Below are 136225 nucleotides of genomic sequence, written 5' to 3'. Positions count from 1 at the left end.
CTCTCTGCTCTCCTTTGCATGTTATAGCTTTTCACTGAATCTCAGGTGTTTTTATGTTCTTACTGATTTTTTCCTGCCAACCTATTTGCTGGCTCACTGGCCTCTATTCTGTGCTCTAAGTCGTCACTAAATCCACATCTCAAGTGTTGCTGTCTTTCAGTCTCTAAGTCATGTCTGACTCTTTGCAGCCCCATGGACTGCAGCCCACCAGGCTTCCCTGTCCTCCACTACCTTCCTGAGTTTGCTCAAATTCACATCTATTGAGTCACTGATGCTATCTAACCATCTCACACTGTCACCGCCTTCTCCTTTTGCCTTCAATCTTTCCCAGCATCAGGGTCTCAACCTTTCAAGTATTTAATTTCAATCAATGTAGATTTCAGTTCTAGAATTTCTACCAATTAAAAATGTGATTCCAGTTCTCCTATTAAATTGTCCATCTTGTCTTATCTCTGTGTATATGTTAGTAAACTGTTAATTGCTAAAAACTGGTCTAGAAGGAATGAAAACAGTTAACTAAAACCCGCGTCTGGTAAGGCCAGCATCTGTTCGCATCTGACTCTGGCTACATCGTCTTCTTGTCTTGTTGTGCTTGGCCACTCGGCCCTTGGTGTGGCTGGAAACGTTGGGTGTATTTGGGATGCAATGCATGGAAACAGAGGTCTTGGATGATGTATTTTCCTCCAAAGACCATTTCGTTCACTTCTAGGGGGACGTAGCCCTGAGTCGAGGAATCTAAACTCTGGAGAGGTTTAAAAATCACAAAGGGAAAGCCACAAACCAGCGAGCTTATAACATCTGAAACAGAAATGTTAGGACGGACAAATTATTTGAAATTAGCATGACAAATATCCTCTAAAAATAAGGGAAGATATTAGCAATAGGAAAAAGGAATATATCCTGAAAAAGGAAGAAAGTAGAAATAGTAGGTACACAATAGTTGAAAAGACAAACGATTTTGAGGGCATAATGAAGCTATTCTCATAAGATTTCAAAAGACTTGCCAACGAAACCCACAGTGAAAATATTTTTGGAGGAAACCTCAAAATAAAAAGAAACAAACCCAGAAAAGCTGTAAGAGATATGAGAAGAAAAAAAGAAAGGTTAAAACTATACCTTTATATAAACTTTATTGTTGTCTTAAGAAAAAATTAAGACCAAAGAAAAAAAACAAGCTTGAGCCCAGAACTAGAACTCTCCATAGTGTTGGGGGATGAGGGGCCAGGACATGGAGACCAGGGGCTCTGAGAGGCCGTGAGACCCTCCTCTGATCAGGTGAGCATTTGCTGTCAACCTGAAGAAAGGCAAAAATAAGAAAAATGAATGAGAAAAGCAAATTGAAATTTAAGAGATGACAGGAAATGTCCAAATAGTCAGTGAACTCTGAAAACCTGAGTGGGCTGACAGGGCTGTGCCCAGCCTCCAGGCTTGCTGGTTGCCCCCGCTCTCGGTTCCCATCACCTTGCTGACCACTTCTCCTGGTCCCCAGCCTCTCCAAGGTCCCACATGTGATGACCTTGGGTCCTCTCCCTGGGACCGCAGACGTGAATTTTTCTGACATCCTCTCTGGGTGCCCCTCTGGCACATCCGCTACACATGTCCACCCACAGCCCTCCCTGCTCCTGGGCACCAGCCCCTGCTTCCTTCTGGGCCTCCGGATAAACCCCAGGATGGTCCTGGCCGCCCCCTCACACTCCACCCATTGGCAGATGCTCTCAGCTCTCCTGTAGCCCACCCAGGACGCAGGAACCCCCACCCCTGCCCTGTCCAGGCCCAGAAGGTGCTCTGGGCACTGACCACCCTCCTGGTGGGTCTTGCTCTTATGCTTCCCATAGTGTATCCATCATGGGGAGCCAAAGGACCCCTAGAACCAGGCCCAGCCACCCCTAAGCAGCTCCCGCAGGCCCACACTTCAGCGTCCCAGTAGGACTAGAGTCCCCAAAGTGCCCACAGCGCAGGCCACTGCCTGCCCACCTCAGCTTCCTCCAGCCAAACCCACTGGTCCTGCCCCAGGACAGGGGTTGTCTGCCCGAGAAGCGCAGAGGCCAGGTCCCACAGGCCTTGGGTTTCTGCTAGGAGGCTGCACTATGGGCACCCCGCCCCCTGGGCCCTGCTCAGAGCCGCCATGTGGACACCGCACAGACGTGCTCATGCCTCCCCAGCCTCACCAGGTGGCTGCACCCTGGGCCCAGAGCTGGGCAACCCCATGTGCAGGCTCCAGCACCCCAGGGCAGTGGTGATGGAGGAGACTGCCTGCAGTCCCCCTCTGGGGCCGTCAGGCCATTATGCTTTGTGGGGCCCCTCCCAGATATGTGCTTGTGTCCGATGCCCTGTTTTGGGGTCTGTGTGTGGGGGACACCACACCTGCTTCCCTTCTCTGACCCATATGGGCCCCCACCAGCTTACGAGAGGCAACCTGTGCCCGCTGCATCCCCTGGAGGACTGACCCTCTTGAGGGTGGGGACATTATCTCATTGCTGGGTACCCAGAGCCTGGAAGAGGGCTTCCCAAGCAGGTGCCCCAAAAATTGTTGAGAAAGAGAAAAAAAAGAAAGAAAGACTATGGATTGAGTGAGCAAGGGCAGCTGCTCCATGCAGGCAGGGGAGGTGCCTGCCAGGATGGACGTGGGGGAGGGGCCTGGCCTGCCCCCTCTGGGGGTGGGGAGAACTGGGAGTGGGTGCTTCCGTCACTGCCTTCCTGTGACCCCAGCGCGTGCACCCCGGCTGGATCTCAGCTCAAGAAGACAGGTACCGTGGAGAGTGGTCCCTGGTCTCCAAGCCTGGGCACCCTGGTCAGGCGTCCAGCTCTGTCCTTCCGTCCAGCCCCCTCATATGGAAGTAATGCTGGGCCTCACACAAGACCCTAGTTCTTGCTGCAGCTTATGAAACGCCTTCTCCCCGGGTAACACCGTGGCGGGCCATGAGTGAGGTTTTGAATTCCAGCTTCAAGAGGAAGTTAAATTAGTCCTAAATCGCAGCATGTAAGTTTGTAGTAAATTGGATGCCGTCTTCTGCTGCCAATTAAAAGAAAGTATTGGACGCATTCCTTTGAATTATTTGAATCTCTGTCACACTGTGCCCTTTAGAGCCTTCAAGTCATGAACAAAAGTATGAACTTCAAAAATAATTAATGCAATTTAAAACAATAAATAAACTTCAAAGTCCTGAAAAATAGCAAAACTTCATCAAAGCAGAGAAGACAAATCTGTTTCCAATTGGGATCTGAAACCCGACCAGTGGCCCAGGGTCTAATCTAGAGGGGAGGCTTGCGAAACACTTTGGAAGGAGGCCACCCCTGCCCTCCCCGCCTCTACAGCCACAACACGGCTGCATGCCCAGGAGGACGAGAAGGATGGCTGTCTACTCTGTTCCAAGAAGAGAAACTCCCACTGCTCAGAGCGAAGGCTGCCCAGCGCCCAGCAAGACGTTGCCCAAACGGCCACCTTAGGCAACACCACTCCCTTCTTCAGGTCCGGACCTTCCTAGCAGCGTGACCTCAGGGCCTCCCTGCTGACCTCGGGCCTCCCTGTGATGCCTGGGAAATGAAAAGCAGATGAGTATAGTAAATCTGCTACAAACGAGTGAGTTCCCTTCCAAGAGCACATTAGTAAGTCCAGTGTGTTCGTAAGTCCAGCGAAGTTAGCCCAGGGACCCAGTGAACACAATCGGCTATATGGTACGATGCTGTAGTAGATTTGGAAGACTTTCTGCACAAATAACACGTGAAAAACAAGCATGAAAAAATAACAAAAACGTTTTTAATCTTACAGCACAGCACTTTGAGAAGTAGAGTAGTCCAGGACAACAGTGGGCACCCAGGGGCTGGCATCCGTGAATAGGTGAGCTGAAGCGTCGTGAGCAGTGGGGATGGAGGGCCAGCCGCAGCAGCACTCACACCGAAGTCAAAGGCACAGGTTTCAGGTCCTTGCTGCGTTCAACCCCATCTACAGTCTTGAAAAAATAATCCAGTCATGTCTGGGCACTTCTCTTCTCGCCGTAAACGACCCCCTAGCGCTGGGTTGCGTTCTGAACGGCTGCTGCGGTCTTCCTGTGCTCTTCCCGATTCGGGCTCCGCGCCTTAAAAGCCAGCAGTGCCTCCTCACATTCCTCGCCATTCCCTGTGTCCTGACCCTCTTTGGTTCTTCAGTTACTTCTGAAGAACTGAACCAGTTGCTTCTGGACGTCCTGGGCTTGAAATAAGGGTCCTGAACTACCGTAGGCTTCTGCTGCTGTTCACTCGCTCGGCCGTGTCCGACTCTGCGCCCCCAGGGACTGCAGCAGGCCAGCTTCCTCTGTCCTCCACCATCTCCTGGAGTTTGATCAAATTCACTTCCATCGAGTCGGTGATGCCATCCAACCATCTCATTCTCTGTCATCCCCTTCTCCTCCCGCCTTCAATCTTTCCCAGCATCAGGGTCTTTTCCAGTGAGTCAGCACTTTGCGTCAGGTGGCCAAAGTATTGGAGCTTCAGCTTCAGCATCAGTCCTTCCAATCAATAGTCAGGACTGATCTCCTTTAGGATGGACTGGTTGGATCTCCTTGCAGTCCAAGGGGCTCTCAAGAGTCTTCTCCAGCACCATTATTTGAAAGCATCAATTCTTTGGTGTTCAGCCTTCTTTATAGTCCAACTTAACTGCTCAGTTTCTGTACACAGACCTGTAAAGTACACAGAATCACACCTGCCTGCAGATGCTGCACGCACGTGGCAGTGAACTCCAGGCAAGTGAACGGACAACAATACACATTTGCACCTTTAATCTCACAACTTGAAGGTTCGTGTGCAGAGGACTTATTGTATTCACTAAATGTTAGTCTGTCAAAAAGATGAGCTCCGTGTTAAAATGGGCAGAGGTGGGCTTCCTCGATGGTGTAGGGATTAAAGAACCTGCTGCCAAAACAGGGGACGCGGGTTTGACTCCTGGTCCAGGAGATGCCACATGCGTGGAGCAGCTAAACCCATGCTCCACAGCTATAGAGCCTGCGCCCAACAAGAAAAGCCACTGCGCTGAGAAGCCCTCAGACTGCAGCAAAGAGCACCCCTGCTCACCACAGCCAGAGACAGCCCACAGCAGCACCCAAGACCCAGCAGAGCCAAAACTAAAATATATATACATAATCACGTCTCTTAAAAAGTTTTAACAATTGGTACAGCCTTTAAAAAACAAATAAAATAAGATGCACAGAGGTTGACTGTAAGTGTCCATCACAAAGCCCTACTGTGTGACAGTTAGTCCTCGGCTTCATGAGACCCCCACTACCCCTGAAAGCACACATGATCCTTCAAAATGTACCCATCAATGCTGGCTCTCCTTTCAGGGCTCCGGGGTCCAGAAGGGCAGAAGCCATCCTAGTTAACGCTCTCAGCTTCTTCCCTGTCTTCCTCCACCCTGAGTCCTGGGCCTCCGGCCCAAACACCCTGCAGAGTCCTGGGGGCTGGGGGCCAGGGAAAAACAAAGGCTTTCTCGGGAATCTGTTCTGAAGTTTAAGCTCCGGCCAGGAACTCACTCTTTGTCAACGTCTCCACGACACCACCATGTTGAGTCAATTAAGGGGAAAATGGAGGCACCAGCCCACGTGGGGCTTCTCTGTGGACTGAGCTGACGGGCTGTAGGACGTGGCTGTGGCCCTGGATGGTCCATCCCGACCCGCGTGCCTTTGAGGGCATTTGGGCCCGTGTTTCTCGCCAGCTCCCGGCTCAGGAGGCGGCCGGCATGCTGCAGGAGCCTCCTCCGCCCCTAGAGCTGCAGGGCGGCCTCCCAGTGTCTCCCAGGAGAGGAGGAGACGGCCACGCTGCCCGTCACCTCCTCCCTCGCCTGGTCTGTGCTGGGTGATGCCATCTGCCCAGGTGAGGGAGGCCAGCCCTCCCTGCCCCGTTCTCCTGCAGAAAGGTTGGCAGACCCGAGCCTGCTCCCTGCCCCCAGTCCACCATGGCTGGGAGCTTGGGTGAGGCTGGGGCCTCCTGCAGGCCCAGCCCCAGGCGGCTCACCACTCCCCTGAGGCATCTGCTGGGTCCCTGCTGTGTGCAGGGCGCTCAGCCGCTGTGGGGGCCTTAGGGAGGCGGCTCCTGTTGTGAAGTTCTGGAAGCCTAGAGGGGAGGGAAAGTGATGTGAAAGTCGCTCAGTTGTGTCTGACTCTTTGCAACTCCGTAGACTATACAGCCCATGGAATTCTCCAGGCCAGGATACTGGAGCGGGTGGCCTTTCTCTTCTCCAGGGGATCTTCCCAACCCAGGGATCGAACCCAGGTTTCCTGCATTGCAGGCAGATTCTTTACCAGCTGAGCCACCAGGGAAGCCCAGAGAGGAGGGAAGTCAGATCCAAATAGGAGAGAGAGAAGGGCGGGGGCTCCTGGGAGGCACCTGGACGAAGGAGGAGGACCCCCCAGCCATCGCTGCCTGCACCCTGCAAAGCCTCTTGTCCTCCCTGGGTCCTCCCTCCCACCCCAGAACCTCTCCCGATGATCTGGGGCCTGAGAGGCTGCTCCCAAGACCCAGCAGAGCCAAAACTAAAATATAACGTGTGAGAGCACGGAGGCCTCAGGGCCCCTCTCCCAGCGTGCGCACCTTCTCACGTGAGACCATGAAGGGTCAGGCTGCAGTGAACCCTTCCCGGCCGGACCACGAGCTTTAACCAGGTGTCCATCTGGCCTCCTCTGAAGCCCTTTCTCCTCACATTAAAGGCTGCAGACTCATCGCCTGGGTGGCTCTCTCTACCCGGATCAGCGCCAGCCAAGCCGCCAGGATAAATACAGACCTTCAAGCAGCTGCATTAAAGGAATCAGAAAGAAATAGATGATACTAATGTTAGCAGTACATGTTATTTAACCCCAGGCACCCTCCGCCTATAACAACAGTTAACATTGTTGCTGAGCTGCCCTGTGTCCACGCCTGGCGCCTTCACACCCGCAGCGCCTGTCTCCGCAGGGGTGGCTCCAGGTGCCCGCAGGCCTCCAGGTCAGCCGCTGCACGCCCACCCCGGGTCCCCTGAGTCAGCTGCGATGCTCCACTTGGTCTACACGGCCAGTGGGGGAGACTGTGTCAGACCAGTCCCTTGTGGAGTCGGGGGGCATTCGGGGCCCAGGGCGGGGCAGGGGCCACACAGTCAGGACTGGCGAGAACCCAGACTCTCTGCTCTGGGACCCAGAGCCCCATGTGAGTGGTAGATGCCCGGTTCTGAGGGCAGATGCTGTCCTGGGCTCAGGGAGACCCCTTCCCCTGCCCCTGGGCAACACCCGTCACACCCAGGCCACAGGCCAGCCTCCCGGGGACCCCCGCACAGCTTGTCCACCCTCAGGACACTTTCCTCTGGCCTCGTGCCTTGTTCATTGAAAAGGGATTGATCTCCAGGAGTTCCCTGGGAAGTCTCGAGGGGGCTGAGCGACCCCCACCCTTCTTCGACCTGCTGCAGTGTGACGGGGGAGGAGGTGAGGGATGACGGCAAGGACAGAGCAGGCCTGGAGGGTGGGGTGGGGGGGACTCGGCCCCCAGGCAACAGGGGACACCGCCCTCCAGCTTCTCCACAGGAGGGCAGGCGGTGAGCCGGTGGGTCTGAGTGACCAGGGCCCCAGGCAGGGGGCAGGGTCCCTGTCCTGATCACTGGGGAGGATTGTCCTCACCCTGTCCTCTCGGTCACAGCGTAACCCCCAGAGGACTGAGGTCACACGATAGGCCACCTCCCTGAACTGGAGGGGGGCGGTCACAGACCAGGGGGCTCCTCCAGTGGCAGACAGACTTCCCCAAACCTCCGTGGCCTGACCTTCAGGAGCCCCACCAGGTTCTCGTGCTGAAGATCCAGAACCATCCCCTCTGGATGCTGAAGAATGGCAGCGAGACAGCCCAGAGAGCCAGTCTCCACCGAGGATGAAGTTTGATCACAAGGTTATGGGTGCCTGCCACTGACCACCGCACCATCGGGGGCCCACTGTGACCTAGGAGTCATAGTTGAGAAAGCCGAAAGATGCAGACTCCACACAAGGAAGGGCTCTGGGGACCCCAATGGCCAGGGGAGATGGACGTCAGGACCTGGGAGGGGCTGCAGCCAGAGAACCGTGAGTCCTTCAGGAAAGGCCCGTCCACCTCGGTTCCCACGACCTCACTGGATGTCAGGACCTGGGAGGGGCTGCAGCCAGAGAACCGTGAGTCCTTCAGGAAAGGCCCGTCCACCTCGGTTCCCACGACCCCACACAGCAGGTCTGTCTTCCAGAAACTCATTACAAGGCGGGAAAAGGCCAAGGGAAACATGGTCAGGAGAGCAAGCGAGCCATCAGAGCAAGACCCAACAAGATAGAGCAGAGATTTGAGGACCTTGAGAAGAGGGATCTAGAACACCTGTGACGACCCACGGAGGCCCCAGTGAGAACACGGACAAGATCACAGCAGAGTAATGGGTAATGTCAGCAGAGAAAAAAACTCTCAGAAAGATCCCAAGGAAATGCTAGGAGTCGGTCGCTACAGGAATGAAGACAGGCTCAGCAGTAGTCGGCCATGGCGATGGAAGAATCCACGAGCTAAGGCGGGCTGACGTCATAGAGAAAGGAGGACGGGACACCCAGAGGGCCAGGGGCCGCAGGACAGTCCAGCAGCCCAGCCAGTGTGCCCCTGGGGCCCCGGGAAGACAGGGGAGAGCGGGGAGGGAGGAGAATTTGACGCAACAACCGCTGGGAACTTTTCGGAAGTAATGACAGGCACCAAACCACAGTGGCATGAAGCTCCTCAGGGCGCAGCAAAAAGAGTAAATTCCCCAAATCCACACGCAGACACGTCCCACATGGACGGGAGGAGACAGAAGGGACGGGGACATGTGGTGAACGGAGGCGGGGGACACTCGCCTCTGCAGGGGTGCAGGCTCCTCTCCAAGACAGTGAAACAGTAGGGGAAGGGAACCGCATCTGGTGGTCTTCCTCCAAATCACGGAGCCCGAATCTGATGCCAAAACACTCAGGACAGTCGTGCTGGAGGGACGGCTACGTGACACCTGGCCCGTCTCCCTCAAAGCAGGCCACGTCTGAGAAGCTGTCGCGGCCGAGAGAGCCAGTGCTGGGTCGTTCCGGACAAGGTCCTGGGACGTCTGGGAAATACTAAGGCAGTCTGAAAAACCGTGGACTTTGGAGAATAACAACAAGCAATGTGGCTGGTAGACAAACGTCCCGCACTAACCCACGTGAGACACTAACTCAGGGGAACAGTGCCTGTGTCCAGGGATTCGCGGTGCCGCCTCAGCAGCTTCCCTGTAACTTCAGAACTATTCTGAAATTGTTTCTTTTAAAAAAATATAGAGTGAGTGAAAAAATGGTGGAATATTTTGAAAGAGAAATGAGCGTGCTCAAAAAGAAGCACATGGAAATTCTGCAAGTGAAAAGTGTAGTAAAGATAAAAGAGGTGAAAACCTTTTTAAGGAAACGCTCCTCCCCTGAAGACAAGAGGGCCCTGGTTCAGCGTGTGAGGCGCCCCCACTGGAAATAATCAGGTTAGCTCTCCCTCGGCTGGCATCCAGCTGGGCCCCACATTTTCTGGGCAGCCCCCAGACCCACTGGCCCACAGGGACCAGAGAGTTCCCTGCCCCAGACGTCACCTGCCCCCTTGAATCAGGGTTCCCATGGTTCCTGGGTCAAATCTGGGGAAGCAGCTGCTTGGCCCCTCAGCCCAGGACACAAGTATCCCTCGTGGAGGTTCCGCAGGGCCAAATGGCCTGGCCACGTCCTGGGCAGAGGCCCATGCCCTGATGACCTCGCAGGCTTCCCCGGCCCCAGCCTCCCGTCCTCAGCCTCCCACAGCCCGAGGTGCCTGCTCCAGACAGGACTAAGGCAGGGTGCCCAGACGGTGCAGCTCCTGGATTGGCCAGCTAGGGTGGGGTGTGAGCTCGTGGGGGCGCCGTCCACAGCCTGGATGAGAGCCCCTGGTGACCGTACTGTCCCCACCTCCCGAGCATCAGGGGCAAGCAGAGACCCCCGGCTCTGGGTGCGTGAGAGCCTCAGTCAGGAGGCAGAAACCTCCCACCTGCACCCCTCACCCCGCAGCTTGTGGTAATTCCACTGCCCTTGGGTGGCACAGATGCTTCAAGACCAGCCCTGCCCAGGCCAGGTTCCAGACCCTGCTGCCCCAGCTTCACCAGACGGAAGGGCCTAGCCCCTTGCCAGCTGAGTCTGGATGCAGACAGAGGCGTCCGGGGTTCGGCCTGGAGTCAGCCGCACCCTGCGACCTGGGAGGAACCTTCCCCACGTCCCACCCACAGCCTGTGCTCCTGGCACAGAGCATGTGTGTCTGTGTGTCTACAGGTGTGTGTGTGCACACTTATGTCTCCATGTATCTGTGTTTCTGTGCATGTCTCTGCGTGTCCATATGTATGTGTGTGTCTGTGTGTGTATATGTGTGTATGTATGTGTCTCTGTGTGTGTCTATATGAGCAGCTGCTGCTGCTGCTGCTAAGTCGCTTCAGTCGTGTCCGACTCTGTGCGATCCCATAGACGGCAGCCCACCAGGCTCCGCTGTCCTTGGGATTCTCCAGGCAAGAACCCTGGAGTGGGTTGCCGAGCAGTGTGTCTATATGAATGTGTGTTTGTCTGTGTGTGTCTGTCTACACGCACATGTGTCTCTGTGTGTCTATATGTGTGTGTGTCTATATGTGTGTGTCTACGTTTCCATGTATCTACGTGTCTGTGTTTCTGTGTGTGTCTGTGTGTCTATGTGTGTGTGTCCGTGTGTATGTGTGTACACGTGTGTGTCTATCTCTGTGTATTTGTGTGACTGTGTTTCAGTGTATCTCTGTGTATGTATATGTGTGTGTGTGTTTGTATGTCTACATGTATATGTGTCTGTCTGTGTGTGTCTGTGTCTCTACGTCTCTGTGTATCTGTGTGTGTATCTGTGTGTCTATGTGTGTGTGTGTGTGTCTATATGCATGTGTGTCTGTCTCTGTGTATCTGGTGTATCTCTGTGTGTGTCTATATGCATATGTGTCTGTTTGTCTACATGTATGTGCGTGTGCGTCTGTGTGTGTCTATGTCTCTGCATATCTGTGTTTCTGTGTGTGTCCGCATGTGTGTGTGAAGGTGGGACTCAGACTCACAAGGTCCCTCTGGGCTGTGACCGATGCAGACCCTGCCTGTGGCGTCTGGTCTGCCAGCAGTCCAGCCCCGTCCCCTCCTGGACAGGCTGCTGGGAAACGGCTCCTGCCTTTGGCACTGGCAGGAGTCAAGCCGTGTGAGCGTCCCATGTGCAGGGCCCACCCCCGGCCCCACCCCGACCACTGTGAGGGCCTTTCCCAGCCCCTCAGGCTGTTTTCAGACCCACTGGAGCAGCCTGGCTCTCCCCCAGAAAGCCGTATTACGTGAGAGATAAAGCTTCTCACATCCTGTTCTTATGCGCGTGGTGGGGCGGTAGGGAGGGAGGGAGGTCACCAGTCTCGACCAAACCACAGTCCAGGCAGGCATCTGCCCCGTTTCTGCAGCATGGGCACCACAGGGGGCTGTCAGTGGCCCCTGATAACGGTGGGCGTGGCCTGCAGCCCTGTGTGCTGGCAGGGGAATGGCCCCGGTTTCAAACCCCAGACTGTGAAGACCAGGCATTCTCCACTCAAAAGCCTCTCCTGGCCACTCCTGACTGTGTGACCCCAGAAAAGTCACTCAGTCTCTCTGGGCCCCATTGATACCAGCAAACTGGAGTGTCTGAACTGAAGAGGCCGGTGGTGACCTCAGCGTCAAGAAGAGGAGGGCTGGAGGGGGCCTGGGCCCCCGCGAGGCAGCACCACGATGGAGAGCACCTTCGAGGTCACGGAACTCGGAGCCCTGGGCTTTGGGTTGGGTCCCTGCTGGTCGTCTCCTGGTTGTAGGAGGCCTGCCCTCAAATGCTCAGGCGGAGGTCAGTGCCCTGGTGCTGGTCTGGACTGCGGGAGCCCGACACCTGCCTTCAGGAGCAGGCAGCTGGGCTCTGGGACAGCTCGCAGGGCTGGCCACTGTGGGGCTGGGCCCCGGCCCTGGCCCTGCCCTTCACCTCCCCTGCTGGCCTCCGCATCTGCCCATGGCGAGGGCGCCCTGAGGACAGAGGCCCTGGCAACTCTGAGTCTGAATGAAGCAGAAAGGACACGTGGACGGAGGTTTGCACGCAGACCCTGGGGAGCTGACAGTTTCAGGGCAGCCGGCAAAGCCAGCAGGGAGAGGCACAGCCCAGACACCAGCCTCCCTAGGACTTGGAAGAAAGGGGGACCCCTGCCGGGTCGACACAGGAGGGAAGGGGGACCCCCACCGGGTTGACACAGACTGCGCTCAGAGGCTGAGCCTTCCCCGATGGAGGGGCCCATTCAGTTAGAAACGGCCTCGGGGGGCTTCCACGGTGGTCCAGGGGTTGAGCGCCCCCTGCCAGCGCAGGGCACACGAGTGCGATCCTGGACTGGGAAGGCCCACGTGCCTCAGAGCACTGAAGCGTGTGCGCCACAGCCCCTGAGCCGGTGCTCCGGAGCCCCGGAGCAGCAACCGCTGACACCGGGGAACGTGGAGCCTGGGCTCCACACAGGAAGCCGGGCACTACCCCTAGAGGGGAGCCCCGGCTCCTCACAGCTGGAACTCACAGAGACCCGGCGCAGCCAAGACAATAATGACAACAAGGGGCCCTCCTGGATTTGCTCGGAGAAGAGGCTGTGAGCCGTGCAATTGGAAACAGGAGGCTGTTTTCCTGGCGCGATTTCCGTGACCCACTGCTGCTCGGGGTGCCAGGCGGCTGGAGGGCTGGCGGGGTGTGGAGCACGGGGCGCGGGGTAGGCCCTCGCACGAGCCCAGCCCCTGCCTGGTCGCGTCTGCCCATGTTCGCGTCTCTGAGCGGCCGTCTCCCCAGGAGGAGCAGGGTGGCCCCATCCCCCGATTGGCCCGTGTGGATGCAGGGCCTGGGCTGATGCAGGCGGCCCTGAGGCCCTGGTGATCTGAGGCCCTTCCACGCGTCCTGCTTCACGCAGGCTGGCTGTGAGGGGGCCGGACGCTGGATGCAGCCACACGCCCCACTGACAGTGGGGGGCGACAGGGTGTGCAAACCACGCCCTGTGCCCGCTGTGGTGCGGGGTGGGCATGGCACCGATGTTGGGGTTAGGATTTCCACACAGCATTTTTCATCTGATGTCTGGCAGGAGACAGACAATATGGGCGAGTGAGGCCAGGCCCACCCTCCCACCCGTGCAGAAAAGAAGGCGAGACAGGCTCGGCGGGTGGGGCCACCATCCCCCCACCCAGGGCCAGAGCAGAGCCCACGAGGCTGGGGCGTCCATGCCACCCGAGGCCCACGAGCCCTGGTCACCTGGGCCCAGCCGCCAGCCGCCACGCCCACCCAGACCGCTACCTGGTCTCCGGTCTCTGAGGCGCGTCCTGACGGCGGGCCGATGGGCCACGCCAGCAGCGCTCTGTGTCTAGTTGAGGGGAGGCGGACGCTCCGCTCGTGGAGGCTGACGAGGGACCAGTGGCCGGGGGTCAGCGGGAGCGTCCCTGGGTGCCTCTGTCTCAGGTTCAGCAGAGACCCTCCCCGGACCCCCATGTCTGTGCCCCGATCCTGGGCTTAGAGCTCCACTTTCCCGACACCCCGAGCTCACGCTGTGGTCCCGGCACGCAGCCCCGTGACCGTGCTCACACCCGAGCTCACACTGTGGTCCCGGCACGCGGCCCTGTGACCCGTGCTCACACAGTCACTTCTTTGCGAAACTTGCGAAAGAAAGATGCTCCAAATGTTGGTCAAGACCGCAGCCTCCATCCGCTCTGAGCTGGCCTCCAGGTCACCACCAGGGGCCCTGGCCGGGCTAAGACCATGGAGGTGGGGGCGGGGGCACCGGCCATCTGCTCAGGGGCCCTGCTTAGACCGGACACCTTCCTGTTGTACTGGACACAGGCCAGTTGTACTGGACACAGACCAGCGTTGTTATGAAAAGAAAACGCTGGGTCAAATGAAACACAGGTCACGCCTGGCGAGTCCACCGCTGGAGGCTTTGACGCCTGCGTGCTGCCTGGAGCTGCCCCCTTGACCCTAGCGTGGCCATGGGCCGTGACCCCTGCCCCCTGGGTGGCAGGTCACTATCACTCCAGGTCCGTGTGGGCCCACCTGGCTGTCAACACTGGCACAGAGGCCTCAGTCCTTGGGCGCTGCCGCCCTCTGACTTTGCCCCCTTTGCGAGGACTCCCGCCTGGTTGGGTTGGAGTCCCCTGGGTCCCTGTGATGCTCAGGTGGCCTCTGAGAGGCATCGACTCTGGGAGAGCCTCTGCCAGGGAAACGCAGGGCCTGGGGTCTCCGGGCTGAGCCCTAAAAACTCTCCCGCCTGCCCAGGGGACACCAAACAGCCTTCTGTTGCCCCTCGATGTGGGGGAAGGATTGCAAGCTCCTGAGAACCCTCCATCCGCCTCTCTGGGAAGCCGACCAAATGGTTTTCCTGGAACCAGTTCCCCTCCCAGCCCTGCCTCCCGTGATCCCTGCTTTCTGGACTCACCCCAAGTCAGAGAAGGAATTCATCCTTTCCGAGGGGACCTCACAATGGGCCTGGGCTGCCACAGACGCAGCGGCAGGGAGTAGGGGGGCACAGAACCAGTGCGGGGCCGGCGTCCCGCCCCCAGCCGCGGAAGCTTAGTCTCACTGCTGTCACAGACGGGGCTTTCAGGAGAGACGGTTCTTGAGGGAAACTTCGTGGATTTTCTAAAGTCTGAGATGCACTGGATAAATATGAGTGGTCGTGTTCCAGGACCAGAGGAAATCTAGCTCCTGACCCCAAGGCCCTCACTGTGAGGGTCCGCTGGAGTGGGGTCTGCGGGAGTGGGGTCCACTGTGAGGGTCGCTGTGAGGGTCTGCTGGAGTGGCGGGCGCAGCCCCTCTCCCCAGGCTGTCTGAGGAGTGGAACAGCCACCCCTGGGGCTCTAGTGGCCTCTGTGGGACAATAGGTCACACGTCTGAGCTGATCTGGCCTCCAGGTCACCGCCAGGATCCCTGGCCGGGCTCTGTAAGACCGAGGAGATGGGGGTGGGGGCACTGGCCATCTGCTCAGGGCCCCGTTTAGCCCGGACACCTTCTTGTCATCCTGGACATGGGCCAGCCCCCTCGGGACTGCTGGAGCCCCCCTCCAGGGCCTGCGTGCACAGGGCGCCCGCAGCAAGTGTGCCGCACCTTGGCGACTGCACAGAAGCGAGTGGCCGCACGACGGGCACATGTCCAGCCCCAGGACACAGGCCTGGAGGGGTCAGCAACCACAAGAGGAAGGAAAGGAGCCTCTTTCTCAAGGGGAACCCAGGGAGCCCAGAGGAGCCGAGCCTGTCGACTGGTGTGGCCCCCTCCCCCTGGGGGCACACCTCCCTGGGGCCCAAGCTCTGCCCCCCTCCCCCTTGGGGGGCACACCTCCCTGGGGCCCAAGCTCTGCCCCCCTCCCCCTGGGGGCACACCTCCCTGGGGCCCAAGCTCTGCCCCTCTCCCCTCTGGAGGGCACACCTCCCTGGGGTCCAAATCCAGCTCTGGCTCTTTCTGGCTGGCAGCCTCAGGTGGCTTCAGTTCAGTCGCTCAGTCATGTCCAACTCTTTGTTGACCCCGTAAATCGCAGCACGCCAGGCCTCCCTGTCCATCACCATCTCCCGGAGTTCACTCAAACTCACGTCCACGTCTTCCTCTGTGCCTGTGTTTAATACGTTATCCAGACCTCCAACCCCGGCTTCCTCACGCCCACCACACTAGGTCTGCCTGGAGTCGGGGAAAGGACAGACACAGGGGCCACCCTGGCCCAGGGCTTCTGGGGTCCTGGCCCCGCCTCCCTGTGGGCCTGGGAGCCAGCACTGAGGTGGGGGTAAGGTGGGCCCCAGGCTGAGCAGCTCAGCCCCTGTGGACAGATGCTCCAAATTTCGATAGCAGGACAGTCGAGCGAGTAGGCTGGACTCTGCCCAGAGAAGAGACAGGGCCCACATGTTCCTCATTCTGAAGTCAAGGAGACTTGCCTGACTGCACAGGAACAGAAACGCTCTCTGGAGGTCAAACGGAGGGTGTCACCTCAGAGTACGTGGTAACCCACCCACGAGGCCCTTCACTGGGACCCATCTTGGATGAGAGACAAGCACACACGTGGGAGGACCCTGAGATAAACCAAGTATCCAAGTATGGACCCAGAACCAGGCAGGGCAGGGCGACCGTCAGAGGAGACCCGGAAGTGGACTCAGAACCAGGCAGAGCAGGACGACTGTCAGAGGAGACCCAGAAGTGGACCCAGAACCAGGCAGGGCAGGACGACTGGCCCGAGGAGACCCGGAAGTGGACTCAGAACCAAGCAGGGCAGGATGACTGGCCAGAGGAGACCCGGAAGTGGACCCAGAACCAGGCAGGGCAGGATGACTGGCCAGAGGAGACCCGGAAGTGGACCCAGAACCAGGCAGGGCAGGATGACTGGCCAGAGGAGACCCAGAAGTGGACTCAGAACCAGGCAGAGCAGGATGACTGGCCAGAGGATACCCGGAAGTGGACCCAGAACCAGGCAGGGCAGGATGACTGGCCAGAGGAGACCCGGAAGTGGACTCAGAACCAGGCAGAGCAGGATGACTGGCCAGAGGATACCCGGAAGTGGACCCAGAACCAGGCAGGGCAGGACGACTAGCCAGAGGAGACCCGGAAGTGGACTCAGAACCAGGCAGAGCAGGACAACTGGCCAGAGGAGACCCGTAGTGGACTCAAGGCCAGGCAGGGCAGGACGACTGGCCAGAGGAGACCCGGAAGTGGACTCAGAACCAGGCAGAGAAGGATGACTGGAAAAACCATAGCTTTGACTAGATGGACCTTTGTTGCCCAAGTAATGTTTCTAATTTTAATATGCTGTCTAGGTTGGTCATAACTTTCCTTTCAAGTAGTAAGCGTCTTTTAATTTCATGGCTGCAGTCACCATCTGCAGTGATTTTGGAGTTCCAAAAAAATAAAGTCAGCCACTGTTTCCCCATCTATTTGCCATGAAGTGATGGGACTGGATGCCATGATCTTAGTTTTCTGAATGTTGAGCTTTAACACAACTTTTTCACTCTCCTCTTTCACTTTCATCAAGAGGATCTTTAGTTATTCTTTACTTTCTGCCATAAGGGTGGTGTCATCTGCATATCTGAGGTTATTGATATTTCTCCCAGCAATCTTGATTCCAGTTTGTGTTTCATCCAGCCCAGCATTTCTCATGATGTACTCTGGATATAAGTTAAATAAGCAGGGTGACAATATACAGCCTTGAATTACTCCTTTCCCAGTTTGGAACCAGTCTGTTGTTTCATGTCCAGTTCTAACTGTTGCTTCTTGACCTGCATACAGGTTTTTCAGGAGGCTGGTATGGTGGTCTGGTATTCCCATCTCTTTCAGAATTTTCCACAGTTTGTTGTGATCCACACAGTCAAAGGTTTTAGCTTAGTCAATGAAGCAGAAGTAGACGTTTTTCTGAAATTCTCTTGCACCTGAATACCTTTCTTTGCCCAGTGCCTACAAAAATAAGCACTCAGTAAATAGAGAAGTAAGATTTGAAGTCATAAATTATAACCAAGGTGATAGAGAAAGAAAACATTACTTCAGAAATGATCATTCAGATGTTTGAGGCTAAAGTTCCAGTCATAAATAATTCAGAAAGGTCTCCAGTCATAAATGGTAAATCAGGTGTTAGGAAAAGGGTTCTAGTCCCAAATCATAAGTAAGGTGATAGTGGTTCCCTGTCAAAACATACTCAGGTAATGGAGAAAAAAGACGTCCAGCCAAAAGGGCAGCACAGTTGATTGAGGGAAAGTCTGCCAGGCGTGAACAATGACTCAGATGATAACGATTTCCTGTCAAAAGTGTTGGCTCAGGTGATAGAGACCGAAGATCTCCAAGTATAAATGATAATGTGATCGAGACCAAAAGTTTTTCAGTAATAACAACTCAAGTGGTGGATAAATTTCCATTCATGGTGATAACCCAAGTGCTAGAGAAAGCAGGTTCTGTCATAAATGCGAAGGCAGGGGATAGATGAAAAGGTTATTCAATTATGAATGAAAAATCTCATGATGGAAAAGGTTTCCTGTTATAAATTATGATGTAGACCTTGGGCAAAGAAAGGTATTCAGTTGCAAATGATAATCCAGGTCATGAAAAAAGAAGTTTCCTAATCACAAATGATTAGAGAAAGCAGGCATAGGCGATAACTCAGGTGATTAAAAGGGAGGTGCCAGTCATAAGCTACAACTTAGAGGTTTTTTAGATTTAAGTGGTACCTCAGTAATAGATAAAGAAGGCTTCCAGTCAAGTAATAAGTCAAGTAATAGAGAACAAAGATTTCCTGTCATAAATCAGTTTATTAAAAAATAATGTTTCTAGCCATAATGATAACTCAAAGTGTTTCCAGTCACTAATGATAACTCGGCAGATAAGAAACAAAGTTTCCAGTCATAAATTTTACCTAAAAGAGAAACTTACAAATAAGCAGCATCCAGTCACAAATAATAACCATGGTCACAGAAAAAAGTATTTCCATCATACATGATAATCAAGATATAGAAACAGAATCCCACTCATAAATGGAATTTTAAGGGAATGACAGAGGATGTGATGGTTGGATGGCATCACCGACTCGATGGACCTGAGTTTGCGCAAGCTCCAGGAGGTGGTGATGGACAGGGAGGCCTGGCGTGCTGCAGTCTGTGGGGTCGCAAAGCGTCGGACACGACTGAGCGACTGAATGCAACTGAACTGATAAGCTCATAAAGAAGTTTCCCAGTATTACATGATGACTCAGGAGATGGAGAAAGAGGCTTCACGTCATAAATGAAAAGTGAAGTGATAGAGAAGGGAAACCGCAGTCCTGAAGGGTAAAACACACTAGAGAAAGGTGGTGATATAGAGGGTTCCCAGTCACAGAGCGTAAATCAGGTGGCAGGAAAGAAAGGTTTCCAGCCGTAAATGATAACTCAGGTGAGACAGGAACATTCTGTCATAAATGATAATTCAGGAAATGGAGAAAGAGGATTTCCAGTCACAAATGGTAACCGTCAACAGTGGTTGACGACAGGAAAGATTTTCTACTGTTAATTGATTGTGCAGGTGGTAAAGAATGATTCGAGCCATAAAGAATAGGTCATGTGACAGAGTGTTTCCAGTTATAAATAATAACTTGAGTGACACAGAAATCTATCAAGTGAGAGAAAATGAAAGGTTCTCAATCAAGAATCGTAACTCAGGTGATAGGGAAAGAGCACGTCCAGTTTTAGGCCATAACTCATAGGCTAGAAAAGAGGGCTTTGAGTCACAAATGAGAACCTACAGAGAAAGGTTTCCAGTCATAAGTAGTCATTCAGGTGATACAGAGAGAGGGTTCCTAGTCAAAAAAGAGAACTGAGGTGACAGAGGAAAAAGTTTTCTGGTCATAAATAAGGCGGGAAAAAAGGTTTCCAGTAATTAGTGATTCAGGTGACAAAAAGTGTTTCACTCATAAACGATACGTCAGTTGAGAGAAGGACGCTTTCCAGGCCTAAATGTTGTCAGGTGATTGAAAAAACAGGGTAGCTTGTCATAAGTTACGGAGAAAGAAGATTGTTCGGCCATAAATTGTCACTCAGGAGAGAAAAAAATTCAGTCGTGAATGGTAACGAGTCAATAGAGAAAGAAGTCTTCTAGTCATAAATGGTAACCGATATTATAAAAAGCCTTCCACCATAAACAACAACTCGGGTCACAGAAAAAGACTTTCTGTCACAAAGGTAACGGGGTCACGGAGCGGGAACTGTTTCGGCCTGTGTGACGACTCGTGACAGGACACAACTGTCCTGGGGCAAAGGAGGGTTCTCGTGCCAGAGGAAGAAGGGAGCAGTCACAGATGACAGCTCAGGCGGCAAAGCTGAGGTTGCTGCTTAAAACCAGTAGAAGAGGGAAGTGTGCAGCTGGGAATGGTAACTCGGGTGATGGTGAAAGACAGCTTCCAGTCACAGTGACAGCACCGGGGGTAGAAAGAGAAGATTCGGTCACAAACGCCAAGTTGGGAGTTGCATAAATGCGGTTTCCAATCCTAAGTGGTAACTGCAGGGACTCAGGGCAAAGTTCCAGTCGCAAACGGTCACCCAGGTAGCATAAAATGATTCCAGTCATAAAACCCAAGTTGGGTGACACGGAGAGAAGTTTCCTGGTCATAAATCACTAAGTCAGGTGGTCCAGACGGAAGCTCGCCCATCACAGAGGCACATCGGGTGACGGAGAAGGTCATTTGCAGCCACAAACAGCCCAGGTGATACAAAATGAAAAGTTTCCTCCCCCTGTGAAGTGTTGATTCTCTGGAAGAGGAAAAAGGTTTCACGTTGTGAACGACGTCAGGGCATAGAGCAAGGTTTGCGGTCAGTAATAATGACTCAGGTGACTGGGGAGAAGTCTTCTTTTCCTAACTTATGACGTAAGGCAGAGGAGATAGGTTTCCAACAACAGAGCAGACCGTCCTGGGCAGGATGACCCAGAGGACGAGGTGATGGGGGACTGCAAGGGTGATCGTCACAGTCAGGCCACGGAAGGAAGGAGAAAGGTTTCCAACAACAAGTGCAAACTCAGATTATAGACTAAGTTTTCAGGAACGAAGGGTAACCCGTGTTAGAGAAAAAGGCTTCCAGCCGGAATACATAGGTCCAGACGCACACAAATAAGGTTTCCATCCATAAATGACAGTTTAGGGGAGAGAGAAGTTTCCAGTGACGCACGGTAACAGACTACAACGTTTCCAGTTCTGGACGGTAAGGAGTGAGTCAGAAATCAGGACTCAGGGGATGGAAAACCCACCTCCCCATCCGAAAGGACGCTTCAGCTGTGGAGCGGGGCTGCCACGGTGACAGGAGCCACCTCCCCGGGAGCAGCCCCTTCACTGGGGCGAAGAAGCTGCCAGGCGGGAACCACAGCCTCCAAAGGGCCTCGGGGCTGTCGGGGGGCTGAGCCGCGGTTGCTGGCTCTCTCCGGGGGCCTTTCCGCCCTGCGCCGCCTCTGCCGGGCAGAGGGGCTGTGGCTCAGCACGTGTTTCCTCCGTGGCATGCCCACGACACTCACCCTTGCGGTCCCCGTCACCTCGGCCTCCGGGTTGTCCTGCTGGGGACGGTTGCTCCGTCGGGCCATGTCCTCAGCCTCTCTCGCAGGTGCCCCTGCCTGCGGAGGGGTTGGACCTGAGGCCTGTGTGCCAGGCTGGGCAGGCAGCATCATGCCCCCTGGGCGTCCCAGGCTGGTGCTCTGCCCCCTCTCCCGCCTGTGCCTGCCCAGGAGCCTGCCCCCGCGGGAGGACAGCGTGCCCCCATCCTGAACCCAGGGCTCAGCCGTGAGCACCTCGGGCTTTCAGCCATGGCCCAGAAAGTGCCCACAAGGCTGGTGCCCGCTTCTAGTTGGGGGCCCAGGTACGACCCTTCCTACCAGGCCCAGCCCCCACCCCTGACCCAGAGTGAGCTGGCAGCCAAGGCGGCGGTCATAACACCCACGCCCCCACCGCTGCCCGGCTCGCGCTCAGACGTCCGCTGGGCCTGGACGCTCGTGGCTGGTGTGTGTGGGCGGGCCTACGGGGCCGGGGCAGGGACACAGCAAGCGAGGCCTGCTGCCTCTGCGGACCACTCCTCCTTCTGCCCCAGGCCCCTCCTGTCCATCCCGCAGAGCGGCGCTGCCCCCTGGTGTCCGTGGGCGGTGGCATCAGACACTCCCACACTCTGGGAAAGGGCCTGGGGGACGGACCACCCCTCAGATTCGAGGTACAGGCCTCGCCCACCCGCCCCCACCACCCGCCCCCAGCCCTCTCGGGGCTTCAGTGGTCCAGTACACGGACCACCCCAGATTCAGGGTGCAGGCCTCGCCTACCTGCACCCAGCCTTCTCAAGGCTTCTCCCCTGGGCTGCCTCCTCACTCATCTGTCTGCCCCTGTACACAGCCCTGCCCTGGGCATCCCCTCCTCCCCAGACCCTCTCTTCCCATCGGGACACTGGGCTCCTCAGCAGCAACCGTGGAGCATGGAGGGCGCCCCTGCCCTGACCCCAGTGCCCACATGCCTCCCTTCTCACCCTATTTCAGGGTCTTGAGGAAACCACAGAGCCGGTCCCTGGCCCCCAAGGCTGGGCTCGCTCTAGCCCTGGACCTGACCAGAGCCAAGGTTGGCTGATGGCCCAGGGGTGGAACCCCAGGTCCCCCACCCCAGCCCGGCTCCGACCCCGGGCCTCCCCAGGCTGCATGCCATGTGCAGATGGCGCACCTCCACCCCACGGGGTAAGACAGGCTAAGTTACCTCCTCGCGTGAGTGATTTAAAACTCAAAGCATTTGGAGTGTTAAGAGAATCAACATGAGAAAATTTTGGAAAAAAATTTTTAATACATAAAAAAATTTAAGACAAAAGGTAACATTCTTTTAAAAATGTTTTATAAAACAGTGATATGAAATTTATTTTAGCGTGAGATAAAAGCAAAACAAGGTTCTGTGGAATACACCAATTATTGGCCGATTCATTTTACACCTGTTATTGGGAATCTTCGTTTAAGCTGTGACTGACGTCCTTCAACAAACGACTCACCAGGAAACACTGCCGTGAGGCCAGCCACGCTGGTCACCAGGGAGGCAGGCCCCGTCAGCTGCCCCTCCCCGACAAGCAGAACGTATCTGCTACCAAGAGCGCTGGCCTTAAACTTTTCTCTTGATTTCTGTAACAGGAACAGGTTCTCATTCATCGCATAGTCTCCAGAACGTGTGCACTGACCAGGACGAGCTTGCAGCAGGAAGCAAATGCTGCCTTGTCTTGAGCAACGTGTACTTTTTTTAATGCTATGATTACATTCTTCTTTAAGGCAATGGCATTTCTGTTTTGTTTCTATAAAACTTACATTAATCATCTTTTTAAATAAAACGTCAGCATTTTGGGTCCAATCAACCAAAAGCAGGATAGAATCAGGACATCTAGACAGTTCTTTATAAAGAGACACTGAGCTCAGATGATCATCTTTCAAAACAGAAAACAAGCTGTTTTGTCTTCGAACATGCAGTTAAAGTACGTAAACGCAACACACTTCTTGAGCAACACTGTGTAAGCAGAACACGCTTCTTGAACCACACCAGCCTGCAGGTCTCAGCCCTGGCCTCAGATGTCCTGGGGCAGCCGCTGCTGTGAGGAAGCGATGGCACCTTCCCGCGGTGTGCTCAGTGAGGACGGGGTGCCAGGTCACACGCACGACGAGAGCTTTTTTCTCTCCTCAAACTGCTTCTCCACGGCCAGAGACAGGGCCTGGAGGAAGCCCTCGATGGTGACGGTGGGGGCCTGGAAAACACAAGGCATCGTGGCGGTCCTTGCCCTCAAGGTGGGGTGGCCTGGGAGCACCCGCCTCCAGGGCACAAGCACTCTGAGGTGGCAGGGAGGCCCTGGGCGTGAGCTTTCCACACACCAGTGAGGTGAGCAGACACACGCTGGCCCTCCACTGCCCCTGGGCCCGTCACTTCAGAAACACAGGAGGAGGCGGAAACCCCAGGGTGGCGGGCGGGACTCTCCTTGAGGCCAGCCCTGCAGACAGAGTGGGCGGCAAGGGCCCAGGGCGCAGGCACTCACCTGGATGTACAGTGCGTGAGCCAGGAAAGGGAGCTTCCTCAGGACGCGGCCACTCAGGCCCTCACTCTTCCTGTGAACATGACCACACTGGCGTCAGCTCCACATGGACCGCGGGGCATTTCAGGACAAGTCCCCGATCTTTCCCCAGAGCCCCTCGGGGGTGGGCAGTCTCCCGCAGGCCTCAGCTACCGCTCCAGGAGGGGCAGGGTCCTGACACCACCCATGGCCTCGGCAGTTTAAGAATCCAGCGATGCTACAGAGAGCCTTAATCTGAAAGCCTGTCCTGTGCTGGAGCGGTGCTCTGCTCGCTGCCCATGGGCACAGGGGGAAAGCGGCTGGCCTCATCCTCCCATCCAGGAGCCCACGGTCGGGGAGGCCGGAGGGCATCTGCTGCGGGGGAGACGCCCTGGGATTCAGCCTGTGCCACCCAACCCACATCACCACCTTGGCTACTACAGGCAACGACCACCCCTGTGACCAAAGGGAATGGGCTTCTCTAGGTTGCAAAAGTGAGGTCACCCTCAGAATGGGAGAAAATACTTGCAAATGAAGCAAGTGACAAGGGATTAAATATCCCAAACATACGAGCAGCTCATGCAGCTCAATATCAAAAAAACAAACAGCCCAATCCCAGAATGAGCGGAAGGTCTAAACAGACATTTCTCCAAAGAAGACATACCGATGGCAAACAGACACACGGAAAGAGGCTCAGCACCGCTAACCGTGAGAGAAACGCAGATCAGAACTACAGTGAGGCGGCACCGCACACGGCCAGGACAGTGACCGCCAAAACGCCTACAAGCAATACACCCTGGAAAGGCTGTGGAGAGAAGGGGACCCTCCACTACTGGTGGGAATGCAAACTGACACAGCCACTACGGAGAGCAGCACGGAGGCTCCTTAACAACCTAAGACAGAGCCCCCATATGACCCAGCAACCCCACTTCTGGGCAAGTATCTTGAGAAAACCAAAATTCAAGAGATACAGGCAGTGTTGTGTTCACAGCAGCACTACGCACAACAGCCGCGACACAGACACCCAGACGCTCGCTGACGCGGATGAGGAGGGAGGCGCGGCTCACAGCGCAGTGCTACTCCACAGTGGGGAGTGAGAGGACGCATCTGCAGCAACACGGATGGGCCTGGAGACTAGCATGCCAAGTGAACCAAGACGGACAGAGAAAGACAAATGTCACATGATATCACCTACACGTGGAATCTAAAAGTTATAGACTTACCTACACAACAGAAACGGACTCAGACTTAGGAACCAAGTTTCTGGTTACCAGAGGGGTATGGGGAAGAGGGATAAATTGAGAGACTGGGATTGACACGTTGCTGTTGAGTCGCTCAGGCGTGTGTGACTCTGAGACCCCACGGGCTGCAGCATGCCAGCAGCTCCACCACACCCTGGAGTCTGCACAAACTCCTGTTCACCGAGTCAGTGGTGCTGTCCAACTAGTCATCCTCAGCTGCCCCCTTCTCTTTCTGCTTTCAGTCTTTCCCAGCATCAGGGTCTTTTCCAATGAGTCAGCCCTTCAACTCTGGATAACATACAAGCTACTACATATAAAACAGGTGACTGATAAGAATCTACTGTGGGGCAGAGGGAACTCTACTCGGTACTCTGTGATGACCTATAAAAAAGAATCTAAAGGAGTAGATATATGTATGTATAACTGAGTCACTTTGCTCTACAATATTTATTGCAAATCAACTATATTCCAAAAAATGTTTTAAAAAGAAACAGAGAGGTCAGCACACACCTTGAAATTTCGCTCAGGAGGAGGCTCAACTTGGACACGTTGTTTTCAATGAAGCCAATCATCTCCAGCTCGCGGAGGGTCAGCAGCTGCTGGCGAGGGTATATGATCTGGCACTGCGGGGACAGAGGACGGGGCAGCAGAAGCATCGGGTCAGTGATTTCTCCCTGAGCGCAACATGCAGACCCAACAACTGCAGTGTTCAGTGTGAGACAGCGGGTGCAGGCCGAGTGACACCCCCTTCTGCACAGGAACCAGACATCGTACGTTATGCCAACAAATCAAGACCCCACGAGAAAGCTAATGTGTTCTCAGGAAAGCAAGAAACAGCTCCAGGCACCCTCATCAGCTCTTCCAGGCAGGAGAGGTAGATCTTGAAGATGGCCGCTGCAGAGGGCGGCCCAATGTACTGCCTGATGTCAGCCCTGTCCACGAAGGCCACGTCGATCCTTTCTGTGATGTTGGACGTGGTCAGGATCACCACGTTGGAGTGCCTGCGGGCAGAGGGTGGGCCCAGTCACCCTGGGCCACAGGGACTCGACCCCCCTGATCCGACACACGCAGTGTGAGGACAGGCTGGCACCAGGGCCCAGGCGTTCAGCCAGCTTCCTGCCCTGTGCCCACCCCCACCCCCACAACGCCTTCTGAGGCCCTGCTTCCTGCGCTCTACCTGACCCTCGCTCCTGCCAGGCTCCGGCTGCGACAGTGCAGACCCTCCCCACTCCCGGTCTGCGAGCTCCCCGCCTATGGACAACTCTCGAGGCCCCCAGCTGGACCGCTCCCTGCCCCCTTCACCACAGTGAAGCCCTCACTCTGCACAGCGTCCCTGCGCCCCAGCGCCAATACTGCCCTGCCTGGGCACGGCCACACCCAGGCGTCACTCTCATTGCCCTGGAGGTTGCAGCGCCAAGCTGCACGATTCACCCTGGGGACTAGCGGCCCTCCCCTCCAGCTCCCGAACTCCCCAGAGAGGCCCCGTCATCCAGTCTGCTCACCCCTGGGCCGGCACGGAGGGGGAGGGGCGCTCTGGGGAACACACCGCCTGGCCTGCTGGGCTCGAGTCCCGGGGACGAGGCAGGGCTGCCCAGGCCCACAGGCAGCACAGAGACCACTGGCAGCGTTGTGGCCGGGGAGCACCTGGACAGCTGCCCCCGACCAACCCCGTCCTGTGACCGCAGGTAGCCAGTCCTCTGCAGGGTGAGCAGGGCTGGCACACGGGGCCCAGGAGTCTGGGCAGAGGCTGGTGAGTGTGGAGTGCGCACAGGGCCCCCACACGCAGCTGGGAGCCATGTGCCAGGATTGGGCTTTTCACAAATGGTCACCAGAGCGGGCCTGAATCGCATGAGGCAAGGAAGGTGAGAGAGACTGCAGAGACAAGTCTCCACTCCTCCCACAGCGACAGGACGGGAGTCAGGGAGACCCCCTTTTCTGAGCAGTGGGTACCTTCTCCCCACACCAAAGCTTTGCTGTGCATTTTTAACACTTCGATAACGTAAAAAGTGCTTAATTTCTAAAAAGCTTATGTAGCACACGCTGCTTCAAACATAGAGAAGACAGAGCCCACACCCAATGCCAGACGCACTCTGAGCTGAAAAAGCTGGGGGTGAGGCTGGGGCTGTGAGTGTGCAGGGGTACCTTTTAATCTGATCAATTTGGGTCAAAACGGCATTGACAACACGGATGGCATCGGAAGGCTCGGTGCCTGCTCTGCATGCGTTACGGGAGGCGGTCAGGCTTTCCACCTGTGGGCACAGAGTGACAGGGTGGTCAGCTGGGGGGATGCGGGGGCGTGTGAACACTGCACCGAGGGCCTGAGAGGCCCCGGGCTAGGCCTGCAGGGTGCAGCCTGTGGGGCTGGACAAGCACGGGCGGGCGGCCCCGGCAACGCCGAAGGCCACCCAGTCCTGCGCTTCCTCCGCTCACAGGTGTGACGTCTCAACACACCCACCTCATCGATCAGCACGAACACCAAAGCATCCTTGTCATCAATCAAGTCCTGAATCTTCTGGAACATCCTAGTCACCAGCTTGCCACTCTGGAAACAGAACCCTCCTCATCATCAACTCGCACTCTTCAGGCTGCCTGGTGCACACGTGCATCCACCGTCTCCACCTGGCTGCGCTCTGACCCCAGGGGGCCCCACAAGCCCACCGTCTCCTGACAGCCCCTTGGGAAACTTCCTGAATCAGAGAAGCCAGGTCTGCAGGGAACCTAGAGGCCTGCCCTCCTGGTGTCCTGGGCGGGGCCACACTTGCACCTCGGCCCCCCTTTCCCTCCCCAGCGGTCCTGGAGGGGCTGGGTCTCGGGTGCACATCGGCCAGGCGCACCTCCTCCGGGCACTCCTGTCCCTGCCCACCACCCGCCAGGGGCACCGTCCGACGCGGGCCCCGCAGCAGAGCCCCCCAGAGCTGAGGGCGGCTGTGACATCACCTGGCCTGAGTGCCTCAGCTCACAGCTGGCGGACAGGCTCAAGCTGAGGGTGCGGTCCCATCGGAAGGCGGCCCCGCCCTCCTCAGGTAACACTGAACGCCCCGTGCCCCAGCCCGGGTCTGGAGGTGACAAGCAGAGGGTCCTCTCAGGCCTCAGATGGTTTCCAGGTTATCACTACACTCTGGAACTTTCCTCTGACCACACAGTCAGAGCCCCTGTTCACATTCCTATTTCACCTATTTCTCTCCTAAAGCTTTTGGAGGAAAAGAGTTTGCCTAATCCACTGGACAAGTTTTCAGCTGCATGGTGGACAATCCAGAGAACCGGATTAGTATAAATACTTACCTCTGAAAACCACTTAGAAAAGAGGCTGTGGCTGTTTATTTCAACTAACTGGCCATATCGGTACCTAAGATGGTTTAAAAAAGACGGACAGCAATCGTTACAAGTCAGTCCAACAATATCCCTGGCGGCAACCACCTCTGTCTCTATAACACAACACTGCTCAAGTGCCCAGCAAGCTGATAATGACTACTCTGTTACTACTGACCCAGGATGAGGTACCTGCAAACTGTATACTCATAGTCATGAACAATCTTAACGAGATGTGCCAACATCAACAGTTCTAGTTGGAGCAAACTAAGTGTCTCAAACTGAATGGTATCTTCATTTCAGTTAAAGCAAGAAAAAGTGGTGGTAAGATGGTGGAGCAGAAGGACATGTGCTCATCTTCTCCTGCGAGAACTCCAAAATTTCAACTCGCTGCTGAACCACCATCAACAGGAGAATGTTGGATCCCACCAAGAAAAGACAGCCCACATCTAAGGGCAAAGGAGAAGCCCCAGCAATATGGTAGGAGGGGCAAAAACCACATTTGGAATCAAACCCCATACCTGCCAGAGATGCTCAGAGGGCGCAAATAAAACCTTGTGCACACAGGATCCAGGGACCCCACAGAGACTTAGCCAGACCTGCCTGTGAGTGTTTGAGTGTCTCCTGCAGAGGCATGGGGGGTCAACAGTGGCCTGCCGTGGGCACAGGGGCTCTGGCTGCAGCAGACCTGGGAGGCGCGGCATGTGGCCTAAGTCCTTTTGGAGGAGATTGCCATTATCTCTATCACTGAGCCACTGAGCAGACGACGCACAAACTGCAGAACAATTATACCAGAGTTCTCGCACTGTGATGAAACTTCTAGGACCCACAGCATATGTGCCAACCTGGGCATCCAGCAAAGGGACTGACTGAGAACCCCCAGGGAATTTGACTTTAGAGGCCAGTGGGATTTGATTACAGACTTTCCAAAGCACTGGGGAAACAGACTCTTGGAGGGCACAAACAAAACCTCGTGTGCACCAGGACCCAGGAGAAAGGAGCCGTGACCCCCCAAGAGACTGAGCCAGACCTGCCTGTGAGGGAAAGAGATGGGAATACCAGACCACCTGACCTGCCTCCCGAGAAATCTGTATGCAGCTCAAGAAGCAAGTTAGAAATGGACATGAAACAATGGACTGGTTCCAAATGGGGCAAGGAGTACGTCAAGGCTGCATATTGCCACCCTACTTATTTAACTTATATGCCGAATATATCATGCGAAATGCCAGACTGGATGAAGCACAAGCTGGAATCAAGATTGCAGGGACAAATATCAATAACCTCAGATATGCAGATGACACCACCCTTATGGCAGAAAGCGAAGAGGAACCAAAGAGCCTCTTGATGAAAGTGAAAAAGGAGAGTGAAAAAGTTGGCTTAAAACTCAACATTCAAAAAACAAAGATCTGGGCATCTGGTCCCATCACTTCATGGCAAATAGAAGGGGAAATGGTGGAAACAGTGACAGACTTTATTTCCTTGGGCTCCAAAATCACTGAGGACAGTGACTGCAGCCATGAAATTAAAAGATACTTGCTCCTCAGAAGAAAAGCTATGACCAACCTAGACAGCATATTAAAAAGCAAAGACATTATTTTGCCGACAAAGGTCCATCTAGTCAAACTATGGTTTTTCCAGTAGTCACGTATGGATGTGAGAGTTGGATCATAAAGAAAGCTGAGCACCAAAGAATTGATGCTTTTGAACTGTGGTCTTAGAGAAGACTCTTAAGAGTCCCTTGGACTGCAAGGAGATCAAACCAGTTGATCCTAAAGGAAATCAGTCCTGAAGTTCATTGGAAGGACTGATGCTGAAGCTGAAGCTCCAATACTTTGGTTACCTGATGTGAAGAACTGATTGACTAGAAAAGACCCTAATGCTGGGAAAGACTGAAGGCAGAGGAGAAGGGGACGACAGAGGATGAGATGGTTGGATGGCATCACCAACTCAATGGACAAGAGTTTGAGCAAGCTCTTGAGAGTTGGTGATGGAGGGAAGCCTGGTGTGCTGCAGTACATGGGGTCGCAAAGAGTCAGACATGATTGAGCAATTGAACTGAAGAATACTTAATAGTTTTTTGGTTGTTTAGCCACTCAGTCGTGTCTGACTGTGAGAACCCATGGACTGTAGCCCACCAGGTTCCTCTGTTCATGGAATTTCCCAGACAAGAATACTGGACTGGGTTAGCATTTCCTTCTCCAATAGTTAATATAACTAGTTAAATACAATTAATTCTTAATACTGTTTTTAGTCTACTTATAATTTATATTTCTGTGTTCAAAAACCATTATCTGTATTAACGTGGCAAACAAATCAAAACATAAGCATCAAAAGTCTGCCCACAGTTGAACATTTTTTTTTCCTTCCACAAAACCCAAAGGAATGTGAGAATTTGTTTTCCAGCACAAAATCACTTCCCTCAAACCTGGAGCCCTGGAAAGCTCAAAGGGAACCTGACACACACTGTCTGAAATCCAGCACTAATACTCCATCTACCATGGAGTCAGTGAGGGCTCTGGATGCACTTAGATCTGATTAAAATCAAACAGGAAATGGCCAGCAGAGAAGCCAACTCCCAGATCCTTTTTACAGTTTCTTTCATGTTGAGAAACCACAAAAAAAAAAAAAAAATTACCTTAAAAAGTATCACTGACTTTCCAGTTGAAAAACATCATGTAGTAATTTTGTTTACAGATGAGGAGAAGGGGGAGGTAGACAACCTGGTGAATACAGCCTGGGTTGGATGTCACAAGATTAACTATAAAGCATTGTGATTATTAAGCAAAGTGTACTTAAGTTAATAAAGCAAAAAGGTTTGCGAAGGCTTCTTCTTGCCACAAAATAAATACCAGTTTCCAGATCTTTGTACTGGAAAACGTCACATTTCTTATAATAACACCTTCACCTTCCACTGTTTCAGGAAACTGCCCTCGGAGATTATCAAACACAGATGTGTTTCACTATGTCAAGACAAAGGCCAAGATACTGAGCATAAAACAAAGGCCTGAAACAGAGCAACTTCCCTACTTTTAAGACAGTTTTGAAAAGAAAACAGATTTAAAAGTAAATCTCACAGGATTTCCTCTTCTGAAGTCATACTAGGCTAAAAGGGTGATTTACCTTCTGCCTTAACCAACTAGAAAACTAGACAAAACAGTGAAACAGCGTCTGTGAAGGGTGCCAGACAACATAATCGGGGACTGTGACCTGGGAGGCGGCAGGCGCGACGGCTCTGATCTCCTGCCTGGAGTGACACTGGAGGGGACCCAGGAGGAGAGGCCAGGGCAGCAAGCTGAGGAGACAGAGGCCAGAGTTCAAGGAGCTGAGGTGTCTGGAGGCTACAGAGCAGGGATCCAGGGAGGAGGGAGACACAGGAATGAAGCCCGGCGACTGTCATGGGGCAGCAGCATGTGAAGAGGGAGCCCAGCGCTAGAGTGCTCGAGACCCCAGGGCCAAGGGGCGAGAGTACTTGCTGCTGAGGCCCCTGAATGGTCCTCCTGAGGGTGAAGTCTGGACCACACTGAGACCACTCTTGAAAAAGCTTAAAAACAGACCTCAAAAGGATCACACCAAACACAAGTACACAAACCCCCGTCAGAATAAAACCCAGCAGTCATTATAGACAAACAAGAGAATCCAGTCACTTCAAATCATTATGTCCACATTCAACAATTACCTGGCACACCAAGAAGCAGGAACATATGACCCATAACCAGACCCAAATGATAACGAGGATGGAATTGGTAGACAGAGCTTACAAGCATAAACAGAACTGAACAATCTTCAGACAAGAAAATCACTCTCAGAGATGGAAATTTCGCTGAACAGAAGTAAAAGCAGATCAGATACTGCAGAAAAACTAACCAAAATGAAACTCAGAAAATTTTTAAAACTTGAAAAAAGATGAAAGAGCACACGAGTGGCCTGCAGGGCAGCATGAGACAGTCTAACACGTGAATGAACGGACCCCACAAACGGGGCAGAACAGGGGAATGAGCTGAAGAGCTAACACCCAAATAGTCTCCAAATGCAGTGGAACCATAAATCCCTAAACAGACTACACTCAAAAGAATGAACTACCAATATATATGCTGTAACATGGGTGAACTTTGAAAAACGTTATGGTAAGTGAACAGAACCAATCAGAAAAGACTACTACATACTGTGTAATTTCAATTACATGAAATGTCCAGAATAAATAAACGTAGTGGAACCGTAAATCCGCAAATGGACAACACTCAAAAGCGGCAGACAAACCCAGTGCTAGGCTTGGACGGCAGACAGATGGTCCACACAGACATCAAGCAAGTGGGGAACGGTCGAACCAAAGCGAGCAGAGACGCGCTCCTCCAAGTGTACACAGGGTGGTCACCACGAGAGGTCCCGTGCTGGTCCCAGGGTGAGTCTCAGCACGTGTAACAAGACTGGAGTCAGAGCTCAAGACTATGTGAATACAGAATAATGTAAGAAGACTGGAGTCAGAGCTCAAGGCTATGTGAATACAGAAGGATTCGTTACATTACACCGAGACACCTACTATTCACGTAAGATGATTTAAAAATAGAAGCAGCTTCTCCCATCATTACAGCTGAAACAGAGCAAGCCCGCCTCTGCGGCTCCTCTCTCAAATCACCAAAGTTACCTGCTCGAGAGTCTGATGGTCAATTTCTGGGCTAAAGCTTTACACAGTGACGTTTTTCCAGTTCCTGGAGGACCTGTAACAAAATGCAAACAGATAAGTATAAGTTAGTGCTGTAACAGATTTCTTGAAGCAGTAGTTGCATTATTCACAGGATATAACATATGGAACAGACTGTAATGCTATAAATGTTATCATCACAAGAATCACTTAAGTTACTGATAATCTGTTAACAGCGTAAATACTAGAAAACATCACCAGGAGCTTCTTTGCCTGTAATCCACTCTGATTTCTTTCCACCTTCACTGAAACCCTCCCTGTCCCTACATGTCTTCTATGAAATCCGCTGATTATGAAAATCCACCTTTCAAAGGTCAAACAAGCCTTTCCTGATAACCATCAGGCGCTCAAGGCACTGGTGTTTGCTGTTCCTGAAGCCCACGGCACCCGCGTCTTTCATTCCAGCTCCGCACATGTGGGCCCGAACCTCAAGCTACATAGGGAGAGTGGTCGGGCAAGGCCTGGGCGCTGTGTGCCCCTCAGCACAGCATCTGACAGGAGCGGAGGACGCTGACATGGGAGCACAAACGCGTGCAGTAGAAAACGATGACGTTCTGTTCTGGCCGTCTGCGTTCTCCGTGACTCACAAGTACGCGTGTGAGCGACTCTAACGGGCGCTGCGCAGCACCAAGTGAGACACCTTGTGACCGCCTTCTCCGGCTCTAGTGTCAAGAAATTTGCCAAGACACCCTAAAGGCACTGTTTTCATAAAACTGAACACAAGCCTACAGTCTTCATTGTATAAAGAAGCTAATAATGCTTTTAATTATAGCTCTTACCTCGCTGTAATTTGGGCTTTCTCTCAATTCTTTGTCTCTCCTGGGATAGTAACAATAACAACAGCAACAAAAAAGCCCCCCAGTATTCTTTTCCGAGAACTAGGCAGAGTTCTGTGAAGTGCGGGCTTTTGCAGTTTGTTCCATCGAGGAAAGCTCCAAGGGTACTATGAAGAAATGCAAGGCAGCTGCTACCCTGAGAAACCCATAACCAGCGGGAAACGAGGCAGGTATTTGGAAAGCTGAATAACAGCATAAAAAGTCACAAGGGATGCTCAGGTGGCTGCCCCATGAAGGGTCAAGTAACCAAAGCAGAGAGCATGTACATGGCTGGCTTCACAGAGGACGGCATTCCTGGCCCCACGAGGAAGAAGGAGCTGTAACTCTTCGCAGGACAAAGGCAGGAAGAAAGCCTGACTCCACGCAATTTTATTTTGTCAAACGAAACCAAAATGCTTACCATGAAGCAGCACCACCCGGTTCCAGGTGATGAGGTTACTGTCGACATTCTTGTCTGAAAACAGTAAAGTTGTCATCACGTAGTCGAGGAGCTGCATGAAGAAAGAAAAGACAGAGTCAAGCCCTTGGCAGAGCAAAGGTTCAGCTGAACGTGCCCTGAAGGAGCAGAAGGAAGGAGAGAGTCTTCAGAGGCTGCCAAGCACACTCAGGCTTTCACCTCAAAAACATCTTAAAATCTAAGAGGACAAGCGCTGGGTGTGACTATTACAAGGATAAAAGAAAACTCAAAGGTCACTTAACTGAAGGCTACACCGGGTAAGTGAGCTCCTTCCTCTGGGACACCGCACTGGACAAGCTGCGTTTGCTAAAAGAACAGCCGGGGCTCTGGGGTCCCCGTGGCTCCTAGGGGAGCCAGAGTGGGTGGCGGGGGTGGTGGGGACGGAATTCTGGCATCCTCCCCTCCCTCATCTGTGTGCAGAAGGACTCTTCACCTTGAAGGGGGCTCAGACATGGTAGTACTCGCTCAGATCGCCCAACCTGTTCTGCCCCTTGGCACTGCCTTCTCAGCCCACAGGTTCCTAAGAGTGTGACCCAGTGCCAGTGGGTTCACTTTTGAACCCTCCCCCTTCTCCCGAGGGGAACTCCCCAGAGTACAGCTCCACTCAGAGCAAGCCCAGAGGAGACACCCAGGACAGAAGACAGACTCCCAGGGCAGGGGTTGCTGGCAAGCAGCACTCCTAGAAGCCCATGTGACATAAGAGGCGCTAGAGAGAACACAATAATGATTCACCTGAAACATGGAAGCCTTTCAGGAAAAAGCATAACTCACATGAGATTTGACTTCCATGTCATACACCAGGCTGTCCCAAAGCCCATGGAATTCAGCTGAGAGAACAAAACAAAACCAAATGTTAGGAAAGCAAGCCTTGCGCCTACTGGTTACATCCACCCTGAGCCGCAGACATCCTCAACTGCTCCAGACGCGGCAAGCTGCAATTCTGGTTACAGAGAAGCTAAACTTTCAAAGTCATTTCTAAGTTAAAGATGTTGAATAAGCGGCAGTCACATGTGGCTTTGGGCAGATAATGAACCTTCTGTGGACCTGCATGTGGACCCAAGCACTGCCCTGAACTCACCACTCTCCCCACAGGCCAATGCTCTGGCAGGGCCTAGTGGCAGGTGGAGTCTAGCTTTCAAGATGTCAGGCCTAACCTGGATTAGACGTGGGATTCAGCCGGCTAGATCCCATTGGCACAGAGAAGTACAGAGAAGGTGGGAGGAAGCAGTGGTCCAGCAAGACTGACCAACTAGGCAGGAAAGAAGAGCGACGGCGTCATCCTCAACTAGCACCAGCTTCGAGAGACCCATCCAAGTAGCCTCATACTGGAAATTTCTACTTTTCTCTCCTGTGATAAACTTCCTAACAGATAGAACGCGCTAAAACTCTACACAACAGACACACAATATCTCCGAGCCTGAGGTGTGCGCTGCCTTCCGCCCTGCTGTCGTAGGCTTGTGCCACCTGCTGTGTCTGTCACAGGTACCTGCAGGCAGAACCCAGTGATTTGCCGCGATGATGTTTTCTGTCTCTTCCTCCAGGTTCTCACTGCTGGGGCCATCCTCGTTCAGCTGGAAGATGTGAAGTGCAATATTGCACGCGCTCAAATCAATGGGCTGTGATGAGAACGAAAATCAAATAAATCTATACAACACACTATCGAAACAGCAAATGTTCTTGGGCCACGGGTTAACTGTTTCTCAGCTCTGAGAATTAAGTTACCTGTGGATCTTTAGCCTTTAATTCCGTGTCAACAATAGACACAGACTGCACATTTCTGGTGAGAAAAGGCTCGTCAAACTCAGACCAGGTGTAATCACCAAACACAATGTTATGCCTGTTGAGTAGCTTTCTAACACTCAGCTTTATATCCTCTTTCTTTGCAGTGCTAGGAACACAGAACACATAAAATCAGATCTGAGTTAAAAAAAAACAAAAAACCTAACATCTTAAGAAAGAGTGATTAAAAGCAAAACAGACCATAGTGGGGAAAATGCACCCATGGAGAGGGCTGGCGGGAGGGCCTGCCTGGGAGTGATCTGGTACCAACTAGGCGCTGGCGGTAACTGCAGGCTGTATGACCCAGGGAAGCTGCCCAAGGACTCTGCCCAGGCCCCTCAGAGGCAGGGGGTGCAGGCAGAGTCGGTGCCACCCAGGCAGCTGGTCAGCAAGCTGGAACTGCTGCCTAGGTGCCAGCCCCCCCCCAGCTGGGAAACAGCAGCAAGTCACGGGAGAATGAAACGCCCACAGCTGGGGGCCCCAGAGGAGTTTCCCGGGCTGGGGTCCACCCTCAGCCCCTGCCCCCCGCGCTCGCTGCCTGCCCGAGGGCCCAGGCCCTTCAGCGGCCCCTGCGGCGGTGTCTGCTCCCCAGAGCACCCGGCCCCGCGGAGACCCGCCGCCGCCAGCACCTCCGGGGCCCATCGTCCCGAGGGCCTGGCCGGGGAGAGGGGATGGTGGGCGAGGGTGAGGGCGCAGGGGCGTTTCCTAAAACTGAGTCTCCGGGGTCGGATTTGCCGGGCTCGGCGGGGCTTGAGGCCGGGGTCTGGGCCGACCCTGTCAGGGCGGGTCTGCTCGGAGCGGGGTCCCGTCACGTCGGACACTGCCAGGGTCGGGCCGAGGCCGGGCTCACCTGCCGCTCCGCTGGTGCACCTCCACGTGGACCGTGGGCGCCTCGGCCACGCAGGGCAACGCCTGCTTCAGGTCTCCCACAGCTTCGTCCATGTCGGCGCCGCCGCCAGAAGCCGCGGGGAGCGGGCCGTCCCTTCGCCGCCGGCGCCTCGCGCAGCGCCCCGCCACCTCAGCAGCCTCGGCCCTCAGGCGGCGCCCCGCGCGCTTCAAACCTGCCGCGCGCGGCGCACCGCCCCCTTACCCGGAAGCGCCGGCGCAAGCGGGAGCGTCACTTCCGGCCGCCGCAGCCGCTTCCGGCGCGGCCCGGCGAGCTCCGCGGGCTAGGCGGGCAGCGGGCCGGGGCCGGCGCGCGGCGGCCGCGCTCCAGGCGGGCTCGCTGCTGCCTTGGGCGCTGCCGCCATGGGCAAGAAGCACAAGAAGCACAAGACCGAATGGCGCTCGTCGTACGAGGGTGAGGCGGCGGCGCGCTTTGTGACGCCGGGCGGGCGTTCGCGGTGGCGGGGTCCCGGGCTCGAGGGCGGGGACGCGGGCGCGCTCACCGGGCCCCGGGGACGCGGCTCTCAGGCGTCCGCCCCCGCTGTCGCCGCGCCCTGGAGAAAAGCGTGGAGCATCCCTGTTCTTCGGCCGTGTTTCCTGAGGTCTCTCCCCGCCTGCGCGCTGTCCTGCTCCCTGTGTCAGGGATCCCGCACCGGGGGGCTGCAACAGGGCGGGAAGGGGGCGACCCGGGGCCCGGAGCTAGCGGGCCGGGATTGGGCCCCGGGGCCCCAGGCGTGGTCTGGTTCCTCCGACAGTGGCCTGGAGACCCCCCTTTCGTCCGGTGGAGGATAACTGGGCGGGGAGGGGAAGGAGCCCCCTATTACCGTTCTTGCACTCACCGCCATCTTTTTCTAATGGTTTTGGCAGTGCCCTGCTGCTCACCTTAGCTCGGCTTGTCCTCCCACCTTCCCGGACGTCAGTGACCTCCCGGTGTCCCCTCACCTTGGGCCGAGGTGCCGCCGGCTGGGTAGCAGTGTATGCTGCTGAGCGGCCTCCCCAAGCTCATACGGTGAAGGCCCCCTCTGTGTCCACAGACTATGCAGACAAGCCCTTAGAGAAGCCCCTGAAGCTGGTCCTCAAAGTTGGAGGAAGCGAAGTGACGGAACTCTCGGGGTCCGGCCACGATTCCAGTTACTACGATGACAGGTCAGACCATGAGCGGGAGAGACACAAGGAGAAGAAGAAGAAGAAAAAGAAAAAGTCGGAGAAGGAGAAGCACCTTGACGATGAAGAAAGGAGGAAGCGAAAGGTGAACGAGGGTGGCCCAAATCCCCTGGCAGGGGAGGGGGGCTGGACGGAGCCAGGGCTTCCTGGGCTCGGGCCGGGGTGTCCTCTCTGGCCGAGCACACCCCGCAGAGTCAGGGCCTCCCGTTTCTCATCTCGCCCGGCCACTGTGGAGGGTCTCTGGAAGGGTGGGGTCTGCAGTGAGAAGGGTCCCGGAAGAGGCTTTTCGCTCTCAGCACCCCCTTAGAGACAGGAGGTCTGTTGAAAACCACTTCATTGCCCTCGCTGCCTTGACCCTGCCTCGCAGGAGGAGAAGAAGCGGAAACGGGAGAAGGAGCACTGTGACACAGAGGGGGAGGCCGACGACTTTGACCCGGGGAAGAAGGTGGAGGTGGAGCCGCCCCCCGACCGGCCGGTGCGAGCGTGCCGGACGCAGCCAGGCAAGTGGTGGGATTCGGAGCATCCTGGAGCTGGGGGGCTTGTCGTGGGGAGCAGCAGTTGGCTTTCTGCCCTTGGGCTTGGGGAGACGCCTAGGACGGAAGGAGCCACACTCTCCATTCCAGGGCCTCACAGAGGAGCTGGGCCGGCCTGAGTTTCTTGCTGCTCACTTCGAGCTTCTAGAGCAGGGCTTGGCCCACCGCGGCTCCTGGCCTCTTAGCTCGAGAGCCCCAAGAAGGTCCTTGGAGATGGGAGGACGCCAGCGCTGGCGTCAGTCGTTCGGGCTCTTAGATCCCCGGGAGCTGTGCTGGTTTCAGCCAAGGAAACCTGGAAAGCTCAGGCCCCCTCTGATCTGTGTGGGCAGTTCCCTCAGGTTTCAGACTGTCAGGTGCCTCTTGGGGGAGGCCCGCTGGCTATGACTGGAGGTCTGACCACCTCTGATTTGCTGGGGGAGCGGGGAGACATTGTCTTGCGGTCATGGAGGTGGTGTTTGCTGGTAGCCCCACTCACGGGGAGCAGTAAGACATGTGGACACTGGGCCTGCTGTGGGGGAGACAGGTCGGCATAGGGCAGCAGCTGCTCAGCTGAACATGGCTGTGGGATGCCTGCGGCTGCTGCTAAGTCGCTTCAGTCCTGTCCGACTCTGTGGGACCCCATAGACGGCAGCCCACCAGGCTCCCCTGTCCCTGGGATTCTCCAGGCAAGAACACTGGAGTAGGTTGCCATTTTCTTCTCCAATGTATGAAAGTGAAAAGTGAAAGGGAAGTTGCTCAGTCGTGTCCGACTCTTAGCAACCCCATGGACTGCAGCCCACCAGGCTCCTCTGTCCATGGGATTTTCCAGGCTGTGGAATGCCTGCGGTTGCTAGTAATCACTCAGCTCATTCACACCGCCTGTTGAGCGCCCTCCCCCGTGTGCCTGGAAAGCCTGTGGTCAGATGATGTTTCCTTGGGCCTCTTCTAGTCTCGCTCAACAGTGTTGCCGTGGTGACCGGAGTGACCCCAAGAACCCTGGTTCCTTGGTGGAGAAGAGCATTTGGAACCCCACATCTAGGGCTCTGCGTGCAGCCCTGGGGACACAGCGGGGAAGACTATATACTTACGTGCTCTTGTGGAGGAAACCTGACTGAGCTCTGCTCACGCTCCCTGGAAGCCGTGCTTCCGTGCTGTGCGGCCAGAGGTGTAGTTAATAGAGTCCTCACGAGGACCCTGGTCTTATCGCCAGTTTACTAGTGAGCAGAGGCATGAGCAGAGAATACATGTAGTTAATAGAGTCCTCACGAGAACCCCGGTCTTATCCCCATTTTACTAGTGAGCAAAGGTGTGAGCAGAGAATACCAATTGAATGCTATCAGGGCATTCATTGGCGACTTCTGTTCAAAGGCTTGATTGCATCTCCTCACCTTGTCTGGAGCGTCCTAGGCCCAGGAGGTGGAGGCTGGGGATAGGGTGGCGCGTGACGGCCCGTCTTGGTTGCCTCAGGGGGGTTGGGGGGGCTGCTGCTGGGTCCCCAGCTGCACTGGGCGGGGACCGTGCGTGGGTTTGCTTACCTTCTCATCTGCTTCTCGCGTGAGCCTGGAACACTGGAACGGAATAGATTAAGAAGGATCATGAAATTGGTGTTTGCTTTATGGTAAAGTGTCAGCGACACACTTTTGTTTATTTTTACTTTTTCCATTTTTAAATCGGCAGCTGAAAACGAGAGCACACCTATTCAGCAGCTGCTGGAGCACTTCCTCCGCCAGCTCCAGAGGTAAAGGGTGCTTCCGAGGGGCTTCTGCTGGGGCATCTGGGGTCTTCTCTCCGAGCGCTCTTGCCTTCGCAGGGGGTGGGTGTGCCTGTGGGAGCAGGGCTCAGGGTTCCAAGAACCCCGAAGTTGGCACCAGGGGTCAAACGCCAGAGGGTGGGGTCATGGCAGGACCCAGGACGGTAGTTTTGGAGTTTTTAGTGTATCCAAAATACCACAGTCTGAAAGAGTATAAATTTTGTTAATTTTAAGAAGCAACCTTAAGTTTTGGTTAATTGCCTCAGATTTCTTACTGTGAGGTGTTTGGTTCAAACACTTAGGTCTTGGGGTTTTTCCAGTTTAAATAAAGATATTTGTGTTTTCAGAAAAGATCCTCATGGATTTTTCGCTTTTCCTGTCACGGATGCAATCGCACCTGGGTACTCGATGATAATAAAGCACCCAATGGACTTCGGCACGATGAAGGACAAGATCGCAGCGAACGAGTACAAGTCAGTCACGGAGTTCAAGGTAGGTTACTGCACCTCCTGAAGGCGTCGCCAGGAAGCTCCGCGTGTGTTCACGCACAGCAGGCCCTTCATACGGCTGTGGTTGCCTGCAGTTGCAAGCTTTGTGGGTGTTTCTGTGTTGGGCTGGTGTTTTGAAAATACAGGGGTCAGTTGTAACTTTCTCCAAGTTTTGGTCTAAAAGTCGGCCTGTGTCTTGCGTGCTAGTGGGCGCTCGTTTCTTAAGTTACTGTTTTGGCTTAAACGGACATGTCGGGTCCAGTGAGGGTGTGTTTGATTTGACCTGCAATGTAATTTTTCTAACGTAATTAACTGGGAGTTTAGATTTTTTAGGATCATAGTTTTTTGTCTCTTGAGTACTCTGTTGCTGACTCTCTGTTTTTCAGCACTGGCTGTGAAAGGTGAAAGCTGCTTTCTGGCATTCAGATTCAGGGGATGATAAATGTCTGTCAGCGTTGACAGTGATGCCGTTTGGAAAAAGGCGGTGCGTTTCTTTCTTAGGCTCTGTTCCCTTTGGCCAAGCTTGGCTTTCCTATTTTGCTTACTGGAGAACTCACTGGAAGTGTTGGCTGACCTATGACTGAAAGGTGGGTGGGAGAAAAGGAAAGGTTTCCCGGGAAGTTCGGGCAGGTGGTCACCTGCATCTGGGTCCTGAAGTGCACCCATCCACCTGTGGGCCCAGTCTGGTCAGTCGCCCAGTGACAAAGCTGAGATGTGAAGAGTGTCACCCTGTCCCCCGTGGTGACCTGAGCCTGTCATAGTCGGGACCTGCGACACGGGCTTTATGGCCTCGGCCCAGCCCTGGGGACACTGGCCTGGTGGGGGAACGACTCTAGGTGGCAGCACCACCGTGACAGTCGCTGCCATCCTGAGGCTGATTCCCCTGTCAGGCGTGCCGTAAGCAGTTTGGCTAGGGTGACAGAATACTGACGTTTCAGGGCGTTTGCCTTTAATGTAAGTTGTTCACTTATTTTAGGGTCAAGTGTTTTTCTAATGGTACTAGAGTAACCATCTGTAGGCAGAATTTCAAATTCTATGAAATAACTTTAGAGATACAGGGCATGCCCACTTCTCAGGTTATCCCTCTGCTTTGCTCAAAAGAACTGGTTGTTGGTTCTTGTTCCCGTTAATGTCCGAGTTCCTTCCAAGGAGAGGGAAGGGGGCAGGTCAGGAAAGAAGCGGAGGAACCAGCATTTTACCCCCGTGAAGTGTGTGTGCTGTGTTCAGAAAGGATTACAGTTTGGCAAGCTTCTCATTCAAGCAAGTGAAGATTAATGAAGTTATGAAAATCTCTCAAAGTTTTTAAAAATGATTCCTGGATTACTCAGTCACAAAGAAGAGTGAAACATCATTTCACTTTTGCAGCAATGTTTGCAGCGACGTGGATGAAGTTAGAGGTTATACTCAGTGAAGTGCTTCAGGCAGATGTTACACGGCACCACTTACAAGGGGAATCTAAACGATGATGCAGATGAACTTGTCTGCACAACAGAAACAGACAGAACGAGTGGCGGCTGCCGGAAGGGCAGGGCTACTGCTGCTAAGTCGCTTCAGTCGTGTCCGACTCTGTGCGACCCCATAGATGACAGCCCACCAGGCTCCCCCGTCCCTGGGATTCTCCAGGCAAGAACACTGGAGTGGGTTACCATTTCCCTCTCCAATGCATGAAAGTGAAAAGTGAAAGTGAAGTCGCTCAGTCGTGTCTGACTCTTAGTGACCCCATGGACTGCGGCCCACCAGGCTCCTCCGCCCATGGGAGGCTCCTCCGCCCATGGGGTTCTCCAGGCAAGAGTACTGGAGTCGGGTGCCATTGCCTTCTCCGACTAGGGGAGAGCAAATCAGGGATCCGGGGGGAACAGACACAAACTGCTACATACAGGCACTTACTGTGTGGAACGGGGCTGTGCACTCAGTGTCTTATAGTAAGCTGTGACAGAAAATGAGCTGAGAAGATTTCCATAAGTTAAAGGAAAGGTCTTCTTTAAACCGGAGAGCCACATTTGCTCTCCAGTGTGTTTCAGCGTCTTCCTGTGGCTTCTCCTGATAGGAATCTTGAGGCTCTTGTTGTCTGTGTGGTGTTCCACGTCTGGTGAATGGTCTCTCTTTTTCAGGCAGATTTCAAGCTGATGTGTGACAATGCGATGACATACAACAGGCCGGACACCGTGTACTACAAGTTGGCCAAGAAGATCCTGCACGCTGGCTTCAAGATGATGAGCAAAGTAAGGGGCCTCCGGTGGCTAGCGAGGGGCTGCGGCTGAGTGCTGCCGCCTCCTCCACGGCTCTCACAGCTGAATGGAAGCTCAGTGAATGCCATGCTCTGGCCACGCCCCCCCCCGGCCTCGGCACGGGCCCTCTGCTCTAGGGAGCCCCCAGCCAGCCGCCCTTGCAAGCACGCCCCTCCTCCAGACACACCCCCCTCACTGCTCCTGCCCATGGCCGTGTCCCCAGCAGGCTCGGGGCGGAGCTCCAGACGCGTGGGTCTCACTGGCTCGCGGCCTGCCTCGTGGGTTTGTCGTGTGTGGCTGCCTCCCGGAGCCCAGTGCCCGCCTCCAGCCCCGGGCCCCCCTCTGCCCCGTGAGCCAGGCTGCATGCGCCACGTGTCTAGGACCAATGCAGCCTCACCAGCCTCCGGGGGGTGCGCCCTGCCCCCGGAGGGTTAGCCGCCAGGCCGGGCGAGGCTGCGGCCACCCACCCCTCGCTTCGTCGGTGCTGTGGCCGGAGGGCAAGGTCGAGCCCGCGGCTCTGTGCTTTCTGGTTCCAGGAGCGGCTCTTAGCTCTGAAGCGCAGCATGTCGTTTATGCAGGACATGGATTTCTCTCAGCAGGCGGCTCTTCTGGGCAACGAAGACACGGCTGCCGAGGAGCCTGTCCCGGAGGTCGTGCCTGTGCATGTAGAGACGGCCAAGAAGTCCAAGCGGCCAAGTAGAGAAGTCATCAGGTAGAGCCGCCCGCCCGCCCGGCTCTGCGGGCACCGACGCCCTCGCTGCTGGCGGGGGCTGCGTTCCAGCCCGTCTCACTCGGCAGCTGGGACAGAGGCTCACCCTGTGTTCACACAGAAGCAGCCGTCCTCCCTGCCTGCTCGAGAATGCAGTGGCTGTGGTGGCGGCCCCCATCCTGCCAAGAGTGTCAGGAGGCCCTGGGGTCAGTCGTGAGGGGCACAGTTCTCCACTCTGGCCCCCGCTCCCTACGTGCTGATGCAGCGACGGGTCCTGTGAGGGAGTCACAGCCACCCCCCCGGGTGTCGGGGGCATGGGCTGAGCCACCCTTACCGGCCACGCTCACTCTCGGTCCTGGGTGTGGCTCGCCAGGCCCGCTGCCCGAGCGCTGCTGCTACTGCGTCCTGGGAGTTCTCGCTGGCCCTTCACTCCCGAGGGTCTCCTCTGTGCAGGACGCGTGCTGGTGGCCAGGGCTCCGCGTCCCACGCTCGGGGGCTCCGTTGTGCCATTGTAGATGACAGCTTGGGTTAGGGCAGGCAGGGCCTGTCTCTGGGCTCCTGCAGCTGGGGCCCTGGCTGTGAGGGGGCTTCCTGTAGACTTGGGACCCCAGAGGGCTCGCCCCAGACTCACTGGGGGGGTGCCTCCACTGTGCTTCTAGAGCCTTCCACGAGGAGACCCCCTCCCGCGGGTGCTGGCAGCGGCCCCTCTTGTCTCTGCCGTCTGGGGGCACTCTGGGGCCTGGGGCTGCCCACGGCCCGGGCTCACTGCCAGCGCCGCGACCTGCACGGGGTTCCTGCCTCTGTTGGTCCAGTGCCTGAGCGACGCGGGTGCCAGCGAGGCTCTTGCCGCCCGGGAAGCTGGGGCTGAGCTCCAGGGGCCTCTGCTTGGCCGGCGTCCACGCACTGTAGCCCGCAGAGGGTTAGGAGCAGAAGGTGTCGCCCTAGACTGGAGGCTGGGGCTGAGCTCCAGGGGCCTCTGCTTGGCCGGCGTCCACGCACTGTAGCCCGCAGAGGGTTAGGAGCGGAAGGAAGGGTGTGAAGTGCGCTCTGTGCCCCCCGCTACCCCCTCTGCCACCGCGGGCGGGCTTCCGGGAGGGCAGGCGTGACTCGTGCGTGTCCCCGCCTCACAGCTGTGTGTTCGAGCCGGAGGGGAATGCCTGCAGCCTGACGGACAGCACCGCGGAGGAGCACGTGCTGGCGCTGGTAGAGCACGCGGCCGACGAGGCCCGGGACAGGATCAGCCGGCTGGTGCCTGGAGGCAAGGTAGCGCCCCCACGGGGCGGCCGTGTCATCTGCCAGGCGCTGGCCTGTCGGTACGACCGAGCATCAGCGGTCATCGCGAGCGTCTGGCCGGAGCGCCGCCCTGTCCTGGTGCCGCTGTTGCTGGAGGGCTAGCTCCTCGTCCCCGCGGCTGCTGCAGCCAGCTGGCCATCTCCTGGGAGCGGGGTGGCGTGTGGTGTGCAGGTCGCCGGCCAGCAGAGGGTTGCGCTCTGTCTCCTGGCCGAGGCCGAGCCTGCCCTGCCTCTCCATGGCTGCGTGTCCTCTCCGTGTTCTCAGTGTCTGCGCCTCTGCAGTCTCCGTGGGTCTGACCAGGCGTGAGCTGGTCCTCAGGGCCCGCCCTGCTCTGCACACCTCCTCTCTGACACAGGAGGCATCCGATAGGCGTGGCAGGAACCATATGGGCGAGTGGCTTCAGATTTCCTGGTGATTGTTAGCAAGGACACAAGCAAAGTTAATCCTGGTGTTTTGTTTGACCCAGTGTGTCTAACGTTCTGTTTTCGCAAAACCTGTGTGGGAATCTGCTTGAGCTTTCTATTTACACTAAGTCTGCAGAGGATGTGGTGGGTTTTACATAAAGAACCGTGAGGTGGTCACAGTTGGGATGTGTCGGGTTATATAAGACACATCGCATTTTACGTCACCCGTTTTCTGCTGGTTTGCACACGCCTGCCGTGAGGTGTGAGGTCCCCGTGTGGTCACTGGAAGCTCTGTGTGTGGAGTCTGGTCTGCGCTGTGGGGGCTCCTCAGCCCTGGAGTCCGCGTTTCCGCATGAGCACTGATTCGTCCCCCATAAGGGTGTCCCATCCTGTCTGGGCCTGGGTGCACAGAGCTGGGACGGCCACATCTGTTTGTGCATCCGTCTGTGCAGCCTGCCCTGACTCACGTTCACCAAAGGCTGTGCGTTCACACGGAAACCTCCAGGTCTGCCCACACCCGAGGGTCCTCTGCTCCTCACGGGCTCGTGACTGCAGCAAGGAGCTCTGCCATCGTCCACATCCCACCCCCGGGCTCCCCTGCACCAGCGCACTCGGCTGCTCCTGGCCTCCGAAGGGGCACTGCTCCCAGGTGGAGCTCGGTTTAGACAGGCGGGCTCCGTGTGTGTGGGGTGGGGCCTCTGGTCTCCTTGACCAGCCCCTGCCCCAGCTCGCATTGGTCAGGCTTCCAGCTCCTGGCAAAGGCTGTTTCTGGGGTGTCGTGTGTCCTTGAAGCTCCTGGTCATGAGGGTCCTGGGAGCCCGGCTCAGGAGCTCCTCTGTGGCACACGCGTGCCCGGGGCTACGTGCTCACGGCATGAGGTGTGTCTGGTCTCGGGGGATGGGGGCTCTGTGGCTGTTCAGTTTACTCAGGATAAGCCGTTCTCAGCGGCCATGGTTCTCCTGGCCCCTCAAAGGCGCCCTGCTTTGGGGGAGCCCTGGGCAGGGCCTGGAGGCCGTGGGGGTTGGGGGTGCGGGCGCTCAGGCAGCTCTCTTGCAGATGGGCTACCTGAAGAAGAATGGGGATGGAAGTCTGCTCTACAGCGTGGTCAACACAGCCGGGCTGGATGCTGATGGTGCGTGCCCGCCCCCACCCTGTCCTGTCTGCTGACCGGCCCCGTCCCTGGTCTCCATGCCTTGGTGACACGTCCATGCCTTGGTGACGTGTAGATGGGGCATGGCCCATCGCCCACGTGGCAGGATGCCAGTGTGGTCAGGGGTCCTCTGTGGGTGCGGAGGGCAGGAGCTGACCACTTTAACCGTCAGCTGGAATGAACCGTAGTGTTCTCGATAAAAGAGAACAGGCAAGCTGGTTCCACTCGAACTCGAGGTTGAGGTTCTGATGGGGACATGGAGACCTCTCAGGCCCCAGTCCCTGTGGGAACCACTCACAGGCCTTTCGGGAGGCGGAGGCGGCCGTGTTGCTCATGCAACACATGGACTGAGGTCTCGGAGGCGGGGTCCGTGGCGTGAGTTGGGGTTGTGTTGCCGTGCGGTGGGCTGACCGCTGGCTTTCCACTCAAACCGCGGGCAGCCAGGGTTTCAGGGCGGCTGCCGGGTGTGTAGACCTGAATTCAGATGGTCCCAGGGGCCACCAGGCTGTGCTCCCACATGCCCCCACCACTGCATGCAGCTGGGGGCCGCCTGCTCACGGCCCCGGTCCCCTTGCAGAGGAGGAGACCCACCCAGTGGACCTGAGCTCACTGTCCAGCAAGCTGCTGCCTGGCTTCACCACGCTGGGCTTCCGGGAGGAGCGGAGGAGCCGAGGTAAGACCTCCCTCCCACCAACCCCACCCAGCAGCTGCCCTGTCAGGCCCAGCTCTGGGTCTGATCACACTCGGTGGGGTCCCAGGAGGGGCAGGAGCTGGAGCCCAGAGGGCAGGACTCGCCTCCGCGTCAGCCAGTGTGGGGCCCCCTCCCCGCGCTCAGCTGCCCTCCACGTGCTGATGGTCCATTGACACCATTTAAAGATCCTCCAACAAAGTCACGATTCCTCCACTTGGGGGTCATGATGCTGTAGGCAGCGGAGAGACCCCCCGCCTGGAGGTTACCGAGAACTCGGTGCAGAGGGCACGTCGGCTCCGCAGGGGGCCTCCGTGGTCCCTGGAGATGTGGCATGCGCGTGGCCCGCATGTGTGTCCCTCACGTCGGCCCCCGCACCCCCCCAGTCACCTTCCTCTCCAGTGCCAGCACTGCGCTCTCCACGCACAACAACTCCGTGTTTGGCGACTTGAAGGCTGACGAGGTGGAGCTGCTGTACTCGGCCTATGGAGACGAGACAGGCGTGCAGTGCGCACTGAGGTGGGTGGGTTGGCTAGCTTCTGTGGTGGGCTGCAGGCCGTGGTCGTGTTCAGTAAAATGACTGGCCTCTGCCAGTGACCTCGAAGCTCAGGTGACTGGACCAGGTTTTTAAGGGGATGACGATCCAGGCCGGAGCCTGCAAGAGCCTGGTGTGACCTACCGTGCTCCGGGGTCACGGCCGTCCAGGGGCTCTCGCGCCTGTGTGTCGGCTCAGGCAGCCAAGACCAGGTGTCTGTGACAGCACCCGCGTCCTGGAGGCGGGATCTGAGCTCCTCCTGAGGCCTGGCTGCTTGGTGCAGACTCTGTCCTCAGCTCCTCCCCTGAGTCCTCCCCCAGCGTCCTCCCCTGAGTCCTCCCCCAGCGTTTCCCTCTCCCCAGTGTCCTCCCCCAGCCTCCTCCCCGCAGCGTCCTCTCCCCAGGATCCCCCTCCCCAGTGTCCTCCCCACAGCGTCCTCCCCCAGCTTCACTCTGCGTCTTGAGCTCCTTTGCTCTGGAGACACTGAGGGCCACCCCGAAGGCTTCCTTTTAACTGAATTCCCTCTAAGGCCCCCGTCTGCACGCACAGCCGTGTTCTGAGGTGCAGGGGGTCATGGCCTCAGCGTGTGGTGTTGGGGACACAGTTCAGCCTCAGTTGTGACCGGTGTGACCTACAGTTAGTGATCTGGTATTGCACCCCTGTGGAATGGGATTTGTATTTTTTCACTCCTGAGAGAAAAGAGGACCATTTCTTTAGAATTCAGTTTTTTTACATGGGGACTGTGACAGTTGTGCTGGTCGGGGAGAAATGGAGTCTCCCCACGTTAGATCTTTGTCTTACTTCAAACACGACGTGGAGCGTGTTTGAAGAACACAGGGATCAGGTAGCTCCAATACGATAAACGAGCAGCTGACCCCGACGTTTGTGTGGAAACAGAAGTAGAGGAGGAAGACCAAGAGGAAGGCGTGGTGGCCGAGGGTGGCCTCCCTGGACGTGGCCGTGTCGTCCTGCCCCAGCACACGGCTCTGGGGCCCGCTGCCCCTGGTCCAGGCAGCCGGTGCTGGGCGCAGAGTCAGGCCCACAGCCGTGTGAAGGCCTTGCCGTCAGGGCTCCTTCAGGCCTTGGCCTGGCTGTGCTGCTCGGGCTGTGGGTTCTGCTCTCGGCCTCTGTTCTCATCTTGTGGCATGGTTTGGGATTTTCTCACTTTGTTATGGTCCAAAATGACCCTAGAGGTGCTCCCAGCCCACCCAGTGTGGAGCCCTCCGTGTGATTTCTCCTTAATCTCCTTGTGTCCCTGAACCCAAAACAGACGTGAGTGCTCTCATAAAGTGGGCGTGAGGGACTTAGGTGTGCAGATGCGTGTTCTCTGCTTTGCTTTTCCTTTGCTTTTCTTGTTTGGGGTCACTGTTGTCCACCCCCCACCCGCCCCATGTGGACCTCGGGGGTGGGTAGCCAGGGCGGGAGGGTGCGGAACGCAGGTCCCAGCCTGCTCTCGCGGCCCTCTCCAGCTTGCAGGAGTTCGTGAAGGATGCTGGGAGCTACAGCAAGAAGCTGGTGGACGACCTCCTGGACCAGATCACGGGCGGGGACCACTCGCGGATGCTCTTCCGGCTGAGGCAGGTGGGCGCGAGCCCCAGCAGCCGCCAGATGGGAGCAGGGAGTGTGTGTGAGGTGACCCGGAGCTGTTCCTCCCCGCGGGTCGGTTACCTTCCAGGGAAACCTAAGAAGGATGCCCTCGTCTGGCACATGTTCTTCATCCCTTTTTAGACCTGCCTTTCTTCGTCAGCTGTCACCTTCCGTCGTCCTGGGAAATCTCCTTTGCCTCACAGGACCTTTTTCTTTACCTGAAAACTCTTCGCACTTTACCTTCATTTTTGGAACTTGTCTTCCTGGTGTGGACACCTGGATCGACGTTTTAGCCTCTTTGTAGAGTGATGTCTGACTCACCTTGTGTGTGAGAAAGTGTCTGCAGTCACTTTTATTTTTATTTTCCATTTGTAGTTTGTCTTTTTTAGTCAAGATCAGGATTGGCAAACTTTGGCCTGTGAGCTAACAATGTTTTTTTGTTTTTTTACAGATTTTGAGTGTTTTAGAAAGTAGAAATGGAGAGCGGGCCACGCCCTGTGCCTGACCACAAAGCCTTGAATGTTTCCTCTCCAGCCATTTTGTTTCTTTTTGTTTACAGCATTAGAGAAACATTTTAACTTTGTTCTTTCACATATAACATTCCACTTTTTCAGCACTGCCTATTGAATAGACTGTCTTCTTGGACTGGAAGAGTTAGTATTGTTAAAGTGGTCATACTCTCCAAGGCAATCCATAGATATAGTGCGGTCCCTATCAAAACATCAATGGCATTTTTCAGAAAGTTAGAACAAATGATTTTAAAGTTTACATGGAGACAGAGGAGACCCCAAGTAGCCAAAGCAGTCTTGAGAGAGAGCCTGGGGGTATCACTCATGCAGATTTCAGAGTGTACCGCTGAGCTGCCGGAATCAAAGCCGTGCGGTGCTGGCATGAACTAGCTACATAGGCGAGTGGAGCAGGATAGCCCAGAAGGAAGCCCAGACGCGTGCAGCTAGCTCAGGGCAGAGGAGGCGAGAAAGTTCTGAGCGCTTTACTAAACGTGGACTGAGCAGCACAGCTTCAGACCGTTGTCATTTAGTCTCCATCGTGTCTCACTCTGCGACCCCATGGGCTGCAGCCCGCTAGGCTCCCCTGGCCTCCAGTGTCCCCTGGAGTTTGTTCAGACTCACTTCCATTGAGTCGGTGATGCCATCCAGCCATCTCCTCTGCTGGTCTCAGCACCCTGCCTCCCCCGCAGCCGGCTCAGCCGTCCTCCTGGTGAAGCCCCAGCCCAGCGTCTGACTGCCTTCTGTTTCCCACCCCTGGGGCTGCGGGTGCATCCTGAGGGCTCTTGCGCCTTCATGGCCTTCTCGCCCCGGGTGGTCTCGTGGGTGCCCAGCCCACCGGGGGTCTCAGCTGGTCTTGTGCAGCAGGCTCGCTCTGGCTGCGGCCCACGAGGCCCGCTCGGGTTGCGGGCGGGCCTGTCCCAACTACGGGTGAGGGTAAGGTCCGCCTGGATGCAGCTGCTGAGAGACTGGCTCCTGTCTGTGGTTCTTTGTAGAGGAGAAGCATTCCGATGAAGCCTCTGGATGAAGTGAAGGTGGGTTCCGTGGACAAGTTACAGACAGTAAAAGCCTAGTGGTTGAGGCCCCGTGAGGATGTCGCGTGTGGCCTTTGAGACAGCGTCAGTGGGAGGAGCTTCAGTCCCTTTGCTGAGGAGGAAAGTGAGATAGTCACCATGACCTGCCTGAGGGTGTGCAGCCGGCAGGGGCTCCTCCCAGGGGTGGGCTCGCGGGTGGGCAAGGGCAGTCAGCAGGGACGGCCTGGGGCCTCGCCAGCCCCTGAGGACGCGGTCCAGCGCCGCCTCTGCCCGCCCTGTAGTGCCCAGGAGCACGTTTGGCCCCAGTTCTGAAACTGCCTGTATGGGCAGCGGCACCGGGACTGGGCCGGGCTGTGGGGGTCACTAGCCTCCCTGACGGGGCCTCGCGGGGCAGAGGTCAAGGCAGGTCAGGTGCCCGTCAGACGAGCCCTTGACTGACGGAGATTGGAGAGGGTGCCGGCCGAGGGCACGTGTCTCCCCACGTGTGCCGGGCGGCCAGGTGTCTGCTTGGTCTCTGGGCTTTGCGACACATGTGGTGTTAGGCACCGGCCCGACATGGCCCGCGAGGATCTGGGGCGGGCTGCAGCCGCCTGAGCCAGGACCCCCCGACCCCGACTGGCCCACAGCAGGGCCCCTGCGGGTCAGCCCAGAGGAGACAAGGACCTGCCACGCTGTCTGTCGAGTTCCCAAAGGAGCCTGGCCTTGAGTCCTGGGCGTCTCCCTGGAGGACCCCCCCCCCCCAGCATCTGCGGGTCTCTCCCCAGTCCCCCTAGTGCCCATGGCCCTTCCCAGCTGCTCCAGGTGGAGGTTTCCTGGGGAGCCCAGGCCCTGTGGTCCCTGGGCTACGGCACAGTCCCCTGTCTGTGGGCTCCTCACACAGGACACAGCCAGCCCAGCCTCCGTTCCCTGGGTGGTGGGCACCAGCTCGCTGCCTTTCCTCCATCTCATGTGGCTTGTCTCCTGCAGGCCGGGGACCCTCTCGGGGACGGCAGCTCCACGCTGGACTTTATGGCCATGAAGCCCTACTCGGACGTCTCCCTGGACATCTCCGTGCTCGGCTGTCTGGGTAGGTTGTGCTGGGCACTGTGCTGTGCCTGTTCTCGGGAGGGTGGCTCGACCCAGCCCCCTGTCCTCAGGATCCCCCGCCCCAACCCAGCCCCTGTCCTTAGGACCCCCTCCCCCACCCAGCCCCTGTCCTCAGGACCACCCCACCCCACCCAGCCCCTGTCCTCAGGACCCCCCCACCCGCTGTCCTCAGGACTCCCAGTGGCTCCCGGCAGGGCTCGCCAGGCTCTCTGACCTCCGGCCCCATCCCTGGGTCCCCTGGTCCAGTGGGCAGCGGGGAGCTCCTGCCGTGGCCGCCGTGGTGCTGCATCGGCGTGCTTGCCGCCATCACGGCGTGTGCCCCCAGGAGGGCCTTCTGCTTATGTGGGCCCTGCCCTTCTGGCCCCTTCAGACCTACTGACATGTGGAGTCTGCAGGTGGTCATGCTCGTGGCTTGTCCCAGCAGACACCAGGGCCCTCCAGGGGGGTGCGCTTGGGGAGGAGGCGCTGCGGGAACCAACATCAGTTTGCAGAGCCCTGTTCCCACGGAGCCCCTGGCAGCGAGCGTGGCCCGTCACCCCCCGCCAGGCGTGGCCCCAGCCCCGGGAGGAAAGCAGGCAGGGGCCCGGCGGGTCCTCTGTCCCTCGGGTGCGCCGAGGGCTGCCCGCCGGCTCTCCTCCCGCCGAGTCTACCGTTTCCTCTTTCGCGGTAGTCGGGTTGTCACCAGCCCTGTTTGCTCTCTGTCAGGTCTGTTCTTGTGCTGCGTCTCTCTGCTGTGCCCGGGCCCTGGGGTTTATCTTGAACGTGGGGAGTCTGACTGTAGTTTGTCCCGCGCTCACCTGGACCTGATTCAGTCCATCTCCCTCGAGGCATATTTTCTCCGCTGGTCTCCAGATGGGGCGGACACGGCCTTGCGGGCCCCAGTTTGTTGACCCCCAGCTTTTCTTGCGTCTTCCCTCCTCTTCCCATCACGTGTCCTTTCCCTTCTGAGGGTGCTGTGGGTCCCGGTCGCCGCCCCTATGTCTCGTTTGCGACGTTCCCTGGGGCTGAGCCTCCCTGCTTCCCGCCCGCCGGCTCTCGGTGGGTCCACCGTGCGGGTGCTGCCTGATGCCAGCGCAGAGCCCCGTGTGGTGTTCTCCCGGTCTTCTCAGGGTGGGGAGCCACTCAGCGCAGGGGAGTGTGGCCCCACCATTATGGGGAGGGTCCTGCCGGGCCGTCGGGGGGCGTGGCCAGTCGTCCGGCGTGCGTTGCTCCCCTCTGCGCGGTGCCTCACACAGTGTAGGCCCAGCTGGGCAGTGGTGGCAGAGCCTGGCCCAGCCCCATCTCCGTGTCCTCAGGGAAGGTGAAGAAGGAGCTGGACCCTGAGGACGGGCACCTGAGCCTGGACGAGACGACGAAGCTCCTTCAGGACCTGCAGGAGGCACAGGCGGAGCGCGGGGGCTCGCGGCCCTCGTCCAACCTCAGCTCACTGTCCAACGCCTCCGACCGGGACCAGCACCACCTGGGTGAGGCCCGCCGCGCACCGGCATGGGGCCTCGGGGGTGGCCGGGGGGCCGGGGGCCAGCGGGCTGGGCCAGGTCCAGGGCTGCTGCGGGCCCCACGGGCTCTGGTCGGGCGGCCGTACTGGGGAGGGGTTGGCGTGGAAGGCAGTCTTGTGAACCGGGGGGCTTGGCCTGAAGATGCTGGGTTCATGTCGGGAAGAGCCCCAGCCTGTCGCGTCCAAGCCATGGACCCCATAGCGTCATCGAGGAGGGAATGTTGGCTTCTTCTTGCTTCTGGTCCTGAAGCACTGTGCTCCTGCCCGGCCCTCGTGGCGGGTCATGGGGCTCTCGGTGGAGGGAGGGGGGGCATGGGACGTACCTTGGGTCCCTTGGTGGAGGCCACAGGACCTCAGGGCCCTCAGTTGGGGGGGCATGGGACAGACCTCGGGGCCCTTGGTGGAGGTGGAGGCCACAGGACCTCGGGGCCCTTGGTAGGGGGTCATGGGACCTCGGGGCCCTCGGTGGGGGGGCACGGGACAGACCTCAGGGTCCTCTTGGGGGGTCATGGGACCTTGGGGCCCTCGGTGGGGGGGACACGGGACAGACCTTGGGGCCCTCGTAGGGGGTCGTGGGACCTCAGGGCCCTCGGTGGGGGGGACACGGGACAGACCTTGGGGTCCTTGGTGGTTGTGGGGAGAATGGGACAGACCACGCGGTCCTCGGTGGGGGTGGGGGGCATGGGACAGACCTCGCAGTCCTTGGTGGGGGTCATGGGACCTCAGGGCTCTCAGTTGGGAGGGGCACACCACCGTCCTTGGTCGGAAGCCCCGTGGGCGCATGAGGGTGGTTGGGTGGTGGGTGGCGACCCCACCAGGACAGGAGCAGACGCTGTCTGCTGGCCCCTTGAGCACGCTGTTTACGTCCTCAAGGTCCTGCGTCAGATCCAGACACAGCGCTGACTTCCCTTTCTGCGGCCCTGACGTTTGGGGGCGGGGAGGGGAGCCATCAGCCGCAGACCGTTGGCTGAAGCTGTCCAAGTAGAGGACCGGCGTTTTGGTCCCATTAACCTGGTGATAAAAGCATGTGAAGAGGTTCCAGGTGACTCTGGGGTGGCTCCCAGCTATGAGGATCCCAAGGTCCTGGTGGACTCAAGCTGACGCTGGGGCTCCTCAGGGTCTGGGGTGTCCGAGGACCCCCGGCCCAGGAGCTGCCTTCCTGCAGGATTGCCAGCCCTGCTGCGTGGAGGCTCGGCCGCGCCCTCCCTGGGGCCCTCGGGTGGTCTCTGCGCTGGGTCCGGGGCTCTGGCTGCGCCATAGGCCCAGTTGGCCGCAGCCACAGGACACGTGTCCAGCCGGGCCTCCTGGGCAGAGTGCGTGGCAGCGCTGGGCTGACATGCCCCCCTCCCGTCACTGCAGGGAGCCCTTCTCGCCTCAGTGTTGGGGAGCAGCCGGAGGCGGCCCACGACCCGTACGAGTTCCTGCAGTCTCCGGAGCCTGCAGTCTCCACAAAGCCCTAGCCTGTACACGGCCTTTGGTGGTTTTGTACTTTCCAGTTTTTATTTGCATGTACAGAGTTTTTGTCACGAGACAAAGACTTCACGTTGTCCCCTTCGGCCTGCGGGAGCAGCCCCGGGGAGCTGGTGAGTCGTCTGCGATCACGTCGGCTGCACTCGGATGTGGGGTGTCCGTGGACAGCCCTGTGCATCCTGGGGTGGACGTCACTTATAAAGGGTGTGTGAGCAGATTCTGTGAAGCCGGCGTGGTCTGTCTCTGGGCTGCTTGGTGGCAGGGACGTCCCTCTCAGTGCCTGAGTAGACACACTGTTTAGTCTGTGTCCTCGGGGAGTGGACGTGGCTGAGTCTTGTGTGTACCCCACCCCACTGAGCCTGCATCCCCACACTGCTGGGGCAGGTCATGGCGGGGGCCACGTGGGGAGCTCTGTTGGGCAGTGGCGCGTCCTGTGGCTGCAGCTGCGGGTCGCGCGTTGGAAATGCTTTGTTCTGGATGTGTTTACTGGATGCCTGTTTGTACCTGCAGATTGTAAATACAGATCTTAATAAAAAGAAAGTGTCGCTGCGTGCGTCATTTACAGCCCGGCCAGGGTCCCCTGTTGACTTCACTGCAGACCCTTCACTTCTCACTCAGCTTGATGGCCTGCCTTCTTCCTGGTGCCATCTCCTGCTGTCCCCCGCCTCCGGCCCGGATCTGGGCACCTCAGTGGTGTCCAGGGTCACGTCCGCTCCTGCACAACTTTCCGCTCTGTTTTCCTGCCGTGAAACAGAAGGTTGGCGCCTCCGGAAGCTCCCTGGCCGCTGGGTAGACCTGGCAGCAGCGCTTGTGGCTGGTTGAGCTCATCATCCCTCAGAGTCCCACGGGTGAGGGGCTGGGGTCTGTGATGCCCTGGGCATGGCTGCACATAAGCGTTTCTGGAGAAGCGTGTTCTGTGCAGGAGCCCATGATGACGATCATCTTAACTAGAGAGCACTTCCCAGGACATGTGAAGACACTGACCAGCAGCTGGCGGAGCTGCTGTGAGTGGGAGCCGTGGTGCCCGGGACCTCCAAGCCTGGCCCCACGGGGGGAGAGCAGGGGTGTGGGCCAGTCTGCAGGACCCCTGAGCCCGGCCCCGCAGAGGGGAGAGCGTGGGTGCGGGCCACTCTGCTGGCTGAGCTCTGTCTCAGTCTCCCGGGATCCCTGAGCCCAGTCCCGCAGAGGGCGAGAGCGTGGGTGTTGGCCGCTGCCGGCTGAGCGCTCTCAGAGTTCAGCCCTCGGGGTGGGGGGAAAGTGTGGGATGCAGGCCTTACACTCTTCCTGCGGGGGCTAAGCTCTGCTTTCAGTCTCCAGAGATCATGGCTGCAACGTCTCCGAGGCCTCTGCTGCCTGTGGGCTGGGTCTTGGGGTCAGTCCCTGGGTCTCGGGGTCAGACCCTGGCGGGTGCCCTGGATCTGCCCTGGATCTCGCTGGCAGCTGTGGACTCCAGGCAGCACCGTGGACAGCGGTTGGAGCTGCCTGCCTCCCTGGAAGCACCTTCTGGGGGAGGTTCCCTCTCAGGCCTGCCCATGGGCGGGCACTGTGTGCAGAGGTCCTGGAGGCGGGCACCAGCTCCCCCCTCATCCCCTGGGGCTCCCGGCTGATGATCCCAGGTGGCGTCCGGCTCTCGCATGCCTGTCTGCTTGTGGTCAGCTGGGGTTTTGGAAGAGCATCCCCATCACCCAGGGGCTGCTTTGCTCCAGGACAGTGCTGTTGGGCCAACGGCATGTGAGGAAACTGAAGCCAGTGAGCGAGAGGTTGAGGCCGGGCAGCTGGGGGAGCAGGGCTGACCAGGAGCAGAGTCGGCCTGACCAGCCCCGCCCCGTGGGAGGCCCCAAGCCCTGGAGGAGCCCCCTCCTCACCGGCCTCCCGCCCACCCAACTGCCTGCAACCCGCTGGCTTCTGCCTCGTGCCTGTCCATCCGGACCAGGCCCAGAGGACCAGGAGGAGGCCATCCCGATCCCCATGGGCCTCAGGCAGGGCTGGCACGCTGCCTGGAGGAGGCCAGCCTGCCTTCCACTGCTGATGGTGCCCCGAGGGGTGACTCCCCAGGGAGGCTGGAGGCCGTGGGATGCCACATCTGTGAATGGAGAGGGACACGTCCCCATCTACCTGCCTTCCCCAAGGGAGGATCGAGATCGGAATCCACCACATCAGATAGGAGTCCTCAGACCCGACCCTGAGGACGAGGCGTTTCTTGAGCTTAGAAATCAAGACCCTGTGGGGTGAGGCGGAAAGCGAGAGACCCCAAGACCAGAGCTGATCGTCATAGTGTGAGCCGCCTGTTCGCCATGGTGTCCACATGCCTGCACTCCCCACTCGCCATCTACTGTGGCCCTTCTGCAGCCAACAAGGAGGCAGCCGGGGGCTGGTCAGGCCCAGACAGAGCCCGGCATCTCGGCTCCAGGGTCAAGCATGAGGATGAGGTTGGGGTGGACACCTTGGCCACCCCCGGCCCGAAATGCTGAGGCAGCAGGTCAGGGGCCTGAACCCACTGCCTTCTCACTAAAGGCTGAAGTTCTCCAGGCTCAGGTGCGGGTGGTGAGGGTCCGCCGGGGGCCCTGGGCCTGTCCCTCCCCCGCTGCGGTGATGCGTCCCCGGGGGGCGGGGCCGCCTTTATGATGCGTCTTGGGTCCTGTGGGTCTCTCATTTGGGCCTGGGCTGAGTGAGAGGCACCTGTGCTTCCCCAGCTCACCCAGGACCTGAGAACTGAGAGGAGAGAGTGCTCGAGGAGAGTGTGCTCCGCGTGCTCGTTGTGGCCGCGCTTTCTGGCTGCGAGGGAGGTGGGTGCCTCGCCTCCGTTGGCTCTGCCCAGGCAGAGGGCAGAGCCCTCTATCGCAGGGGGCCCCCTGGACATCCATCCGCAGAGAGCCCAGGGCCGTCAGGGCACGAGCAGACCTGGGTTCAGGAGTGGCCGGCGTCTGCGCTGCATTCAGAGGGCGTGTGGTGCCCGGACACCTGTTCCGGGGAGGACAGGAGCAGCGTGGGTCGGGAGGGGAGGGGTCCTGTCCGTACCGCCAACGGGCCTGGGGGAGACCCGGGACAGCCCGGCCGCCTGCCCCCTGGTCACCACGGCCGGCTCGGCAGAGGCTGCTCGGGCCCGCGTAGCTCGGTGCTGCTCGTGTTGGGGGCCCGGAGGTGACGACACCTCACATCCCAGCACCAGACCAAGCCTCAGGGACGACGGAAAACCAGACGCGGGAACCAGAATAGAGCAGAAAGGGATCCTGGGCACCGCCACACCCCAAACGGCCAGTGTACCGAGCCCGACCCAGTGGTCTGCCCCGGTGATGCCAGGATGTCCTGAGGGAGCGGCCCCAGGACGGGGCTGAAGGGAGGCGGCGGCGGTGGGCGGGACAGAGGGCGTACGGGCCAGGACCCGGAGCTCGTCTAGGACAGCCTGAGCGCCTGGGCTGAGCGGGTCCGTGGTGTGTGTGTGAGATGTGTGTGTGTGAGGAGTGTGACGTGTGTGTGTGTGAGGTTTGTGTGAGGTGTGTGAGGTGTGTGTGTGTGAGGTGTGTGTGTGTGAGGTGTGTGTGTGTGTGAGGTGTGTGTGTGTGTGAGGTGTGTGTGTGTGAGGTGTGTGTGAGGTGTGTGTGTGAGGTGTGTGAAGTGTGTGTGTGTGAGGTGTGTGTGAGGTGTGTGTGTGTGAGGTATCTGTGTGTGAGGTATGTAAGGTGTGTGTGGTGTGTGAGGTGTGAGGTGTGTGTGAGGTGTGTGTGAGGTGTGTGAGGTGTGTGTGAGGTGTGAGGTGTGAGGTGTGTGTGAGGTGTGTAAGGTGTGTGTGGTGTGTGAGGTGTGTGGGGTGTGAGGTGTGTGTGAGGTGTGTAAGGTGTGTGTGGTGTGTGAGGTGTGTGTGAGGTGTGTGTGATGTGTGGTGTGTGAGGTGTGTGAGGTATGCGTGGTGTGTGAGGTGTGTGTGTTGTGTGAGGTGTGTGGTGAGGTGTGTGTGTGTGGTGTGTGTGGTGTAAGATATGTGTGATGTGTGAGGTGTGTGATGTGTGTGTGGTGTGTGTGGTATGTGAGGTGTGTGTGGTGTATGAGGTGTGTGAGGTATGTGTGGTGTGTGTGATGTGTGTGTGTGAGGTATGTGTGGTGTGTGTGTGTGAGGTGTATGAGGTGTGTGAGGTGAGTGAGGTGAGTGTGGTGTGTGAGGTGTGTGAGGTGTGTGTGTGTAGTATGTGTGGTGTGAGGTATGTGTGGTGTGTGAGTGTGTGTGGTGTGTGAGGTGGGTGTGGTGTGTGAGGTGTGTGTGTTGTGTGAGGTATGTGTGGTGTGTGTGTGAGGTGTATGAAGTGTGTGAGATGTGTGTGGTGTGTGAGGTGAGTGTGGGGTGTGAGGTGTGTGAGGTGTGTGTGTATAGTGTGTGTGGTGTGAGGTATGTGAGGTGTGTGAGGTGTGTGTGGTGTGTGTGGTGTATGAGGTGTGTGAGGTGTGTGAGGCATGTGTGGTGTGTGTGGTGTGTGTGGTGTAAGATGTGTGATGTGTGAGGTGTGTGAGGTGTGTGTGGTGTGTGTGGTGTATGAGGTGTGTGTGGTGTATGAGGTGTGTGAGGTATGTGTGGTGTGTGTGATGTGTGTGTGTGAGGTGTGTGTGGTGTGAGGTGTGTGTGGTGTGTGAGGTGTGTGAGGTGTGTGTGATGTGAGGTGTGTGTGGTGTGGGAGGTGTGTGAGGTATGTGTGGTGTGTGTGTGTGAGATGTGTGAGGTGTGTGTGGTGTGTGAGGTGTGTGTGATGTGTGAGGTGTGTGAGGTGTGTGGTGTGTGTGTGAGGTGTGGTGTGTGAGGTGTGTGAGGTGTGTGTGGTGTATGAGGTTTGTGAGGTGTGTGTGGTGTGTGAGGTGTGTGTGTGTGTGAGGTGTCGTGTGTGAGGTGTGTGTGGTGTGTGAGGTGTGTGTGGTGTGTGAGGTGTGTGGTGTGTGTGTGAGGTGTGTGTGGTGTGAGGTGTGTGAGGTGTGTGTGGTGTGAGGTGTGTGTGGTGTGGGAGGTGTGTGAGGTATGTGTGGTGTGTGTGGTGTGAGGTGTGTGAAGTGTGTGTGGTGTGTGTGGTGTGTGGTGTGTGTGTGAGGTGTGTGGTGTGTGGTGTGTGTGTGAGGTGTGTGAGGTGTGTGTGGTGTGAGGTGTGTGAGGTGTGTGTGGTGTGAGGTGTGTGTGGTGTGGGAGGTGTGTGAGGTGTGTGTGGTGTGTGTGGTGTGAGGTGTGTGAGGTGTGTGTGGTGTGTGTGTGTGGTGTGTGAGGTGTGGTGTGTGAGGTGTGTGTGAGGTGTGTGAGGTGTGTGTGTGTGAGGTGTGTGAGGTGTGTGGTGTGTGTGTGAGGTGTGTGAGGTGTTGTGTGTGAGGTGTGTGAGGTGTGTGTGGTGTATGAGGTTTGTGAGGTGTGTGTGGTGTGTGAGGTGTGTGTGTGTGAGGTGTGTGTGTGAGGTGTCGTGTGTGAGGTGTGTGAGGTCTGTGTGGTGTGTGAGGTGTGTGTGGTGTGTGAGGTGTGTGGTGTGCGTGTGAGGTGTGTGTGGTGTGTGAGGTGTGTGAGGTGTGTGTGGTGTGTGTGGGGTGTGGTGTGTGTGGGAGGTGTGTGAGGTGTGTGTGGTGTGAGGTGTGTGTGGTGTGTGAGGTGTGTGTGTGTGAGGTGTGTGAGGTGTGAAGTGTGTGAGGTGTGTGAAGTGTGTGAGGTGTGTGTGGTGTGTGAGGTGTGTGTGGTGTGTGAGGTGTGTGGTGTGTGTGTGAGGTGTGTGAGGTGTGTGTGAGGTGTGTGTGGTGTGTGTGAGGTGTGTGTGGTGTGTGAGGTGTGTGAGGTATGTGTGGTGTGTGTGGTGTGGGAGGTGTGTGAGGTATGTGTGGTGTGTGTGGTGTGAGGTGTGTGAGGTGTGTGAGGTGTGTGTGGTGTGTGAGGTGTGGTGTGTGAGGTGTGTGTGGTGTGAGGTGTGTGAGGTGTGTAAGGTGTGGTGTGTGAGGTGTGTGTGGTGTGTGTGGTGTGTGAGGTGTGGTGTGTGTGGTGTGTGAGGGGTGTGAGGTGTTGTGGTGTGTGAGGTGTGTGAGGTGTGTGTGGTGTGTGTGGTGTTTGAGGTGTGTGAGGTGTGTGTGGTGTGTGAGGTGTGGTGTGTGAGGTGTGTGGTGTGTGAGGTGTGTGGTGTGTGTGTGAGGTGTGTGAGTTGTGTGTGTGTGAGGTGTGTGTGGTGTGGGAGGTGTGTGAGTTGTGTGTGGTGTGTGAGGTGTGTGGTGTGTGAGGTGTGTGAGGTGTGTGTGGTGTGTGTGGTTTGTGAGGTGTGTGTGATGTGTGAGGTGTGTGGTGTGTGTGTGAGGTGTGTGAGGTGTTGTGGTGTGTGAGGTGTTGTGGTGTGTGAGGTGTGGTGTGTGAGTTGTGTGAGGTGTGTGAGGTGTGAGGTGTGTGAGGTGTGTGGTGTGTGAGGTGTGTGGTGTGTGTGTGAGGTGTGTGAGGTGTTGTGGTGTGTGAGGTGTGTGAGGTGTTGTGGTGTGTGAGGTGTGTGAGGTATGTGTGTGTGCTGTGTGTTCTGTGGTGTGTGTTGTGTCCACGTGCAGCAGCACTGTGGTGCCGTGTCTCAGGACAGGTGAGACAGGAGGTCCTATCCCCGCAGCAGCTGCTGGGCCCGCCAGGTTCCCGCTCCTCGTGCGGCAGGGGTGGTAAAGGCAGCGGGGGTGGTGGCAGTGGCCAGGGAGGGTCCAGCCTCGGGCAGAAGGCCGGGCCCCCGTCGAAGTCCCCGGAGGAGGGCGGGCACAGCCGCGGTGCACCGAGGCAGATGCGCTCTCCCAGCCCCGGGTGCCCTGATCCCCGGGGCCCTGACCCCGGGGGTGCTGCCCAGGACGGGCAGGGGCAGAGGTCCAGCCTCGCAGCCTGTCTGCCCTCCCCAGGTCCCCAGCATTAGAACCAGCGCACAGACCCCCGACGACCCAGCGCAGAGCAGAGAGGAAGGTCTGCAGCCACCGCCGGCCAGGTCTGCCTGTGGGGGCTCCGCGTGGGGTGGGTGGCCGGGCTCCCCGCGTCCGAGCACGGCCAGCGCTGTGGGCTCTGGCTTTCATGCAGACACACTGGCTCCCCCCACGGCCTGGATGCGAGGTGCCCGGGGTATCGGGGTGAGTCTCAGATCTGAAAATGTGAGTAGGTGCCCCGAGGTGCCTCCTTCTGTCCTGCCTGTGGTGACAGCCTGCCTGCTCATCTCAGGACAGGAGACTCGGCACTTGAACTTGATTAAGTGCCAGTTACATCGCGTTGTAGGTAATGCCACTGTTTTCTTCCGGGACACTGAGGACTCTGTCCTCGGAACTCCCATCTTCACCACCGTAGGTTATTTCTTTTTTCCCTGCTTGGTTCTTGGAATGTGATTTAGGGCTGAAGTCTTCAGTCCCCTGCAATACACACACACTTTCCTTTTTTCTTTGTTTCTTCTCTTACACCCTCTTCCTTTTCCTCGCCTGGAAACCCTAACAGACCAGCGTCATGCTGTGTCTCCAGCTTTGTGACCTGTGAAGTTTAATCTTATAACCATCGCTTCCCCACACCTCTGTTCCAACACCTGCAGGAATCCTTGACGCGACCTTCCGTGTGCCTGCTGTGTGGGAGTTGACATCAGCCCTTCCATCACGTGCTTCTACCTGGGGATCATGTTTCAGCTCCAGGCCTGCCCCTCAGGGTTCTAATTCCCAGACGCCTTGGTCTTATTGCACAAATGTGCCGTTCGATTTGCTAGACCCCAGGAAACTCAGGGCCGCTGTGGCCTCTGTCTGCGTGGCGTCTCATCCAAGGACCTGGGTAGACGGCCAGCAGAGGCAGCAGCTGACATCCGCCCTTAGGACAGCCCCCAGGGGGAGTCACAGCTCACACAAGAGTCGGAATATTTTTCAATGTTTCTGTCAGTAATGAACTCCTGTCAGCTACACTTGCTGTGTAGGCTGTGCACAGGGTCTTCTAAACTCCCCCAAGTTCCACCTGTAGCAGCTGTTAACAGTGTCACCCCTCCGACACCTACAAACACCCCACAGCCTCCCCCGGACACGTCCCTTCCATTCCTGGCAGGCCTGCCCACCTGATGGGCCAGAAGGGCCCGGTTCCCTCCCACCCCTGCAGGGCCCACCCCTGGGCCAGGACCCTGGCCTGCAGCCCTCCTGCCCTGGGGAAACACACAGGGTTTCTGGTGGGTAAAAGCATCTGACCAACCCGGCTCCAGCTGCCTTTTGCTCCCACTCTGGGCTTTCCCAGGGATGCGGACCTCTTCCTCATGTGGGTCCCCCACGTCCGTGGATTTTCTGATGAGGTGTGTGCGTTTCTAAAGTGACCCGTAGACAGTTGCTGTAGGTGGCCCGCCGGCTGCAAGGGACTGGTAACTGCCCTCCCTGGGGTCCCAGCAGGGGTGGGGGGGCCCGGGGACCACACCCCCCCCCCCCACGGAACTGCTTGCCCAGCTGTGACGTCCAGGGTTGCATGGGCTGTGGACAGGCATCCATGGCCCCCTGTGCCCCTGCTGTCTTGCAGATGGCCTTCTGCGCCAGGAGGTCGAGGCGGGTCCTCTCAGAAGCTGCGTCCAGCAGGAACACGCAGGTGTCGCCGCCCCGCCTGTCCAGGGTGAATGGCTGGTCGCGGCCCTTGCATTCCTTCCAGATCATGGCCTGGACCGTGTTCCTGACTCTGGCCTTCACCACCTTCGGGGTCTTCATCCCCCTCCTGCCACATGACTGGAGATACATTGCCTACAGTGTATCCTTTTCCCGGGGACAGCCTGTGGTCTAAGCTGGGAGGGGCTTCCCAAGGGGCCTCCAGCAGGCCTGGCTCCACCCACAGGGGTGGTCAGACCTGCCTCTGCCCCGGCTCCCACGGTTCTGCCATGGTTCACCCCCACCGTCTACACCAGAAACCCCACAGCCGCCCTCCAGTGGCTGTTGGATCGGGGTCCCGGCTGCCAGTTCCCACCTGTGCTGGGCAGGGGGAGGGTGCCCGGCTGGCAGCCGGGACGAGAGGGTCCTTGGTGGGCAGAGACCCCAGGAGGGGAGGAGCTGCAGACGGGCCGCAAGCTGCCCTGACTGTGGCTACACAGCCAGTCTGTGCTGTCGGAGACGAACGGTGCGCATGCGCACGCGTGTGCACATGTGCGTGCGTGTTCATGTTGTGTGCGTGTGTGCACGCTGTGCATGTGTGCGTGTGTGCATGTGAATGTTGTGTGCATGTGTGTGCACGTGTGCATTGTTTGTGCATTGTGTGTGTGCATGTTGCATGCATGTGCACTCACGTGTGCATGTGTGCATGTATGTGCTCGTGCGTGCACGTGTGTGAACACGTGTGCACGTGTGTGCGCATGTGCATGTGCATTTATGTGCATGTGCGTGCCTGTGTATGCACATGCATGCGTGTGCCTGTCGTGAGCATGTGTGTGTGCATTTGTATGTGTGCGTTTGTGTGCATGCACACGTGTGCATGTGTCTGCGTGTACCTGTTGTGTGCCTCTGTGTGTGTGTGTGTGTGTGTGTATTTGCTTTCTCCATCTGTCTGGCTGCATTGGGTCTTAGCTGTGGCTCTCAGGATCTTTAGTCGCAGCATGTGGGGTCTCGTTCCCTAGCTGGGGTGTGAAGCTGGGCCTCTTGCATTGGGAGTGCAGAGTCTTATCCACTGGACCGACTTGAGGTGCTCACATGCCCCCCTCAGGGTCAGGTGCATGGAGCTCCCCCTCCACACCTTCCCACTGAGGCACTGTTGTCTGTGGCCCCCGGAGTGGCCTTGTTCTGGGCACAAGACATCTGATCCCTCAGGTGGGCGTCAGGGTGGTGTGGGGCTCCGCCAGGAACCCTGGCCCCCACCCAAGGGCCACGGCACATTAGAGCCCGTGGACCGGTTGTGTGTTAGTCACTTCAGTCGTGTCCAACTCTGTTACCCCCTGGACTGTAACCCAGCAGGCTCCTCTGTCCATGGGATTCTCCAGGCAAGAATACTGGAGTGGGTTGCCATTCCCTTCTCCAGGGGATCTTCCCAACCCAGAGATCGAACCCACGTCTCTTACATCCCCTGCATTGGCAGGCAGGTTCTTTACCACTAGGGCTCCCTGGGAAGCCCCGTGGACAGGCTGGGCTGCTGTAAAGTGGGCACTGGAGCCGTCTTCTGAAAGTAGGGTGTTTGCGCCTGCGCCATCGCTCTGCACTGAGGATACGGGCTACGCCGCCCACCCGCCAGGCGTCTGAGGCCAGGAACTGGAGGTGGCAGGGCAGGAAGGGCCCTCACGGACTTGCAAAGCTGCCCGAGTCTTGAGCTCAGCATCTTGCAGCTTTGAAAGAGCAGGGAGAACAAAGTGATGGACCTCAAATACCAGGTGCTAATTAAGACTGCCAGTCTTGCGCCGTGTCTCACACATGCTGAGCATCTTTAAAGCTCCCTCATGTGATGAGATGTCGCTGGAACGCCCAGGCTGCCTCTGACAAAGACGTCTGTCTCTACACCCTTCTGCTTTCTCACCTAAAAAATCCCTGGAAAGTTACCACGTGCTCCCTAATACCAAGGTTGGCACTTCCCCATTTCTAAAGTCCTTTTGCAGACGTGGGGCTGCACTGAGCCCCAAAGCACCCCCCCACCACCCCACCCAGCCTCCATCAGCCAGAGAAACCAGGGCATCTGTGTGGGCATCTCTCCTTCAGATGAGGCCTGTCTGTCCCTGCCCCTGAGTTAGCAAAGACTTCTTTGTGTAAGACTTGCCATGATCAATTTCCTCAGTATAGAAAAGGCTTTTCAGCTTCCTCTGTTTCATCTTGTCTGTTCTGGCAAGTTGTGTTTTGGGGAAATTTAAGTGTCACATTTCTTGGAGTAAAGCCCTTCACACGATCTCCTGTTATCAGGCCAGAGTCTGTAGGGTCTGTAGCGATGTCACCAGTGATCAGTCTTCCTAGGGTTTATCACTTTTATTGATTATTCAGGTTATGTGCTTTTGGACTTACTGATTTTCCCTGTTTACTTTCTCTGAATTTCTGCTTTTATTTTTACTATTTCCTTTCAATGTACCAGCTTTAATTGCTCTTTTTCTACCTTCTTAATGTGGAAGCTTCAGTCATTGGTTTTATTGTATCTGAAGCTGTAAGTTTACCTCTAAGCACGCACTCACACAGACCCAAACACACACACACACACACAAGTATACATACAATGCACAGGGGACCCGCCGGCCACCCACATGAACACCCGCAGCGTTACGCACGCTGAGGCACAGATGCACAGGACGGAAGTGAGACGCCTGAGACGTTTGGGGGGAGCGGGGCCGTGCCCCCTGCCAAGCTCCTGGGAGCCACCCCAACTCTGCTGGCCCCAGGACCAGGAGTCCACTGGCTTCAGATCCGGCTGCCTCCGCGTCCTCACAGGGTCATCCCCATGCATGTCTGAGTCCTGGGCTTCTCTTCTCGTAAGGACACCAGTCCCATGAGATCAAGACACATCACAAGGACCTCAGCTTAACCTGACCATCTGCAAAGACCCTGTTCTCAGGTGAAGCCATGACAGGTGCTGGGGCTGAGACCGGCGCCATCCAGGGGCACAGCTGTGCCTCACCCACGGGGCTCCCCTCATGCTGTTGGTGCTCAGTCGCTCAGTCGTGTCCAACTCGTCGTGACCCATGGACCCTCACCCACGGGGCTCCCCTCACGCTGTTGGTGCTCAGTCGCTCAGTCGTGTCCAACTCGTCGTGACCCATGGACCCTCACCCACGGGGCTCCCCTCACGCTGTTGGTGCTCAGTCGCTCAGTCGTGTCCAACTCGTCGTGACCCATGGACCCTCACCCATGGGGCTCCCCTCATGCTGTTGGTGCTCAGTCGCTCAGTCGTGTCCAACTCGTCGTGACCCATGGACTGCACACACAGGCTTCCCTGTCCTTCACTGTCTGCAGATCTTGTTCAAACTTATGTCCATCGAGTTGGTGATGCCATCCAACTTTCGCATCTCTTTTGCGCTTTCTCCTTCTGCCTTCAACCTTGTCCACCATCAGGGTCTTTTCCAGTGAGTTAGTTCTTTGCATCAGGTGGCCAGAGTATTGGAGTTTGAGCTTAATCATCAGTCCTTCCGATGAATATTCAGGACTGATCTCCTTTGGGATGGACTGGTTGGATCTCTTTGCAGTCCAAAGGGCTCTCAAGAGTCTTCTCCAGCACCACAGTTCAAAAGCATCAATTCTTTGGCACTCAGCTTTCTTTATGGCCCAACTGTCACATCCATACATGACCACTGGGAAAACCACAGCTTTGATGAGACGGGCCTTTGTCAGCGGAGTGTTATCTATGCTTTTAACACACTGTCCAGATTGACCGTAGCTTTGTGCTGGGCTATGACCCAGTCTCTCTGCTCTCTTTTGACCCGAAACTTAGCTGAGTTTTGGCCCTGGGAGTCTTCTCAAGTGGCCCGTGTGCCCTGTCCAGTAGCCCCTGTGAGCGCTCGCCTGCTTTGTGCTCGGCAAGGAGCCCCAGGTAGGCAGTCTTTGCTCCCCCCGGCCCCGCGGCCCCCGCCCCTGGGTGGCTCAGCACCCAGTCTCCGTGAGCCCCTCCTGCCTGTCCCAGGCCGTGGATACAGGGTGGCCTTCCTGGCTGCCCAGAGCCTGAGGGACGTGTTTTCTGATCAAGTCTCCTGCGGCCCAGACCCACCCTGTCACAGCAAAGTCCCTGAAAGGTGGCAGTGCGCTTGAGTGCTGCTCTCTGGCCACGGGGGGGCGCCAGTGCCCCTTGGCACCTGCAGGAACCCAGGAGCAGAGCCAACGGAGGGCCAGGGTCAGGGCTGTGGGGCTTCCGGAAGTAGGGCAGCACCCTACATGCCCCCTGGAGATGGGGGGGGTCAGCAAGTTGGACCCTGGCCGCCCTGTGTGTGCAGGAGGGCAGGAGGGGTGGGGGTCTTCGGGGACTCAGGCCGTGGGGGTGCAGCCCCAGTGTGGGCTCCCCCCGGCCCAGGGCGGGTGCGGCAGCCGGGGGACAGGGCGGGTGTCCTGGCCTGCGCCGGTGCTGTTTGTTTACTGAACACAGATAGTTGCTAGGGGACCAGCCACGTCCTCCTCCTGGGGCGGCTCGGGTCCTGTTTGCTGGAAGTGAGATGCCAGACCAGGTTCTTTGTATTATTAACTTGAACCTAAGACTCTCCTGAGATAAAATTACATCCGAAAGTGAAAGCCGGCAGCTGGAGGGTGCGCCACCCGCCTGCACCCATCTGTTCTGGGACTCAGTGCCACTCCCCTTGTGTGTGACCAACGGGAATGGCCAGGCGATCGCGGGCAAGCATGGCTGACCTGGCCTGCCCACCTGCAGATGGGCCCAGGTGGGTGCCTGCCATGGACTCTTGATGTCTGAGGGGCCCCAACAGGTTGGCCCACCGTGTCTAGGTGGCACGCTGTCCTGGGGTCCCTGGCACCTGCAGTTTTGGGAAGTCCACAGGGCAGCCTGTCGGCTGTGGGTCGGGCGTCTCTGCTTAAGGCCGAGGGTCTGAGCCTGGGCGCTGTGCCATACTCCCTGCCTGGTCTCGTGGGGGGAGAGCACGTGGGCCGCCCGCCTGCCGTCCTGCCCACGGTCCCAGTGGGTGGTGACCCCGGTGGGGTCAAGCCCACTGCGGCCAGCAGAGCAGGGCCTCACCTGGGCAGCGAGCCACTTCCTGCCCCCGCCGGCCCCTCCCGTCCGCGCTCCGGATGTGCTCCCGTTGCCCCGGGAACCACACAAACAGAGCGGCCCACTGTGCTCCGGGAAATGGGTGCCAGGGGTCAGCAGGCACAGACCATGTGGTGTCCCCAGCTGTGACACCGCAGGCTGGCCCTGGAGCCCCGCCCACCACCCCACACCCTGCGCGGGGCAGGGCCCCCGTCTGCTGGTCAGCATGGGAGGAGACGGGCCTCACCCCCGCCCAGCCCTGCAGGGCCCCTGGCCACCGGAAGGGCCCCCGGCCACAGGAAGGGCCCCAATGACTCCGAGGGATCCAGCAGCCCCACCCCCATGGGGGTCCCCAGCCCAGCTGGTCCTTGGTCAGCCGCGCTTCCCACGTCCTTCCTACCATGTGCCTGGCCAGCTCTGACTCGGGCAGCAGGTCTGACCCGGGCACCAGCCCTCCAGTCATCCCCACCCTCTGGCCCCACTCACTGCAGACTGCACGGTGGTCTCCGTGCCCCTTGGCTGGCCCGGGCCCCTCTCGCCCCATGCCTAGCACCCAGGGCCCGGGGTCTGCACTGGAGGCTGGAGGACAGGGGGTCAATCAGCTTCGGGCAAAGCAGCACCCACTGAGGCCGGCGGCGCCCTGCAGGTGGTGGGTCCAGGGAGGCCCACGCAGGCGTGAATGGGCACCCAAGCCTGGGGGGCCCTGCCGAGCCAAGCACCGCAGGGGCCGCAGGAGCCTGGACCCGACGGCAGTGCTGGGTAAGGAGGGCCCGGGAGGCTGGCCCTGCCCAGAGCCCACACACGGGGTGGCCCCGCAGACCCTGCCTGTGGGCGGGGAGCAGACCAGAGGTTCTGCCCGCCGCGCCCAGGCGGCCCTTGTGGAGCAGGCCTGTGCACCCAAACCCCTCCGCAGGACCGTCCTGGGAAGCAGGGCAGGGCTGAAAGGAGCCAGAGCTGTGCTTCCTCCCATCTGTTTGGTTTCCATGGGGACAGTGTGTTGGTCCCTGAAGAGAACGTGCAGAGGGTGGATCTGAGCACGTCAGCTCACCCTGGGAGCCCTGGGGGTGGGGGAACGCTGAGGGGGCTGAGGGGGAGACAGACAGACAGACAGACAGAGACAGAGACGGAGATGGAGAGAGACAGAGACACAGGGACAGACAGAGACACAGAGAGTCAGAGACACAGGGACAGACAGAGAGACAGACAGAGACAGAGTGACAGAGAGGGGGTGGATGCCGAGAGGGCTGGGGGAGAGGGACAGAGACACAAGGACAGAGAGACTGAGACAGACAGACAGGGAGACAGAGACAGACAGACAGACACAGACAGTCGTGGGCCCACTGGCCATAGAGGCTCACTGGCAGGTGTTTGAACCCTCCTACCCTCCTCATTTTCTGAGGACTCAAGCTCAGCATGGCCCCCCTGCCCCAAGGACTCCCACGGGCACGCACAGGCCTGACCTGCTCCTCCATGAGGCTCAGGGGGGTCTCGGGGCCACGGCCCACCATGCTCTGTCCCTGGAGGATGGAGGGCTCAGGGGTCCTGCTGGGCACGTGGCTATCAGAGGGGTGGGCCTGCTCCCTGCCGCCAGCCATGCAAGGGCCCCCCAAACCCCGCCGGCGGCTGAGGGCCCGACCACCCACCTCCTGGGCGGGCCCCGCGCGTGCTGCCTGGGCAGAGCTTCTCCTTGACGTCCCTGCAGGTGACCGGCGGGGTATTCTCCTTCCACTTCTTAGTCCACCTGATCGCCATTTCCATCGACCCGGCCGAAGCCAGCGTCCGCTTGAAGAACTACTCCCAGCCTATGCCGACCTTCGACCGGTCCAAACACCCGCACGTCATCCAGAACCAGTACTGCCATCTCTGCGAGGTCACCGTGTGTGTGTCTGGCGCGGGCAGCCACGGCAGGGGCGCCGCAGTGTGTCCGGGGTTGAGGAGGGGGTTGCGAGCAGGCTGGACTCAGGCTCCCCTGATCCCTGGCAGGTGCCTGGCACAGCCCCCTTCAGAGAGGCGGAGTCCCAGGCACAGCCCCCTGCCCCCTCCTGGGCTGAGTACCTGCCTGAGGTCTCAGACGAGCTGTTGACCCGGCTCTGCCCGGCGCCCCACCACACAGCCTACTGACAGGCTGCCTTGTCCACCCTTCCTCCCAGGAGTGCCAAAGCCAAGCATTGCAGCGCCTGCAACAAGTGTGTCTCAGGCTTTGACCATCACTGCAAATGGCTGAACAACTGCGTGGGAAGCAGAAATTACTGGTGAGGGTCCCTCCCCCCCCCGCCCCCTGATGGCAGAGGGGCCCTGGTGGAGGGCAGGACCCACCTCTTCAGCCTGCTCAGTGCCCCTCCTCTGGGGCACAACCCCTCAAGGTGCCTGCTCCCTGCCTGCACGCCTGGAGGAGGGCTGAGGGTGCTGAGCTCACGGGCGCTGCAGGTCCTGACACAGAGCAGGCTGAGAGGGGCTCCGGGCGGGGCAGGTGAGCCCAGGAGTCCCCATGTCCACAGACAGGGTCAGCAAGATGGTGCCATCGGGGGACAGGGGGCTGGAGGCCTGGGGGCAGGTGTAAGGGACCTTCAGGAAAAGCAGGGAATCAACTAAGTCTCGGGTGAACCAAGACCCTGTTTAATGTTGAAAACGTTAAAGGTGTAACAGCAGGAAGACTGAAGGAAGACACTTCAGTGAAACCACACTCCGAGAATTGCTGCCTAGGGTTTATTGTTTTGGAGGGAGAGACATTATTCTGGTCACAGGCTCTTGACAAGGGTCCTAGGGCTCAGCGGGTTCCAGGGGGCTTGGCGGGGGTCCTAGGGCTCGGTGGGGGTCCTGGGGGCTCAGCAGGGGTCCAGGGAGCTTGGTGGGGGTCCTGGGGGCTCGGCGGGGGTCCTGGGGGCTTGGCGGGGGTCCAGGGGGCTCAGCGGGGGTCCCGGGGCTCGGCAGGGGTCCCGGGGCCCAGCAGGGGTCCAGGGAGCTTGGCGGGGGTCCGGGGGGCTTGGCGGGGGTCCGGGGGGCTCGGCGGGGGTCCCGGGGCTCGGCAGGGGTCCCGGGGCCCAGCAGGGGTCCAGGGAGCTTGGTGGGGGTCCTGGGGGCTCGGCGGGGGTCCTGGGGGCTTGGCGGGGGTCCAGGGGGCTCAGCGGGGGTCCCGGGGCTCAGCAGGGGTCCAGGGGGCTCGGCGGGGGTCCCGGGGCTCGGCAGGGGTCCCGGGGCCCAGCAGGGGTCCAGGGAGCTTGGTGGGGGTCCTGGGGGCTCGGCGGGGGTCCGGGGGGCTTGGCGGGGGTCCGGGGGGCTCGGCGGGGGTCCCGGGGCTCAGCAGGGGTCCCGGGGCTCGGCGGGGGTCCCGGGGCTCGGCGGGGACACTCCAGAGCTGGCGGCACCCCTCCTGGGCCGTCGGGCCCGGGCACTCAGCCAGCTCTGCCCTCAGGTGCTTCTTCAGCTCGGTGGCCTCCGCTTCGGCCGGTCTCCTCTGCATCATCATCGTCCTTCTGTACATCTTCTTCCAGTACCTCTTCAACCCCGCCAGCCTGCGCACCGACGCACGCTACCGGAGTACGCGCCCCCGACCCCTGAGACCGGCTGCCCGCCCACCCCCCACCCAGGGCGCCACATGGGGCAGTCTGGGCCCAAGCACCTGTCCAGAGCTAGCTGTGGGGCGAAGACATTTCAGCTGAAACGGCCTTCAGTGGCCCGCACACAGCCCCTCCCTGCTTCTCCTCACTTGGTTTTGGAACCTGTGTGGTTGTGGTGTCAGGCCCCCTTGTCACAGAGACTGTGTCCTGGAAACGCCCCCAAGGTGGTGGCTGTGGCCTTTCAGCTCTAGGGACAGTGGGGAGGGCCCAGCGCAGTGGACGCCAGGGTCAGGCTCTGTGACCTGGGCACTTAGTTACCCTCTCCCAGCCTCACCTTCCAGACCCATAAGGGGAATCGTAATGCCCACCTCAGAGAGGAGGGGCTGCAAGGGCACTTAGGTCAGGCAGAGCAATGAGCAGGGGCTCACCTGGGCAAGGAGGGGCTCACCTGGGCAGGGAGGGGCTCACCTGGACAGGGAGGGGCTCACCTGGGCAAGGAGGGGCCCACCTGGGCAAGGAGGGGCTCACCTGGGCAAGGAGGGGCCCACCTGGACAGGGAGGGGCCCACCTGGACAGGGAGGGGCTCACCTGGGCAGGGAGGCACCCACCTGGACAGGGAGGGGCTCACCTGGGCAGGGAGGGGCCCACCGGGGCAAGGGGGGGACTCACCTGGGCAGGGAGGGGCCCACCTGGGCAGGGAGGGGCTCACCTGGGCAGGGAGGCACCCACCTGGGCAGGGAGGGGCTCACCTGGGCAGGGAGGGGCCCACTGGGGCAAGGGGGGGACTCACCTGGGCAAGGAGGGGCCCACCTGGGCAAGGAGGGGCTCACCTGGGCAGGGAGGCACCCACCTGGACAGGGAGGGGCTCACCTGGGCAGGGAGGGGCCCAACTGGGCAGGGAGGCGCCCACCTGGACAGGGAGGGGCCCACCTGGGCAGGGAGGGGCCCACCTGGACAGGGAGGGGCCCACCTGGAAAGGGAGGGGCTCACCTGGGCAGGGAGGCACCCACCTGGACAGGGAGGGGCTCACCTGGGCAGGGAGGGGCCCACCGGGGCAAGGGGGGGACTCACCTGGGCAAGGAGGGGCCCACCTGGGCAAGGAGGGGCTCACCTGGGCAGGGAGGCACCCACCTGGACAGGGAGGGGCTCACCTGGGCAGGGAGGGGCCCAACTGGGCAGGGAGGCGCCCACCTGGACAGGGAGGGGCCCACCTGGGCAGGGAGGGGCCCACCTGGACAGGGAGGGGCTCACCTGGAAAGGGAGGGGCCCACCTGGACAGGGAGGGGCTCATCTGGCAAGGCAAAGGCTCACCTGGGAAGGGAGGGGCTCACCTGGGAGGGAGGGAGGGGCTCTCCCAGTGCCAGGCGCTGACCCCAGGACGCACCTGATGAGGCGCTGCCTCCACAGGTATCTCCAACAAGGACACGTGGCTGCTGTTCCTCCCGATCTCCCCCGTGAGGACCAACCCCTGCGTCCTCCTGGCGCTCGGGCTGCTGGTGCTGCTGCTGGCGCTCATCAGCCTGCTGCTGCTCGGCCACCTGCTCTCCTTCCACCTCTACCTGAGTACGTGCTCCCCGGGCCCCCTCTGCCTGGGCACGTGCTCCCAGGCTCCCCCTCTACCTGAGCACGTGCTCCCAGGCTCCCCCTCTACCTGAGCACGTGCTCCCCAGGTTCCATCTCTACCTGGGCACGTGCTCCCAGGCTCCCCCTCTACCTGAGCACGTGCTCCCAGGCTCCCCCTCTACCTGGGCACGTGCTCCCCAGGTTCCATCTCTACCTGGGCACGTGCTCCCAGGCTCCCCCCTCTACCTGAGCACGTGCTCCCAGGCTCCCCCTCTACCTGAGCACGTGCTCCCCAGGTTCCATCTCTACCTGGGCACGTGCTCCCAGGCTCCCCCCTCTACCTGAGCACGTGCTCCCCAGGTTCCATCTCTACCTGGGTACGTGCTCCCCAGGTTCCCTTCTACCTGAGCACGTGCTCCTAGGCTTCCCCTCTACCTGAGTACGTGCTCCCCGGGTCCCCTCTACCTGAGCAGGTGCTCCCAGGCTCCCCCTCTATCTGAGCAAATGCTCCCCAGGTTCCATCTCTACCTGAGCACGTGCTCCCCAGGTTCCATCTCTACCTGGGCAAATGCTCCCCAGGTTCCATCTCTACCTGAGCACGTGCTCCCCAGGTTCCATCTCTACCTGGGCACGTGCTCCCCAGGTTCCATCTCTACCTGGGCACGTGCTCCCCAGGTTCCATCTCTACCTGGGCACGTGCTCCCCAGGTTCCATCTCTACCTGGGCACGTGCTCCCCAGGTTCCATCTCTACCTGGGCACGTGCTCCCCAGGTTCCATCTCTACCTGGGCACGTGCTCCCAGGCTCCCCCCTCTACCTGAGCACGTGCTCCCCAGGTTCCATCTCTACCTGGGCACGTGCTCCCAGGCTCCCCCCTCTACCTGAGCACGTGCTCCCCAGGTTCCATCTCTACCTGGGCACGTGCTCCCCAGGTTCCATCTCTACCTGGGCACGTGCTCCCAGGCTCCCCCCTCTACCTGAGCACGTGCTCCCCAGGTTCCATCTCTACCTGGGTATGTGCTCCCCAGGTTCCCTTCTACCTGAGCACGTGCTCCTAGGCTTCCCCTCTACCTGAGTACGTGCTCCCCAGGCTCCCCTCTACCTGACTATGTGCTCCCCAGGCTCCGCCTCTACCTGAACACGTGCTCCCCAAGTTTGCTGGCCTTCACCCCTGTGCTCACACGGGTCCCCGGCAGGCTGCCCCCTCCAGCAATGAGTTCAGGGTAGAAAGGAACACCCCAAGAGGGCAGAGGGCTGAGTTCTACTCTGAGACCTGCAGAAACACAGAGGGGTAGAAAGTGGGCAGTGCCAGTGTTGAGAGAGATGCGGGGATGGAGTCTGTGAGGCAGGAACAGGGCGTTTAGAGAAGCTCCCGCCAGAATCCTGGACGATAAGAACAGTGGACCCGCCGACGCCGTCTCCAGCTCCTGTGTGGTTGAGGGGCAAGGAGGTGGAGGACGAGCCCCCACAGACACGGGGCCCGAGGCAGAGCCACCAGGCCAGCACATGGCCGCGGCCGCAAGGAGCCTGGCCCGGCTGTGGCGAGTGCTCAGCGAGCCAGGGGGAGATGGCCTCAGGCAGAGACGTGAGGAGGCTCCGGGCAGCTGCACAGAGGCCGAGGGTCAGACCAGGGACGCAGGCCCGTCCCGCATCTCCTCCTCTGTGGGCTCACCGCCGTCCACGCCCGTGTCACTCCAGGCGGGCTCCAGGAGACACGCAGAGCCTGCCGGCAGCCTGCGTCTGAGGGCTTTGTGCAGACCTGGGCAGAAGAGTGGATGTCTTCACTAGAACGTCAGCAAGGCCCAGTTCTCATCCCCAGACTGCGACGGCCTCTGAGGGTGTGTGCAGTCAATGGAGAAAGAATTGAAGGCCCGAGAAGAAGCAGCCCTTGTAGGAGCCCCCGGGGAGGGGCTGAGCCCTGGCCCCCCTTGGGGAGCAGACCCCCGCCAGGGGCTGTGGGGGCGGCGGCCTTCCATCTGCTCCTCAAGCTGCAAATAGGCTTCTGTGGGTGGCCTTTTCTCTTTCCAGAAATAATTATAAACCATCTGTTCCCATGTTTGTCAGTTTTCGGAGAAAGAGAAATGGAAAAGTTAGGCCCCACCCCACCCCACCAGGGCGGAGACACGTGACTGGATCGTGTTCCTTCCGTTAGGGGTGGTCTTCTGTTGACAAACACGTTAGAGACTCTCATAACCTGAGCCTGTCTGCCACGTGCTGGCCGCTATCTCACCTTATTTAAGACACAGCTGCACCCATACTGCTGCGGGCCTGTGAGGCCCCCTGGGGCCAGGGCGGGTGGGCTCCACAGGTGCGGGCACCTGCCGGCTGCGGCCTGAAGGTCAGCCAGGCTCGGGGTGGCCTTCCGGCCGCTCCCCAGGCTCCAGGCTGGGAGCAGCTCCCAGCACTGCGGGCGGTGGATGGGGGGCGGTGACTCTGTCTCTTGCCTGTGTTCTCCTTTCTAGTGGCCAAAAGGTTGACCACGCTTGATTACATGACACAGGGCCGCCAACAGCAAAAGTCGACACACGAGACAGGGAAGAAGGGTGTGAGTTTACAAATGGAGGACGTGTCACAGGTAGGGCGCCCCTGCCCCCCATCTGTCCATCCAGGACGGGGGGTGGCCCGAGGCCACCTGTCACAGGTAGGGCCCCCCTGCTCCCCCATCTGTCCATCCAGGACGGGGGTGGCCCGAGGCCACCTGTCACAGGTAGGGCGCCCCTGCTCCCCCATCTGTCCATCCAGGACAGGGGGTGGCCCGAGGCCACCTGTCACAGGTAGGGCGCCCCTGCTCCCCCATCTGTCCATCCAGGACGGGGGTGGCCCGAGGCCACCTGTCACAGGTAGGGCGCCCCTGCTCCCCCATCTGTCCACCCAGGACGGGGGGTGGCCCGAGGCCACCTGTCACAGGTAGGGCGCCCCTGCTCCCCCATCTGTCCACCCAGGACAGGGGGTGGCCCGAGGCCACCTGTCACAGGTAGGGCGCCCCTGCTCCCCCATCTGTCCATCCAGGACGGGGGGTGGCCCGAGGCCACCTGTCACAGGTAGGGCGCCCCTGCTCCCCCATCTGTCCACCCAGGACAGGGGATGGCCCGAGGCCACCTGTCACAGGTAGGGTGCCCCTGCTCCCCCATCTGTCCACCCAGGACGGGGGGTGGCCCAAGGCCACCTGTCACAGGTAGGGCGCCCCTGCTCCCCCATCTGTCCATCCAGGACGGGGGGTGGCCCGAGGCCACCTGTCACAGGTAGGGCGCCCCTGCCCCCCATCTGTCCATCCAGGACTGGGGGTGGCCCGAGGCCACCTGTCACAGGTAGGGCGCCCCTGCCCCCCATCTGTGCATCCAGGACGGGGGGTGGCCCGAGGCCACCTGTCACAGGTAGGGCGCCCCTGCTCCCCCATCTGTCCATCCAGGACGGGGGGTGGCCCGAGGCCACCTGTCACAGGTAGGGCGCCCCTGCTCCCCATCTGTCCATCCAGGACGGGGGTGGCCCGAGGCCACCTGTCACAGGTAGGGCGCCCCTGCCCCCCATCTGTCCATCCAGGACGGGGGTGGCCCGAGGCCACCTGTCACAGGTAGGGCGCCCCTGCTCCCCATCTGTCCATCCAGGACGGGGGTGGCCCGAGGTCACCTGTCACAGGTAGGGCGCCCCTGCTCCCCATCTGTCCATCCAGGACGGGGGTGGCCCGAGGCCACCTGTCACAGGTAGGGCGCCCCTGCTCCCCCATCTGTCCATCCAGGACTGGTGGTGGCCCGAGGCCACCTGTCACAGGTAGGGCGCCCCTGCTCCCCCATCTGTCCATCCAGGACGGGGGGTGGCCCGAGGCCACCTGTCACAGGTAGGGCGCCCCTGCTCCCCCATCTGTCCACCCAGGACAGGGGGTGGCCCGAGGCCACCTGTCACAGGTAGGGCGCCCCTGCTCCCCCATCTGTCCACCCAGGACGGGGGGTGGCCCAAGGCCACCTGTCACAGGTAGGGCGCCCCTGCTCCCCCATCTGTCCACCCAGGACGGGGGGTGGCCCGAGGCCACCTGTCACAGGTAGGGCGCCCCTGCCCCCCATCTGTCCATCCAGGACTGGGGGTGGCCCGAGGCCACCTGTCACAGGTAGGGCGCCCCTGCCCCCCATCTGTGCATCCAGGACGGGGGGTGGCCCGAGGCCACCTGTCACAGGTAGGGCGCCCCTGCTCCCCCATCTGTCCATCCAGGACGGGGGGTGGCCCGAGGCCACCTGTCACAGGTAGGGCGCCCCTGCTCCCCATCTGTCCATCCAGGACGGGGGTGGCCCAAGGCCACCTGTCACAGGTAGGGCGCCCCTGCTCCCCCATCTGTCCATCCAGGACGGGGGTGGCCCGAGGCCACCTGTCACAGGTAGGGCGCCCCTGCTCCCCATCTGTCCATCCAGGACGGGGGTGGCCCGAGGCCACCTGTCACAGGTAGGGCGCCCCTGCTCCCCATCTGTGCATCCAGGACGGGGGGTGGCCCGAGGCCACCTGTCACAGGTAGGGCGCCCCTGCCCCCCATCTGTCCACCCAGGACGGGGGGCGGCCCGAGGCCACCTGTCACAGGTAGGGCGCCCCTGCCCCCCATCTGTCCATCCAGGACGGGGGGTGGCCCGAGGCCACCTGTCACAGGTAGGGCGCCCCTGCCCCCCATCTGTGCATCCAGGACAGGGAGTGGCCCGAGGCCACCTGTCACAGGTAGGGCGCCCCTGCTCCCCCATCTGTCCGCCCAGGACAGGGGGTGGCCCGAGGCCACCTGTCACAGGTAGGGCGCCCCTGCTCCCCCATCTGTCCGCCCAGGACTGGGGGTGGCCCAAGGCCACCTGTCACAGGTAGGGCGCCCCTGCTCCCCCATCTGTCCATCCAGGACGGGGGGTGGCCCGAGGCCACCTGTCACAGGCAGGGCGCCCCTGCTCCCCCATCTGTCCGCCCAGGACAGGGGGTGGCCCGAGGCCACCTGTCACAGGTAGGGCGCCCCTGCTCCCCCATCTGTCCATCCAGGACTGGGGGTGGCCCGAGGCCACCTGTCACAGGTAGGGCGCCCCTGCTCCCCCATCTATCCGCCCAGGACAGGGGGTGGCCCAAGGCCACCTGTCACAGGTACGGGCGCCCCTGCTCCCCCATCTGTCCGCCCAGGACAGGGGGTGGCCCAAGGCCACCTGTCACAGGTAGGGCGCCCCTGCTCCCCCATCTATCCGCCCAGGACAGGGGGTGGCCCGAGGCCACCTGGAGGCCGGGCCCTCTGTGCTGGTGAGGTGGGGGTGGGGTGTTGCACGCATATGTGAGTGTGTGGTGTGTGTGTGTGATGCAGTGCACGTGCGGGGTTCTGTGTGTGTGGGTCTTTGGCGAGTCTTGTGAGTGTGTGTGTTGTGTCGTTTCTGAATTCACTCTCCACAAGGCCAAGCCCACAGGGCTGACTCCTTTCAGACCCACCCATTTCTGCAGCTCCTTATCAGAGTTAACTTTTAGTCTTTAAAGGTCACCATTCAGAAAATGAAAATATAAGCCACAGAGAGAAATAATTATTTGCAAATCATATACATGTACCCAGAATATGTATAGAACTTTCAAAAGTCAATTACAAGAACACCGACCAGGTTTTTTAAATGGGAGAAATATCTGAACACACTTCACCAAACCCAGATGGTCAACATCAGCATCGTTCCACGTTAAGGAAACACAAGCTAAACCACGATAAGACACCACTACTCGCCCCCCAGAGTGGCCGTAATCAAAAAGCCCAACCACCAGGGCTGGCAAGGCTGTACACAGCAGGCTCACACATGGCTGGTGGGGTGTGAAGCTACAAGCCTTTGCAAAGAGTTGGCATTTTCTTCTAAAATAAACACATCTCTCGTGACCCAGCCTTCTCCTTCCTGTTTCTTACCAACGAGAAGCAGAGACACTCACACATGAGCAAGGGCATGGGGAAGGGGGCTCCCCCGTGAGACCCCGAGGCACCTCTCCTCCATGTCGGCTGCAGATGCACGGGAGCTGTGCTGGCAAGCGCAGTGTCCACAGTGGCGGCATCCTGTGCTTCTCCCCACAGCCTCTGGACAGCTCCCTGGGATCCTCCGAGCAGGGGTAAGTTGCCATTTCCCTAGACCTGTTTTGTGCATCTGAAGTAGCTATATTCTCCTCTACTGCCTTGCTTTAAAAAATCGTTCTTTTTTTCACAGAATATCCTCCATACTCCTTGCTAACACTTTCGTAATTTTTATTTGCTTCATATTTTGGTTTTCAAACCATCTTCAATTAATTTTTTTTATTTAGTGAAGTAGGAGCCAAGGTTGTCTTATTACAGCCTAACTGGTGGTTGTTGTCTCGTTAACTAAATGGTCCTCTTTTCCTCATCCAGTCTAAGGACGCCTTCCTGACGCCCCAAGTTTCCCTGGAAGCTGATCTATCTGCTTCTGGACACTGGTCTGTCCATCTGCTGTGTGTCCTACAGGACACTGTGCTGTTTAAGGACTGGACTTTACTTGCTGCTGTTCCCTCACTGAGTTAAGTCCGACTCTGCGACCCCATGGACTGCAGTGCGCCAGGCTGCTCTGTCCTCCACTGTCTCCCGGAGTTTGCTCAAACTCATGTGCATTGAGTCGGTGATGCCATCCAACCATCTCATCCTCTGTTGCCCCCTTCTCCTTTTGTCTTCAATATTTCTCAGCATCAGGATCTTTTCCGGTGAGTCAGTTCTTCTCGTCAGATGGCCAAAGGACTGGCGCTTCAGCTTCAGCGTCAGTCCTTCCAGTGAACATTCAGGACTGATCTCCTTTAGGACTGACTGGTTGGATCTCCTTGCAGTCCAAGGGACTCTCAAGAATCTTCTCCAGCACCATAGTTCAAAAGCATCAGTTCTTCAGCTCTCAGCCTTCTTAATGGTCCAACTGTCACATCCATACATGACTACTGGAAAAGCCATACCTTCGATTAGATGGACCTTTGTCGACAAAGTGATATCTCTGCTTTTTAATACACTGACTAGGTTTGTCACTGATTTCCTTCCAAAGAGCAAGCGTCTTTTAATTTCACGGCTGCAGTCGCCATCTGCAGTGAGTTTGGAGCCCAAGAGAATAAAGCCTGTCACTGCTTCTACTTTTTCCCCTTCTATTGACCGTGAAGTGATGGGACCAGAGGCTATGATCTTAGTGTTTTTCATATTGAGTTTCAAGCCAACTTTTTCACTCTCTTCTTTTACCCTCATCAAGAGGCTCTTTAGTTCTTCACTTTCTGCCATTAGAGTGGTTTCATATGCATATCTGAGGTTGTTGATATTTCTCCCAGCAATCTTGAGTCCACCTTGAAGTTCACCTAGCCCAGCATTTTGCATCAGGTACTCTGCAAAAATAAGCGGTGACAATATACAGCCTTGACGTACTCCTTTCCCGATTTGGAACCAGTCTGTTGTTCCACGTCCAGTTCTAACTGTTGCTTCATGATCTGCATACAGGTGGTCTGGTATTCCCATCTCCCATCACTTGAAGAATTTTCCGTGGTTTGTTGTGATCTGCATATTCAAAGACTTTAGTGTAGTCAGTGAAGCAGAGGTAGATTTTTTTTTTAGGAAATCTGTTGCTTTTTCTATGATCCAACAGATGTTGGCAATTTGATCCCTGGTTCCTCTGCCTCTTTGATACCTTCATGGTCCACTGGAGAAGGAAATGGCAACCCACCCCAGTATTCTTGCCAGGAGAACCCCATGAACAAACAGTATGAAAAGGCAAAAATATAGGACGTCAGAAGATGAGTCTCCCAGGTTGGAAGGTGTCCAATATGCTCCTGGGGAAGAGTGGAGGACAGTTACTAATAGCTCCGCAAAGAACGAAGCGGCCGGGCCGAAGCGGAAACGACGCTCAGCTGTGGGTGTGTCTGGTGGTGAAAGTAAAGTCCAATGGCTGTAAAGAGCAATATTGCGTAAGAACCTGGAACGTTAGGTCCATGAATCAAGGTAAATTGGACGTGGTCAAGCAGGAGATGGCAAGATTGAACAGTGACATTTTAGGAATTGGGTGAACTAAAATGGATGGGAATGGGAAAATTTAATCCAGATGATCATTATATCTACTACTACAGGCAAGAATCCCTTAGAATAAATGGAATAGCCCTTATAGTCAATCAAAGAGTCTGAAATGCAGTACTTGGGTGCCATCTCAAAAAAGACAGAAAGATCTCAGTTTGTCTCCAAGGTAAACCTTTCAACGTCACAGTAATCCAAGTCTATGCCCCAAGCACTATTTCTGGAGAAGACGGAATTGAATAGTTCTATGAAGACCTACAAGACCTTCTAGAACTAACACGAAAAAAATATATATATATATATATATATGTCTTTTTCATCACAAGGGACTGGAATACAAAAGCAAGAAGTCAAGAGATACCTGGAATGATAGGCAAGATTGGCCTTAGAGTACAAAATGAAGCAGGAAAAGGCTAACAGAGTTTTGTCAACAGCCTGCCTGAAGAACTATCGACAGAGGTTGATAACATTGTACAGGAGGAAGTAACCAAAACCGTCCCAAAGAAAAAGAAATGCCAGAAGGTAAAGTGGTTGTCTGAGGAGGCTTTACAAATAGCTGAGCAAAGAAGAGAAAGATATACCCAACTGAATGCAGAGTTCCAGAGACTAGCGAGGAGAGATTAGAATGCCGTCTTCAATGAACAATGCAAAAAAATAGAGGAAAACAATAGAATGGGAAAAAGTAGAGATCCCGTCAAGAAAATTGGAGATATCAAGGGAAAATTTCATGCAAGAATGGGCATGATAAAGGACAGAAACAGAAAGATCTGACAGAGGCAGAAGAGATGAAGAAGTGGTGGCAAGAATACACAGAAAAACTATACAAGAAAAGGTCTTCATGACCCAGATAACCATGATGGAATGGTCACTCGCCTAGAGCCAGACATCATGGAGTGCAAAATCAAGTGGGCCTTAGGAGTCATTAGTATGAACAGAGTTAGTGGAGGCGATAGAATTCCAGCTCAGCTATTTAAAATCCTAAGGGATGATGCTGTTAAAGTGCTGCACTCAACATGGCAGCAAATTTGGGAAACTCACCAGTGGCCACAGGACTGGAAAAAGCCAGTTTCCATTTCAATCTCAAAAAAGGACTTCATTTAGCTACCTTTTAATACCTGGCAGGTGGATCCTCCTCTCATATTTTTGTTTTTCTTTACATTTGACAAATCCTTCACATTTATTTTTCCCTATAGGCTTAAAGATCATTTTGCGCAGTTCCAAGAAGCCTGGGATTTGAACTAGAGTTAGGTTAGGTATGCACTTTATGTGAGAGGGACAAAGCCTGCCTTCCCATCTGCCCGCTCAGCAGCTGTGTTGAGAAGAACCAGGAAGCCAGTCTCCTGGGGTGGCGGGGGCATCGAGGGCCTGGAAATGCCAGGCACACCTGCCCCTCGCGGCCTCCTTCTTCCTGGAAACCTGCAGGGCAGGCACTAGCGTTCCTGGCGGAGAAGATCGGGCTGTTGGGGCTCCACATCTCCCCTCTCTCCAGCCCAGCTGGCAGAGAGACCCGGGAAAGGCAGGCGTGCACCGGGAGTCCATTTCCCCAAAGCTGACAATTGCTGCAGATTTCTGCTTAATGATCAGGGAGTATAGCTTAGTGTGAAAGGTCAGTCCCTTTCAAACGTATTAGGAACTTACTGGCACTTAGTGAAAATCTTAGTCAGCTTGAATTCCACCTTCAAGAATCACCCAGCTATAGAGTCCTTTACATAAAATCTAAGAATAGTTTTTCCTTTATCCTTTGGTAAGAAACTAACTGGAATCAGTCTGGAAACTTAGCTCTAAAAGTAAACAAGACAAAAGCCTCTTTTTTTTTTTTTTTTTTCAAATTGCCTAATCAGTGTATACCCATTACACAAAATTTGGAAACTGCAGAACTTCCCAGTGTGAAAACGAGCATCCCTTCTTCCCCCCGGGCGCCGCTGCTGGCACTTCGATTAGTGTCTTTCGAGTCTTCCTTTAAAAATGTTTTGTGTGTATTAGCATACATCATGTCTTATAAAGTTATAATCATATTGTAGAACTTTTTAGAAGCCTTAAAAACTTCATATATTGTGAATATATGGCTTTTTATGAATATAAGTTATTGCATCTTTGGAATGTACTGCATTCCTCATTTTTGGAATACTATTCTTCATTTTCAGTCTAATCTTGCATTCCTTTACTGAAAGGTTGATTGTGTGGGAAGTGTGCAAGTTTCCCACCGTCCAGACCCAGTGAGCAAGAGAACATGCGTCCCTTTTGCTGCGGAAATCTTCCTGGGCTCATCTGCAGTCAGCCTAGCGACGGACTCGTTGTTGTTCAGTCAGTCGTGTCCGACTCTTTGTGACCCCACGGACTGCAGCACGCCAGGCTTCTCTGTCCTTCACTATCTCCTGGAGTTTGCTCAAATTCATGTCCATTGAGTCGGTGATGCTATCCAACCATCTCATCCTCTGCTGCCCTCTTCTTCTTTTGCATCAAGTGGCCAAAATATTGAATATTTTGCTTCAGCATTTATCCTCCCAATGAATATTCAGAGATGATTTCCTTAAGGATGGACTGATTTGATCTCCTTGCAGCCCAAGGGACCCTCAAGAGTCTTCTCCAACACTACAATTCAAAAGCATCATTTTTTCAGCACTCAGCCGTCTATATGATCCAACTCTCACAGTACATGACTACTGCAAAAACCAGAGCTTTGACTACACAGACCTTTGTCAGCGATGGTCTCTGAGTGATGGTCTCTAAGTGGTGTCTCTGCTTTTCAACGTGCTGTCTGGGTTTGTCACAGCTTTCCTTCCAAGGAGCAAGCGCCTTTTAATTCCATGGCCGCCTCACTGTCCACAGTGATCTTGGAGCCCAAGGAAATAGTCTGTCATCCTTTCTACTTCTTCCTCTTCTATCTGCCATGAAGCGATGGGTCCTGATGCCATGGTCTTAGTTTTTTGAACTAAGCCCTCCTTTTCACTGTCCCCTTTCACCCTCATCAAGAGGTTCTTTAATTCCTCTTCGTTCTGCCATTAGAGTGGTATTGTCTGCATATCTAAGTTAAACAGAGTGAGAATATACAGCCTTGATGTACTCCTTTCCCAATTTGGAACCACTCAGCTGTTCCATGCCCAGCTTTAACTGCTGCTTCTTGACTCTCATACAGGTTTCTCAGGAGACAGGCAAGGTGGTCTGGTATTCCCAATCTCCTGAAGAATTTTCCACAGTTTGTCGTGATCCACACAGTCAAAGGCTTTAGCGTAGTCAATGAAGCAGAAGTAGATGCTTTTCTGGAATTCCCTTGCTTTCTCTATGATCCAGTGAGTGTTGGCAATTTGATCTCTAGTTCCTCTGCCTTTTCTAAATCCAGCTTATACATCTGGAAGTTCTCAGTTCACGTACTGCTGAAGCCTAGCTTGAAGGATTCTGAGCATAACCTTACTAATATGTGAAATGAGTACAATTGTCCTATAGTTTGAATGTTGTTGCCCTTCTTTAGGACTGGAATGAAAACTGACCTTTTTGAGTCCTGTGGGCCCTGCTGAATTTTCCAAATTTGCTGATGTATTGACATGCTAACTTTAACAGCACCATCTTTTAGGATTTTAAATAGTTCAGCTGGAATTCCATCACCTCCACTAGCTTTGTTCATAGTAATGCTTCCTAAGGCCCACTTCATTTCACACTCCATAATGTCTGGCTCTAGGTGAGTGACCACACCATCGTGGTTATCCGGGTCAGGAAGACATTTTTTATATAGTTCTGTGTATTCTTGCCACTTCTTCTTAATCTCTTCTGCCTCTATTAGGTCCTTACCATTTCTGTCCTTTTCATTCCCTTGATATCTCCAATTTTCTTTAAGAGATCTCTAGTCTTTCCCATTCTATTGATTTCCTCTATTTCTTTGCATTGTTCATAGAAGAAGGCCTTCTTATCTCTCCTTGCTATTTTCTGGAACTCTGCATTCAGTTGGGTATATCTTTCCCTTTCTCCCTTGCTTTTTGCTTCTCTTCTTTGCTCAGCTATTTGTAAAGTCTCCTCAGACAACCACTTTGCCTTCTTGCATTTCTTTTTTGGGGATGGTTTTGGTCACTGCCACCTGTACAATGATATTAACCTCTGTCCATAGTTCTTCAGGCACTCTATCAGATTTAATCCCTTGAATCTATTAATCACCTCCACTGTATAATCACAAGAGATTTGATTTAGGTCATACCTGAATAGCCTAGTGATTTTCCCTACTTTCTTCAATTTAAGTCTGAATTTTACAATAAGGAGCTGATGATATGAGCCAGAGTCAGCTCTAGCTCATGTTTTTGTGGACTATATAGAGCTTCTCCATCTTCAGCTGTGAAGAATATAGTCGATCTAATTTTGGTATTGATCATCTGGTGATGTCCCCATGTAGAGGTATCTCTTGTGTTGTTGGAAGAGGGTGTTTGCTATGACCAGTGCGTTCTCTTTACAGAACTCTGTTAGCCTCTGCCCTGCTTCATTCTGTACTCCAAAGCCAAACTTTGCTGTTAGTCCAGGTATCTCTTGACTTCCTACTTTGCATTCCAATCCCTTGTGAAGAAAAGGATGTCTTTTTTAAAGTGTTAGTTCTAGAAGGTCTCGTAGGTCATCATAGAACCGGTCAACTTCAGCTTCTTTGGCTTCAGTGTTGGGGCACAGACTTGGTTAGTGTGATGCTAAATGCTTGGCCTTGGAAACGAACAGTGAGCAGGAGACACAGCCTGGGGGGTGCTGCTGGAGCAGGTCAGGCATCTGGGCTTCTAGAGACCTGGGAATATGCTTGAATCCTGGGCACTGCCGTGTCTCACGGGTGCTTAGTGGAAGCACCTTGCAGGACTTTACAGAGTGTATCTCTAGCAGCAGTGATCAGACCGATTTATGGGGAGTTTTCCTTTTGGACTCTTTGCTGCTGTGGGACTGTAACTGGATTGGATTATTGGGACTGACCGGCCAGGATGAAAACGTGAGTGGGGATGACCACAGACAGGCAGGCGTGCACTGTCCAATCTTGCAGGTGTGGCCTGCGCCCATCCCCACTGCTACATAGACCAAGTGACAAAGCGGACACAGTCCCAGCAGCTCACATGCCAGCCAGCACATTGGGCTGTGCTCGGCGCTGTGCACGGACGGTCAAGACTCCCAGGGCCGCGTCCCCATGGATGGTGGGCCTGGAGCTCTGACCAGCCAGAGCTGCCCTTATGCTCCGCCGTCAGGTCGGTAGTGCAGGGCCGAGCCCCCCTCTTGTTCGTGTGATGACGCCGCCCCCTGAGGGTCCATCTCCTGGGGCCTCCGCGGGGAGGGGCCATGCCATGGCCGCGGGCCCAGCTCTGTGCCCTTGTGCGTTTCTGCAGGCCCCTGCCCCACTGCTGCCAGACTGGCACGCACAGGGGTCGGGGTGCTCGGGGCAGGGGACAAGCCCAGGCAGCTGCTCCGAGCCCTGCAGGGGAGGGGGCCGTGTGCAGCACCCCACCCGCAGCCAGGCGCCCCTGCTGACCGCCCCCACCCCCGTCCTCACAGAGAGACGCCCAAGGAGCTCCTGCCCTCTTCCCGGCACCCCAGTCTGTGCTCCACCGCCACCATACAGCCAGAGGACACCCCGACATCGCTGAAGGTGAGCCCCCAGCCCCCAGCATGAGCTGCCCCACCGGGCTAGAGCCAGGGCTGGGCCCAAGGCCCTCCAAGAACCAGGGCAGAGCCGTGTTTGGAACCGCTTGTGTGAACTGCAGCCCTCATGTGGTGCCTGGGGAGTGCCGCTCACAGGGGAATGAGGAGGTGGGGACAGAAGAGGAAGTGAGGGACAGACTCAGCTGAACCGTGGGCGAGTACTTGTGTGAGTGTGAGTGTGTGTGAGTGGTGTGCGTGTGCGATGTGATGCGTGTGTTTTCTGTGGGATGTGTATGTGTGTGACGTATGTATTCTGTGCGTGATGTGTGTGTGTATCCTGTGTGTCTGTGTGTGTGAGGGTGACGTGTGAGGGTGTGGCGTGTGCACATGCTCCATCATCTCCGCCATCCCAGGATGGAGCCAGCGGGGCCCCCAGAGGTCAGGTGCCCCGGGCTCTCTGGTGGGTTAATGTGAGCAGGTTTGCAATTGTACTGATTCCTACAGGCAACTGGTGACTTCACTTTCTCTGCAGCGGAGATTCCTCTCACGACCCCTGCAGGGCATCAGAGAGGGGGCTTCTTGTAATAAGGTAGAACTAGGAAGGGGGTCAGTACCCACCTTCAGCAGCAGTGATGTTTTTCTTGTTTACACTTGTACCAGCAGCTTCCACTCGAGGTTTGGAAGCACATTTATGGGAACCTATAATCCTGTCCCTATCCCAGACTCAACCGCTACATGTGATATCCACTCCAAGGTGGGAGCAGGCAATCAGGGGTTATGCTTTGCTGTTGTGGAAGCCAGGGTGACCCCAGGTTCTAACGTGCCCGGGACAGTGCCACTGGACACCTGCTGCCAGCCCTGACCGTGCAGCCAGCACCCTGACGGATGCTTGTCACTGACCGTTGTGTTAAATCTCAGCAAAGGGTCCCCTGGATGCAGCTTTGTTACATTTATTTGGTGGGAAACAGGAGAGAGCAAGGCGATCTCTAAGACTCTAAGAGCTGAAAGCTTCGTCTCTCCTGCACAGGACATATCAGCTCTGGTATTCAGGAACATGAAATCCAAATCACCAACGTGCCGATGACTTGCCAACGCGAAAATAGTAACGTCATGGGTTTGGGTCTCTTAGACTTTTCTATGCTTAATTATAAGTGTTCCAAGGTTGAAACATGCTTTGTTACTTAAGAAAGGGATTTACCATTCTACTTAATTGATACAAATTACTAAACGATTCAAGAAGAAATAGAAAATTCAAATGGACATATAACAAGTAAAAACTGTGAAGTAGTAATTTTAAATTCTCCACAAAGAAAATCCTAGGCCCTAATGGCTTCATTGGTGCATTCTAGCTGATGTTTTAAGGGAAAAAAACCCAAATCAATCATGCGCAAACTTTCAGAAAATGGAAGAGGAAGAAATACCACCCAGTTCATCCTACGAGGTGGGTACATAATCAGTTCAGTTCAGTCGCTCAGTCGTGTCCGACTCTGAGACCCCATGGACTGCAGCACGCCAGGCTTCCCTGTCCATCACCGACTCCCGGAGCTTGCTCAAACTCATGTCCATCGAGTCAGCAATGCCATCCAACTATCTCATCCTCTGTACATATATGAGTACATAATACCAAAGCCAGATCCTGTCGCCAAAAAAGAATCTTATAAGCTGATGTCACCCGTGAATATAGAGGCAAATATCACTGACCAGACACAGGCATATACAAACACACACAAGAGGTGCATACGCTGTGACTGAGGGAGGGCTATTCCAGAAATGCAAGGTCGGCTCAACATCTGAAAATGTATTAGTGTAACGAGCGTCACTCCAGTCGTGTCCAACTCTGTGCGACCCCATAGACGGCAGCCCACCGGGCTCCCCCGTCCCTGGGATTCTCCAGGCAAGAACACTGGAGTGGGTTGCCATTTCCTTCTCCAATGCATGAAAGTGAAAAGGGAAAGTGAAGTCGCTCAGTCATGTCCGACCCTCAGCGACCCCATGGGCTGCAGCCTTCCAGGCTCCTCCGTCCATGGGATTTTCTAGGCAAAAGTACTGGAGTGGGGTGCCATTGCCTTCTCCGATTAATAAAGTACAATAAGCATGAGCACGCCCAGTCAGAAAGAGCATTTGCTAACAGCACCTCTAGATATGATAAAACAATTTCACAGCCTAAGGGTGGAGCCCCCTAAACCTGATAAAGAATCTGAAGAAACTCACCACTAACTCATACTTAACATGCTGAAGCGGTGTCCTTAAGACTTGGACCAAGACAAAAATGTGCCCTCCAAACGTCTGTCTGACATTTTACTAAAAACCTCCAGCCAGTACAGTAGAGCTAGAAGCAGGAGTCACACGCACATCTATCTGAAAGTGTGACTGTGTTTATTTGCAGGTAACGTGATCCTAACAAACCTGCAGAAAAGCTAATAGGAATAATAGGATAACTTAGCAAGGTGGTAGGATGCAAAATCAATATTAAAAAACTGAATTATACTCCTGTCTACTCGCAGAGAAAAGTCTGGAAATAGTACTGAGGAAACTACTCCTTTCACAACAGCGTCAAAAAACAACAAAGCAACAAATACAAAAGCTGTACGTGTGAAGCTACAGCTGCTGTTGAGAGAAATTAAACACAACCCAGACAGATGGAAAGACTTACGATATTTAGGGATTGGGTACTCAGTATCGTCATGACAGGAGATCTCTCCACACTGATCTACAAACTTACATGATCCCCACTGAATTCCCAGCAAGCTTTTCTGTTTAAGGAAGTATCAAGCTGTATGTGGAAATTCAGAACCCTTACGAATGACCAAAATAATTTAGAAAAAGAAGAAACAAATTGGAAAGCTTCCATAATCTGATTTCAAAATTTACTACGAAGCTACTGTATGGAGCCAGTGTTAAGGACAGACATACAGACATACAGACAGACAAACAGAGTCGAAGCTCCAGAAACAAAACATTTACATTTCTGATCATTGGATTTTAAACCAAGATGCCAAGGCAATTCAATGGGGAGCAATGTATTTTCAATAAATGGTACTGGAACAATCAGATACCCACAAGGAGGAAAAATGAACCTCACGTGCTGTTTCACAGCAGGTACAAAAGTAACTCGAAATCAATCTCAGAGCTACATTTTAAGGGTAAACCCATAATACTTTGGGAAGAAAACAGAATAAAATCTTGTGATCTTGCGTTAGGCAAACTTTTCTTTAATATGACACCAAAAGCACTATTAAATAAAAATATGAAAAAATTGGACTTCATAAAAGTGAAAAATATTTGCCCTTTGGAAGTCACCATTTCAAAAATAAAAATACTTTGGCTGGAATATTTCCAAATCGTCTACTTGTATCCAGAATATATAAAGAATTTTCAAAACTCAATTGTAAGAAAAATGACCCAGGTTTTTTTAAATACGAAAAGATTTGAACAAACTTTGCACCAATATATATATATATATACGGAGAAGGCAATGGCACCCACTCCAGCACTCTCGCCTGGAAAATCCCATGGACTGGAGAGCCTGGTGGGCCGCAGTCCATGGGGTTGCTAAGAGTCAGACACGACTGAGCGACTTCACTTTCACTTTTCACTTTCATGCATTGGAGGAGGAAATGGCAACCCACTCCAGTGTTCTTGCCTGGAGAATCCCAGGGACGGGGGAGCCTGGTGGGCTGCCGTCCATGGGGTCCCACAGAGTCGGACACGACTGCAGCAACTCAGCAGCAGCGTATATGTGTGTATATATATATGGGTGGCAATTAAGCACATGAAAAGATGGTCAACACCATTAGACATTAGGGGAATGCAAATCAAAGCCACAGTAAGACGCCGCCGCACGGAGTCAGGGCTTCCAGGCGACACAGTGGTGAAGAGCCTGCCTGCCGGGGCAGGAGACGCAGGTTCGATCTCTGTGTCAAGAATGGCCCCTGGAGGAGGGCATGGCACCCACTCCAGTATTCTTGCCTGGAAAATTCCATGAACAGAGGAGCCTGGAGGGCCACAGTCCATGGGGTCGCAGAGTCAGACACGACTGAGCGCACACGCACTCATGCACACCTGAATCGGAATGGCTAACACCGAAGAGGCAACAATACCAGGTGATGGAGAACCCCTAGAGGAGCTGGGTGTCTGACGCATTAAAAGTAAGACGAGGACTTACAGCGGCACCACTTGGGAAAGCCGTTTGGCGGTTTTCTTAAAATTCAAATATATTCACGCTCACTAAGGAGAAATGAAGCCACCCTGGGTGTGCAGCATGGCTGGGGAGGACAGAAGCTGTGCCCTCGGTGAGAGCCTTCCCTAGGCCTCAGACATCCCCGCAGCAGCGTCAGGTGAGTCCACTAACAACAGATGCGAAGTTCCCAAAAAAATAACCTCAACATCGACAATATCTCTTGTGCAATGTTACTGATTTTTATTTATTCTCACAGAAATCAGTTGCCAACTTGAGTTCATCTGTGCAGAGGTAAGTTAGATCAAATAGATCGCTTAACATTACTAACAATTACTCATATCTCAGTTTTACTTATTTTGCAAAAAGTACAATAATTCTTAGCCTGCTTTACAACTAACATCCGGACGAATACACGAAAGTAAGACAGCGCTCATCTATCTTCTGTGCCACCCGGAGAACATGGGCAGTGTTGCGTCTGAGGGTCTTCTGTACGGTCCCCAATAACATTTGGTTTCTGCTCTATGGACGTGAGTCTGAGTGAACTCTGGGAGTTGGTGATGGACAGGGAGGCCTGACGTGCTTCGATTCATGGGGTCTAAAAGAGTCGGACACGACTGAGCGACTGAACTGAACTGAAGCTCCTGAAAGTCAGGGCGGCTCATTCTGAGTCAGTTGATCAGTTAATGCTAACATTTTAGGGCTCCAATGCAGTCATCCTTGGTACTTGTGGGATGTTGGCTCCAGGAGTCCTTGCATTTAACAAAATCCACCGATGCTCAAGTCCCATAGTTAGCCATCCACGTCCATGCGTTCTGGATCCAAGGGCTCAACCAAACACAGACATTTCAGTCCAAGCTTTGGTGATACTTGGATATGAGACCCATGAATCCAGAGGGCCAATGGTATACTGAAACACACACACACATGTGTTAACCAGCACAGTCCAAACTCGTGTTGTTCAAGGGTCAACCACTCACCGTTTTTGAAGAGACACAATTTGGTCCACATTGTCTGCCCTCTGGCCCCCGAAAGCCCACTCTCTTCTGTCACACAGAATAATTCATTGCATCACAACTTCCCTGAATTCAAGCATCAGCTCTAAGTCCCAAAGCCTGTCACCTAAGTCGTGCAGATCTGTGATGGCTGAGACTCCGGGCAGGATTCATCCTGGACCAAAGTCCTCTCCATCTGTGAACGTGTGAAACCAGACAAGCCATTTGCTTCCAAAGTGCACTGAGGGGACCATCATAGGCTAGACACACCCATTCAAGAAGGAAGAACTCAGAAGGAAGCAAAGGTCACCAGCCCTAAGCCTGTCTGAAATCCAGCAGGGCAAATGCCTCCGATTTCAAGTGTTGAGAGCAACCCCCTTTGGCTTGGTCATCTGTGGTATCGCCGGAACCCCCCCCCCCGCCAACTCCACGCCAGGAGGCCGGGCTGGTTGCCCATTTAAAGTGTGGGAGTTGGTTGGGATTAGCTCCTCACTGCTTCTTCATTATATGTCGTGACATGGGCTCGTGAACCAGTGTAGAGACAGCGGCACTCCCAGCAGAACCTCAAGGGTGACGCCCAAGCAGCTCTCAGCGCGCTCCATCCACGCATGAAACTCACAGGGTTAGATGACACCACACCTGTCCGTCTGCTGCGCCCTCGTTCACACCCCAGCCATACGTCAGGGCAGCTCCTGTGACCCTGCGGGCAGACGCGACCGCCTCTCATCGGCAGCATTGTCGTCCTCCACGGGAGAACCATGCCCTGACAGACCGGGAGGCTCTGGCCTCCCAGTGGTTTTTTCTGACAGCTCTCTGGGAGTGTCTCTGTGCCCACATTGTCAGCTGCACGCGTGTGCTGAGTCGCCTCCGTTGTGTCCGACTCTTTGCTATCCTGTGGTCCGTAGCCCGCCAGGCTCCTCTGTCCATGGAATTCTCCAGGCAAGAAGCCTGGAGTGGGTGGCCATGGCCTTCTCCAGGGGATCTTCCTGACGCAGGAACCGAGCCCGCGTCCTGCGCAGTGCAGCTGGACGCTTCACCGCGGAGCCCCTGAGGGGCCCTGTTGTCGGGTACTGCTGGCGGACGTCCACAGGCAAAGGGCTGCCTGTGCTACACCTTCATAAGTCTTCACGGTGACGTTCCCCAAAGCCAGAGGGACTCAGGCTTCCACCAGTTTCCCCAGACTCTGCAGCATAAGAACAGTATATTTGGTTTTATCCAAGTAAAACAATTGTTTATATGTGCATTCCTCTTGACACCAGTGGGAACGTACATCATTCCGTCTGCCTTGACTGTTCGACAATCTCTCTTGTGTGCATTGCATTAGGTTTTCATATATTTTCCCCATTTTTATACTGGAGTATTTGCATATTATCCATTTTAAGAGCTCTTTGACTATTGAAAATACTGATTAATTCTTTGTTCTTTGTGTCTCAAATATATTTCATCCAATCTGTCATTTTAAAAAGTTTATTGTGTCTTTTGCAATGTAGAGGTCACAAATTTTTCTGAAGCCAAATGTGTCAAATTTTTATTTTGTCTTTTAAAAACCTTCTTTGCTCCTGAGTTTTCCAAACATTCCTCCAATCTTTGTAATATTCTCACAGTTTTACTTGCTTCCTTTGCACTTTGATCCTCAGGCCATCTTAGCTTTTGGATACAACGAGAGAGGGGACAAGCTCAGTGATCCCCATGGCATAGATGGCCCGCTGACCCTCCGTGTCTGGACCCGCTTGCTTCTGCCTCCGTCATCTCTTTCTTCTGCAGCCTCTCTTTACTCCCTAGTAGACAAATTCCTCCCAAGCCTTTCTCATTTTTCAAATTTTTTGACAATTCTTGCACATTTGTTTTTCCATGTAAACTTTCAAGTGATTTTGTCCAGTTCCAAGTCACTTGCATTTGGGGTTGGCGTTGTGCTGAATACACCTTCACTCACGGGGGACTAGCCTCCTCCCAGCGTCGCTGCCCCAGGTGGGGGCACAGAGTCGTCTCCTTTGGGGGCGGGGAAGGGTCCTGGAGTGCCTTCAGGAAGGGCGCCTGGAGCCGGGGGTGGGGCACTGGGGCTGTGGCCCTGGGGTCATTGCGTCCCTGTCCTGCATTCAGAGGGGCAGAGAGGGCCCACAGAACCCCAGGAGTGGGGAGCTTAGAGAAAGACAGCACTCGGCAGCGTCCCAAAGGCTGAGCGTTCCTGAGGTTCTTGCTTAGTTAACAGTTGGCCAGGAAATGCAGTTCACCGTGCAAGGCCTGTTCTCTTTCAAACAACCCAATAACTTTTCTTCCAGGTTTTCTTCCTTAGAAATCTGATTGGCAATACTAACATGTAAATCCACATCATTTTGAATTTCACTTCAAAATATCATTTAACCATGATCCTTTAAGTAAAATCTAAGAACATTTTCTATTTTTTCCTTTTCTGGTAAGAAAGACAGTAACTTAACTGGAACCAGGATGATAGACTTTTGCCTTAAATTTTTTTTTTTTTAGAATCAACGCGTATTTATTATACAAAATTTGGAAATACAAATTCCCAGTATAAAAGCAGAAACACACAGATTTCCCCACCCACTAATAACTGTTGCTGGGACATTGATTTGTATTTTTTACATCTTTCTTTCCAGTACCTTTTCTGTGCATATACATACACACACACAATGTTTTATTTTATGAAAGATTCCTTAGGAGCTTGTTTTACCTCATGTATTGTGAGGTTCTTTCTGTTAAAAGAAAACAAGACTTTTACGGGTGCACTCACCCCCTTGAGCAGGTGCCACGTGCATATCTATGGGAACATTTGTTTTCATTTCCAATCCAGCTTGTGTTCCTTCTCCTGGAAGAGAAGCCGGCCCTATTTAATCAAGGGTCAGCAATGGGTAAAATGTGATACAAGTAGGTCACAAACCCTCTGGATGAGACGGGAAGTAAACTCTGTAGTCTCTGGCGGCAGGGAGCGTTCTCCGAGTAACGCAGCTCCTGGGTCCCGTTGAGCGAGTTGGCACTGCTGACGGCCATTCCCAGCCCCACTCCCGAGGCTGGCCCTCTCAGAGCGTTAGAGCCAGTGGGGTCGAGTTCACAGCGGTCAGAGGAAGTTTCTAAGCCTCGTGACACCTGCCAAAGGAAGGAACACGCCCAGCACACACCCGTGCGGTGTGTGGGAGCTCCGCAGGCACGTTTCCGAGGAAAGCCTCTACGGAGGACGTTACAAAGTGTCCCTGTGGTGGTGGCGGTGCCGTTTCTAAGAGAGTTTCTTCTGGCCTGTTTCGTCTGTTCTGAAATGTTGTGGGTAGGATGAGAATATGAACAAGGATTACGGTCTCACACGCGAAGACACACCGGCAGGCATCTTCTCATGGTTTCCTTGGAGCAGAAACCCGGCCAGGTGAGCCTGGTGTCTGCTCTGCCCCGCAGGGGAGGACCCCCGGGAGCGCCGGGAGACAGGCTCACACCCTCCTGCTTCGCTCCTCCCAGCCGCAGCAGTCCCAGTCCTCCTCATGTTCCGATCTCTCTCAGCTAGCCTTCCCGGGCCCTCCATTCCTCAAGGCTCAGATGACCACATGTGGATAATTCAACGTGACCCTCCCGTGCGCATTTTAGGTTCAGTGCGACGAATTCCCACAAAACAGGGGCTTAAGACAGGAGGCCCCGGTTCTCCGTCCATGTCGGAGGCTCCAGGGATCAGCAGGGCTGCTTGCTTTCTGACTTTTCTGGGGCAGGGGGATCCCGCGACCCATCCCAAGCTGTGAGGTCCTCAGGAAAATGGAAAACCAGGATAGAGAGACTTTCTGGGCCCCCAAGAGTCCCCGTTTGCTGACACGTGTGCTTTCTCTCTCCTGTGCGTCCCCACCAGCGTGAAGTCCACGCAGCAATTGCCAGCAGCCCTGGACCACTGGCAGGTCTCCAGCCTCGACACCCATGCCAGCAGCTGCTTGTCGCAGCAGGTGAGCCTGGTGCGGGGGGTGGGGGCAGGAGGCAGGGGCGCGGCCCCCCAGGACCCTGCAGAGGACTGCACGGCACAGGAGGTGCTGGTCCGACGTGCTCACTTTAAGCGTTTGCAGTGTTTCGGGCCGTGCTCCTTGCCCGGGAACAGTGGTGGGCACGCGTGCGAGAGAGCAGGTGCAAACCGTGTGCTACAGAGGCCTGTAGGGCCAAGCGCACTGTGTCTGCGTGGCCCCAGCCCGTCTGCTGCGGGTTTGCCCCTCGAGGGCTCAGCAGCCCGCGGCTGCAGCGCAGGCTGTCCGAGGCCTCCCGGGGCAGCGGCGTGGACACGCAGCGCGAGGCTCTCCGAGGCCTCCTGGGGCGGCGGCGTGGACACGCAGCGCAGGCTCTCCGAGGCCACCCGGGGCAGCGGCGTGGGCACGCAGCGCAGGCTCTCCGAGGCCTCCCGGGGCAGTGGCGTGGACACGCAGCGCGAGGCTCTCCGAGGCCTCCCGGGGCGGCGGCGTGGACACGCAGCGCAGGCTCTCCGAGGCCTCCCGGGGCGGCGGCGTGGACACGGTCCGCCCCTGAGGACGTGCTGGTCCTGGGTCCTCACCGGGTCAGCCTTCAGCGGCAGAGGCCGGTCGGTTCCTGTCGGTCCTCGCAGGCCTGGGTGTGGCCGTCTGGAGACACTGCATTAGTCCAGCGGGCACCGCGTCTGAGGCCTGGGTCTGGTTAGGGTTGGACAACCATCGTATGGATGCGGCGGTCACTGCAGAGCGAGGACCGGACGGCAACAAACTCCCTTGCATGATTTTAAAACAGCCCCAGCTTGGAAACGCAAAGACAAGACCCCCATTCCCTCAGGGGGCACCTTGAAAGCTCACAGCTAGCATCTTACCTTGTGATGAGAAGCCGAAAGCCTCCCCTTAGGACACGGGGTCCACACTCACCACTTGTACCTGATGTCGTGCGCGAGTCCCAGCCCGGGTGAAGGTGAGGGTTTGACCTCCTGCATGTGGGTCTGTGTTCACTTTTGAGACGCGTGTTTGTGTGGGTGAAGCAGGGTTCTGTGTCCATTCTCAGGTCCAGACGGCACTTAGACACACACTCGTTTCTCCCCGTTCATTGCTTCTGGGAGAAATCGCGTGTGATCTTGTGTTGATTTCCTGTGTAAGGTTTCCTTTGGTATGGCACACAAAGTGCTGCCTATGAAAGAGAAAAAAGACCTATGCGTCCATCGTGAATGACTGCAAGTTATCACCCCTCGTCTCCTTTGTGTGTGAGAGACGACCTTGAGATGCACTCTGAAATTGCAAGTTCAGTCACCATGAGGCATCTTAGGTCACTGGTTTACTTTTAAAGGGTCTTCCTTTGGGTAAACCCACTGATAAAACTTTTGGACCCAGGAATTGCACTCCCAAGAATTAAAATAGATTCGAAGGCTTCCCGGGTCCGACCCTGTTCTGCAGTTACCTGGGCAGGGGACCCCGCGCAAACCTCCGAGTGTGTGGGTGATGATTAAAGGAGACGACCCACTGGCACAGCCCTCAGCACGCGGGAGCATCGGCTGTCTACCACCATTAACTTAAAGCCCAATCTTAGAAAAACAGACAAAGCTCTATGACAGAGACGTTCCCTCTAACGTTGTTTATAAAAACAAAGATCTGAAATAACTTCAGTTCAGTTCAGGTCAGTCGCTCAGTCGTATCCAACTCTTTGTGATCCCATGAACCACAGCACACCAAGCCTCCCTGTCCATCACCAGCTTCCGGAGTTCACTCAGACCCATGTCCATCGAGTCGGTGATGCCATCCAACCATCTCATTCTCCGTCATCCCTTTCTCCTCCTGCCCCCAATCCCTCCCAGCATCAGAGTCTTTTCCAATGAGTCAGTTCTTCACATCAGGCAGCCAAAGTATTGGAGCTTCAGCATCAGTCCTTCCAATCAATATTCAGGACTGATTTCCTTCAGGATTGACTGGTTTGATCTCCTTGCAGTCCAAGGGACTCTCAGGAGTCTTCTCCAACACCACAGTTCAAACTGTAGATTTTAACGAACTCTTCACCGAAAGCGATCTATGGGTGGCAAATGAGCACCTGAAAAGATGCCCAGAATCAGGCCCTGAGGACGCGCAGATGAGAGCTACACGAGGCGTCACCACACACCTGCCCATGAGGCTCCAACCTACAGATGCAAAGTCTGAGCCAGAGGCGGGGAGGCCAGGCCCGTGCCCAGGAGTTAGGTGGGCGCCTTGAGAGCTGGGGCTGTCCCGCTCCCGCCCTGACCAAGGAGAAGCGAATGCACGCATGTGTTTCTCTGCTGGGGCTGCAGAGGCTGGCCAGGCAGCTCACTTTCTTCTCCCATCCTGGAGCTAGAAGTCTGCGGTCAGGGCACCGCCAGGGCTGGTACCTCTGAGCCCTCAGTGCCACCTGGGCACATGGTCTTCATCCCGAGCTCGTCCTCCCAAGAGGACATGAGGCCTCGTGCTCCGGGACCCACACGGGTGACCTGGCTCCACTGTTAATAGCCTCCGTGGGGCCCCGTTTCCAAGGATGGTCACGTGCTGCATCACGAGGGACAGGACTTCAATCACGGAAGAGAGGGGACGCAGCTCAGCCAGAGCTCGAGGGTGGGGCCAGGCGCCATCCTCCAGCGCCCTGCCTGGACCCGGGGCCCCCAGGCGCCCTGACACGACATCCAGGGTGGGGCTTGGCTCCTCCTGACCAGCTGCTCCTCCCCCCCTGCCCGCAGGAAGCTAGTGCCGGCCGAAGCACGTCCGCAGTGCGGTGAGTTGCCAGCCTTTCTACCCGACGGGGGCTGGGGGTGCGCCTCAGCGCAGGTCTCCTAGGAGAGCGAGCATCTGTGACGGAGCATTTGGGGCAGGAAACCCCTGTGCGGATTTCAGTCACTGACTCTGGCTCTCAGCTCTGCCCCAGCCTGGAAGGCACGACCCCTCACGGTCACCCTGCTCACGGCTGGCGCCTCAGCTGGACGGACACCAGGCATCACGCTCGTTTGACCTTTGTCTGTGGAAGTGTAGGCAGCCCTTCTGACGGTTCACACACACGCAGACAGGCACACACGCGTGAGCGCGCACACACATGCACACGGGCACACACACACTCTCCCCTGCAGCCCTCAGACACCCCCAGCCCCGCCCCCCGGCTCCCTCGTGGCGCCGCCCCATGTCTGTCTCCGTCCAGCAGAATCAAGCGGAAGGAGTTCCTGCCTGCGCTCTCCAGGTGCTCCAGCCTGAGCTCCGTCAGCACCGTCACCCCTGAGAGCTCCCCACCACCCCAGGTGAGCCCGCGGGCCCGGGGGTCACAATTAGGAATATTTCAAAGATAGTGCTTTGGGGCTGTGTTCACAAATCTTGCACCCAAAGACCTAAGGGAGAGTCTTCGATACTTCCTACCGAAAGTTTAACATGCTGGTCTTGAGAGCTGGGTCCTTTCCTATCTGTGGTTGGTGTGTGTGGTGTGAAGCAGGGGTCTGGCTCCCCAGTTCCCATGGGATTTCTACTGTTTCCTGCTTCATTCATGTTTAAGGTAATTAACCAGTAGATAAGGATTTACTTCTGCTACTCAGCTATTATATATATATTGTTCCTCAATTCCTCCATTAGGAGTCGAGGAATAAATACAACTGACTTTCTATATTTAATTGAATTTTTATGTGGTACCCATTGATTACCTTCTTCCTTTTCTAAAGGCCTTTAGTCATCTTCTTAATGGTTACCTTGAGGATTACAATGAACATTCTAAATTTATAACAGTAAAGTTATACTTTATTGAATAATACTAATTCAGTTTCAATAGTATTTTAATTCAGTATTCAATAGTGTTCCAAGACTCTATTCTCATACATTTCCATCTCTCCTCCTTTATGTTGTTAATGTCACAGATTACATATTTGTATACTGTGTGCCCATGAACAAAGATTTATAATTAGTTTTATGCATCTATCTTTAAATCATATAGAAAAGGGGAAGTGTTACGAATCAAAGTACAATAGTACTGGCTTATAAATTAACTTTTGTAGTTACCTTTACGGAGAAGGCAATGGCACCCCACTCCAGTACTCTTGCCTGGAAAATCCCAGGGACGGAGGAGCCTGGTAGGCTGCAGTCCATGGGGTCGCTAAGAGTTGGACACGACTGAGCGACTTCCCTTTCACTTTTCACTTTCATGCATTGGAGAAGGAAATGGCAACCCACTCCAGTGTTCTTGCCTGGAGAATCCCAGGGACAGAGGAGCCTGGTGGGCTGCCATCTATGGGGTCGCACAGAGTCGGACACTTAGTAGCAGCAGCAGCAGCATCTCTTCATTTTAACCTGAAGAATGTGGAGAGACTAGTAAACTGTGTGTCTTTTCAGCATTTCTTGTGTGGCAGGTCTATTGTAATGAAGTCCCTCAGCCCTTGTTTACCTGAAAATGTCTTAGTTTCTCCATCATTCTCAAAAGATAGCTTTGGGGGCTTTGGAATTCTTGGTTGGCAGTTTTTTTTTCCCTTCATGACCTCATGCCACCCCAGTGCCTTCTGGCCTGCATGGAATCTGATGAAGAGTCACTGTTTATCACACTGAGGAGCTCTCCTTTGTGATTAGCTCTCTCTCTTGCTGCTTTCAAAATTCTCTCTAAGTTCTAAGAAATTGGCTGTAATATATCTCACTGAGAGTTTTTTTAGTTTATCTTGCTTGGAGTTAAGTTAAGCTTCTTGACTGTGTTGCTGTTGTTCAGTCGCTCAGTTGTGTCTTTGCGACCCCATGGAATGTAGCATGCCAGGCTTCCCTGTCCTTCACATCTCCTGGAGCTTGCTCAACATGTCCATTGAGTCAGTGATGCCACCCGACCATCTCATCCTCTGGCGTCCCCTTCTCCTCCTGCCTTCAATCTTTCCCAGCATCAGGGTCTTTTCTAATGAGTCAGCTCTTCACATCAGGTGGCCAAAGGATGGGAGCTTCAGCATCAGTCCTTCTTTGGCGCTCAGCCTTCTTTATGGTCCAACCCTCACATCCATACATGACTACTGGAAAAACCATAACTTTGACTATATGGGACCTTTGTTGGCAAAGTAATGTCTCTGCTTTTTAATATGCCTTCTAGGTTGGTTTAATATGCTTTTCTTCCAAGGAGCAAGCATCTTTTAATTTCATGGCTGCAGTCATCATCTGCAGTGATTTTGGAGCCCAAGAAAATAAAGTCTGTCACTGTTTCCATTGTTTCCCCATTTATTTGTCATGAAGTGATGGAACCAGGTGCCATGATCTTAGTTTTTTGAATGCTGAGTTATAAGCCAGCTTTTCACTCTCCTCTTTCACCTTTATCAAGAGGCTCTTTAGTTTCTCTTCAATTTCTGCCATTAGGGTGGTGTCCCCTGCATATCTGAGGTTATTGGTATTTCTCCCGGCAATCTTGATTCCAGCTTGTGCTTCTTCCAGCCCAGCGTTTCCCATGATGTTCTCTGCATAGAAGTTAAATAAGCAGGTGACGGTACACAGCCTTGACGGACGCCTTTCCCAATCTGAGCCTGTCTGTTGTTCCATGTCCTGTTTTACCTGTTGCTTCCTGACCTGCATACAGGTTTCTCAGGAAGCAGGTCAGGTGGTCTGGTATTCCCATCTCTCGAAGAATTTTCCACTGTTTGCTGTGGTCCACACAGTCAAAGGCTTTGGCATAGTTAATGAAGCAGAAAAGTAGATTTTTTTTCTGGAATTCTCTTGCTTTTTCTATGATCCAACAGATGTTGGCAATTTGAGCTCTGGTTCCTCTTCCTTTTCTAAATCCAGATTGAACATATGGAAGGAAGTTCTTGGTTCATGTACTGTTGAAGCCTGGCTTGAAGAATTTTGAGCATTACTTTGCTAGTGTGTGAGATGAGTGCAATTGTGCGGTAGTTGGAACATTCTTTGGTATTGCTTTTCTCTGGGATTTGAATGAGAACTGACCTTTTCCAGTGCTGTGGCCACTGCTGAGTTTTCCAAATTTGCTGGCGTATTGAGTGCAGCACTTTCACAGCATCATCTTTTAGGATCTGAAATAGCTCAGCTGGAATTCCATCACCTCCTCTAGCTTTGTTAGTAGTGATGCTTCCTAAGACTCACTTGACATCGCACTCCAGGATGTCTGGCCCTAGGTGAATGACCATACCATCGTGGTTATCTGGGTCATGAAGATCTTTTTGTATAGTTCTTGTGTCGCCTCTTCTTAATATCTTCTGCTTCTGTTTGGTCCATACAATTTCTTTCCTTTATCGTGCCCATCTTTGCATGAAATGTTCCCTTGGTATCTCTAATTTTCTTGAAGCGATCTCTAGTGTTTCCCGTTCTGTTGTTTTCCTCTATTTCTTTGCATTGATCACTGAGGAAGGCTTTCTTCTCTCTCCTTGCTCTTCTTTGGAGCTCTGCATCAGATGGGTATATCTTTGTTTCTCCTTTGCCTTTTGCTTCTCTTCTTTTTCAGCTACTTGTAAGGCCTCCTCAGACAGCCATGTTGCCTTTTTGCATTTCTTTTTCTTAGGGATGGTTTTGATCACCACTTCCTGTACAATTTACAATCCTCCATCTATAGTTCTTCAGGGACTCTGTCTATCAGATCTAATTTCTTGAATCTATTTCTCACTTCTACTGTATAATCGTAAGAGATTTGATTTAGGCCATACCTGAACGGTCTAGTGGTTTTCCCTATTTTCTTCAATTTAAGTCTGAATCTAGTAATAAGGAGTTCGTGATCTGAGCCACAGTCAGCTCCCAGTATTGTTTTTGCTGACTGTATAGAGCTTCTCCATCTTCAGCTGCCAAGAATATAATCAATCTGATTTCGGTGTTGACCATCTGGTGATGTCCATTTGTAGAGTCTTCTCTTGTGTCATTGGAAGAGGGTGTTTGCTCTGACCAGTGTGTCCTCTTGGCAAAACTCTGTTCGCCTTTGCCCTGCTTCATTCTGTACTCCAAGGCCGAACTTCCCTGTTACTCCAGGTGTCTCTTTACTTCCTACTTTTGCATCCTGGTCCCCTGTGATGAAAAGGACATCTTTTTTGGGTGTTTAGTTCTAGAAGGTCTAGAAGGGCTTCCCTGGGGGCTCAATTGGTAAAGAATCCGCCTACAATGCAGGAGACCCCAGTTCCATTCCTGGGTTGGGAAGATCCCCTGGAGAAGGGATAGGCTACCCACTCCAGTATTCTTGGGCTTCCCTTGTGGCTCAACTGGTAAAGAATCTGCCTGCAATGTGGGTGACCTGGGTTCGATCCCTGGGTTGGGAAGATCCCCTGGAGAAGGGAAAGGCTACCCACTCTGGTATTCTGGCCTGGAGAATTCCGTGGACTGTATAGTCCTTGGGGTCACAAAGGGTCAGACACAACTGAGTGACTTTCACTTTCACTTTCTAGATGGTCCTGTAGGTCTTCATAGAACCATTCAATTTCTGCTTCTTTGGTATTACTGGTCGGGGCATAGACTTGGATTACTGTGATATGGAATGGTTTGCCTTGGAAACGAACAGAGATCATTCTGTCATTTTTGAGACTGCATCCAAGTGCTGCATTTCAGACTCTTTTGTTGACTATGATGGCTACTCCACTTCATCTAAGGGATTCTTGCCCACAGTTGTAGATATAGTGGTCATCTGAATTAAATTCACCTATTCCGGTCCATTTTAGTTCACTGATTGCTAAAATGTAGGTGTTCACTCTTGCCATCTCCTGTTTGACCACTTCCAATTTACCTTGATTAATAGACCTAACATTCCAGGTTCCTACTCAATATTTTTTTACAGCATCGGGCTTTACTTCCACCACCAGTCACATTGACAGCTGGGCATTGTGGATTTTTTGCTTTGGCTCCGTCTCTTCATTCTTTGTGGAGCTACTTCTCCCCTCTTCTCCAGTAGCATATAGGGCACCTGCCAACCTGGGGAGTCCCTCTTTCAGCGTCCTATCTTTGCCTTTTCGTGCTCTTCATGGAGAGTATAGATTGGATGTGTAGATTCATGATTTTATCCGTTTTGGGAAGTTTTCATTATTTATTCAGCAATTTTTCTGCTCTGTTTCTCTCTCCTCCTCCTGGGAATCCTACAAGGTGTATCTTGATATCTTTGATGGAGACCCACAGGCCCACCAGGCTCCGTTCACTTCCTTTCATTGTTTTTTCTTTACAGTTCAGACTGGATGTTAATAATTTCAGTTTAGTCAAGTTTTTTTTTTTGGATCCTTTTTTCACTCGTCAAATCTGTTGAGCTCCTCTAGTGAATTTTTAAATTTCAATTGTAATTTCAATTCAATTTTAAATTTCAAACTTTTTAGCTCTAGAATTTGTTTCGTTTCTGTTCATAATTTCTACTTCTTTGTTGATATTCTGATCTGTTCTTACACTATTATCCTGATGTCCTTTAATTCTTCATCCTTGATGTCCCCTGACTCATTGAGTATTTCTGAGACAGCTGATTTAATATTCTTGACTATTAACTTGAAAGTCCGGACTTCCTATTTCTTTGTAATAAATCATGTGATAACCATGGAAGTCAGATTTGTTCCTTGGGGATTATAGATTTTTGCCTGTTGAAGGCTGAATTTTGCAAAGAGTGTGTTTCTTGCCACTGAAAATTTTCTTCCGTCGCCTGTCTGGTCAGCCTGTGGCCCGGGGAGACATCCTTGACCGTCTGCTGCGAGCAGGAGGGGGAGGTCCCGCCTCTAAGTCTTCCACTGGGGCCGCACTTGGGAGGCTGTTGCTGCCGAGGGGGCCAGAACCAGGCAGCAGCTGTGCCCATCCCTCAGGGCAGGGCCGGGCCAGCCAGAGTGCACACCCCACACGTGCAACGCGCCAGCCACCAGCACTGCACAGAGTAGGGAGTGGGGCTGCCCTGCCTTGAAGCTGCAGCTGGACCCCGTGGACTGTAGCCCACCAGGCTCCTCTGTCAATGGGGTTTTCCAGGCGAGAATACTGCGGTGCATTGCCGTTTCCTCCTCCAGGGGATCTTCCTGGTCCAGGGATTGAGCCTGTATTTCTTAGCTCTCCTGCACTGGCAGGCAGGTTTCTTACCAGTAGTGCCACCTGGGAAGCCCCTCGGTGGAGAGCAAGCTTCTGGGTTCTGACAGCTCCCCTTTCCTTTTGGCAGACCCCTGTGTGCTTTGATGCACAGCCCCACCCCACCAGCCCCCACGTCCTCCTGCAGGCTCTGCTCCACAGCCTCCAGCGCCTCCTCCACCTGCTGCGTTGCGTTCTCCTCTTCACAGCAGCACTTTGGTCCTGATTCCCAGCGGGGCTTGGGTGTTTGGTGACACCTCGACCCATCTCCGCTTCCTGGGCGCCACGCCCTTGCATGTGTGTGCGCTCACACTGCCCTCTGTCCGCTGAGGTTACCGTTTTCATGCGGGGCAGGCACCCCGCTGTTGCTGTGGATTCAGGAGGTTTTGCAGCAGCGACCTGCTGCCTGCCTGGCCGCTGGGCCTGCTGCGGCCCATTGGGACCCCCACTGCCACGGCCACCCCGCCTCCCTCGTGGTGGATTCCACGAGAGCCTCACCCGCCATCCACAGCAGCCTCCTCTGGGCCTTTGCTTTCTCCTCTTGGGGTGTCGGTGCTTCTGGCCCAGCGAGGCGTCCCTCCTTGTTTCCCCTGAAGTTGTATCTTCATGCACTCACGTTATCTATCGATATTTGTACCTTGATGATAATTTTAAAGTCCTGGACCAGGGAAGGGTCGAGAGTATTTACAGATGTGCTGTTTGGACTGAGAAGTCTCCCAGCAACAGATCTGCTTGTGAGTCTGTCCAGACTCTCAGAAGTTTTGCACAGGCCCAGTCTCTGGGACCGCACGTGCGCCACTGAAAGCTGGAGTGAGCGCATCCCTGACCCTTTGGCGAGTCTGGCAAGAACTGCGGTCACCCCTCCGACCTGCCAGCCGGCGGACACAGGACAACACCGCCGTTGGTCTGCAGGGCCAGGGCAGGAGACACATGCCTGTGTTCAGATACAGGTGAAATGCTCAGGCTTCTTGGTAGGCAGAGCCCCGCACAGGGAGCAGCCAGCCTTTCTCGTGCCAGGAATCACAGGGGTCTCCCTGGCTTCCTGAGGCCCTCACACGCATCAGACAAAGCACACCTGTGTCCGTCCTGACGCACAGGCTGGAGGAGGGTCAGCCTCTCGCTGAGGCTGCCAGGTTCCAGCCCCAGGTCGAGGGGAAGGTCCTGAAGCTCTCGGTGACCACCGCAGCTCACGGGGGGTGGGGCGCAGACCCGACTGTCTCTGAAGCGTCACCTGCTTTGTTCTCCTCGACAGTATGACAAACCCTACATCGTGGATTCCCTGTGATTTCTCTTCTGTAGAACACAAAGGACCAGAGAGAAAGAAAGCAACTTCGAGCAGGAGACGTGGCTGCAAACCAAGCCTCCGCATCAGGTGAGACCCTCCGCAGTCTGGGCACGTCGAGATCTACCTACATTTGATTGTCTAGAATGTCCAATATTCTCAAAAGAAAAAGAAGGAGAGAAATCACCAGAGAAAGCCAGGGCTGGGACCCTTGTGTCTGTGATTGCAGACAAGGGGGAGCCTGCCAGGAGGTCCGTAGACAGCCCCTGCCCCTGCTGAGTGCCAGACAGTGGTGGGCTCCAGAGGTGAAGCTGGGCACGGGTCTAAGCAGCAGCAGCAAATGTCTGCCCGGGCTGAGGGCCGCTCTGGTGTCCTCTCCTGTGGCCCCACCCGAGCTGAGGAGCCCAAGAGTGACGGCAGCTGAGCTTGTGGTGGCTGCAGGGCAGGGTCCTGCAGACACTCGGGCTCAGCCCCGCCGCACCCCGCCCGCCAGGGTCTCCAGAGCTTTCACACAGACCTCTTCATTCGTGAGTCTTCATCCTTTCAGAGTGTAAACAACATCCACCACTCAGCTTTTCAACAATGAACGTTCACGACGCTAGCTGCTCACGAGCGTGCGTCCCTGAGTACAGGACACCTGAGCTGTTAACTCTTCAAAACGCCTGACGTGGGGCTTGGCGCCTCCAACCCTGGGAGGGAGCGGGCGGCCGGGAGGGCTAGTTTGATGTCTACGTGGTTCCACGTAAGGACCACAAAATACAGACATGCTGTCAGGGAAACTGGTGGAGAAGAAGGGAGGTCGCTCCGCGAGCCTGAGCGAGCAGACTGGCTCCGAGGAGGAGAGGCGCGGGGTGGGCGCGGGGCGTGCCCCGCACGTGGGGAGGGTCTCCTGTGCGCGGTGAACCCGCTGGGAGGTAAGGGCGTCTTGGGCGGGGACTGAGGCAGAGGGACGCCCAGGGCACCAGCCCCGCTGAGTTTAACCTTCACAGACGTGCAGGAGGCAGAAACAGAGGGCCAAGTCCAGGGCTGACTTGCTTTACGGGTTAAGCTGTCCCATAAAACCGGGACCCCCAGGTGTAGAGGTGAACAAGAGGGCCCCAACACTCCACCCCCAGCCTCAACCCTTGGGGAGAGGGGAAGAGAGCAAAATCACTGCTGACTCTTGGACCCTGGCCAACCCGACTTTGTGAAAGGGGGTGACCCTCTGAGACTCGCCCTTCATCATGCAACGCTGCTTCCTTGCGGACGACACGGACAGAACACGGAAAACAGGCCGCTCCTTGTCCAAGTGGCCGACGCCCCGTGGAGACAAGGCCCCTGAGTGAGAGTCAGCAAAACCACGGGAGAAACAGCCCAAGGGCCTCGGGACTCAGCAGGTGAAACCACCAAATAACTACAGGGTTTACTTTGCTTAGAGAAATAAAAGACAAAGTTCAAAGTATCTGAAGAGAACAGAAAACTGTTAATTACCAAACACGTTTGAGGGGCTTCCCTGGTGGCTCAGTGGTAAAGGCCGAACTGCCAAAAGCAGGAGACCCAGATTCCATCCCTAGATCAGCAAGATGCCCCGGAGAAGGAAATGGCAACCTGCTCCAGTACCCTTGCCTGGAAAATCCCATGGACAGAGGAGCCTGGTGGGCTACTGTCCATGGGGTCGCAAAGAGTCGGACGCAGCTGAGCATGAGCAAAACACGTTTGAGAAAGAACGAAACAGAGCTCACAGACGCGCGAGGGGCAGGAAGAGGCGCACAGGGCACAGACGCGCGAGGGGCAGGAAGGGGAGCACGGGGCTGAGCTCACAGACGCGCGAGGGGCAGCAAGAGGCGCACGGGGCACAGACGCGCGAGGGGCAGGAAGGGGCGCACGGGGCACAGACGCGCGAGGGGCAGGAAGGGGCGCACGGGGCAGAGCCTGCGCTCTGCTGCCAGCACTGGTTCCCGCTGTCTGGGGCCTGCGTGCAGGGCCCTGTGCGGTGTCTGGGCTCCACTCCCATCCCTGCCCTGAGGTGCTCACGGGGATGTCTCCTTTCTCTGCAGGAGCCCAGGGACCTGAACCAGCTGAGTCCCGCGTCCAGGGGTCCTTTTCCACCAGGATCCCAGCTGCAGAGTCTGTCCTGGAAACCCTCCAGCTGCCGTCCCCGCTGCAGGGCCGTGACCAGGACGTGTGGCCTCAGGTGCACCAGGACACTGTCCCCAGCCACCAGGAGCCCTGGACCATGGAGTCCACAGTCATCAACGTCCCTGGAGGGCTGGACGGCGAGCTGGACGGCGAGCTGGACATCCAGCAGGTGCCCCGCACGCTGGCAGTGATGCCGTTCGTCCAGGCGCCTGAGAGCCTGCCGGGCATCAAGGAAGAGTGTGGGGAGGAGGGGACCCCAGTCATCAGAGAGATGGGGGTCTGCACCCCCACGAAGGCCCCTGTGCCCAGCAGCCCCACCCCCGTCACCATGATCATGATGCCGGAGGACCCGGAGCTGGGGGACAGGGCACCTCAGCTTGTGTAGAGTCAGAGCGCGTCCCCCAGGCCCCCAGGCCGCCCCTCCCTCTGGCTGGCATTGCCCATGCCGCCCAGCCTGGCTTCCACCTCGAGGAGGACACCTGGGCCCCGCCACCCACCTTCAGAGTCCCCCCACCCCCGCCCTGGCATCAAGAGGGAACAGCCGAAGCCCGCTGCTCTGGCTACGCGGAAGTCTCATGAACTCGCATCTCCCTCACTCCAGGAGCCGTATCTTAAAGACCCGCCTAGTTTTCTAAATACGTCTATATGTTATTCCAGAAAGAAGGCAGATTCAAGATGGGCTGGCTGCCACGCTTTCACTTTCGCTGATTATGAATGTTTTGAACTGTATGACTTTAAGGAGCTTTTTAAGAAATGCTTCGGAGCTCTTTATTAAGTTTTATGGGAAATAATAAAAGTTAATTCTAACGGCAATGAACTTGAAATCAGTCCTGGTAGATGGCTTTTGGGCAGTGGCTTTTGTGGAGGGCTGGCGACCGACCCTAGCCCTCCCCCATGCTGGCGATGGGCTCTGCAGCCGGTCAGGAACCAGGCCTGGTCTGGGCCTCCAGAACAGGCTCCCAAGCCCGTCTCTGGGGGGAGACCCTGAATTGAGGTGTGACCCTCCAGGCCTCTCTGGCTGAAACTAGAGGAAGAAAGTGAGCTTGGAGATAAGTGGTGGGCACACAGAAGGGTGGGCTTCTTTAAAACTAGGCCTTGAATCAAAAGCAGCCTGGGTGCAAGATTCCAAGACAAAGTCAGGGACTGAGGCAGAAACTGAAATCAAGTGGCCAAAGCTGAGATTCTAGATTTCTCAGCGCTCTAGATTTCAAAGTTTAAGATCAATGAAAACAAGCTCACAATCAAAGATCAAAAGAAAACACCATCGTGAGTAGAAGTCAACAAACAACAAAGGTGGATTCAGGCCCTGGGAACTTGAGATTTGGAATCAGAAATGCAGAGTATTCAGTTGGGTGCATAAAATATGTAAATACATGACAATCACAAAAAATAAGCAATAAGTGGATTTTCTGCATGATCAGAAGGACATGTAAAATAATTTTTAGAAATAAATACAGTTGTTAAAGTAAATGAAACAATAAACAGAGTTGAAAAAAGACTTATTAAACTGGAAGATAAAGTGAAGAAATTACCCAGCAGAGAGGATGAGATGGACAGAGGAAAGGTCGGCAGAGATGGAGGGCCGAAGGGCATGTCTTGTGTCCAGCTGGAGGCCAGGAAGACGAGCTTGCAGGGAGGCGAGTATTAGGGTGACAGGGTCCCCTGAACTGACAAAGGATGTGGAAGCACAGACACGGGAGGCGTAGCGTGTGCCAAGCTGCGTAAACAGACACCTCCGCCTAGAGGTCTCGTGGAGGAGGGCAGGAAGGTAACAGCAGGAGGGGGGACATCACAGGCTGACAGAAATAGCAGTCAGTATGGAAGCATGGACCCGACGACGCCAGCACAGGGCGAAGACACTGGAGGGTCAGCACTGCAGGTCTGGCGCAGTCAGTATGGAAGCATGGACCCGACGACGCCAGCACAGGGCGAAGACACTGGAGGGTCAGCACTGCAGGTCTGGCGCAGTCAGTATGGAAGCATGGACCCGACGACGCCAGCACAGGGCGAAGACACGAGGGTCAGCACTGCAGGTCTGGCACAAGCAGAGGTGAGGAGGGACGGGTGGGTGGCGGGTCCCCAGACCCAAGGGGAAGCCCCTGGCCTCCTTGCTCAGCTGAAGCCAGGCTAGATTTTCTTAGAAGCAGAGTAAATAACAGGTCCCAGGTCCTTAAAATCTTATTACAATAAAAATTATGGAATCATCTTAAACCATGAGAAATTTATACGGCTTTCTTAATAAGACTGTATGCCCAGATGGTGACTGCAGGCATGAAATTAAAAGTTGCTTACTCTTTGCAAGGAAAGTTATTACCAACCTAGATAGCATATTCAAAAGCAGAGACATTACTTTGCCAACAAAGGTCCATCTAGTCAAGGCTATGGTTTTTCCAGTGGTCATGTATGGATGTGAGAGTTGGACTGTGAAGAAGGCTGAGCACCGAAGAATTGATGCTTTTGAAGTGTGGTGTTGGAGAAGACTCTTGAGAGTCCCTTGGACTGCAAGGAGATCCAACCAGTCCATTCTGAAGGAGATCAGCCCTGGGATTTCTTTGGAAGGACTGATGCTGAGGCTGAAACTCCAGTACTTTGGCCACATCATGTGAAGAGTTGACTCATTGGAAAAGACTCTGATGCTGGGAGGGATTGGGGGCAGGAGGAGAAGGGGACGACAGAGGATGAGATGGCTGGATGGCATCACTGACTCGATGGACATGAGTCTGAGTGAACTCCGGGAGTTGGTGATGGACAGGGAGGCCTGGTGTGCTGCGATTCATGGGGTCGCAAAGAGTCAGACACGACTGAGCGACTGATCTGATCTGATGCCCAGGTTTGTGACTGCAAGGGTGAACCTCAGCCAAAGTACGGGTCTCCAAGGTGAGCGTCAAGCGCGTGCTGGTGGTGGGCGCCAGCCCTGCCCCGAACCCACTGTGTGTCCTGGGTCAGCAACTCAGCCTCTGAGTCCCGGGGGCACTGCCTTAAAGTCGGGATGGCAATCAGGTCCATTCACACCTAGGACCCCGGGAGGCGCTGGGGCTGGTCCAGTGCTCTGCCGCCATTGTGAGATTCTTCACGATCTGGAGCAAGTGTCTGGCCCCTGACGGGCCCTGGCTAGACGTCCACCCCAGGAGGCCTGTATGTGCAGGGGGACAGGGCCCCCACGGGCACAGAGCGGGTCTGGGCATCCCCAGCCGCCACACTGGGCCGTCCTGAGCATGTTCCTCCAAGGAGCTGGCTGTCCACCCTCCCCACACACCTCCCACAGGGGAGAGGGCCCCGCCGGGTGCTGACCTGCAGCGAGCTCACAGAGCGGCCCTGCCCCCATGCAGTGTCCATCCGGGGCTCTGTGCTGAGGGCTCCCCACTCCCTGGGCTGCACAGAACTCGTCAGGCCTCGTCTGTGATGAAGGGCAACTCTGCCTGAGCTGAGCAGCACCACCAGGAGGCCCAGAGCTCTGCCCCCGCCCCCGGCGAGATGGATGGGCCCCCACTGCCACTCGAGTGGGGCCTGGACACAGCCCGAGGCCAAGGAGCGGCTTCCCACCTGGGGAAGACTGCGTGGTCCAAGATGCAGCCACCCAGGGCCTCCAAGCGTGTGGACAAGGACGCATTTCAACTAAGAAGGTATCCTTCGGGATTTAAAATAAGGACCATGTTCACGCCCAGCATGTGGAGTTCGGTACTGCCCAAAAGCCCAACGCCTTCCTGCCCACAGCCGCCTCCCATCGAGGTGGTCCTTGGGGAGGGGGCCCAGGGTCCAGAGCCAAGCTGGCGCAGTCGAGACACGGGATGCAGAACCTGCCCAGGACGCTGGGCTGGGGCCGCTGGGCCGAGGAGACTTAGCGCCCATCCCAGGGGGACAGCACAGACGGTGGTCTCTGCAGGCATACTTAGGGGCTCGACAGGAGGGCACCCCAGACGACCCGCATGGGCCCTAAATCCACGCAGGGCGGAAACAGACACAGGGGAGGAGGCCATGTGAAGACGGAGGCCTGGGTCGGGCGATGCAGCCTGGGGCCCAGGGATGCCTGGCTGCCGAGAAGCCGGAGGAGGTAGGAAGGGCCCCAGAGCCATTGCAGGGAGCACCCCGACTCTGGACTGTGCGGACTTCTGCTGTTTAAGCCACCAGCACGTGGTCCTCTGCCCCATGGCCCTGAAAACCAGCAGTGTTCCTCAAGGGCAGATGGTCCCATCCGTGGGCCTCCACACGGCCACGGTGCAGATCTGCTCCTGCCCACTCGGGCTGGGTTGTAATAACTGCAGGGTAGACGGGGATCATCCAGGTCTTGTCAGAGGACCAAGGGCCAGGGGGCGGTCATCCCCCACAAAAGACGAGTCCGGCAGCCATAGATGGAAGAAAGGTCCCCTGATCCCAAACCAGGACATAACCCGCCTCCCGAGAGGAGGAGATGCTCCCGGCCAGACAGCCAACGCCACTATTTCAGGGGATTTTCCGAGTGTGCCCAGAACGGACCCCATGCTGTGAAACAGCACACTGTGAACTCAAAATTTCGCTCGCAGACAACTAGAGGCAGCCTTCAGAATGGCACCAGGGCTCCCCTCTGCTTTTGGCAGTCTGCGCCTGGGTGTGGGCGGGGTTGAGGGCTGCGGCTCCAGCCATTCTGTCGTTGGAGGGGAGCACGTGTTGTGGGAGCCCACCTTGGCCCCGGGCCCCGTCTCTGCGTCCCGAGGACTCTGTCCCTCAAGCGTTTCCACCCCTGAAGCCTGCCGCGCGCCTCCCAGAGCAGTTCTACGTTGGCAAAATCACCAGGGGTCACGTCACGGCATTTGCACTGGTTTTGAAAAATGGATTGAACACCTGCCTTTTGGCTAATACGATAATGGGGACATAATACTGAAAAGTGGTCTTCATGAACAACGTGGACGGCAGTCAGGGCTGTGGGGGCCCAGTAGGGTGCAGCCCAGCATCCACCTGGAAAGTCAGGACCAAGATTGGCCAGGAGCGGGCCTCGGGTGACTCCCTGCTCTTCCTGGTCTAAGATTCTGGACTCACCGGGCTCTGCAGTGTGAACCTTTGCAGAGGAATTAGAACTAGAAGCCTATCTTCGGCCGGTTTTGAGCAGAAGCAGAAACCAGAGGGCTTGAGGGAAAGGCCCAGGGCCAGGGTGGGGAGGGCAGGACTCACCTGCCTGCCACGCTCCCCCGGGGGAACCGCGTCCTCTCACCTGTGGGGCTGCCTGTCAGTCACTCCTCCTCCGGCTCAGCAGCCTAACTTCCTCTGCTGCCTCCATGGCCCCCTGGCCTGGCTGGAATCCCAGGTGAGGTCAGAAGCTGCTGCCACAATTCTGATTCAGATGAGACTCAAGTCAAGTTGGGGTGCGGGGGCTTTGCAGCCAGGACAGAGGACAGGTCCTGGGGGTGGGGGTGGGGGGTGTGGGGTGTGTGTGAAGTGTGTGTAACCGTGGGGGAGGGGGTGGCTTTGCAGCCAGGAGGGGAGGAAGGGCCTGGGGTGGCTCCTTGGCCAGTCACAAGGCAGTGAAACTGGAAACGACCTGAAGGCCACTCTTCCCCGGGAGGCTGGGCATCCCGGCAGCCTGGGGCAGCTTCCTCCACTGGAGGGGGTCCTGGAGGATCCACAGGAAGATCCCTGCACCCCATGCCATAGCACTCAACACTGGCACCTCCGTCACCCCAGCCCGAGAACCTCTGCTGAGCACTGCTGTCCAGGGCAGCGGGGGTGCCTGCGAGCTCACTCCTGGAGGTGAGAGGGCAGCAGGTGCCCCGAGAAGGACGGAGACAGTGGAAGAGGGTCTGAGGTCTGCGATTTCACATGGGAAGCCTGGGGTCCAGGCCGTCCGCAGGAAGACCGACCGATCGCCTCCAGCTGGAATGGGGTTACACCCCGCCCCCACCCCCACCCCCACCCCAAAGCGGCCCAACTGCGCACGGCGCCCAGTGCCCGGCCCCGACCCCACCGAGGCGCTCACCGCACGCTCCCGCCGTCCCCCAGCTCTCGCAAGGCGCCCCCACTCCCCGCCCCCCTGCACTCGCTCCGTGGGGTCCCAACCCCGCAACCCCGGCCCCCAACGCGGACCCACAGCAGAGGCTTGCACCCGACTGGCCCCCCAGGGAGGCCGGTCCGCGCGCCCCTCCGTCTCCCAGCGCCCGGGGGCCGGAGGGGCCGCCCCCGCCCGCGGAGCCGTGTGGCCCCGGGGCCCGCGCCGACCCGCCTTGTAAGGCAGAGGCCGAGCGAGGCCGGCCTCGGTGCGTCCGGCGGCCGGGGGCAGGGCCGGGCGGGGCGGCCGGAGCGCGCGGGGCGGGCCGGGGCCGCGTTTCCCAATGAGAGCGCGCGGCGCGCAGGGCGTGGGCCGGGCCGGGCGCGGAAGCGGGGGGCCGGGGGCGGGCCCGGGCCGGGGGCGGGGCCGGCGGCGGGGAGCGGCGGCGCGAGCGCAGGCCGGGCACCGGGTCGCTCGCGGCCGAGTCGCGGAGGCGCTGCCGCTGCGGTCGCCGCATCTCCGAGGTAAGTGGCCGTGGGGCGCTGTCCCGGGGCGCGGGGCGCCTGCTTCTCTAGCCACCTGCACCCGCAGGTCGGGGCGCGCCCCCCGCTCCGCGCGCCGGCCGCGTCCCTTCCCCGAGGCCCCGCGCCCCCCAGCTGCCGGCGCTCGGGCCCCCGCGGCTGTGTCCGGACGCGGGTCTGGGGACGGGCGGCGGGGCGCGGGGGGCACGGGCTGGAGCGGCCGGCGATGCAGAGGACGGGTTTGTAATCGGCCCTCGCTGGGGCGCCCCGGCCTTTCTGCCCGTCGGTGCGCAGAGGACTGAGCACGCCCCTTGCAGCCCCTTCCCCCTCCGGGTCCATCTGCATAAACACCGTTCACATGCCCAGGCCCAGGGTGGCGGCTGCCAACGAGACGGCAGGAATTTAGGGCTTGGAGGCTTTGAAATGGAGCCGCTGTCATGCTGCACGGATTTCAGGGCCACAGAAAGGGCCGTTTGCGTCCGCGGCCCAGAATGAGCGTGATCTTCTGGCGAGAACACCGTCCCTCTGTGTCGGGCATTGCTGTGCTCTATCGGAGCAGGTGAGTGTGTCAGACCGACACTCTGCGACCCAGAATCCGCCAGAGGGGTGTTATGTTTTCTTATCGCATGTGGGCGCATAACCGTCAATCTAGATAAAGAGGTTGGCGGCCAGTGCGTGCGTTCCACACGCCCCTGGGGACCAGAGCCCCGCCCTTGAAGGAGGATCCGGAGAAACCCTTTATCTGCGGTTTCAGTTATGTAAATGAAGTCTGGAAACGGGGTGGGAAGAAGGGCCCCCTGTGCCTGCCGTGTTGATGGGCGTCTTGTGTTCTCTGAAGACGAGACGCCTTTTAGGATAAGCTGGCTGTGCGGTCACGCGTGTGTGGATTTACTGGCTAATTCATCTGACATTTACGAATGATCAAAGACCTGGCTTCCCAGGCACCCAGCACACATTCTAGGGCTCCCCAGGGCCGGTCTCTCAGGGAGGGGTGCTGGCAGGGCCTCCCCAGAGCCTGGGAGGTGGTCAGTGAACCCTGACCTGAACTCCAAATGCCCTGGGACCACATCCGGGGATGGAGCGATGGGGTGGGGAGGGCGAGCTTGGAGCAGGCAGGAAATGGGGTGGGGCGGGCCGCGGGAGGGGCGCCTTGAGGGGGCCTTCCCCTGGACTCTTGATCCCGGCTCTGGTACGGCCCCTGTTCCAACCTCGCGGTTGGAATCCCAGGGCTCAGGGATAGCAAGGGGGCAAGCCTGTGTTGGTGAATTTCCTGGGAGTATCTGCCAAATGTGACACACACGAGGGTGAGTGTTTTCTTGGGGAAAGGGCCCGTGGCCTTCATGGCTTTCAGAAGGATCTCTCAGGAAGGTGTCATCATTTAAGTACTACATTAAAAAATTCTCCTTCGTTCTGGAATGATGCCGTGAGAGACCAGAGGAAGCCATCTGGGGCCGTGTTCCTATCGCCTGGGCATCGTTTGCCTCATCTTTGCGAATCCTTTGAAGTCGCAATAAATAAACTGTTTTAACTACATACAAGGTTATAGATGCTCACTGTGGGAAATGTGCAAATCACAGGAGAATTTCATAAAGAAAATTAAAATGGCTCATCACTGATTGAGGTTTAAGAGAAAACCGTGAGCAGCCAAAGTGCCCTCGGGGCCGCTTCCGCGTGGCTCCCTTCCCCAGTGGGTAGAGGAACCATTCCCTGCAGAAGAGGCTGAGAATTAAACGCTTCCTCGGGGAGAGGCTTGCTGACTTAGCGCCAGGGCTATTTATAGCTGGTGATGTTGCTGGTGAGGCTGGAGGAGCACTTACAAGAGATGCCATCCGGGGATGTGGGGGCCACGTGGCACCGGGCATCAGGTCCTCCTCGGGCCCCGCCTGGCACCACCCTGGAGCCACTGCAGACCCAGGGTGCGGGGCACTGTGAGGAGCCCACGCGAGCTCACAAGCCAAAGACCAGGCAGGCCGCGGGCGCAGGCAGGAGGAGCGACCGGCATCCAGTCCCGGCCGCTCCATCGACAGGTGTTCCCAGGGCAGGAAGGAGTGGAGCCTTGGTGGGGCCCTCGGGGCCCTGGTGCACTCGCTCACCATCCAGCCCTTCCTGGGAGAGCAGCTTCCTCTCTGGCTGTGGAGGTGGCTGTGGGGTCACAGTCCATGGATCCCCAGAGCTGGCACCCCCGAACCCCAGCATCCTCGTGGGACCTCGGTGTACCAGCTCAGCAGTGCCTCTGTGGGGGGCACGTCCTCTGCGGCATTCACGTGGCTGCTCCTGGGGTGCGTCACCAAGGGGGTGCATCACCAGGGGGTGGGTCACTGGGGGGGGGGTCACCGGGGGATGCGTCGCTGGCAGGGTGGGGGATTGCGTCGCCACGGGGTTGGGTCACTGGGGGGGGTGCGTCGCCAGGGGGTGCAGGTTCTGTGATCTGCAGCCTCCAGGAGAGGTGTGTGGGGGAAGGGAGGGGCTGGGAGAGGACCATGGCAGGGTCAGGAGTGTGCTGTCGCCCCGGCAGGGAAGCAAGACTCCTTGCAGGTTGCAGAGTTGCCCTTTGACTGTACCAGAACATGCGGCGACATGCAGTGAAGCTCAACCGCAATGTAATGTGTAAGTGTCCAAAGAAGGACCTTCTTGGCTGAGAACACATAAACTGACTCCCACAGGGCGTGAGGGTGATGGGGCTTTTGAGCCTCCAAAGGGCTCCAGCTTTGGCACGGAACGCTTGTGTCTCCTGTGACGTGGGGGCGGGGAGCTCGTTCTCTCGTTCACACCGCTTTCCCTTTTCTTGCTAGATTTGTGGAAAGGAAGGACTGTCCTTTGTCCAAGCCTAGGAGTTAAGAACACCCAGGGCCCTTCCCCCGCTGCACGGCGTCCCTGAGTGTGCCCCTCCTGTCCCATGTGTGCGTGCCCAGCACAGTCCCCTGCCCTGGGCCGAGTTCCCCAGGGTCTCACCCTGTTGCACCCGTGTGTTAGGGGCCAGATGCCCGGTCGCAGGTGAACCCTGGGAGGGCCGCCCCGGCGGGAACGTCACGAAGCCGGACGTCTCACACGCCCTCTGTCTCTGGCCGCCGCGGCCACAGCTCTGAGCCTGAGCAGCCTCCGGGAGCAGGTTCAGGGCTCACTCCACTCAGCAGCCCTGGGCCCACGCCTCCCAGGGTGCCCTCCTGTCTCCTGCAGGGGCCGGGCTCTGCCTCCTCCGCCCCCTGCCCCTCGTCTAGTCTAACCTCAGCTCAGAGCACGTGCTCTTGCACCGTCAGAGCGTGTCTGTCCTGTGAACACGCCACCGCCGTCTGCTGCTCCGCTGTGCCCCTCGGGCCCTGAGTTGCTTCTGATTTCTGGTTCCTGTGAGTGCGGCCGCCAGGAGCACTCCCTGCTCTGCTCCTTGGGGGACAGGCGAGCATCTGCAGGGCCCCGGGCGCCGCCTCCCAGTCGCCGCCCCATCGCCAGCAGCGCCGGGCAGGCCATGGCCACCTGCAGGGCGCGTGTCAGAGCCTGTGCTTCAGGCCGTGGTGACAGGCCTGGCGCCCAATCCCCCCCGCACCTTGCAGATTCCTCTGGGGTTTCTGGTTGATCCACAGGGCTCTCTCTAGATTCTGGAGACCAGCAGCGTAGGTTGCGCTCAGGAGACACCTTGTCCACCCCACAGCCACCTTTTCACTCCTTTAATGATACTTTTGGAGGAACAGAAGCTCCACATTTTAATCTGGGCCTGTTTCAGAATCTTCTGCTTTGGGGACAGTGGTTTTGTGTACCACGTACAGTTTTTCCCACGCAAGGACATCGGATGTTCTTAAGCATCACCCAACTGGGGCTTAATGGCCTCGCCTCCTGCTGCCGTCGGCACCTGAGTGAATTCTCGTTTCTCGCCGTGTGTCTAGTCAGTAAGCCTGTCTCCTTTCTTGGAGAACGTTTTCTTCCCTCTTTTCCTGCAGGACCACCTTGCCGTCCACACCGTCTCCGCCTTGCGGGTGGGTGGGTAGCTTTCTTCTGCCCCGTGGTTTATTCTCTGTTCTAGACCAGGACCACACACCACTTCATTTCCAGAACTTCCCATCAAGTCTCAAAACTGCTGAGCAAATCCTCCACCTGTTCTTCCTCCGAGATGGCTAGTTAATTCACGATCTTTGGCCGTTTCGTTTGCTTTGCATTCAGCTTGTCTCACAACCCAGACCAAAAAAAAAGTGTAGGAAGTTCTGACTGGATTAAGTGAAAGCTGTGGGTGGATCTGGGGATAACGGGCGTCTTTGTGCTCAGACTTAGTCCGTGTTCGTGATGCAACTATTCTCTCGGTGACGTGTCGACGGTCCTGCACAACTTTTGTTAAATTGATCCCTAGGAAATTGATTTCCTCACATTATTTTAAATGATGTATTTCTAAACACTGTTATTGTCTGGTTTTGCTGCTTCATGGAAATAAAATAGATTTTTGTATGTTCACCATGTAGGCAGGAATCTTGATGAACTTAACACTGATGCTGAAAAGTCTCCCAGGACCCCTCCGACGCTGTGTGTGCACAGTCATGGAGACTGCAGCGGTGGCAGGTCCACTTCTGCCTCCCGTGTTTATGCCGCTCTGTCCTTGTCTCACCACACTGAACAGAGGCGAACAGAAGTGGCGACAGCAGGCAGGCATCCTCCCCTTACTCCAGCTTGAAAAGAAACATTTTCAGTATTCACATATTTTTGTAGTTTTTTGTAGGTGCCCATTATCAAGGGCTTCCCTGGTGGCTCAGATGATAAAGAACCCACCTGCAGTGCGGGAGACCGGGGTTCAATCCCTGGGTCGGGAAGACCCCCTGGGGAAGGGAATGGCGACCCACTCCAGTATTCTGGCCTGGAGAATCCCATGGACAGAGGGGCCTGGTGGACTACAGTCCATGGGGCTGTAAGGAGTAGCACATGACTGAGCAAGTAACACACCATCCATTACGAAGTTGAGAAATGTGTTTCCTTTTCTGATTTGCTAAGAATTTTTATGATGAATAAATGCTAAATTCCATCAAATGATTTTCATTTGTGTGTACACCATGTGTCAGTCACTCTCTGCAACCCCATGGGCTGTAGCCCGCCAGGCTCCTCTGTCCATGAAATTCTCCAGGCAAAAGTACCGGAGTGGGCTGCCATTCCCTTCTCTGGAGGATCTTCCCCACCTGGGATCAAACCTGGGTCTCCCTCACTGCAGGTGGATTCTGTATCATCTGGGCCAGCAGGGAAGCCCATGGGCACCACACACACACGCGCGGTCTGTATACACACGCGTACACAAACATGCACGTCTGCACGCGGCCGTCCGTGTACACTGTGCACACACGCATGTTTGTGTACATGTGTGTACACACGCGTTTACACCACATCTAGGTGTTTTCTTTGGGGGATTTCTGATCCAGGAGTTCTTTAATCTTCCCTGCTGTAAAACTGATCCACTGAGTTCTGAATTTTAGTTGTTAACCTTTTCAGGGCTAGACTCTATGTGTTCTCTTTTCAAAGCCGCTTCCTGCATTCTCACAGCCGCTGTTCTCTTCTGGAATTCCTCATCCCGCCCTTCCTCTTTGCACATGGCATGCACCACCCATTTCTTCTGCACACAGCACATGCTGTTACTTTGAATTAGTGTCCAGTTGAGTCCAGTATGGAGAGTGGAGCCTCTCGTTTCTGTCTCCGCTTGTCTCTGCAGGCTCTTGGCACTTCCCCTGTTAAGCTCAGCTGTTTCTTTACCGTGTGTGGATACGGTGATCTAAAGATGTCACAGAAATGTCTCTGTCTCCAGTGGGAGTCTCTTCCTCTGGAGTGGGTGTGTCCAGCGGTGTTTGGAGCACCAGCGATCCAGGGCTCCCAAGTCCATGTTGTGAGTTGAGAGGAGCCCACTTGGCGGCCCTTGCTGGCTGCCCGTCCACTCCCGGGCATCCCTCTGTCTGGCAGACCTCGCCTTGCCTTGCCCCCAGCCCTGAGCACGGGGCTGGCCGCTACGGGGCCTCCCTCCCCCGGGGTGAGCCGGGGGCTTCCTGCTCCCCGGGGATGGTGGCCCGGCCTCCACTCCAGTGCCACCTCTCCCCTCTGTGGGGCTTTGAGGCCTGTGGGCCACACTGTCCCCCACCTGCCAGCCAGTCAGGTGTGGGCAGTGGCCCACCCCCCAGCCCTGGGCTTGCCCCTGGCCTGTGCGTGGCCTCCCACTGTCTGTGGCCCCGCCGGGCCCACCCTTGGTGCCATGGTGTCGAGGGGTCTTGGTGGTCCCGGGCAGGAGAGGCCTGGCTCTGGGACCAGCTGTGCGGGGCCATGGTGACTGCCGGGCGCCGCCGTCGGAGAGAGGCCAGGCCGCCCACTGCAGCCACGTTTCTGGAACGACAGGCTTCCTGCCGAGGCCTCTGCCTCTCCCACCGTGCACAGCAGCAGGGGGCCAGAGCCCAGGACGGGCCCGCTGCCAGCTCTGGCCGCCGGGTCTGTGTGCCCGCCTGGCGCTTCACCACTTGGGCCTCCACAAGCACTTTTCTTTGGGGCAGGGACCCCCTCCCCAGCCCCCTGGTCTCCCCAGTGTGCGAGGATCCAGGGCCGCCGTAACAAATGCCCGTAGGCTTGGCTGCAACAGCGGAAACGTGTCCTCCTTCCGCTCTGGGCCAGAGCCCCGTCCGAGACGAAGCTGGCGCAGGACTGGGCTCCCTCGGGAGGCCCCAGGAGGGTCCCTCCTGCTGCTTCCATCTCCCGGGGTGCCAGGGGCCCCTGGGCTCGGGGCCACGAGGCTCCTGTCTCTGCCTCCGTCTGCACACGGCCTCTCCTCTGCGTCTGTGTCTCTTCCCTTCTGTCCTTTGCAAGGACGCCTGTCGCTGGACTTAGGGCCACCCCGGTCCAGAGTGGGTCCATCTAGAGATCCTTGGCTTGATGGCGTCTGCAGGGACCCTTCTTCCAAACAAGGACACCTGACTCACCCTGGCACCAGGTGGGCTGCAGGTGCTGTGTTCTTGGGCTTTGTAAGAAGCAGGCTGATGGCAGAGGCCGGCTCTGGGGCCTGGACACTGGGGCCCGGGTGTGGGTCCTGGGAGGCCAAGGAGTCCCCAGGAGGGAAACCCCCAGCCTTGCAGGGACCCAGTGACCTCTGTCCACATGGGTCTGCTGAGGGCAGGGCTGGTGTCTTGGCCTCTTCCTCCTCCCCTCAGCCCAGCGGCAGCAGCCCCCAGGTTCAGGGGGTGGGGTGGCTCCCACAGCAGGCTTGCTGCAGGAGAGTGGCCCTGGTCCTCGGTGGACCCCTCCCTCGGAAAGACTGCCCACCCACCCCTTTCTTCTCATCCCGGAGACATCACCTCTGACTCCGGGACCCGGACCAGTGTGGCTGTGACCAGGCTGCTCCAAGGGACACCTCGCCCCATGCGGGAGGTCCCCACTTCCAGGGGCCTTTCTGGGCCCCTGGCCTGAAGTGCGTGACGCGGGCCCCGAGTGTCTTCCTTGTCCGACAGTGCAGTCACGCAACCCTCCCTGCCGGGGTCTCTGCAGAGCCTGTGAGAGGCAGGCTGGGGCAGGGGGCTGCGTCCATGCTGAGACTCCAGGCACCATCAGCTCCGCAGGGTGGGTGCCCGCCTGGGGAGGCTCCGCTGACTGGGATGGGTGGTCATTCACGTCGAGTGCTGGGCAGCTGTGGAGTGGTGGCCGTATCATGATTTGAATGTGAACAACTGCCAAGCGGCTGCGAATGGGCTCAAATGAACTCTGAGATAAAGGGCCAAGGCTTCAGGCCCTGGGCAGCCAGCGGGTCTGCAGGCTCGGCTCTGCTGCTCCCGGGGCTGTTTGCTCGGGGACTGTGCCCTTGCTGGAGGCTGGACCCGACCCTGGGAGTCGAGCTCTGGTGGGTGGGGGGCCGCAGAGTAGTGGTGTCCACTCCCTCGGCTTGGTCTTTTGAATATACTGTCTACCTCCTCCCCCCGCCCGCAAGCTCTTCTGCAGGGGTCCAGCGCCCACACCTGGCGGGGGTCCGGGGAGCGGGCGGGGGTCCTCCCTGGCCCAGCTGACCCGGCGCCCAGCCTCCTCTGCGTGGCTGCAGAGCGAGTGTGCTTGGGGCTCCCGTGAGGACAGCGGGCGTCACACCCCCAGCCTCCCCGCTCCACCATGTCTGCCCTGAGACCAGGCCCCCAGGGGCTGAGCCGGCCAGGGGGCTGAGGTGCCCCGGGAGGTGCCCGCTCACTCTGCACTGCCTCCGCTCCATCCGCCCGCTGCACAGGGCCTCTGGGTTCCCTCTGTGTGTCCAGCGGTGTCTGGCGTGGGGCCTTCTGTGGCTCGGCCTCCATGGGGCCGAGATCAGGTGCCCTTAGCAGACAGTCAGCCTGGCCGGCGTCTGGCACTCTGTCGAGGTCCAAGCTCAGCCCACTTGTCGGAGGCTCAGGGACCTGCAGTTTCCAGGGCCCATGCAGTTCTTACACAGATGCTGGTCAGCAGGACCCTGGGCCTGGGGGTCACGCTGGCTGGCCTGGCCGTGGCCCAGGGACTCGGGCTCCCGGCCCGGCAGGAGGGTGCTGCCCGTGACCCGGCTCGTGGGGGCGGCCGGCTGCCAGCTACCCTGAGGAACCGACAGGAGCCTCCAGGGCTTGGGTTCCCTCCCGGCCCAGCTCCCACTCCTGAGCGTCTTCTTGGGACGCGGCCCCCAGTGTGGTCACTCAGCGGGGCGGGGGCCCCCAGCTCTTCAAGTAGGGGCTGCGATGCCAGCCCGACAGCCCAGCCTGGTGACCTGGCAGAGCCTGAGAGGGGTCCAGGCACCATGGTTCCTGGGCCACGGCCCCAGCTCCCCCGCGTTGCCAGCCCGGCTCGCTGGGTATGAGGTGGGAGAATCACAAAGCTTGTAGTTGGGGTGTCCTGAAGCCTGAAGGCCCCTCGCCTGCTTGGGGCTGGTCGGCCCTGGGTTTTGCAGAGGAGGACCTCACACAGCCCCCGGGGAGGTGCTGGGAGCTTGAGGGGTGGGGGGCGGAGGGTCCCCTGTGCAGGTCCGAGCTCCAGACATGTGCATCCTGCCCCTCTGCACACCAGCCTAGACCCCTCTCCAGCGACGCTTGTCCCCCGCCCAGGGAGGCTGGGTCATCTGGGCATACCTGGCACCCACGGGAGGCAGTGCATCTGGGGTGCACCGAGACTTCGGGCCCAGAGCACACCAAGGGGTGGGAGGGGCCTGGGCTGAAGGCAGCTGGCTTCCCAGGGCAGGATGCTCCATCCTATCAGGAAGTGCCTGCAGGCTGGGGTGTAGACCCCTTCAGGATGAGGGGCTGAAAGCTGAGGGAGCCAAGGAGCGGAGGTGTGTTCATACCTGCAAAAGAAGGAATCCACATTCCATCTTCACTCTCAGCTCAGATCTGCCTTCTGCTCCAGCAAGGAGAACCAGGAGAGGCCGAGTTGACGCTGCCTTTGAAACAACACCTGGTCCAGCTCACAGACACACCTGGTTCCGCTCGCAGACACACCTGGTCCCGCTCACAGACACACCTGGTCCCGCTCACAGACACACCTGGTCCCGCTCACAGGCGCACCTGGTCCAGCTCACAGGCACACCTGGTCCCGCTCACAGACACACCTGGTCCCGCTCACAGACACACCTGGTCCCGCTCACAGGCGCACCTGGTCCAGCTCACAGGCATACCTGGTCCACCCGGCACACCTGGTTCCCCTCACAGACACACCTGGTTCCGCTCACAGGCACACCTGGTCCCGCTCACAGACACACCTGGTCCAGCTCACAGGCACACCTGGTCCCGCTCACAGACACACCTGGTCCCGCTCACAGGCGCACCTGGTCCAGCTCACAGGCATACCTGGTCCACCCGGCACACCTGGTCCCGCTCACAGACACACCTGGTCTCGCTCACAGACACACCTGGTCCCGCTCACAGACACACCTGGTCCCGCTCACAGACACACCTGGTCCAGCTCACAGACACTTGGCCCTGTTGCAGGCACATCACTATCATGGATCCCCAGCCCTCCTGGCTGGGACACTGTGCTGAAGTCATGCAGAGGCGGTGGCTGTGGTGTATAAGCATCTGTCTTGTGAGACCTTTTCTATAGGTGCTGCTTCAGGCGCCCGTCTTAAGGGCATTGCCAGGCAGAGTCGTTCTGGACATACAGCTCCTCCTCATTTCCCTCTCCCGAGGCCTCCGGGGTCTGCGGGCCGCAGCAGGGCCGGCCGGGCCACCTCAGGCAGCTGCCTCCAGGTCCCCTGCCCGCCCACCTGTCCTCCCACCCCCAGCCCTGGTCCACACCAGGACCAGCTGCTGAGAAGCCTCCCTTGCAAACAGGGACAGAGCCTGCCGGGCATCCTGCCTGTAGGCACTCACCTGCTCTGCATCCGTCGGATGCGACACGGGCTGTGTGATTTCTGCTCTCCCACCCAGCCCGGCTTCTTCCCAGAACACCTTGGGGTCACTAAGGAGTCCCCTTGGAGAGCTTCCCACCCGCACACAGGGTCTGACTCCTGTTTTTTTTTGTTTATTTTTGGCTGTGCTGGGTCTTTATGGCTGTGTGCTGACCCCTCATTGTGGTAGCTCGTCTTCTTTCCTTATGGCTTCCAGGCTCCAGGCACCCTGGCTCAGAACCTGTGCTGCTCGGGCTTAGCTGCTCTGCGGTGGGTGGGACCTTCCCGGACTAGGAACCGAACTTGGGTCCCCTGCACTGGCAGGCAGATCCTTACCCACTGGACCTCCAGGGAAGTCCTGACTCCTGTTCTTTTTGTTAAAGTAATTTTCAGGTTATTAAGATACTGTGTGCTCACGGTGAATGTGGAGCTCTGGATGGAGAGCTTGGCTCTGGGGCTCAGGGCCGCATCCATAGCCGTGTCCACCCGGCCCCGAGCCCTGGGCCCGGGGCCTCCCGCACCAGTGACCGGGCCTCCGGCGTGTCTCGAGCTGTGCCGACCTTTCTCTTCGGGGAACTCATAGGTCCTGAGTTCAGCCGGGCCTGGCGGGGACTCCTGCCTGGCCGGGCGCTGCTTTCTGTGCTCTGACTCAGACCTGAGGGTTTTCTGTGGGTTCGGCCATGAGCAAGCTAGCTGTCCACAGCTCTGGGTGCCCAGCTGGCCTCTGTGCTTGGGCCGCATCCTGTCTTCTCTCCACTCGCTGACCTGCTGGTTCTCCAGAGGCCGCTGCTCCTCCCGGGGCTGGGCTCTCGGGTCCTACTCTAGCCACTGGCCATGCCTCTGGGGGTGTCAGTGCTCAGCTCCGGGCCCCCCAAAGCTGCTGGAGGTGGAGGTGTCTCAGCCTCACAGGGACCCAGGCCCAGCCTTGGGGATTCGCTGGGCTCCGGACCCCGTCAGCCGTCCCCCCAACATGGGGCCTCCACCCTGGGCCTGGGCGCAGCTGTGCTCAGCCCTTGGGGTCCCCCAGACGCCTGCCCTCACCTGGGGCCCCCTCTGCCCCCAGCACTCAGCTTGGCCACCCGGGTGAGGGGTACCCCGGTCAGCAGGCCAGGCCCTGAGGTGGGGGCAGTTGTGTGACTGCTCTGGATCCTCACCACAAGGACCATGTCACCCCACCGGTGCCCAGAGGGGTGTTGCTCGGGGAGCCCCCAGAGCAGTAGCTGGAGGGGAAGGTGAGGGGGTTCTGGAGTTCCTGCACCCCCTGGGCTGCTGGCTGCATGCTCCCCCCGTGGCTGGGGCTGGGACCTTGGGGACAGGTGGACAGGGTGCCAGGGCCGGAGGGGCTGGGCTGTGTCTGCAGCAGACACAGGACACTGTGTCCCCCATGGTTGCGAAGTCGCTTCTGGGCAGGGCTGCTGTCCGTGGGTGCCAGGGGGTCTCACACAGCCACCCACAAAGCAGGTGACCTCTCCTCTCTTCCTCCCAGCAGCATGGCTGACAGCAGGCCCAAGCCCGCCAACAAGACGCCCCCCAAGTCCCCGGGGGAGCCCGCCAAGGACAAGGCAGCCAAAAGGCTGTCGCTGGAGGCGGAAGGGGCCGGCGAGGGGGCGGCCGCGGCGGGCGCGGAGCTCAGCGCCCTGGAGGAGGCCTTCCGGAAGTTCGCGGTGCACGGGGACGCCCGGGCGTCGGGCCGGGAGATGCACGGCAAGAACTGGTCCAAGCTGTGCCGGGACTGCCAGGTGATCGACGGCCGGAGCGTGACCGTCACTGACGTGGACATCGTCTTCAGCAAGATCAAGTGCGTGCCGGCCCCGCCTGGGGCTGTCGGGGGTGGGGGGCTGGGTCCCTCGGGCGGGGCCAGGGGCTCGGGTGGGGGCAGTCACAGCCGGCTGCGGGGGCCCGAGGGTCTCGCGTAGGTGAGTCCTGCCTGCGGGAGCTGGCGGGGCTGGGGCTGGGTCCCTCGGGCGGGGCCAGGGGCTTGGGTGGGGCCCCGAGGGTCTCATGAGGGTGAGTCCTGCCTGCGGGGCCGTCGGGGGCGGGGCTGGGTCCCTGTGGGCGGAGCCAGAGCCACACCCATGGGGCAGTGGGGCGGGGCCAGGGGCCTGGGCGGGGCCGAGGGTCTCGCAAGGGTGAGTCCTGCCTGCGGGGCCTGGCGCGGGTGGCAGCCGGAGGTAGGCGTCCGTGGTGTGGCTCCTCAGCTCTGGGGGGCGTTCCCGTGTGAGGAAGGGCAGGGGTAATGAACAGTGGCCTCTGCATGCGTGTCCACGTGTGTCCACACGCGTGAGCACCTCAAGGCGTCAGCGCGCCCCTCCCCCTCTCTTGGCCGCCACACCCGGGACCACACCCGAGAAAAGCACCCGCTGCATCACACACGTGTGCACATGTACGCACACGTAGAGCTCAGGGCTCCACTCCCTGATCAGGGCTCACCTGGAGGACAAGCAATTTGGACAGGCCCCGAGACTCCGTGTGCAGGACACGTGGGCGGTGGGGGGACACAGGCCCTCCTGCCCCAGGAAGGGTGGCCCCTTCTGGCCCCAGCCCCACTCCAGAGGGCAGGATGCCAGCTGCTCAAACATGCAGGCCACCCCAGCCCCCTGGCTGCCCGGACCCCAGGGTCGCTGCCTCAGCTTGCGGGGTGCTGGCCGTCTGGGGGCACGGGCCCAGCGAGGGTCATGATCAAGACACAGTTAAGAGCAGCCTGTGGCTCCTTCCCGCTGCCCTCCTGAACCTAGACTCCCCGTGGGGTCCCTGTGACCTGTTCCGGGAGCGGACCCCCCCAGACCTCCTGGGTATGGAGTGAGGGACCCACCCTCACGCTCTTGTCCTTGGGGAGAGGCGGGCGGTGCTCCGGGTAGGGTCCTGCAGGACAGGCCGGGGCCCCCTGGTGCCCAGGTCTGCGGAGCGTGGTGCGGCGTGGACGTGTGCATGCTGGTTGAGGGTCCCCAGGTGGTGGCCCCGGCAGAGGCGGCCCGGCTCGTGGGAGCCTCGGCTGCGGACTCGGAGCCGCGGGGGCTGATGGCGACGGCTGTTTCTGTTTGGGGCGGTTGCCATGGCTCGGTGGCCCTGCCGCGCCGGTATCTGCAGCCTCTGTTTGGGCCTGTCGCCGTGGCAGCGCTTGTTTGTTTTGATGTTACTATGTGTTAAGTTTTAAACAAACTTCTTGCCGCTCTTCCCTAGGCCTTGATCGAAAACTATTGTTTCTGAGACGGGGCTCCCCACCCCCATCCCTGCTCCGCTGCCCCAGGGCCAGAGGAGTGAGCGCAGGACACCATTCCCACGAGCACATCGGGGGTCCATGGGCTGCAGGGTCCCTGTGTGTGTGCCCAGGTGGGGCAGGCAGGGATGGGGGGCTTCCCCTCCTGGCCCCCACTCACAGCTTTCTGGACAATGGTCACGTTCCCCGTGATTCCGGAGCCTTGTCTGGGCTGGTTGGGACGGCGCGGGCCGGGGCGGGGCGGGGACTGTCCGAAGCCTGGAGCTTGGCGCATCCACGGGGCCTGAGGGAGCAGGTGGGGTGGGCTGAGCTCCTGGGACGAGGTGTCCCAGGCCCACCAGGGGGCTGCCCCTGCGTCCAGGCTGGTAGGGACGCCGCCCCTAGGTCCTGCTTCCAGCTTTGGTGTTGCGGTCTCACAGGGTCCGGGGGTCCCTCTCCCGGCCCCCCGAGGCCGTGCAGGCATCCAGCAGAGCCTGGCCTGGCTTGCTGCGGCCCTCCTGGTGCATCTGCAGAGCCTGGGCCCGGGGTGGGGGGCCGGCCGGCATCCCAGAGCTGTGTGTGAGCAGCGTCGCCCTCGGGGCCCAGGCCCAGGCCAGGGTGAGGCCAGAAGGCGGCCCGCAGAGGGGAGCCGGGCAAAGAGCAGGGGCCAGCGTCTGGCGCCACTTTTGTGGCAGCCTGCATGTCTGCTGCGGTCCAGTCCCCCAGGGCCCCCCCAGCCTGGGCCTGCTGGGGGTCAGGTCCCACCTCCTCCTCTCTGGATGGGTCGCCGTGTCCGGCTCCTGCAGGTCAGGGGCGTCCGGAGTCGGCTTCTTCCAGCCCCGCATGGGGCAGGTTATAGTCCAGGGCGGGTTGGGGGCGCCGTTGTGTCGTCCTGGGATGTGTCGGCCAAAGTCCAGGGCCCTTCATGATGCTGGCCCTGGAGGCACAGACCTCTGTCCTCGGAGGGCTGGCTGGCCCCCTGCCAGGATCCCTGGCCACCAGGCGTCCCTGGGTGACCTGCCCTGGGCCTGCAGGCCCAGGAGTGCAGCGCCCAGGGAGCTCAGCGCGGGGGCCACGTGTGCACCCGGTGACCCCGTTACCGCTGGGCCAGCGTCCCCACAGGACAACAGCCTCTGACCCAGGTGCCAGGCAGGAGAAGAGGGGTCTGCTCTGGGGACCCTCTCATCTCTGTGCTCTGCAGAACAGGCGCCCTGTGTCTGCGCAGCTGTGTCAAGTAACCAGGCGTCTCCGGAGAAGAGCTGGCATTGTCACTGGAGAGCTCCCCGGGGACTGCTCTCAGTGGCGGGCCACGGGCCCCTGGGGAAGCTCCCTGCTGGTCCCGACCAGGCCCCGAACTCTGTGGGGCAGTCACGGTGGGGACGCCTGCCCCGCCAGGTCAGCCCTGGGCCCCGCGTCCACACGATCTGAATGTGGCCTCTGACGGAGGCCCAGGCGGTCGTCCCTCCACCCCGGCCAAGTGACTCACGCTGGTGGCGCCTGGCGCCGTGGTGCGGGGAGGGCTGTGTGCCCCCCGGCTGGACACTGGGCTGCCAGTTGGGCCTGGAGCCTGTGAATAGAGACAGGCTCGCCTTTGACGGCCCGGGACAAACAAGCGGGACCCCGTGGCCGTGGAGGGTCACCCCCCAGCTGGGACAGCAGGTTCCCTGCCCATGGCAGGGCCGGGCGCATGGCCTCAGAGTGGCCATGCAGGGCAGCGGGGCTTCCAGGGGTGGGCGCAACCCACGACCTGGACGTCCAGTCCCACGAGGCCTCCTTCCACTGTCGCCCTGACCTCGGCATAGTTGGTCAGCGTGTCCCATGTCCTCAGGCTCACGTGTCAAATGTGAGTCCCCGTGTGTGCCGGGGATGTCCTGAGGTGTGTCTGTCCATCGTCGCCGAGCTGCTTGAGTTCTGGTGACTGAACAGGTCCGTGAACAGGAGGGTGAGCAAGTGGGCCAGGAGGGGTCACGGGGCTGTGTGGGCCGCCGGCCTCCCAGGGCCCCGCCGCGCCCCACTGTGCGCTCATCCGGCCTTCACGGCAGCTGTGCCAGCGGGTGGGTGCCACACCAGGCCACGCTGGGATGCCCTCTCACTTCCCTCACGCCCAGCAGCATGGAACGTCCTTCTTGGGCTGGTTTGCATCTGGTAGACCTTGGACAAAGTGCCCGGTTCAAATATTTTGCCCAACTTTTTACCTTGTGTTTTCTTCTTGTTATTTGCGTATTCAGATATGAATACTTTAGTGAACTTTCTCCAGTCTGTGGCTTGTCTTTTGCTTCTCTGAACAGTATCTTTTTGAAGAGCATGGTTTTAAAAGTTTTGGTCAAGTCCAATTCGTTTTTTTTTTTTTCTGGATTGTTTTTTGGGGGCTGTTTCTAAGATCTCTGCCTAAGACAGGGTCACAAAGATTTGCACCTGGATGGTCTCTCACAAGGCAGCCAGTTCAGGCACTGTGACAAGCTCAGGACTGTGGTCCAGTTACTACTGTGGGTGGTGTGGGGCCAGCCCAGGTCTGCTCCTCTGCACACGGCCCACCGGTCGCTGTGGCTCTGCTGAAAAGACAGTATGTGACCACTCACTGCCTTTGTGACCTTGTTGAAATCCTGTGCTCCCCATCTCTGACGCCGTCCTGCGGCTGCTGTGGCCAGTGCCGACGTGGGCGTGGCGCCTTCCACCCAGGGTGCCCTCCAGCCAGGACCCCGGGCACCGCAGCCATGCTGCCGCTGGAGTCCTGGGCTCCTGCAGGCGGCCTCTCATCCCAGGCGCGTCCCCCACCTTCTCTTGCTGTAAAACACTGAAGCCCTCACTGAACGGATTAGCTGGGGGAGATCTGCTCCAGGGAGCAGAACTGTTTACCAGTTAAGATTCTCAGAGATGGAGAGCCAGTTCAGGCATCTTGAAGTTGGGAGGATGACCCGCCAGGTCCGGCCGCCAGGGGCTGTGTCTTCATGGAGAGCTGCTCCCAGGCCCCCGGTCAGGCCCGGACGTGGGGAGGCGGACCCCAATCCTGTCCTTGGGGGACGGTGCTTCCATGCAGGCCGGGGGCCCCAGGCGGGACTGAGATGCCCTCCACACCGTAGGGGGCGACGTGCTTCCCACCCTCTCTCTGTGCGGGTCTGTCTCCCACGGAGGCCGCACGCTCGCCTGCTTTAGAACTAGACGAAGCTGTGTTTTGATGTCCAGTCTTTCATAAATGATGTGCTTTCTTTAAGCTTCTCTCCAAGACAATTTATATTTGCTGCCGTTGCCAATGGCAACCAACTGCTGGGTGCAAATGCTGCAGACTGAGGTGGGGGAGGGGCAGGCTCACTCTGGGCTCTGCAGGGGAGGTGGGGGTCCCTGATGTCACGGGGCCTGGGGCAGGGTGGGGGTCCCTGGGCGCCCCCTGAGACTCCACTCCCTGCAGGGGCAAGTCCTGCAGGACCATCACGTTTGAGCAGTTCAAGGAGGCGCTGGAGGAGCTCGCCAAGAAGAGATTCAAAGACAAGAGCGCGGAGGAGGCTGTCAGGGAGGTGCACAAGCTCATCGAGGGCAAGGCCCCCATCATCTCGGGGGTGACGGTGAGTGCCCCGGGCAGGCAGGCGGGACAGGTGTGGGTCCCCACGCGGGTGGCCCGTCTGTGGTCTGGGGCCCAGGCTGACCTCCCCCACGTCCCTGCTGTCTTGCAGAAAGCCATCTCCTCGCCCACTGTGTCACGGCTCACGGACACCAGCAAGTTCACGGGCTCCCACAAGGAGCGCTTTGACCCGTCAGGCAGGGGCAAGGGCCGGGCGGGCCGCGTGGACCTCGTGGATGAGTCGGGCTACGTGCCGGGCTACAAGCACGCGGGCACCTATGACCAGAAGGTGCAGGGGGGCAAGTAGCCGGCGGGCCTCCCGTCCCTGGGCCCTCACCACCTCCACTTCGTTACATTCCTGTGCTCACCGGCAGAACTCGGACCTGGGGCTGGGTGGCCGCGGAGCCCCCCGCCTCCCTCTTGCCCAGCCCTCGTGCCCCCTGGACCCCAGCTTTGGCCCCTGAACTCACCTTTCCTAACACACATGCTTCGTCCCTGCCAGGAATTAGACGGCCTTTTCCAAAGTGTCTCCCAGAACCAGACCACACCGGCCACTGGCTTGCAGCAAAGGGGTGTCCAAAGGAGCTGGTGGACAGGCCCCGTTGGGTCTGTGCTGACGACGGCGCTGATCTGCAGCCCCAGTGACGCGGAGGAGCCCAGTCAGGGCCCCATGGGGCCCAGAAGGCACCGTGCAGGCAGGGGAGGTGGCACACGCACGCGCGCACACACACGTACCCACACGCTGTGCACGCACACACACGCTATGCACACACAGGCTGCACACACGCACATGTGCGCACATGCTGCACACACATGCACGCCCATGGACCAAGGCTGTGCTAAGGGTGGGCACTGAGCTGAGGGCTGCTGTGCAAAGGAAGGAGCCTCCGTCGACTAAACTGACTTGAAGTGTGAAGTTATAGGGTTCTAAAACTAAGGGCAATTCATTTCATTTCGCTTTTCTGAGAAGAAATAAGAAATGGTTATTAGAGTTTGCTCTCAGAACGGCTCAGGGAAGACCCAGAATAGCCTGTCTCTGGGCCTCTCTCCCACAACCCCTGTGCCTCAAGTCCTGGGCCAAGAAGACTCCTGGGCTCAAGGCTGCGGGGGGCTGGCTGCCCCCTCCCTCCCCGTCCAGCTGGCCGCTGCAGCCTCTGCAAGTGGCCCCCTCGTCCACCCCTGCCCAGGAAAGGAGAAACCGCAGGGTGAGACCAGCCCAAGGAGGGCCTGAGCGGCCAGCGTCTGCGTTTGGGGTCTCCGAGAGGCCAGAGGCGGGGCCTCCTGTCACACTGGCTCCTTGGCAACATGTCCTTTTGTGTGAACACAGCCGAAGCCTGGCACGTGACCCACTGGGCCCCAGGGTCCTGGTGTCAGTCTTGGGAAAGTCCATGGCGGCCCCTGGAGAGTGCCTCCTGGAGCCCAGCGCTCTGCCACTCTCCGTCCTGTGTCCAGGGCAGTGGGCTGCCTGGGGCACCCCTCCCTGGACGCACAGCCGGCCCACAGCACAGGTAGCTTCGAGAAGGCCAGCACTGCCACGCGCACTGGTCCCTGCTGGACCTGGAGGCCCTGCCCACCAGAGAGGGACTCAGGCTAGCGCTGGACACGCTGGATCGGCAGTGGCTTCCGTGGGCAGCTTCATTCTAAGCCCCTGACATCTCACTGTAGAAACACCTGGGAAGTGAGAGATGGAACACAGGAGTCCGGAAGCACTTGGAGGACAGGGTCACTGCCATCTGGGAAGTCTCCAACTTGGGGAAACAAGGCTGCCCGGCCAGGCCCTCACTCCACTGCCAGGAAGCCGAGGGCTGGGGGGCAGGCGGGCAGGACACCGGCCCCCGCCCTGGGCTCTTTTCCTCTCATAGGCGGCTGTCAGGTGGGGAAACGTGTCCCACAGCCCCCAGGGCTGGCCTGCAGGGCAGCACCCCTGCTGCGGGAGACCAGTTCCCCCGGTCGCGGGGGCCCCGCCTCTGGGCCAGGGAAGGTCAGTGCACGGTGGCCACCCAGGCCCGGCCCAGCCCCGCGCTCTTGGGCTCCTGAGGCGTCTAGAGGCATCCGGGCGGGTCTCGTGTGTCCCTGGCCCGGCTGAGGTTCCCTTCCCTAAGTGCAGTTCTGGGAACGCACCTCCAGCTCAGGGCAGGGCGATCGGAGGTCCCAGGCCTGCCGGCCCTGTAACTCAGCACGGACACGGATCCCACACTCAGCACAGATGCTGCAGACACAGGCAGGTGTGCGTCTTGCTGCATGTTCTCTGCAACACCCGCTCGCTTCTGCTAACTGTGGTCAACTAGAAATTACATGTCTGTGAGCCAAGGGAACTGCACAACAAGCCCGCTGGGGCACGGGGATGTGGTCGGGGCACTCCTTGTGGAGGACGCCCAGCCAGGCCCGCAGCGCGCACGCGAGCACCACTGCCCCCGTATTTATTTCTATTTAACGCTGTAGGAGAAGCAACCGGGCAACAGTCAGGTCGCCAAAACTGAAGCTGAAACCACGTACGTTTAAAATATTACAGGAAGAGGTATATATTTGTACTGGAGTATTTTTACACCTTGAGTATCCTCAGTCTTAAGGTTCAAGCAGGTGGAAACCGGTCGGGAAGAGGCAGGTGGGGGCTTGGGCCGTCCACACTCCAGGGGCCGCCAGCTCAGGGCAGGCCGAGGCGGCCCCTCGAGGCCTGGGGACGGAGGCTTTGCGGGAAGCCCAGCAGCCTGCGGTCAGGGGGCCTCTGCGGCCGTGCGGGCGGAGGGAGGCGAGGCGCAGGCACAAGGCCCACGGTCACCGGGAAGGCCGCCGGTGCGGACCCCCCAGGACCCAGCGGCGCGGACCCCACTGTCACCTGTCCCCAGGGCACAGGCTGCCGACTAGGCCACACTGTGAAGTGGCGAGGCCGTCCTCAGAGCTCTGACCCCGAGCAGCCTCCCTCCAGACCGACTACTGACCGCTCTGGGGCTCCGCAGCTCAGTGGTGTGGCCTCGCCTGGGGAGGGAGGGGGCTGCCCCGCACTCGGGGGTGCTTCCGCTAACGCTCTCGTCCCCACACCAAGCCAAACAACAAGGAAACGCACATAACTCAGACTTGAAAGGGATCATAGGCTACTGGTTTGTACTAAGTCTTTTCAGGAAAGGGAAATAAATGTACATAGAGATGCGGTCTATTTTTGCACTGTTTTCTTACTGTGAGGGAGTGATGAGAGCGTTGCCTGGTCAGTGTGCTGGGGCAAGCAGTGGGCGGCAGCATGGAACCCGGGCTCAGAGCTGCTCTCCAGGAGCTCCAGGGGCATCTGGGGGACTCAGAGCTGCTCTCCAGGAGCTCCAGGGGCGTCTGGGGCAGGCATGGTGTTCCACTGGAGCTGCTGTCCGAGGCCTGCTCGCAAACCTGTGGTGAAAGCTCGTTGTCTGTCTGCATACCTCCTCGTGTGCTCCCTGTTGTTAACATTGTGTCCGGTTGGTAAAGTGACAAATAAAGGTGTTGAATCATGGCTGTGGTCCTACAGCTGCGCCGTGTGTGCGGGCGTCACATGGGGCCACAGCAGCACGGACTGCCCCGCAGGGCCCGCCCGCGGCTCACAGCAGCGCCTGCCTCGGGCCAGGCGCGAGGCGGGGAGTGGGGTCTGGACACAAATCACAGCACAAACGCCTGCAGCAGCCCTGGACGCGGCTGATGGCGCCCTCAGGAATGACATAAAGGGCGTTTTTGTATCGTAATGGGGGGGGGGGGCGGTCTCCAGCCAGTAGGTGAGAAAGGAGATTCCAAATGCAGAAGGCGAGGACAGAAGGCAAGTCTGAGCCCTAAAGGGGGAAGTGGGGTGAAGAGTGAACGGTAAATAACCACAAACAGCGACCGTGCCTGGTTACACAGAAGACGTCACTGAGGCTCGAGCGCTGTGTGAGCCGGAGGGAGCCCCAGGGAGCCACATGCTCAGAGCTCGTGTGTGGCGTCAGCCATGCTGATCAAACATATGAGCATGCTGTGATGCCCCCCACGCCGGGAACAGGGCACACAGCGTCCACACTTGC

At 57.3% G+C, this 136225-nt stretch overlaps 5 protein-coding genes and 1 long non-coding RNA gene across 29 annotated transcripts; 3 read left to right on the top strand and 3 right to left on the bottom strand.

Moving 5' to 3' along the window:
- Positions 1–18264: 18264 nt before the first annotated feature.
- Positions 18265–21463, bottom strand: LOC147350013 (uncharacterized). Its single transcript, XR_015149119.1, has 2 exons — positions 21007–21463; positions 18265–20252 (listed from the first exon to the last, which is right to left on the bottom strand). It is a non-coding gene; the product is annotated as an uncharacterized LOC147350013 (long non-coding RNA).
- An 817-nt stretch (positions 21464–22280) lies between these two features.
- TRIP13 (thyroid hormone receptor interactor 13) lies at positions 22281–36971 on the bottom strand. The gene is made up of 13 exons (XM_086362408.1): positions 36709–36971; positions 35802–35967; positions 35566–35695; positions 34851–34906; positions 34023–34113; positions 32730–32802; positions 28061–28124; positions 27234–27320; positions 26921–27027; positions 25626–25779; positions 25289–25401; positions 23523–23592; positions 22281–23237 (listed from the first exon to the last, which is right to left on the bottom strand). Exons 1-13 carry the CDS (start codon positions 36798–36800, stop codon positions 23142–23144), a joined length of 1299 nt encoding a protein of 432 aa, XP_086218534.1. The 5' UTR covers positions 36801–36971; the 3' UTR covers positions 22281–23141.
- Positions 36972–37005: 34 nt separating this feature from the next.
- On the top strand, positions 37006–55382 carry BRD9 (bromodomain containing 9). 4 transcript variants are annotated; one of them, XM_086362407.1, is made up of 16 exons: positions 37006–37158; positions 37778–37992; positions 38275–38407; positions 40097–40157; positions 40517–40661; positions 42769–42879; positions 43485–43597; positions 44725–44857; positions 46348–46423; positions 47019–47114; positions 47516–47648; positions 49134–49245; positions 50753–50791; positions 51758–51857; positions 53173–53340; positions 54732–55382. In XM_086362407.1, the coding sequence occupies exons 1-16, from the start codon at positions 37107–37109 to the stop codon at positions 54830–54832; spliced, it is 1788 nt and encodes a 595-aa protein (XP_086218533.1). In that variant the 5' UTR covers positions 37006–37106; the 3' UTR covers positions 54833–55382. The 4 variants fall into 4 exon arrangements, with proteins under 4 accessions (XP_086218533.1, XP_086218532.1, XP_086218531.1 ...); XM_086362406.1 differs by having other exon boundaries at positions 43482–43597; XM_086362405.1 differs by having other exon boundaries at positions 43464–43597.
- A 7788-nt stretch (positions 55383–63170) lies between these two features.
- LOC147350010 (palmitoyltransferase ZDHHC11-like) lies at positions 63171–109475 on the top strand. 9 transcript variants are annotated; one of them, XM_086362391.1, is made up of 14 exons: positions 63171–63546; positions 70139–70314; positions 70587–70688; positions 71849–71973; positions 73401–73556; positions 76018–76130; positions 79602–79636; positions 87072–87165; positions 91595–91629; positions 96172–96262; positions 98995–99029; positions 99447–99543; positions 106562–106634; positions 108581–109475. In XM_086362391.1, the coding sequence occupies exons 1-14, from the start codon at positions 63274–63276 to the stop codon at positions 109045–109047; spliced, it is 1872 nt and encodes a 623-aa protein (XP_086218517.1). In that variant the 5' UTR covers positions 63171–63273; the 3' UTR covers positions 109048–109475. The 9 variants fall into 9 exon arrangements, 7 of the variants coding, with proteins under 7 accessions (XP_086218517.1, XP_086218512.1, XP_086218514.1 ...); XR_015149115.1 differs by lacking the exons at positions 91595–91629; positions 96172–96262; positions 98995–99029; ... (1 more) ...; positions 106562–106634; positions 108581–109475 and adding an exon at positions 88186–88347 and having other exon boundaries at positions 79418–79636; XM_086362386.1 differs by lacking the exons at positions 91595–91629; positions 96172–96262; positions 98995–99029; ... (1 more) ...; positions 106562–106634; positions 108581–109475 and adding an exon at positions 88186–90509.
- LOC147350009 (uncharacterized) lies at positions 97312–115578 on the bottom strand. Of its 9 annotated transcripts, XR_015149118.1 has the most exons (5): positions 114610–115484; positions 113848–113967; positions 112206–112290; positions 111954–112059; positions 111671–111795 (listed from the first exon to the last, which is right to left on the bottom strand). XR_015149118.1 is itself a non-coding variant. In XM_086362396.1 (3 exons), exons 1-2 carry the CDS (start codon positions 115482–115484, stop codon positions 113883–113885), a joined length of 960 nt encoding a protein of 319 aa, XP_086218522.1. In that variant the 3' UTR covers positions 97312–97448; positions 113848–113882. The 9 variants fall into 9 exon arrangements, 6 of the variants coding, with proteins under 6 accessions (XP_086218522.1, XP_086218524.1, XP_086218519.1 ...); XR_015149117.1 differs by lacking the exon at positions 112206–112290 and having other exon boundaries at positions 114610–115578; XR_015149116.1 differs by lacking the exon at positions 111671–111795 and having other exon boundaries at positions 111936–112059; positions 114610–115578.
- On the top strand, positions 115091–135687 carry TPPP (tubulin polymerization promoting protein). Of its 5 annotated transcripts, none has more exons than XM_086362401.1 (4): positions 115091–115142; positions 126947–127255; positions 132060–132213; positions 132322–135687. In XM_086362401.1, exons 2-4 carry the CDS (start codon positions 126948–126950, stop codon positions 132514–132516), a joined length of 657 nt encoding a protein of 218 aa, XP_086218527.1. In that variant the 5' UTR covers positions 115091–115142; position 126947; the 3' UTR covers positions 132517–135687. The 5 variants fall into 5 exon arrangements, with proteins under 5 accessions (XP_086218527.1, XP_086218528.1, XP_086218525.1 ...); XM_086362402.1 differs by having other exon boundaries at positions 126944–127255; XM_086362399.1 differs by having other exon boundaries at positions 115091–115698; positions 126944–127255.
- Positions 135688–136225: the final 538 nt, after the last annotated feature.

The sequence above is a fragment of the Bos grunniens genome, chromosome 20 (assembly GCF_055505025.1).
Source record: "Bos grunniens cultivar Pamir isolate PY7600 chromosome 20, Bosgru_T2T1.0, whole genome shotgun sequence".
NCBI lineage: Eukaryota > Metazoa > Chordata > Mammalia > Artiodactyla > Bovidae > Bos > Bos grunniens.
Note: the sequence above shows the minus strand (reverse complement) of the source record. Positions and strands in the feature narration are given on the sequence as shown.

What these genes read in the sequence shown, in the direction of transcription:
- TRIP13 (XM_086362408.1), bottom strand. Translation starts at nt 36,800, where the DNA reads ATGGACGAAGCTGTGGGAGACCTGAAGCAGGCGTTGCCCTGCGTGGCC. An exon ending in TAAAGGCTAAAGATCCACAG is followed by an intron (nt 35,696 to 35,801) that starts GTAACTTAATTC and finishes TTCTCATCACAG; the next exon opens with CCCATTGATTTGAGCGCGTG. An exon ending in ACATGGAAGTCAAATCTCAT is followed by an intron (nt 34,114 to 34,850) that starts GTGAGTTATGCT and finishes TTCTTCATGCAG; the next exon opens with CTCCTCGACTACGTGATGAC.
- BRD9 (XM_086362404.1), top strand. Translation starts at nt 37,107, where the DNA reads ATGGGCAAGAAGCACAAGAAGCACAAGACCGAATGGCGCTCGTCGTAC. An exon ending in GCTTCAAGATGATGAGCAAA is followed by an intron (nt 42,880 to 43,421) that starts GTAAGGGGCCTC and finishes TTCTGGTTCCAG; the next exon opens with GAGCGGCTCTTAGCTCTGAA. An exon ending in GGAGGAGCGGAGGAGCCGAG is followed by an intron (nt 47,115 to 47,515) that starts GTAAGACCTCCC and finishes GCACCCCCCCAG; the next exon opens with TCACCTTCCTCTCCAGTGCC.
- LOC147350010 (XM_086362391.1), top strand. Translation starts at nt 63,274, where the DNA reads ATGGGCTGTGGACAGGCATCCATGGCCCCCTGTGCCCCTGCTGTCTTG. An exon ending in AAATGGAGGACGTGTCACAG is followed by an intron (nt 76,131 to 79,601) that starts GTAGGGCGCCCC and finishes TTCTCCCCACAG; the next exon opens with CCTCTGGACAGCTCCCTGGG. An exon ending in CGAAGCACGTCCGCAGTGCG is followed by an intron (nt 99,030 to 99,446) that starts GTGAGTTGCCAG and finishes GTCTCCGTCCAG; the next exon opens with CAGAATCAAGCGGAAGGAGT.
- LOC147350009 (XM_086362396.1), bottom strand. Translation starts at nt 115,484, where the DNA reads ATGCAGATGGACCCGGAGGGGGAAGGGGCTGCAAGGGGCGTGCTCAGT. An exon ending in GGGGACGGCGGGAGCGTGCG is followed by an intron (nt 113,968 to 114,609) that starts GTGAGCGCCTCG and finishes CATCTGAATCAG; the next exon opens with AATTGTGGCAGCAGCTTCTG.
- TPPP (XM_086362399.1), top strand. Translation starts at nt 115,577, where the DNA reads ATGCTGCACGGATTTCAGGGCCACAGAAAGGGCCGTTTGCGTCCGCGG. An exon ending in GCTGTGCTCTATCGGAGCAG is followed by an intron (nt 115,699 to 126,943) that starts GTGAGTGTGTCA and finishes TCTTCCTCCCAG; the next exon opens with CAGCATGGCTGACAGCAGGC. An exon ending in ATCGTCTTCAGCAAGATCAA is followed by an intron (nt 127,256 to 132,059) that starts GTGCGTGCCGGC and finishes CACTCCCTGCAG; the next exon opens with GGGCAAGTCCTGCAGGACCA.